Consider the following 144,179-nt stretch of genomic DNA (forward strand, 5'->3'; position numbering starts at 1 on the left):
GACCACCCATTTGGGCCATCCAGATCCACAGGTGTGTTCCCCACCTTCCCTGGCAATCTCTGCAGTTTTGGAAAGTTTTCACTGGTTTGAGCTTGTTTTGTTTATGGCTTTGTTGAGTTTATGGCTGGGGAGCATTGCCCTAAGAGCTTTCAGGGAAGTGACCTTTTGGTTTATCCATTGCCACATGCAGACTGTGAGGAGGGGAAACAGCTGTTGGCATCACAGAACCAATCTGAAGTGTTTTTGAGCTACAGGCCAAAAAAAAAGAGGTGAACTCCTGACCTTGAAATTTATGGGCACTTGGCTACTCACTCTAAGAGAGTATCGCCTTCTTTCTGGGTCCTTCAGCTTCATCTAATCGCCTAAAGCTAGGTATACATATTTCAATTTTAAAAAAAAGTCAGATGCTGTAACTAAAAGGGAAAATTGTTCCGTTCCAAAAATACACTCTGCCACAGAAAAGAGACACTTTTCCAGAATACAAGAAAAATCCCCACCAACAACATGCACATCTGCCATACAGATCATAATTCCTGTGATGACATCTAGTGCCTCATTTCTTCCCTGCTTTCTTTGCGCAGGCAAGGAGACTGGCATTGCTGCTGGGACAGCCCCAAAACAGGCCGCCTGCAACAAGGAAAGAGGAAACAATTCATTGGGGTGATCAGCACTTGTCTAAAAGGCAGAAACAGCACTGCTACCAATAGTTTGTCTGAGGTTTACATTGGCATCCTTAGTCTCTGCCCCTGGCTCACCACTGGTACTGCAGAACTGGTGTACTGCATGGCTGTGCCAGGGCTGTGATGCTGTTGCCCCGGTGGGATGGGATGCCAGGCTGTGTTCCACTAGCGCGAGGTGGCACCAGGCACTTTTTTGCCATTTCACCTTTGCCTCGGCCAGCCACCTTGCAGAAGCCTCTCAAGGCTGACAGCTGTCCAGGGCCCTTTGCACAAGACCTACCAAAGGGCAAATGAGTTTCTCTGGGTGGCAGTGGAACTGGTGAAGAATTATGGTCAGCCTAACAGGAAGGCTGAAGGCCGTGCAGAAGTGCAGGAAAAGTGAGCATGTAGCAGTATCTGCAAGGTTTTCCTCCTGGGATGGGTAGAGCTTGGCCAAGCTCATCCTGCTGCTGTGGGCTTGCTGCAACCAACAGCAAGACTGGAAAGTACGAACCTGTTAATTAGTGGTGAGAATAAAATATTTCTGAAATAAGCGTATTTATACATGGTTCCATGCTGCTAAGCACGGCTTAAGGAAAATAAATAAATCAACCAATGAAGGCACATTAATTTAATCTTACATGGGCCACAAAGATGAAATGCCTTTTTTAACAGTGTGCTATCACAGTGCCCCTGCAAACACGGTATGACTACCACGGTGCACTCTGAGCCTTATCACTGGCCTGAATGTCCCAGACCCAATTTCCAGCTACTTTAAGTTAGCTTATGAGTGGAAAACTGTGTTTCTCAAAGTTTTTTCACAGGTGACGTGTGTTGTGTCTCTCCCCCTTCCCACCCCACCCTGCCTTTTGGAGTTACTGATTTCCTGGTGAACCCCAAAGGCGTGCAAGCACATTCCCTAGCAAGGGCACAAGCATGCTGGCAGCAGATCAGCTCCTTGGGGAAGGAGGAGCAAGGACTGGCTGCATTTACTGGTTATAGGGATAAATGCCCGTTCCCTTTGGAGTACATGTCCCATTATGGATGACATTTCCAGTGTGTGATGCTTATGTTAGGTGAAGAGGATGCAGTATTTGGGGTTTTGTCCCACAGTGGGCTGGAGGTTCAATAATCCCCCCAAGGGGTTTGGACCACCATGTGTCTGCTGGCACAGGGTTGTCCCCCCCTCTTCTCCCCCCCCCCCCCCGTGGTGGGTATTCCGAGGATTGTGACATGCATGGGTGCTGAGGTGACAATCTGCCAGTGAGGCACAAGGGGTGGCTTCGAGAGCCCACTGCTCCAGGACAGTGGGGAAAGTGCCAGCACCATCGCCAGCACCATCACCACCGGCTCACGCAGGTAAACTGGGTCCACATCTCCCAGGGAGGGAGGGAAGGGTCATAGGAGGCCACCCAGAGCCCCCTGCTACTCCCTTTATCCTCGCAGCACACAGCCTCCCTGGTACAAGCCTGCCTGGTTTTGGCTCTAGAGAGGTGCAGACCCACACAAGATTTATGTTAAGTGGCAGCCTGCAAACAATCTTGAGACCCAGAGGCCCTGGGTGAAGCACAAGGCTGTAGGAGAGGCTGGGCATTTCAGAAGTGTTTAAGGATGTCTCACAAGCAGCTGCTCAAGTCGTGGTGGACTGATTTACAATCCAAGTGACGTCTTTTATGTTCTCAGAGATCCCTGATACCTGGTTGCAGTGGTCTAAGTTAATCAGCAGTGGAAAATTTACTGGTGTCGGGAGGACAACCTAGTTCAGGGAGCAATTCAGGGGATGATGTGTGATGGGGAGAGATGGGGACAACTCCTTGGTGATGACTTGCAAGAAGGTCTGTGAGATTTAGGTGCTTATCTGGGGCCTGGAAGACAAATCTGGACTCTTTATCATCAAATAACAGGCAGAGTATAAATCAGCTTAGAAATGCAGGCATTTGTTATTGAGACAGTCTAACTGAAATTTGTATTTCAAAAAGGTTCAGAAGATTTGGATGCCTCATTCCTTCACATGCAGCAGTCATTAATTCACCCCAAAGCCCCACCTCCACCTCTCCTTTGCCTTGCCTTGGGTCCCAACCCATCCCTGCCCCGATCCTGCCTGGATCCCAGGTGTTCTGTGTCAATACTTGTGTGGTCATCATGGTTGTCCCATTGTGGAGAGATACCTGTGGGTGGTGCCCCTTGCTCTGCTGGAGATGAGATGCGTGGGACATGAGTGTGTGTCCAGCAGCTGCAGATGGTCCTCAGCTCCTTCCCTGTTAACTTCTTTTCTCCACAGCAACAAGATGTCGGAGGTAGAAAACACTTTCCATAAATTTGCAATATACGGTGACACATCTGCCAGTGGCAACGACATGACGGGGAAAAACTTCTCCAAGATGTGCAAAGAGTGTGGGGTCATGGATGGGAAAGCCGTGACCAGCACTGACATTGACATTGTATTCAACAAAGTCAAGTGAGTGTTGCAGGGAGGCACGGTGGGCAGCACAGCCAGGTGGGAGAGGGGAATGGCAGGAGGCAGGCAGGGCTCTCGTGTGAGGGGCAGCCCTGGGGTTTTCCCATCTGCCTGCCACCCAGCAGCCCGTTAACTTTCCTCTTGGTGTCCCCTCACCATAGGACCAAGGGTGCCCGCACCATCACCTTTGCTGAGTTCCAGCAGGCCATGAAGGAGCTCTGCAGCAAGCGCTTCAAGGGCAAATCGCTGGAGGAAGCGCTGCAAGCTGTGTATGGCCTCATCGAGGGGAAGGAGCCTGGCAGCGTGGGTGCCACGGTGAGTATGAGTTTCCTTACCTGCTGTACACCTTGAGCTGCCATGGGACCATCCGTCCCTGCTGTAGGGACATGTGCTGTCCTCTCATGTATCGAAGAGCTTGTTTGTGAGCTATTTCCTAATGCTGGCTGCCTCCTGCTGGCCTCCTTTCTTGCAGAAAGCCACCAAGGTTGGTGCGGTCGAGAGGCTGACGGACACTAGCAAATACACCGGCAGCCACAAAGAGCGTTTTGATGAGAGTGGCAAAGGGAAGGGTCTTGCCGGCCGCCAGGATCTGACGGACAACAGCGGCTACGTTGGAGCCTACAAGGGAGCTGGCACGTACGACCAGACACACTAGGACTGAAACTGGTTTAGGAAACAAGGACTTTTCCCCTATAACATGGGAAGAGACACAAATAAACATCTCATGCAACCAGCCTTCTGTGTCTGTGCACTCTAAATCTGACAGGGTGGGAATGCATGGGGTGGGCACTGGATGACTCCAAAGAGTGGTGCAGGTTCCCCATCTGACCGCACTTTGATTGCTGTGTGGTGGGGTTGAATCCAAGCACAAGCTAGCTTTCTGGAGGAAATTCTGTGGGCCAGCCAGTCCACTGTCATCACACTGCTTTGCATTTCCAATCAAGTGAACAGTAGGTTAGTCTCTGGACAGTCACTCATTATTTTTATTCTCCCCTCCTAACACGCTGTACTTTTTGCTGTGATTTTTGGCTTGGGGAGCAGTGTGTGCAAATTTTTGTATAGCTACACTGGGTTACATTTGAGTTGATGGTTTCTGGTGGCAGACAGCCCAACCGTGGTGCCTGGCTACACCTTGAAGAGCACTCTTACAGGGCATAGGATGCAACATGTACCTCACTGTGGAGAGGGAAGGGGTACTAATAACACCAGTTCATGCTTTTTGTTTTCCCTTTCCCCAGGTTAAACCCTCTCAGCCATTCCTAGCACTTGGCATAGTCATTCATTACTGTTTCCCCAGGCTTCAGGATGCTGGTAGTTAGGGAAGAGTTTGTGAGCCTGAAGAAAACATATAAAGAGCTGTGGTGTGGGGGATCAGGAAGGGGGGAAGGCCTGTGTGGATGTTAGCAGTTCCTCTGTATTTGGGAGGATGGTTTGCAAGCTCTGCCTGCACCCAAATCCTTTCTCCAACTCCTCCCTCTTTCCCCCTCTGCCTTCCAGCTCCACTGCTGTGGTTGCTTATGAGATCTCTAGTACTGACAAGACCTAATGTCACATGTGCACTTGTTCTTTCCCCCTGGCATTTTGGCAGGCTGGTAGGACTAGCATGTCGCTTGTCCCTGCTGCTGGATCTGTGGCTGTGTGGCCAGTTTTTGGGGCACCCATCCAGGACACGCTGCTGGGCAGCAGAGGGCTGTGGGGGGCTCCTTGGGCCCACTAGGGCTGCCTTCCCTGCCGAGTACTTTCAGTCTCCTGGATTTAGCATAACTGAGCTTTTGGAGATAGCTGCAACAGCACCTTTGGGACAGTTTCCCCTGACATTATGGATAATTACTTAGCTGTGCTATTCCCATCCTACCAGCCCTCATCATGGGCCATGGCATGGGTGCTCAAGGCACAACACTTGCTCAGAGCATATTGCTCTCTGCCCTGTAGCACTCATGAATGTCCTCCTTGCTGCCTAACACCAGGTAATACAGCAGTTGGCTGGATCTAGGAATTAACAAATCCCACTCTCTCTCTCTTACACTGTACTCTTACACGTACTGATGACCTTTTAAGTTACTTTAAAAATGATTCATTGTGCCCCTAGGTAACTCATGTCTGTAAAGTGGTTTGGTGACTCCGGGATATATGACAGAAAGTCTTACAGGTGCACTGGGCATAACTGGGAGGGTCTTGGTAGCTGGGGACTGCAGGGGTGACCTGGGAGGAAGAGGTCATGGACCACCCTGTACTGGCCCACAGCCTGAGCAGGGCTGGAGCAAAGAGATGCCACCAGCAAGTGCTGAAGCAAAGAAACCCACTGCGCAGGGGCAGGCACACAGAAGACGTTGGGGGAGGTATGAGTCTAGAGGGACAGTGGCTAGTGGAGAAGGCCACACCAAAGCAGTGCAGTGAGAAACAAGGACCAGCAAAAGAAGGGGAACCACAGTGGCAGAACCCAATCTCCTGCACCATCCATGGCCCCCTCAAAGGCACTGAGGGGATAGCAGACCAGGAAGGGGGCAGGAGAGATGTCTGGGGGGAAGCTGATATATTTCCCCTAAGTGTTTGGTTTATTTCTCAGCACCAGAATTGATAATTTAAAGTTTATGTTAGTTGGCAATAATGTAAACTGTGAAATTCAGATTCAAGGCTGCTTCTTTGCCCAAGACAGTAGGAATGGAATATAGTAAAATGGAAAGAATAACACTGGAACATATGTAAAAAAAGTAGGCCTTATGTCTGATTTTTTAATTTTTTTTATAACTCAGACCTTTAAAACACATACTCAAGGTGGCTGTCCTTAGCAATGCTGTCTTGGTACATCATGTCCTATACAACAATTTAAGCGAAGTACCTGTAAACTAAAAGATAACAGGATGTTGTACAAAAAAGAAAAGCTAATGCACTGAGTAAAAAACCAACAGAACATTCTCACATAGCTCTGCTTTTGGTGGCATAGCATTCCTTATTTAAATACTGTCAGCAAGTAATTGCAACAAGTATTTAGTATTTCAGAGGTATGATTGCTATTCCTGATGCTTTGTCTTATTAGTTCCTGAAGTGGCTCTACTCGTTCTGTTTCTCTTGAGATGCTCCTGCAAAAACATGTCTGAGAGGCTGCAGGACTGTATGACGGTGCCTCAGACCTGGACACAGCTCTTTAGCCATTTTCTGTGCTTTGGTGTGTAAGTCATAGTCCCCTGGTCTTCCCAGGATGAAGGGCTGATTGATTTCTTTCCCACAACATAGTACTATGTGGGGAGCATAGCTGGTATGTGTTACAGTGTAATCAAAGATATGGGTTTGAGGTTCTCCCAATATTTTCCACACTCCTTCACCCCCAAATGCTTATTAATGCATGATGGGTAGCAATCAACAGGGTCCTGCTGCTGCTTGGTGGCCAAGCAGAAAAGTGTACCAGCTTCATGGGCCCAGCAAACTACCATCAAATAATGTACCCCAGTACTACCATCAAATAATGCAGTTTTCAGAAAAGGTGTAGGTACCAGCAGTCTCACAGCTGTATCAGTGTCCAGGTTTGGTGTGGCATCTGATGTCTCCATTTCTTCCAGCTGCACTTCAAACACATTGGGACCTTTCCATTTTGGGGGAAAGGAAGACAAGGACTGCCCTCAATAACCAACCAAACCTTGAGTGTATTCCTTTGTTCAGGTCTCAGCTTTCTTGTAATTAAATGACTCAAGAAATTGCCCACATACAGCTCCGCAAACAAATATAGGAATGTGTTGTATTATTAGTTTCTTTTTTTTTTTTTTTTTTTTTTTTAATATATATGGCTGGCATGGAAAATGCCGTGGGAGCTTTGGGAACAAACTGAGAGCTTTGCACTTGTGCTTTTGTAGTGTGAGTTCTGGTTTGCATTAACTCGGGTACAATGTGACACTGGAGGGTGAATTTCTAAGACATGATTCAATCTGTACTTCATCCTGTAATCTAACTTGTGTAGTATTCTGGCATCAACAAGAATAACTACTTGTCCTGCCTATTCCTTATAAGTAGAAACCACAAAAAGATGAGGAATGCTACGCTGACTCCCTACAGCAGCTACAGGGTGGACAGATAAAAAGGAAGTCATGGTTGACTGAAGAGTTTAAAAATAGTACCTGATTACTGCATGCCCCTGGGGAAGCAGTAATACCAGTGGATATAAGATTTTAAAATAGCCAAAGACGTGCATGCATCAATGATAGAGTCAACAACACATTTGCAAATGAAAAAAACCCAAAGAGTTTATTCTCTAGTGCATTGGGAACCTGCACTCCCAATCTGCACTCAATGCAAGGTGTGTGTGGGGGGTCCTGTTACACTACTGCCATCTGATACTAAATATCTGTACCATTTTGTATTTGTGCTCTTAAAGAGGCCATATTATCTAGAAAACCAGCTGTGCTGGGAGAAAGAAGTTAGGAGCCTTCCTCTGGGTGGTGGCTGAAGTTTATTGTGGATCACTTCCCTGCACTGTCCCGTGACTGTCAGAGAGAGTGTGAAGGCTTTGGGAGAGGGCTGGCTGCTGGTGCTCCTGTGGTAATTTAAGCATGTGTTTGCATAGTAGTCGGAAGAATGAGGCCCATGGAAGCTGCTAGAAGAGAAATGTAGTTGCACACATATAAATGGCCTAGTTTGGGGGATTTACTGGCAACAGTGGAAATCTTGCTGAAACAAACTGACATTGATAATCTAGGTGTTTATACCCAGCCATGGCTAAGACGTGTCATTACTGTGGAAAAATAGGGAAGCATTGGCTCCAAATTACACATCTGCTGGGAAAAGAAACATCAAATCAAGCCAAAGAGTCAATTTACAACTGCTCCAAAGTAGAGTGGAAAAAATACCCCAAAGTCCTGCTCTTTGGCAAGCTCAATGAGTTTGTTTCTCTGGTGTGTCTCTATATGCATCCCTGCCCGCCACAGCCATTCCCTTCCACACAGTTTCCTTGCTATCTTCTAGAAATATGACTCAAGACCAACATTAGCAATTCTTTGCCAGCTGGTCATTGCTTCAGGGTACTGGAGGTGGGACCTGATACACCAGCCAGAAAGAAATCATTTGATAACATTGGTGAAATCTGCACACAAATTAGCAGAAGATCTGAAGATACAGCTACAGTGGCTGTGTAGTAAGAACTGAGGCAGCAGGACAGGGCATTACTGAACACAGGTAGGAAAGAATGACAAGAAACTACACATGCACGTGTGTGTGTGTGTGTGTGTGTGTGTGTGTGTAATGTTTTAAAAGCAAAGTCTTCAAACTGTGCAAGAGACAGCTATAAAAGGCCTCTGTTACCTGTTCTGCCGTACAGGCATGCAGTTATAGTCTTGGCACTCTTGCTTTTGCTGAAACCAGGATAATTTCACTTTAGCAAAGCAGAAAGGAGAAAGAACAGATATTGATGTTAATGCAGCCACTGCTGGTGGCAATGTGGTGGGACAGACAAGTGAGTATCCATTTGTTGCAGCATGGGCTGATGGCTCACACTATTTTCTGTGGCATTGAACCCTTCTTTGCAAAGTTGTTTCTATTTTGTTGTTGTTGTTGTTGTTGCAGGTTGTATTTCTAACATGACAGAGGCATGGGGAGCCTGGCACTCAGCTTACCAACCCGCTGTTGCACAGGGCATCCCAGGCAGGCAGCTGGAGCTGCACCAACGTGGCGGTGGGCCTCCTCCACAAGCCCTTTGCTACAGTTAAGAAAGGTCTGGACCAAACAGGCTTTCACCCTGACAGTTTAAGGCATTTGCAATGGTAGACAGATGTGAGGAGTTAGTGATCTGTGCATGTTTGTACTGGACTGGTTATCCAGGTGCTATTTACATTCGAAGTTATGAATTTTAATGGACAGCAGTGTAATGCTTTCCCCAGCTGCCTCTTGTTTCCTCTGCTTCTCTGGTTATCAAGAAATGTGCACATCTCCACTGCCTCAGGGAAGCAGCAGTTATACTCAGTGCAGAGTTAATTACATGCCAATGAACCCTGTGGGTATTCACCTCAATTAACATGAGACAAAAGAAAAAATACCCATTTGGAGATTGATGCACAGTGCTAGCCTGGCTTCAGAGAGTTCTGGGCAGTTGGAGAACTGTTGTTTTCAGTCGGGTTTGCACTACATTGCTTTGACTGTTGTTTCACAGGAATCCATGGTGTAATAGGAGCCTGAAGGAAGATGAGTATGCCATAGGCTTGTCTCTTTTTCCCAGCACTATTAATCAATCAAATAGGAGACAATTTCTTTCCTGACACACCTTGTCTTTCTGACAGTTGCTGCATGCTCCACCTTCATTCCTCCCCCCCTTTTCCAGCTGCAAACCTTCACAGATTACATGGCTGCCCCACGTGTTTGTAAAGGTGTTTGTGTCTCAGTCCCCAGCTGCCCCATAAGCCACCCCGGCAGGGAGAGCTGGGGGCCAAATGCAGTTGTGCCACTGTCTCGCATCACACCATGGCGTGTATCACTGGGACACACTGCTGGGGAATGGTGATACTGACTCTTGATGTGGCTCTTTTCCATCCGAGTCCGGGATCGTTTTAAGTCCAATACTGTTTTTCTTCACTGTCAAGAATCAGACGGTGCATTTTTTTTTCTCTCCCTTTTTTTTCTTCTTCTTCCTCTTCTGAATGACTTACAGGCTTTCTGTCCATACTAAACTTAGGGCAGGAAACTACAATTGCTGGCTTAATGTTCCCCTGTACTATTCAACCCAGACACCACCCTCACTCCCTTCTATGCATGTGTGGGACATATTCTATATCTTTCTGCCTGCAATCCTCCACTGCTGGTAAGACTCAAAAGATAAACGGACACAGAGTCTCAGATGTCTTCGTTCATCTTGCACAGTTAACCACTCATGACATAAATCATTGACGATTTGTCCTCACATGGAACTTTGCTTCACAGCAAGCAGAAAACGGCCAAACAGGTTCCTCCGTACTGCACAGGCACAGCAAGGGCCGGGGTGGAAGGGAAAGTGCCAGAAATGGTGGGACAAGTCCATTCATCTAACAGCGTTCAAGTATTGCCACCTCCTGGCAGGGCCGGGCCGTACAGCTGTCTCAGCCCACAACTCTTGGATGCGCTCTTTATCAAACCCGCCGTTCCGACTGTGACGATTTCAGGTGTGAAAATCATGGGTATTTTTCATTGGGTGATAAAAAGTCCCCCTTTTGCGTAGTGTTTGAAGCAGGTGGAGATTTTGCTGGGGTTTTTAAGAAGTTTGGGTGGGTCTTTACGGGAAAAGGTGCATGGCCAACTGCGCTCCAAAAAAAATCCATGATTTCGCAGATTTGAGCCCTAACCAAAGCTGTAATTACACTCTGTTTTCCTTCACTGAAAAACCCGTTTAACATGTTCGCACTTGCTCCTTCTTCTCTGAGTTACTCACACCAGCCTCCCTTCCTCCTTGCTGCAGTTTGCTACCCCTTAACTCTGCTGTGACAATTACTTGTGGGGCTACACTGCCAAATGGCATTTCTGATAAGAGTCAATCTGAAAATAAAGACAACCAAATCCAGACAGCCAAAAGACAAAAGCCCCTTCATATCAGTTGATGGTGCAGTCCCACAAGTGGGAAGGTGGAATAATTAGGCCAGATTTGCTAGGCAGGAAAACACCACAGCAGTACAGTGTAAGTCAGTCACTGATCCCCGCCAAAGGTAAGCACCTGCTTGAAGAGTTGCCTGCCTTTCGGGCTTTGTTGCTTCTTTTTCAGATTTGCATTCAGTCCCCTCCAGCCTTTGCTTTCCTGAGGACTTGAGCTTGCAGCAAAAGCTAAGTGAAAGACTAAGATGTCTCTGTTATTTCAGAATACCTAGAACAGTTGCCTGCACCTTTGAGGGAGACTCCATGTAGCATAATGTGGCTTAAATCCTGCATAGCTGATACCTGTAATGTTGAAATCCTTGGATAGCTGATATGCTGCACCAGCTCCTGACACCTCTAACCTTCCATATCCAGCACAGTGCTGTTGAAAAGCAGTATCTTGGAAAGGCTTAGGTGTAATAACAACATGCACATTTTGGGAGATTTTCCTGCTAGTCCTGAATAGCTCCAAAAGCAGCCCAGGCTTCAGTGGGCTTATCTGTCATGTCAGGTACCTTTCAGTGTCAATGGGGGAATCTTAATGTTCCACAGCAATCACAGTAATTCAGCAAATATACACGCTCTCCACAGCATCAGCATTTTTTAGAAAGCACTTAAATATTAAAGGATTATTGTTAAAACAACATATTTTGTAAAAGTATCTTAAATTTCAATTTTAAAACCTAATCCATTTATTTCACAATACTTTATATTCTCATTGTAAACTTTTATTACATAATAGTCAAGTTAAAAATAATCAAGTAACACCAGAAAGTGACATTCACTCAGAAGAGAGGGGAAGAAATATTCCTCCAGTTTTGTTGTATCAGATAACACTTTGGGGGGGGGGGGGAGAGAGAGACAGGGAGAGACATCAGGGAAATTGAGTACTGTCACTCACTGGCTAGTAGAGATTTGTGCAATTTGTTTATAACTAATATCCCCATGAATGTACTAATTGCACATGTAGAGCTAACAATTTCTTTGCAATAGGATTAAAACAACAAAACAACTACATATAACTATAGCTAACTTCTACACAAGCTGTTCTTGTAGAAAAATGCTTCTTAAAAACAAAACAAAAAATAAATCATCTTCAATATAAGTCACATTTGGTCACATTTGAAACATGGTCTATTGCACTCAGTGTCTCTCAGTAGCATGTGCTTTCTGAAGTGTCTTGCAGTGGACACCCAAGACTAAACTACCAAAAATCACCAGGTATTTTTTGAAAAATAGACCATAAACTTAATAAAAAGAAAAAAAAATACAGTAACTCCTACATTTGTTTATAGTCACCTCTTTTATGAAAATTATTTCACACTTTCTCACTGTAATTGCCCACACAGTTTTCTCTGCTAGAGAAAAAAAAATCACTGCATCTCTAAGAATACCCTGTTCACACAACAATTAAACATGTATGTTCTAACCAGCCATATGCAATAAATATACCTAACTCTAAATCTTATTCTTTATATTCTTCTAAAATCTCTATATCTAGTAGATGCAATATATGTAGACTCCTGAGATACATGTAAATGCCAGTAAAGTAGCTGCTTGTGAGGAAGAAGTGATGGAAATTTTGATATCTATAATATTTAAAATGAGATTGGACAAACAAAGCATAAGGGTAAAAATAGTGTAAGAAGTTGATTACATTATTTGTTATTACTATCACTATACTTGCACATTAATGGAGATGCACACTGCATTACAAAAAAGTGATAAGATGAATACCTTTTCCTGAGATGCTCACAGGGATTAATAACAGGACAAATACTAACATTTAGGAGCAGATGAAAATAAACTTGATGTCCATATGCCTGTTTTAAAATATTTGAGCTAGGGGTGAAATTTGGCTTTAGAGGCAATAAGGTGTGGTGAATTCTCACAAATGCTTTTCAAGAAAGGTTTGGAAAAAGACAGAAATGATTGCTGCTCAAAACACAACACAAGGAGCTTTGGTATACCTAAAGGGATACATGGGAAAGATGTCTCTGGAGAAGGCTGGAACAGCACAGAGAAAGAAAGGTGCTGCTCCATCACCTTTCACTGTACAGCTGTCTTTTCAGGAATGCAGCGATGGAGTTTATGTTAAAACCCAGAATCATTGTCTTAGGTGCTGATACATTTTGTTCCAAGATGAAAGCAAGTCCCTGAGTTCCGGGGTTTCACCAGGAAAAAAATAACTCCCTGAGGGACAGCTGAGCTTCCACATGAGATGAGGAATGAGAGAAGCTGGTCACATTTAAAGGAGATGAGGATGTTAGAAATTCACATCTCCTAGCTCCCCTCTGCCTACATTACTACTGAGAAGAATACGATCTGGTTTTAAAGGGGCTTGAGGGTAAAATCAAACATGCTGTCAGTCAAAGCAACTGACACACTTTCACAGTGAATTTACTTCACAGTGAGAAATGTTTATGCTATTCTTCCTTGAGTGGGGGGAAGGCTGGAAGAAGTCTTAATGCATTTAAGGGCTAAGAATATTAATAAAAAGAATCTAAATTCCAATCTCAATTCAAATACAAGAGAGGAAGAGGGCTGAAAGACATTAAATAGGTTTTCCACAACCACAAAATGTAATGCCAATAAAGCTGTAAATAAAATGAAACAGAATGTAGCAAAAGTATAAGCATCTGCTCTGACATCCTTGCTGCTCGCTTTGGGGCCTCTCCACTTTCAACACTATTTCAGGGCAGGATATTGCGCAGAAGGCAAGAAAAGGCAACCCTACAGACACAGGGCTTAGCTCTGAGCTTTGCAGGGTGAAAGCGGCAGTACAAAAATCAAAGTTGCTTTGTTTCAGAAACTGAACTGCTTCACAGAGGCTGGTGCCTGGAGGCAAGGAAGCTGCTGTTCTTCATGCTGTTAGTGGGAAATGTCATAGTAGTAGTTACGTAATCTCAGCTCGACTGCAACAAATCCTGGTCGGTCATCAACACTGTGGAAAGATGACAAGTATCATTGCATAGGAAGGAGAAAGCTGTAAAGGTGCATGGGCCTTGTAGCGGTTGGGACTTCACCCCAGTGACAGCTCATTTAAAGCTGCTTGCAATATTTTAAGGCTAAAAAACATGATGCTACAAAACGAATACCAAGCAGCAAATGTCACTACAGAGCATCCAGTCAGTGGATTTACTATCATGCCTGTTACTTCATGGCTGGTGAAGGTACTACAAGAAAGAAATGGTAAATCAGCTCCATTTCATTTTCTACTTCATTTACTTCAGTAATAATCTATAGAAAAGAATATTTACAGTGCAATATCTGCCTTATAATGGGTACTACAGTCATACAGAGTGGCTTAGCACCACTGAGAGGAGCCTACGCATACGCTGTATGGCTGTACTGTCTTTCTTCCCTCTATATCTGCAACTCTTTGTTGATTTGGGAGAACACAATTAAACTGACAACAAGCCCCTACAATAATACATTACATATTGAGATAGCTACACTGCATGACTTGAGCCTTCTTTTTAAATTTTTTTTCTTTTTCTTTCCAGTATTAAAGATATTTGAGCACAAACAAATAAAAAGCAGCATGCTTTATGATATGCTTATTAATCATAACAAAAAAATGATCCCTTTCACTCTAGAACTGTTACGGCATTCTTTGAGTCAAACCAAAAGGCAGAGATTATTTTATGGCTCCACATTCTTTCTAGAGTACTAGATGTAATAAAACTAACAAAGAAGCAAGGTACCTAAAAGTGAAGTACCACAGCTCCTTAAATGGAATCCAGAGACCTTTGTTGGACACACATATTCTCCAGATGGTGAACTGGAAGAATAAGTGACATTACAGCAGATTTTGGGTGCTTTATGGAGACCTTCCTATACCTAAAAGTAACTTCAACAAAATAGTTTAAAATGATAAATCATAAAACATTTTTAATAATTTTTTTGCAATATACTAATTAAAAAAGAATATCAGGTAGACTTTTTTTTTCTTCTCTGTATTTCATAATTCTAATTTCTGAACTGTTATCGATCAGAAAAAATGCTTCTGACATATTAGGTATGATCTGAAAAGAAGTTTTGCCTCTCACTAATAGGAAGCCAATGTGGGATCCAATCTGAGTATATTCAGGAATGACAGAAGAGAAAAATAGGTTGAAACAATTAGTTATTGAGGAATGGAATGAATAATTTGGCAATATGATTTTGAAATTTCAGTAAAGAAAAAAGTCTTGGAAATGAAAATTAAACAAAATACCATCCAAAATGAAACAAAAATATTTGCTTAATTTCAAACTTTCTTTTCAAAATACTCAGACCGAACTCCTTGTGGAATTACTTGTTTTTTATGATGCCCTATTTTTGTATATATCTGTTCCAGCAAAATCAGCTGTGCAAAATCAGCTTGTTGTAGTACACTCAATAACTCAATTTTCACTTGAAAGTGCAACTGCTTCCTTAGTTTGGAGGTTGTTTGTAAGCTAAACACCAGCTGAAATGATGTATTTTGAAATACCTTTCCCTCCCTCCCTCCCCCCACTTTCTGGCTATTAATTAAGCAGATTAAAATACACTCCTATTAAAAGAGAGAGCATCACATCGCACCACACTCACTTGTATGTCCAACACAATTTCATTAGATCATAGACTTCTGTTGGACAGACTTCAGGACGTTCCATTCGTTCTCCTCTTTCAATCATCTGTGCGACTTCACCACCTTTCATTCCCTGGAAGAGGGTGACCACAACAGTCATCTGAGTTGCAAATGATTACAGCACACATGCTAGCATAAAACAAACAGAGGCCTGGCATTGATTTTGGGGCTATCTTTTGATTCATTTGTTGCAACAGACAGGGCGCTAAGGCCTGCTTTGGCCTGCAATAACTCTTTTTAGGTAAGAAAAGGTGCTGGTTCAAATTTGCGCTGAGTTTTTACAGAAAAAAAATTGCCAGATAGAACTACTCACCTTATATGGTTTTTGCCCATATGAGAAAGCTTCCCACATTAAAACCCCAAAGCTCCAGACATCACTTTTGCTAGAAAATTTGTAGAAATTCATGCATTCTGGAGCATACCACTTGACTGGCCATTTTCCATGACTTTGTGCCTAAAATAAATCATAACAGAAAGAAAAAAAAGCAGGCTAGAGACAGTGGTGAGTAGTACACATTTGCACTAAGTACCATAACATTTCTGATGCAGTTGGCATTAGAGGGAATGGGTAGCAGCTTCTCCAAAAGTGTTACAAAAATGTTCCTAATCTTATGCTTTCAAAATAATGCACTGAAATGAAATCTATGGTAAAGCAAAGCTTAGCTAAATGACCTGCAGTCATGTTTCTAGTGGCAGTTAATTTAAAGTTGCTCTTTAAAAGCAAGATTTTTCTTCTAGGCTCTCAACAGAGGGTAGGAGATACACACCTAGCTACACTGAGTCTCATTATTAATTGAAGTTGATGCTGCATTTCAAAGCAGTGACTGCCTTGTGGCAAACTGCAGTTTGATAAAATTATGCCATAACACTGTGTTACAACAATGCAAGTGTAAAGCTATCCCAGCACAGTGCTAGATCTAGTGAAGGAACCCCACTGCATTTTGTGGAGTTTTAAAGGGAATGGGCCTTTCATACCAATTCTCAAACCTCTGACAAGCAGCTCTGGCTAGGCTAGTGGCAGTGATTTAAGATGTTACTGCCTTTTCTGGCAGCAGTTACTATTCCCATAGGAAGGTCATCAGAAGGGAGTATGTGTTTGCTCCTCCTCTGCAGCGTTTCATGGTCTGGCTTATTAGTTTTAAATGGCTGATGAAAGGGAATAGGCAGAAGGAAGAAATAATTTGAACTGCAAGAGCAATATATCAGAAAAAAAGATGCAGACACGATTAGAGCCTTTGTCTTCCACAGATGTTTTCACCTTATTAAACGTGGCTGTTATTTCAGTCCCTTTAGCTGTACAGAGATCCAATGAATTTAAAACCAAGCTAAAAAAATTCTGCTTAGATCAATGGATTATTTACCAATGGTATTCTTTCAAAAACCTCCCCAAATTCAGTTCTGTTAGTCAATAATACAGTGTGCTAGCCTAAATTTTCCTTGGACATGGCGAAAACTGTAAGTGCCCAAGAGTTCATATCTGCAACAAAGACATTTTCCCCTTTTATATAAGGAGGTATCTTATTTCCACCACAAACTTCAGCCTTCTAATGACAAGTTTACCAAAAGTAAATGAAAGAAGTAAGCAAATAAAAGGAGGGACTAGTTTTTCTCTCCCTACACATCTTTTAAAGTTGATGACGCATTTTGAAAATTGGTGACCTACTATCAGGCTATAAAATAATGGATGATACATATTATTTCTAATTTTCAACTTTTAAAACAACTGCACTTCAACTGAAAATAACCTTGTTAAGCTATGCTACTATACAGCTTTCATGTTTTGTGCAAACCTTACCTTATAATAATTTTCATCAGCACTAAGAGCTTTAGAAAGTCCGAAGTCACTAATTTTGGCATAATGTTGTGTAACTAATAGCACGTTCCTTGCAGCCAGATCCCTATGAACAAAATTATTCTCCTCCAGGTATTTCATCCCCATGGAAACCTGATGTACCAGCTCTGTTATATTCTTCTCCGTGACATGTCTGAAAATCATAATTGAATTTTTAAGAGGTCAGGAGTTCATTTTCATGACTTTTCATGGAGTTCAAACAGAAATCTTTACTATGAACTTCCCCACATCATACTAGGAACCTGATCTACTTATGTTTAGCTAAGCTTTAATTAGAACAGGCAGCATAAGAATGTCCTGAGCAAAATGATGTGTGATCATATCAGTAAATGAGCAATTGAAGGACATGTGAAAATTCTTTCATTTATTCAAAATACACTATATTACCAGAAATATTTGACAGTTAGGAGACATGTACAAGATAATCATGTCCCAATGAAGACTGACTACAATCATTAATTATTACATTAATAACACGTCAATTTAAAATTGCCCTTAAAGAAAAAAAAAAAGAACCTCTATCTTTTTTCCCCTTTGGATAAATCCTATGCAATGGTATCAAAGCTTACATACCTGTTTTTTTGCAAAAATTTGTTCAATGGCCCAAGTTCAGCCATCTCCATTACTAACATCCAGGCTTCAGCTTCACATATGCCTATCATTCGGACAATATATGGGTTATCCAGTTGTTGCATTACATTTGCTTCTCTCAGTAATTCATCCTTTATGGCTGGATCATTACTCTCATTCTTAAGAATTTTTACAGCCACTGGCTTGGCACCCCTACAAAAAAGAATCAGTTCTGGGATTAGTTGCTGAAAAATCTGTGTGAAAACACACACAATCTTCATTTGATGTTTCTGTGCACATAGTACAAACTGTGACAAAAGACAGAATTGATGGAAAATATCCAACTGTAACATCTCTCTATCAAATGCTCAGAAGACAGCTAAGCAAAAGAGAGAAAATGGGAAGAACCTGAGAAAACTATAAATAGTCATAAAAACATCTTAACAAGCCTGAAAACAAATTTAATGGACAAAATTTTGTTGCCCATTCTGGCAAGAATGCCATAAAGCTTTTCTTGCCAGAAAAGGTATAAAGGCCTTTCTAAGCACTGAGGTGTTTTGGGGGTGAGACTAGAACACGCAGCGTTGCAAGGCCCCAAGGCAGTGCTCTGAAATCCTCAGAAACTAAGCTTACTCCTACAACCTTCAGCTCATACAACTAAGTGAAAGAGTGACTGATGAGATCGACAGAGCTCAAGTGTGAAACAAGATTAGCAAATACACAAGCTGGGACCAGAGCCCTTCAAATCCCCTGACTGTACTGGAAAAGAAAAATCATTCCTGGCTCTGAAAACCTTGGTTAAAGAAATGCCTCCAGCTTCAAGTGGTGAAAGTGTATATATAACCAGCCCATGCACTTAAACAACATATTGATAACATTTTACTATGAAAATGCATGAACAGTCAGGTGCTCTCACTTCTGCCAGTATAAACAGGGTCTGTTCCTACTGTAATCACATGATAAAAGAGGTCACAAGATGGTCTGTCTTCTTGAAAATCAACATTTCGGCTTCATGAAACAGGTATTTATCATACTTATTTTAGGTGAAAATCTCTTTGCTACAGGTAAGCTGTCCATGGCACTCACACTATTTCTCAAAGAGAGATTGTGCAGATGGGAAATATTGAGTAGCATGACTGCCTATGCAAACTATGGAGGAAGGCAGCAGACTTCCCACTCCACTATCCCTGACAGGAAAGAAAATAGTTATAAGGGGCACTTCCCCACTCTACAGACAAAAATAATGGCTGGGAGGTGACTATGCTGCAGGCAAAGAAGTGTCTGCCAGCAGAGGAACAGAAAATGAGTGTACAGAAAATTAGTGTATGAGTGTATGTACAAAGAAAGAAACCGGTGAATGGTAGCCCAAATTACTTAGGTACAGTCTGTCCCCCGAAATGACATGCAAAGATTACTGCTGCTCCACAAAATAAAGGCTAGAGCTTTCACATATTAGACTCCATGAAAATAGAAGGAAACACTTACTTTTTCATCTTATAGAACCCTTTCTTTACAGTACCAAAGTTGCCAGACCCAAGCTCTCCTTCCTCCAAGGTTAACAATTTCCTGTCAAGAGTGACATTTTTTGGTTTAATTTCATCTGGATCAGCATATGGACTTTCATAGACCTCCGTATCCATGGGTAAGGCCTCCCTCTGATCACCTGCAGTTCAATCAATGAAAAAATCAGACATTATGTGAGACATTTTTGCTGCCATAGCTACTATATTCACCCGTTCTATGTTCAGGATCATCAGTGTGTTTGACTTATGAGGGCATTATAAAGAAACCACATGCAGTCCAGCTACAGGCACTTTAGAACACCTCAAAAGAGAGTGACCTCCACCTGGTGACATGCTCTAACTATTGAGCATCTGTATAATGTGAAACCAGCAGGTTCCTTGACAGGAGGGTTAAAGGCTGGCCCTTCTTCTTAGTACTTCCCATTAGTTACCTCGGACAACTCTTCACTCAGAATGCTGCCTTATATGTAGTTTATTCTTAGGCACCCATCTTTAGTTGCATTTACAGAAAGCCTGAGCACCAGCTTGACACTGTGGATGCAACAGGGCACAATTCTTTTTATGAAGTGCAAGGATGAGGCTTCTAGAGTCAAGGAAGTAATAACCTTTCTCTTCAACACAGAAAAAGGGACTTCTGCTAAATGACTTTTATTACAGATGGTGACATCTGGCAGTTTGAGCTACGATAGTGGCTAACCAATACACAACATGGTGTGAAATATATGCAGGAAAAAAGAAATATGGGTTGAGGAGAGATCTCTGGCATAAAGAAGGCAAGTGTATTAATGACATAAATTACTCTGCCTACCTTTTTCTGCTCCTGTAAGACCTCTCTTTCTTTGCAGCACATAAGGATTAAAAGGTGCTTCATCAGGTGAGTAGCCAATAGTTGGCTGAAGCTGTAGTACACAAATAAAGTTTTTATGTTTAGCAATGAATAGGTAGGTCAAAAGCATTTTTTCCCCCAAGGATTATGGCATAATGATTGCAAAAGACACATAGGTGAGAATCAGAAAGTAAGAAAGGGATCCAACAAAGTTTATTTCATTTTGGAGGTTATTGCTTGAGTAAATATGCAGGCCAAATGAAATATACACTGCTGAAGCATTAAAAGTTATTGCAAATATTTCAGAGCATTTGATCTGAGAGAATTAACTGGAATGGGTCATGCACAAATCTTATTCTGCAGATATTAAATTTACATGCTCTTTTCAAATCTTCCTTTTAACACAGGTAGTCATAAGGATTTCTCTTCAATCTGTCCTTCCTCCCTCTCCAGGATATCTCTCTACAAATCTAGGCCATAGAGAAACTCCTAGCACAAATGAAAACAAAAAATACTTCCCTGTTTCTCTTGTGGGTGTTACAGAGTGACTCCACTAGGAAGAAACTGGGATAAAAAGTAATTATTTTAATAGACTTGTGTAACGTCATGGACAAACATTATGGGCCAGATATTAGGCCAGTCTGTCCGCTCTGAGGAGGAAGAAAATGAGCTAATTCTTACTGTACTTGAGCATCTGGTTCGAATACAATCCCTCTGCCTTTACTCTTTGTCAGAGGAATACTATGGAGCATACAAACCTCCCCAGCACAAACACAGTGTGTTCTGGAGCTCCTTGGCTGAAGGATGAGTCTGGCACAATAAACTATAGAAGAGAGAAACTTATAATTTGCTCTTTTCTGTCTGTAAACTGTCAGGAACAGGGAATTACAGAACTTATTTCTGCAGTTTAGTCCCTTTTCTTTCTCAGTGTAGAAATTTTGCTCTACTCATGAGTGACCTCACCCTCCTAAGAGAGTGGTTTAAAACCAGAAGTTCGAACATCAACACGAGTTTGCTCAGCTCAAATAGGAAACAAAGGTATATTGTACTTGCAAAACACTGGATAGGGCTATTTTGCAAATATTTGAGTATAAAATTCTTTTTAATAACTAAAGCTTTCAGTGGCATAAGTTCCTGCCTGAAACAGTTGTGGTTTTCAAGTAAAGAGAAACACAGCTTGCGAAATGTCCAGGAGTGAGTTATTGAGTGCAATATTAGTTTTATCACTTGCAAACTGCATTTTGTAGGGAAAAGGCCTGACCGGGGTGGTACAGACTTTTAATTGCAATGAAGTGATCTGCCCAGTTGGATGAAGCAGAAAAGGTTCCACTACATAGATTTTACAGCAAACCCTGAGTGGGAGGCTGACAGTCGGCAAGATTCTGACCTGGTAGGACGAGCATGGTGGCATCAGGGATGGTAAAGGTAACGTTTCTGACTTGAATCGCTCAGTCTCGTTGAACAGTGTTGAAAGGCCATTTGCTGTCAGGGCAAGAACCCTGAGATGGTTTTGAGACTGACCCGCCCATCTCAAGAACAAGGAGGCAAATGAATGGTATAAAACAAGATCCTCAGCTCTAGTTTTGTTTTTCTAGTCTGGTACACCTTGCCAGGTCTAGTGGCAAGTTAAGACCTGTATTTCCAAGACCTGTATCACTCTATTTCACACAAAGGCCATTCACTCACCCAAAAAACCTCACTAAGATTGGAACTCAATCCTAAATATCTCAAGTGGTGGGCTGGCAGTTTCACTGTGAACACTTAGGACAGTCTTTACCTACACTATGTCAGGATATATAGGGAAATGCTTATGTTCAGTCAAAAATACTAATAACCTTTCGCAAAGCAAAACCAAATCAGATGGAATTATACTTACTGAGACCACAGTGATTTTAGTTTGTGCATTTAATATATCCTGTATTACTTCAGAACACATCAAGAATGCTTAGAGTTTTTTATCTCATTGCTACTTACTTGACCCATTCAGCATTACTACTAAGAAGTGATTATAGTTCCACTGGATAGCTTCCTGAATGTATTCTTGCTTCCTACATCAACTATATTTATACTATAAAAGGGAGACCATTTTACATTCCAAAAGGTAATTGGAATCAATTAACTGAGTGGATACAAAGCAATATGGACTGACATTAATACCTGTTGCTAGACAGATACAAGTACAAAGGAAGCAGGTGCAAATTGCTACATTGCATGGATGTTATAGAAGCCTCTGGTTAAAAATTCTTGGCCAAGGGGTCCAAAAGTAGAGTGGGAAAAAAAGGATAAAAATATGGTGACTGCCTAAGAAAGGGACTGAGATGCTGAGTCTTTAGTGGCAGTTTCCAGGATACTGGAAGAAAAGTTCTGAAATACTTAGGAATTATAGAATCACAGTTTCAAAGCATATCTTTTGCATACTTTATCCTTAAAATAATCTTTCTGATAGAAATGCAAAGTGTTCAGAAAATGACATCCAGAAGAGACTGCATCACACTGGGACTCCTTTGCTTTTTGAAAGCTTTGATAGGACTATCAATTGTCCTCTCTTCCCTGTGGGGAGTACCTCAACTGTGCACCAGAAAGTCTGATGGGAATATCTGAACCGAAGCCTTGAAATGCCCCCCTCACTTTAAACATTGAAATGTTTTCTGCAGTGACAATTAGGTAAAGTCACATAGGTGTAGCTGGAGGTCCAAGCTAACCAATGAAACATGGCAGCTCCGTTTTTTTTCTTCCCACAAACAGTCAAGTGCTGGATAGAGTTTGTGTAGTTCCTGTTACATAACAAGGAAGATAAATTCAGCTCACAGAAGGGTACAACTTCAGCAGATTTTCCTCATTTTTAGATGAGTAACAAGATTATGTACCACTTTTCCTCATCGCAACCCAAGCTTACGAGAAATGAAATACAAACACTTTGGGAAAGGCCTTTGAAAATTATAAGCTCAAGATTTCAAATGGACTTGAACTTACTCTTTGAAGAAGTGATGTTTTTTTGATGACAGTATAGCCCTGCAGGCTGAATCATAATGATGGAAATTACCAATTCCACTGCAACACCTTGTACAGGTCTGATAAGTAAGCTTCATCTGATTGCTGTTGAACAACAGGGCAGAAACACTTAAGAAGTACTCAGACAGTACTGGATAACCCCACAAATTTAAAAAAACCTTGGAGGGCATAAGGTCTCATGTGATTAGTATTAGTTGCAGACTAGCGAGGTAGTTAAATATCCCTGATCCTAGGTCTCAGCATGTGAACTGGCATACTTTGGACTGGCCAAACAGAATTCATGTACACCAAATTCATACATCTCAAGAATCCATTCACCAGTGCAGAACAGCTGGTAAAAATACAGCTCTGGCCATGACACAGCTGACTCCTCAAATCAGACGTATAGACACATTTCTGGTCTTTGCAATTCAAGAACAAAATAAAAGAATCAGAAAAGATTGGATGCTTTTGTTCAGGACCTGCATTAAAAAAAAAAAAAAAAAAAAAGAGTGCATCACTCCTGTGCTTGTGAATAAAACTCTGCAGCTGTGAATTGGAAATGACACAGTGACACCACATCTAACAAAGCGCGTTCTCTTTCTCAGAGAGCTGCTCATGTTTAAGATGAGTGATAATGTCTTACATATCATCAGTGTTAGGTTAGTTAACTAATATATACGTATGTGTGGAATGATATTCCCCATTGCTGCAATTTGATTAAACAGCTTAACAATGGCTTTTTCATTAATATTTCTGGTTGAACTGCAATTTGATGTTTCACGGGTACCTTTTCAGCTCATATTAGTAACTTGGGAATATTGTGCAGCACTCAGAAAACCTCAAATATTTTTCTTTAGTTCTGCCAGTTATGAATTTGTGGCATATAGCACCCTGCGTGCCTTTGAATAGGATTTGCTAGCAGAAAGGTTGGAATTTTTCTCTTGAAGGCTGACTAGAAATGGTGCAGGAGGTATGTATCATTGCATGTACAGTGGTCTGGGTAATTATACAATAGAATTTCTTTTTTATTTAACTGTCATTTAAATCCAGAGTCCTTTCTGCCCTACACTTTAAAAACAGCAAGTTTAATTCTGCAGACCTTTTTCTGACAAAGGGAGTTTTGTCTTAAAACAACCAAGGTATAGCGTACGAGATTACTCCTTGTATTCTTACAAGAAGCACAGAATGGGCAAAATGAGCATGGATTTGCTCATCCAGTAAAAAGGGAAACAAGAAAAGGGTCCACTAGAGGAGCCTGTTAAAAATGGCACGTATTATGTGACACCTTGTGGTATGTACACTTGTAAACTATGGGGCAGGCTGTCATTTTATGCTGTCATACTAGAAATCTGTTGTGAGCCTGTTCTGTTTTCACATCAACATTTTTTTTTTTCCTCTGCTAGGGTTTAATTTTCATTGGCTAAACTTCTCAGGTACCCATATTTAAGCTAATCTAAATATGCCATTCTTCCCCTTACTGGGGACTAGCTAAACTAGTGTGGCACTTTTATAGTAACATAGCCACATCCACAATGAGAGGAAAGCAGGAGTCAGAGAGTTTGCACTAACTCAAAGATATCTTTCTAGTAAAAGGAATACCACTTTCTACACATGGCTAAAGCCTCAGTAGGTTTGATAGCATCTAGCTGATGCAATGAGAACATGACCCACATACTGTTGCTTTAAAATATAAGTGAAACGGCTCTAACTACTCTAAGTCTGATTTTTATAGTAAAGATTATAATTTTATAGTAAAGAATAGACTTATGAAGGCAATCAGTACAGCAAGTGCTATTTCTTTTCAGGTTAATAATTCTGATTTGCAAAACTGCAAATATATATGTAGGACTATAAAGTCGTCTTGTTTTGCTAAACCAAACTGAATAGCAACATACTGCATGACAAAGACCTTATTAGCCAAATCCTCAATGAGCTTTGGCTAAGACATCTTAGTCGCCACTAGGTGGCACGAGTTCATTTAAATTGTCGTCTAAATTGCCAATTTTACATTTGTGAGTAAAATGGCTTGAAAAATTTTGATGTGAGTGCTAAAATTATGTACAAATAACCAGTTTGTGACATTTAAAAAACCCTTAATTTCCAAGACTGAATAAATATAACAGCATACATTTTCCACTTTACTGTCTGAAAGTTTTTGACGTAAGAGAAATAACTGCCTAATTAAACAGGTCTAAAGTAAACTCTGCATGTTGGGGTTAATGGATGGTAAATCTTGGAAATGTTCAGAGCAGGACTTTTGTTTAGAGTCTAAAACTTCTCAGTATGATTAAATTTGTGGGTTTGAATATTCAGGGTTAAGTACACGTACATGGTGATCAAATCAGATTTCTGAAATTATTTTCTCAAATGATTGGTCTTTGCCAACATGCTTCAGTTGGTACTCTGTGTATGCTCCCCAGAAGGCAGAAAATAGGTATTTGACTGCAGAAAGCAACCAGAGAGAAGCACAGGTTTACCAGGTGAACAGACAGCAGAATGACCAAAGCCATGTCTACGTAATTCAGACCCCACACTCACTTTTCTGAACAAAACCAAAATATTCTCTTGTCTAATGTGTGATAGTATGGTAGTTTTTTTCAGATGGCTTTAGAACATGTCCTGACACTGTATATGTATTTGTACAAGATGACAGCACATTAAAAACAAGACATGGGTTCTGTAAGGGTATACAGATGACGACAGGTATTGGTACTTCAGTATAAAAATGAACTGAAGTTATAAAAAAAGAATAATTGTTATCTACCAGGATTATCAAACACAGTATATGTCAAACAGTTTTTCACTCTGAACAGCAGCATACCTCTTGGGCTTTTTATGTCTGCTCATCTGTGTTGAAGAGCAACTGGCAAGAAATAAATAAATAAACAAAAAGAGAGACTCATGGGTAGAATAGGAACACGTGTTATTCTCAGCATGCAAACATACTCATTGTCACATGCTTCACAACTATATTAATTACTGGACAGCACAATTTTCTGGCCACGCAGCAGCATTTTCATTAGTACAGGGCTGGGTTCCCCTTGGCTCCCTGACATCTTATCACCTTTCCCATTCTGCTTGGTCTTGTGACATCTTACACTTGCCCAAATGTAATTAACATTACAACATTGTCAATGCATAACAAGATTTGTGCACACAGGTTCTGTAAGAACGTATTTTGTGGTTGATATTAACAAGTCGTTTCCTAAATGTGCTCAGTAACAGCACTGTGTAAGTAAGCCAATTTTCTGATTAGGAATGATAGTTCAGAGTAGAAATATCATTTGGTTCTGCTCTAAGTGACCATTTTTTGAAAAACATTTTATCACATTTTATTTGCAGACATATTAAGATCTGCACTAATATTTTGGGATGTGAGAAATTACTTAAAAATAGTCCCTCAATTTTTACAACTTCTTTAAAACCATTGCTTTAGTTATAAAATCAAGGCCATAATTATGCAGATGATTAGGAAAGAAGCAGAAAGGCTACAAAATCTTCACAATCCGATTGTTAGTATCTAAGACACACATTTAGTAACAGCAAGCCAAAAGGGAGGGGGGGAGAAAGAGTGAAATTAGTCAAGTGTAAGTCCTTTTAACTCAGTCAAAAACCTAAAAAGACTATATGAGGCACCTTTTTGCTGCCAGCCTTTGGAAAGGTGTACGATTTGAGTCTTGAGATAATTCCACCTCCTGCCCAACTCTAGAAACCACAATGTCAAAGAGGAACAGTAAATGTGTCAGGAAAATAGCTAAAGGTATTTTACAAAACAGACGTAGTATACAAGAACAAAACACTCAACCTGTCTTTTGTGTGTGCCTGCAAGTACACATATGATGCATTAAACCAATGTAGTATAGTAAATCTTAGTACTAAATTTTCTTTCAGCTGTATTACTCTCAAACCATCTTGATTATGTAGATATACCTTAAGGCAGTTTTTAAATTCAAGAACATTGCCCTTTCCCCAGATTTTTTACACAGTATGTTTCTCCTGCCTCTGTTACTGAACTTTAGACACCCCCCAACATATTTAGCAATGTAAACCAGTTGACAGCTAGTGTCTTGAAGTATGACTACTGTATCAAGCGAGATTTGAAGCACACCTTGGTCTTAAAACAAAAAAATGTGGTTATTTAAGCAAAAAGCACACAAACTGATATTAATTCTGAACAAAAATGAACACGCTTTAAATTTTACATGTGCCCTTATGTTCTGTATACAGATACTTTTAAAATAAATGCAAATATGTTTTACAATAATACATTAATTTAATGAAACATGACTAATTAGCATTTCTAGGGATCACTCAGAGATCATACCTGCCTAATTAAAACTGCGATGCAGTGCTTATTAACCAAGCATTTAGGCTGATGCTGAGGTTGAAATAATAATCTGAGCCACATTCTCAGCCACTTTAAACAGCCTTTGAACTGACTTACAGTTAGATGTTCTGAACTTTTAAATAACTCATTTGGATATTTTTTTTTTCCTGAAAAGATAGCTTTTCTAATGGATAGGATCGGTATTTTTCCTAGCTTTCTTTTTTAGGAAAAAAAGTTTGATTTCACATAAAAAAGGTATCTTTTGTTTCAAAACAGTAAGGACAGCCACGCAGTTCCTATTCCTGCTGGAAGAACAGAAACTTTTTTGATGCCTGATAGTCTTCATGGCTGTGATACAGAAAAATTCAGTTACTGCATATTGAAAAAGCTTACTGAATCTGCTGTTTTCTTTTATTCTCTTTCCATATGGGGAATAAATGAAAACTGAAGCACTTCTTAGCTATAGTTTTGCAACAGATAAATTCTCTAAGAGGTTAAGTACTCATTTGCCCATGGTGAACACGGTTCATTATACTTTACCGACAAGAGTATCTCCCAGCACTTGACCAAGTAACACCTGTACTGCCTAGATGGTAATACTGCTTAACCCAAATGTTTGTATTAGATATACAAATGCATGCTAAGAGGAATATTTAATCAGGGACAGCAACAGTACTAGTCTAAAGTTAGGCTGTACTCATAAGGTTTAGGTCTATTATTACTATCTGATAAACTGTGGCTAAACAAATAAAATACTGAAAAAAGTTACATGGAGAATTTGGGAAGTGGCCAGAAGTTGGCAGCTTCGCTATAATGTCAACAACTGATTTTAGGCTCATATCAAAAGCTCCCCTGCAGGTTTAAATACATATTGGGATGATGTGCAGGGAGAAAAAAGTAATTTACAAAGTCAAAGGGGATCAAAACCACCTTAAATGTAGTTATGGAGCCTCTGGTGAAAGGCAAGAAAAGTCCTAGTCCATGCATGTGCTGAGAGAAGTAAGAAAATGTAAGCCTCCATACTCTGCATGGAGAAATTATCTCCAATACAGACTTTCCGGCAGAAAGTCCTTCCTTTTGCAGAGGAAGCATATTAGTATCACTAAAAAGGAGATGTCCAGATTACAGAAAAGTGGACAAGAAACAGTAACATTTTGTTACTCTAAGTTTGGTTTTGGAGCATTAGGAAATACTACACAAATCCCTTCCCTCTAAGTTGTAAATTTTACTCCAAGCCCTTACACACCAAGAGTTTGCAGCTAAATTAGTGGGACAGTCTGCCTTGCACATTATCCAGCAGATCTTTCTACAGCGGTCATGCAGCCTCTTAGCTTCAAAGCAGCTTCAGGTTTGGGCATGCTCTCCATTAAGGCTTTGGAATCTCACCAGTATATTTCAGCCATTAATATATATATAGAAATAAAAAAACTATTGAAAAATTGGTCTGGATGGGAACACCATTATTAGATTATCTCTCAGAACAGCCTACTACCTTCCTTTCTTTGGCTGTTAATCATGTTCTGTCCCTATAATCTCTCTCTTTTGCTTCTTTACTCTAACCAATCTTTTCTCACAAGTCACGATCATTCCTGTTGCCTTGCTCTGGATTATCTCCTGTTGGACAACATTCTTTGGTGCAGTGCCAAAAACTGGTGAAAGTATTCCACCTGAGACCTTACCAGTGTTGAACAAGCTGGAAACACTCTTGATGTTTCCCTTTCTTCTACCAGCATGACGGTTGCTGGTCCTTGTTCCTGTTCTGATCTGTTACAGGCATCACAACCTCTGAAAAACTGTCGCTGCTCTCCATCCTGTGTTCTACAGCTGACTATTAGAAGTGTAATATCTTCCACTAGTTTCTGCTGAACTTCACCTTTTTTTTTTCCCAGGACATTTCTCCAATTCATCACAATTATTCTGAGTCCCAACTCAAACATTCACAATCCCAATTCACATATTTTGGCAATCCATTTTGTAAAATAAAAAAGGTGCAGTGCTTCAGAAATGTCAGAAGCTTTAAAAATTAAATCTTAATTATGATGGTGTAAATAATGTGAAGATAGACTGCACATCCTCTACATAAGACTTTGTGATTGTATTCATTCTTTTCAGGATGCTTTTTTGTTTTTGCAATCTGAATTAATTGTATTTCAGGCTCTGCATATAGAAGAATCTACATGAGTGTCTTTAGTCAGTTACTGGCTTTGCAGATAGATATTAATGTAGAAGAACCTGGCAGTACTAACTGAAGTCTTTGAGCTCCATAAATAATAATATTAATTTAAAATTTTCCACTTTCTATTTTCTACATTTATACTACAGGAAAGTAACTTAGCAGGCTGGTTTTATAAAATTCCTAAAGAAAACATAAAATTCAGATTTCAGTTTTAAGGAGTTAAGAACATCAAACTTACTGTAGCTTTAAACAACATTTTAGGAGAATATTTGCAAAATATGCACTCAACACATCTCCCTCATATCTTTGGTGCTTTTCCTTCTATCCATCATGATGAGTCTTAAATGTAACTACTACTGATCAATCCTGAAAACATTAATGGTTGTATGTAACATGTGCAAGTGACCAAGTGTATTTAAGTCAGCTATTTGCTAGAGAAGTACATGTTCAAGTACACGTGGATTTAATCTCACCTAACTATAGATACCTAAAAGCAAGGCACATAGTCTTGACTAATCACCTAGGCCCGGTCTGATTGGAAAGACATAGGCACATATTGGTGGAAAGTCATTCCACCACTTTTAGGCTGAAGGGACATGTGGATGGGTAAGTGTATCTCTCTTGCTTCAAAATTCCTCAAAAGCGAGCCTTTGTGATTTGCTGAATGCCTGGCTCTTCATTTGAGTTCATTAATGTCAGGCGAGATTAATTATACCCTGTTAGTATGCCTGAGTCTTTCACCTGTAAAGTATCATGAACAACTGGGGTGGTATTACTGCAATGCACTGATGAAAAGAGAGGAGGCTGGCCCATTTACTTTCATTGCACAGACCTAAACATCAGTCAACTTAGTCAGATACACGGGTTTTTTTGTTACTACTTCTTTGATAAGTTAAATGCCTAAAGTAAGATTTCTTGAATTTACTTTCATTTACACTTAAACTGCAAAATTTTCTATGGACAATCTAAAACCTACATAGTATTCCCACACTGAATATGCTTGCTCTATCACTATACCTGTGTCTATACCAGATGATATACATGTGGTCTCACGTGCTTAAACTTCATGGCTGTCCTTGTAAACGGCATAGATCCAAACCTCAGGACAACATTGTTTGAAAAATTACACCAATTTTCATTGCACAATTTCCAATCATTTAAAAGGCCACCTGATTTTCAGAAAGTAGTGGTATGAGAATGATTGTTCACAGACCCACAGGGACTCAACAGTGCTGAAATAAATGTAATTGCCTATTTGAACCAAAATATTTTTTTCTGTAATGTGGGACTGCATCAAGATAATGACCTAGATGATTAGACTCTCCAGGGAGTGGTGAAACAACTGAATTAAACTCCCTATTTCAGATGAGATTAACTACAGCTGAATGAGATGGTGTTATGTATCACACCTCAGGTGGCTCCTCTAATCAATGGACTCTAAGAACTTAGGCAATTATAATCACAGATGGGCTTGCTCATTCTTCATGGAGTTGATGAAGGAACTTCCCCTAATTTCACTGCACAAGGAATCAAACCCTTGTGCAAAGTCTGATGTTAACTGCACACACCATATATGAAAATAAATTGAACCTCCATTTCTGCTTCAGTCAGCAGATTCTCAAAATGGACAACATAAAGCAGTGTCTCTCCTAGTGTTGATACAGTCACTATAGAACATGACAATCAACGAGGCATCTTGCATATGAAAAATACTGATTTTCACATACATTGTATGTATAAAAGAAGTTCACAGAATTAAATGATGAATAGCTTATGGAAAATACTGATGAAAGCAATAGCCATGCTAGAATATGCTAAGCTTATTCTTTTCAACTTACTGTTTATACCCCTAGAAGAACAAATGCATTACTGCAGTAATATCCAAGCATTAGGATTCCTAGAGCAGAATGTGACTGTAAGCCTTCTCAGACGAACACTACTGCTGTATCACCACCTACTCTTACCTTAGAAGGGATTCCAGGAAGAGGAGAACGCATGTTAAAAACAACATTATCTGTAAAAGAGTCAAATGTAGAAGGATACTGAGCAAGGTGAGAAATGTACTATAAGAACACAAAATTTTGCATAGGGGACTAACTTTCCAGTTTTTAAATCACATCACAGTGTTTCTCCTGGCCCATCTTCTTTGCTTTTGTCTCTAATGTGCAGCAGACTCTGGCTCTTGCTGCCACAGAGACTGAAGTATGTGCAGTGCCTAAATGATTCAAAGGAGTGGAAAAAGTACGGGCATATCCTCTCACCATAGCACTGGTATCCAGTCAGAATGACAGAAGAAGGCCTTAGGGAGAAAACACCACTTCTGGAATAGTACGAGTTAGGCAAGGATCAGGCAGAAGCATCTTTTTTTTCCCCTGGCAGTCAGGGCAAGAGGGAGGACAAAGTCTCATCAGTATTTAACATGACATTAAAGAAGAAACAGGCCAAAGACCATACTGGACCTCAGGACACTTCACCTTATCCTTTCCCCTCCCTTCGCCCAAGTTATCAAGGAATGTTTCTCTGACATTGATTTGCAGCATCAGGTGCAGCCAACCCCTTGTTCTGCCCTGCTCTCCACAACATGGGAAGTAACTCCTCATCTACCAGCAACTCACCTGTTGGGCACACATCTGCACCCAACCTGAATGCCTATAGCAGCGCTGCTGATGTGCTGCCCTCGGCTTGGATTAAGGACTGTTGGAAGAGTGCTGGGATGACCACCTTGGTAGTGCGTGTGGGCCAACTAACACACACTGCCACTTCGAGCAGCAAAGCACATTTTGGATCTGACATTAATTTAGAGCCAGCAATAATTGGAGTTCGTAGCCTCCTTTAAGCTACAGGATCTGCCTCCATCCTGCATGGTCTGGCAGATCTTAACTCATTTGAAAAGTTGGAAATTTAACAGTTAAATTTTTTTAATCCAACTGTAATCTACCATAACCTGCACCCACCTACATGCTATGGCAAGTGGAAAAAATGCACAGATCTTTATCGTCATCAGCATGACTATACGTTTCAAAATAGTAGGAATAACTCACCATTTTCTGAGCCAAGTTGTGGACAGGGAATGGTAAGAACCCTTAATAATCCATCTGGCTTGTATGAATAATGCTCAACTAGCTACCAGAATGAGAGGGGAAAAAAAAAGAGAAGGAGAGAAAAAGATATGAAAAGGTAAGGGAGGTATAATTAAATATATTGTCTCCTTAAAATTGTGTGCCTATTTACAATAATTGGTATATATTACAGCAAATGAACCAGCATACAGCACATCTTTACTGCACATGTTGTCACCTCATCTTTACTTCTTTTTAGCAGGGGTGCATGTTTCTGAAGTAACCTTGTGAATGAATCTGGAACCTGATCCAGGAACTGGATTTTTAAGACTCAGCATTCCCCACCAGTTCTGCTACTAACCAGTTTTGTAATTCTGAGCAAATCACTTCTTTTTTATACCTCCGAGTTCCCACCCTCTTTTTTTAATTAATTTTTTTTTTCAAAATGGGTTTAACTGCAGTGCAGGAATTGTCCTAATACGCAATGCTTTCTTTGGACCTCAAAGTCACAATGGGATGTAAGCAGTTAATAAATGTATAGCACCAATAGTTGCGGCCATTTGTGTTCCTGGACTGCTCTCTCTATGCCATTTTATTGCAGGTTCATTACTGCTATTCTGCCTTTGGTGCATTTGGGTAGAAAGGAGGGGGACTGTGAGTGAAACAGTTGCAGACATACTCAAAAAACTTGTAAGACAGCATAGCTGCTTTTAAATTTCAAGTGACTCCAGGAAAGAAATATGCAGGACATTTACAGGAAAGGCTAAGAATTAATATATGCAAGTAAAGACTCATATTTTAGATTTGTGACTCACTTTACTTGTTTTAATAGAATTTTAAGCAAGAGGACATAAGAGATTTCTGCAGGGGTGTCAATTCCCTTAGCATTTTCAATTTATGCAGTCATTTCTCCAGTATTCACTTTTATTATCGACTATGGCACAGTCAGCTATGCATTCCTTAATTGCTTAATCTTTACCAGGCTTCAGGCGTATTTTGGTGGTAACCCTCAGCAAATTATGCTTTTTCAGCCTTGGAGGTAGAGAATTTCAAAGCTAAAGAATGCAGTATGTGTACAGCATCCTAAACCATCCCCCTTACGCTTCCTAGAATTCTGTTTATTGCTGTCATAAAAAACATTAACAAAAGACTATACCTAGCATAGCTATTATTGAATACGGTCACTTGCCAATGAAAACAGTCTTCCATTCTAGGAATGTTCAGCTAACTGAATAATAATTACAGCAATTTTGAACTTGGCCAAGCTGCAACATCACATTTAAAAATGATTACATTCTCTACACTTATATAGCTTTCTACATTAACATATATTATCTTCATGTATAGAAACCACATAAAGTTGGAAACATATGACAAATAACCTGCCAAAACACATTGCTGTTTAGCTAAAGACTGTTGTTGCACAGCAAAGTAAAACAAGCTGACTTAGCTTTATGGAAACATGATGACAGATATCCAAGTGATTCAAATGTAACAGACCTGCCAGAGGGTGTCAAATCTTTTTCCATCCGGTATGGAGAGCTTTCCTGTCTTATCTCTGTCAATTCGGTAATGCAGTACTTTTCCATCATTCAGCAGACACAGGGCATAGGAACCATTGCTGTCCCTTTCTCGGATACTGTAGGAGTAAGAGAGATTTTCAGGGTTATGCTTCACTAGGAATGAGCATCTGTGTTGAAATTCTTTTTAAAATCATGCTTTCCTGTAAGCTTTTGAATTCAAACCAAAGCAAAATCAGCACCGCAACTTCTGAAGACGTTTTAAGCCTTTTATTTATCTCTTAGTGTCATTTGTTTTCAGACAGAATTCCCTAAAGTTTCTTTTTTTTTCTCCCCCTAAAAGGCAACAGATGACAACAGAAAATCCACAATGTGAAGCTCTTTGCTAGGCAGCTACAGAACACTGTGCAGTGCACAAAGCACTCTCTCAGCAAGGAAGCATTTAAAGGCTTGTACACTGCAGGCCTACGAAGCCCATGGAAGCCTCGGGCCAGGATCTAGCATATACAAGCGGCTACACGTCAATCTCCTCTACCACTGATCTAAAATTAAAAACAACAGATAAATGCCTTCATTAAAGCAAGATTTCTCTCATTTCTTTTATTTTGAAATAAAGAGTTGACAGTAAGGGCAGAAGATAAAATACTAAAAGAATATAATCTGAAATACAAACAAAGGGAAAATCTTTGTGCACTGCCACAGCTTGTTGTTTGGCTGGGAGTTTAAAGCAAATGATACATTTCTGTAATCATCAATTCTTATAATTTCTGTAAAGACATTAATGCTTTGTTGCAGATTTCACATAAAAGTCACATGAAATTCACATGGTATTGGGGTATATATCTGCTCTAAACTTCACCAGGGAGAGATCATGGAATGTAATATAAAAACATTGTCTAAATTTCACAGGTAGCCAGGATGAACTCCGTCTTCCAGGAGATCTGCAAGCAACACCTGAGATGCCTGTAAAGTGTTGCCGAGTTGTTTTATGTATACTCAAGGCTAGCTCACACTAAGACCAGTGCCTTCTGGTGACTTGACCCAGAGTAGATAGGAATTTTCTACTAGCTCCATCATGATTAGCATAGCATTTCTGAGTTTAGAAAGTAGGCTTTTCTTTTAGTTTGAGTTGCCTGCGTTCACTTGCTGCTGACAGTGAGATAGCAATAGAGCTAGATTAAAATTTTCTGGAATAATGGGTTTTTCTTAAGAAAAATCAAGATTCAGCAACACTGAAACATTTCTTGTTCCAGTGTGTGCAGAAATCTACTCACTCTCCCTTGAATTTTTCAAAAGCCTTGAAAAGAAATATAGCAGGATATGCTCACTAAGGTGTTGGGAAGCTTCGCTGGTGCAACACTAGTACTTGCTATCACATCTCAGAAGATTGCAGAGACAAGCATTAAATTCTGCTCTTCAGCTGATTCACTCAAGGCTGAACTAAAACTGTTATATCTGAACTACTCATACAACTATTTTTTCAAGCAAAGTGATTCTTGTTGCCGAAGATGTGAACAGGACACTGGCTAAAGGAAAGGTAAGTAGGGTCAGTTTTATTTCTGAAGCCAAAGCAACTTGCTTAGTGTCTGTAAAGCAACTTGAAACACATTGTGGTTTTTCATGACATGCAGGTATTTTCTCAGCATGCTGATTTCCTGTGCTGACTGACCAGTGGAGAGCAACAGGTTCTGCTAAAATGAAGAATGACTTTTACTTTGTCTTCCTCTGACTTGCTTTTAGCAAATAAGGCTTGGAAAAATATTCTCAGAATAGAGGGCATTGTTTCTAAAACACAAATGAATGGCATTTCATTGCGTTCAGACTTCTGTTCAGAATACAGCACAAGTAAGATTATAAAAACGCAATGGATTGTTTCCCAGTAACAAATGTCCTTCATGTTTCACGTGAGGAAATGGTGGCTCCAATACAATTAGCTCTACTGAAACTGATTCTCATTTGCAAGTCGTTACTATCACAAGAGGCATCGTAAACATTTCTTGAGAGCACAGGCATCAACAGGAGAAAAGTCTTGATTTCTAAGGACCATGGCACAGATCTAAACAGCCCTATCAGTATCCAGCAGGATTTAGGCAGAGTTCAGGTTTATAAGGTTAGACTTGCATTTCTGAGCATTTCCTTCCCCCCCGCAACAGCTACATAACTCTGAAGACTCTGCAGTTCACAGTCATGGCAACTTCCATCAGACAGCTCTATCACTGCATGTGTAGAAACTCTCCATTCTAACACTTATGATTGACCAGGGTCCAGAGGGAGCCTCGTTCTCTTGGGGTTATGGTCCAAGTGTTTTTTAAACTGCAGCCAGTCAACTCCAGCACAATTTGGATCCCCACAAAATACAACAGGAGGTACTGCTATCTTCCAAAACATGTCTGAAGAGCAGAATTATCAAGAGCATTGAAGCAACAGCCAAATGACGGCCTAAGTCTTAGTTTTGGCAACCAGATCCCTTACTGGTCCAAAAAGTGCTCTCACAGAACTTGCCATCACAGTCCAAACAAAAAACTTTTTACTTAGTCAGCTGACAAGGATCATCACAGGCCATGTATCACAGTTCCATTTTGGTTTTGTAGACTGTGATAATGGCTGTCTAGGTTAGGCTACACCTCCAGAACTCCAGCTGGGTACACAGTATTCAGTACCTTACAGTTACCAGAAAAAATGGAATCAAAGAAAAAGGCTGCTCAAACTGAAAGGTTATAAACTGAAACCTCTTCAAAGAGAAATCAAGGTTTCCACATCTTGATGGTGCTGGCTGTACTACTCAGGGTCACCACATCAGATTTGGGGGCTCTCTTCATACACGGAACTTTACTTCTATGAAAAGTAACAATTTTCAGAAGGTTGAGAAAAAAATCCAAAATTCCAGATGCATTATCTGCTTTAATGTGCTCTGAAATTACACACAATATTTACTGTTCTTCAATACAAACTGATAACAAAACCCCCTTAATTTTAAAAGGCCATATTTTTTTAAAAAAGCATTTTGACAATGAAGGAAGCCAGCAGTGAAATATCACCTGGTCTTCCATTTCATGTCATTGCAGAGAATTACAGATCTACAGAAGAAAGACATAAAGATAATAAACATCTGTAAATAAACAATACTGTCCATTCGTCCACTGAGATTAATCAGAAAAATGAACAACTTCACTGACAGCAAATTTGAATTCATAGATATATTAGAGAAGCGCCAAGGTATCTAGATTTTCTATGACATACCTTTTAAAACAGCAATTTTAGAAGGAACTGAGAAGCTCAAATTGTTACGTGATGCAATGCAAAGAAGGTTTAGTTATTGATTTTAATTTTCATGCAATCTATGTTTGAGTGTTTTTTATGTTTTTGTGAATGTAACCCAAATAGCAACCAATAACTATTTGCAGTATCATTACAGACTGTAATGATGTACAGACACAGTAGCTGTGTAAATAGCTATCCATTCTCTACTTTGGTAGAGTCTCTACTTTTGCTTGGAAGCAAAAAGAACAATGTCCCAATTTTTTCTCCTTCCAAGTGAAAAAGCCAGATGATCCCTTTCTTTTTAAAGGAAAAAATCCCTGAGGGTAAAAAAAAATAAATAGCTATTACAACATGCCTCATTGACTGTGTAGAAAAAAAGAAGTCACAGCATTCTACAGTGGAGAATAATGAAGGAAATAAACTAGCAAAAAGCTTGCTTTAGGAGTGGTGTGAAAGTATTCTTACTCCTGAATCCAAGGGCCTGTTAAAGTTTGTTCTTGGCCTTGCTTTGCCTTCTCAGCTTCCTTGCTGCCAGAGATACTGACATTCCCCACTGCTGATCAAGCTCCAGTCATTCCCTGCTTGTCTGCCCTTATCACCGTCTCTCTTGTAATGTTATTAACAACAAGGCTGTTCATTATCACTTCAAATATCTGCAGCACACTGCACATGTTCGAAGTTTGCAGGGAATAAGGAATGAACTTGGTGCCATCTGTAAAAGGATCATACAAAGGAAAAAATGGATTGGCTGCAGTCTTCATTTACATCATTTCTTCTCCACTGTTTAGTAACATATTCAAAGCTGCTTCAGAAATGTCAGCACACAACAGAACTTAGGAGCTAGCTCAGCCATACACTATTGTTATCTACAATGGAACCTAAAACTTCATCTCCTGATAAGGCTATTGTGGTGTGCCGCTGCACAGTAACGAAACACCTTTGCAAGAAGGATTGCATCACTGTAGTCTGTTCTGCTAGCATTGCCCTCCCAGCAAGACACACTACACTCCACCAAAACCCTAACAAATAGCTTCACTGTACAACTGCACCTGCAACAGGGGACATTCTTAGTACAGCTGTCTCAGCCAGGGATCGCATCTTTTCTTCACACCTCTGACGCACTCTGCTGCCGAGGCACACAGCATAGAGCTAGCCTTGAGAACCCACAGCCCTGCTGCGGTGGTCTGCAGGTGGCACCTAACTATGCACCTAACTGAAGATCAATAAACAGCTCTTCCAAAGAGCTGTGGGCATCGTCTAGGCTGCTGTGGAGGGGAATACAGCACCTCCACAAACATGGGTCACTGTCTGTATTTTATCATTTACCTTTGAAAATTTTTATGGTCATCTAAGCCTAGCAACTTCTTGGCACTTTTAAGAGGAACTTGATCATTAATTAATATCCCTGAATTAATGTCATGTTTAGTAGGATTCTTTTCACCTTGTCTGATGTCAACAATGTCCAGTTCCATTTATGGATGCAAACATAATATTGATAGACTTATTTAAAGACTACTCTACAAGGTCAGATAGATCACCTAGCTCAGTATGCACTCCAGTAGTGGTAAATTTCTAGAGGAAGACAATAAGATTAATGTACATATAGACTGCCACATGTATCAGAAACACAAATTTTTGGTCAGACAAAAGACAAGAAAACTCTTACAGACAACTGCACTTCAAAACTTGTTATTTTGAAATGGTGTTACTAGTGCTAACTATTGTGACATACAAGAGACAGTTTAGTCTCTAGATGTCATGAGATGCCATGACGAGTAGTGCTGTGAGTCATTTTAATAGTCTAAACTAGTTTTGTCCTCTTTAGTATATCTCACTGCATATTGAAGACATTCTTACAATACTAAAATTATTTTTTACTTTCCTTTTAACAACTGTTCACATTTTATGTGAACTACATACGGCAATAAACCCATATAAAAGGTTTATAGAGACTAAACTGCTAATTATGCAATGCCTTCACTCACGATTTCCTTAATGTTGAATCTTTAAGTCTAACAGTATTTCTGAATATTACTTATCTCCCTTCAGCTTCAGAATTGCTGGTTCTTAACACATATGCAAGATCACATGTGCATATAACTAAAGTGGTCACTACCGATGACAAACCAAGATATGCCAAAAGCTACCACATACTTACCAGAGTTGTTTCCTATGTGAAACTGCAGAGAAAATTAACATTTCTTATATTGCTGGTCTGTCACTGTTAGCAAATTTTTAATTTATTTTTCAACTGGTCCACATATGCATGCACTTGTAAAGATTATATTAACAATATTATCAATAATATTATTATATATTATTAACATAAATGTTATCACAATATTAATAACATTATCAATAATATTAATAGTATTATCTATGATCATCTATACAATATTGATCACCATATTCTACAATTATGCTCCCTACCAGGCAAAGTCTAATGAAAAAACAGAAGTCCAGTAAGAACCAGCATGCTAAGCAGCATGCAAAGTAGTGTTAATGAAGCTAACAGGGGCTTGAGAATTGAAGTTCTCTATTTTCAGTTGCTCTTCAGGTCATTTTAGAGATATGATATTTTCCTTCTATTCCACTGCTACAGTTTTATAGCTTTTTCTCCAAATTTGTGGCTGGAGTGGCAATCTTTCATGAATGTTCTTCCTGGAAGAGGTGGGCACTGTTTTCTATTTCATATCATTTCATGAGATTGTTTCTATATTTGGCTTTGAAAACAAACTCTATAGCACCTACATACGTACTCATTTTACTGACTTTTCAGTCATGACAAAAACTTGAAAAAGATCTTTAAAAATTCGATGGTAAAACACCCACAGTTAGCTCAGAACTTTTTCAGCAGCTTGGATGAGTTGCAGTGTTAGATTTATGATGCTATTCATGACATTTTCAACTGAAGTCAGGAAGCTTTGCAACTATTTCCGTATTTATTATATTAAAAAAAAATCTAGATTTGATAATCTTGTAGTGCTGCAAAGCAGCGCTGAAGAAATCTAGGTATTAGATGTGTTCTCACAGAGACCACTGCACTTGATTTTGTTTCAAGGTAATTAGGTCAGTCAGTTAGCAGATTTCTGGTGTAATGAAGTTTTAGAGACCCTTGTAGAAGAATATACAGAAATATTCTAGCCTTCTAAAATGTATTGTTTTTTCCATAATAAACAAGATTATTTTTGTCACATACCAGCACCTGCTTGTAGACTTGGCGAATAGCCTCGGAATACCTCATCTCATTGAAAATCTAGCTTCCCTCTATGTTCCCAGGCTCCAATTCCTACCTCAACAAGCAAACTTCTCTTAGACGTTGAATGTTTCTAAGTTTTACCTTTCAGTCAGCTACCAGGCTCGAGTATCTCAACCAATGTCAGAAAAACAGTCCCTGAGCTGCTACATTCACAAGCACAAATTCAGTCTTCAGTCCACAGGTGTACAGAAGATTCTGACATGTGCTGCTGCTGGATAAGGAAAAAGTATGTGATGCCTGTGTATAACAATGCACCTCTCTAGCACTCAACAATTTTGCTGCTACTGTTTCAGTTAGCTAACACCAGTGGTTTATTTCTCAACACCTGCTGAGCAAGCCTATGTTAGGCAAACCACTGCGGGAAGTAGAAAACCTCTCTGAATTAGACAGGTCTTTTGCTATTTGCTATGAGCCGCTAGGTCTACCAATCTGAGAGCTAGAAGAGCTGTGGAAGCAAAAATAACCAATTTCTGATCAAAATTAACAACATTATTTCTCTTGCTGCTCTGGCTGCTGAATTATGGGGCAGATGAAGATCTTGTCCTGTTTCTTCCCTGGGAGCGTAAGAGCAAAAGGCAGCTAAGTGGCTACTGAGCTCTAAACCTGCCAGATAGGCAGTCCATTCAAGAACAACTAATGCATCGGAAAGCATCCTACAGATGCAGAAGGAAAGAGTGTTGTCCTTAATAAGAGGGACCTAAACTCAACATACTCATTTTCATATTATTTAAGCTCCAGTGACACTTCTCATGGTTTAAACAGAGCCTTAAAGTTAGCATTTTCCCCTCTATGGGTTTATCTACCTGATGTGAAAGCAGCCATCTGAGTTCCAGCAGAACTATATAAGATATGCACTCACTGACATAACCAGACCCACAGGAGAAGGTCTGACTGCTCCTTCCACAGCTCATCAAGCATGTCACTGCAAACAGCACCAGAAATGCCTCCTAGGCCATCTCTAAGGGAAACAGGAAAATGCTGAGGAAGTATTTCTACTCAAAGCTGTAGAAATGCTTATAGAAGATTAAAAAGAGACCAGGGTCTACAATAGAGACTGAAAATGTCAAGTCTGCTAAAAAATTACACTCCCTTACTCCAAAGCCCATCCCTGTTGATAAGAAATGTTAGCTAAGGGATCCATTTCTTTGAAGAAAAATTAGTTTTCTTTTTTTCCCCAAAGAGAAGCACTTTGACCACATAGAAACTAATGTGTGCAAGAGGTAAACTGGAAAACTGCAAGTTTTAATACATGATCAACATCATGACTCAGCTGATGTAACATCGATTTGGTAAAATGTTAATACAGAAAGTAATAATTTTTTACAAAAAACAGGTCATTAAAAGAAAAGATTGCTGCTTTGTTTCGGATTACATATCCACCTGCCCCTATGTCTAAAAAGCAGGAAAAGAAACTAGCAAATTCACAGGGCAATGAAATGGAGAGGTGGTATGGTAATGCTGTGCTGGTAATCTACAACAGTGACTACTTTAATCAAATTGATGAAACTTCCCCTGTGCTATAGGAAGAAGCATTCAGAAAAGATGAATCCGTCATTAAGGGGAATCTTTAGCTCCACAAACTTTTATAACAATGTTTTGTTACAAATGCAACAAAATCTGTAACAAATTTATAACATTTTTGTTACAAATGGCAACAAAAGCAACCAGGTAAATGACTGTCCAGGTGTGATCCCAAGAAACAGGGAGTATGAGGCTGAAAATGTGAAGACGCATGGTGATGTGGGCGCGGGTGACCGTGAACCAGAAAAAATTCAAGGACTGAGAGAAGGAAAGAGATTTCAAGAAATGAGATGTCAGTACACTCAAAGTATTCATAGGTAGGACCTGATAGGTATTAACTGTACTGGAAAGAAAGATTTAGAGGAGTTACTGGTTCCTGACAATTAAGATTGAAACATGGAAACATATGAGGGTTGCATCTACATAGCGATCAGTGTGGCACAATTACGGCAAATCAGTAAAGCGAAAGAGTTGGTACTGAAGAAGCATATCCATCCTGCACACACTCCTGGGGTTTTACTTTGACTAGCTTTAAAAAAGTCAAAAATAGTTAAGTGCTGAAGGAGACTACATAGGTAGGTGATGAAATTTCTCTCAGGAATTATACAGCCCTAAGTGATCCTTCCTTGGACATGACCTTTAAGCTTCAATTTCTATCATTATATAAATACTCTGGGGGTGGGGTGGGGGTGAAAAATGGCTCAGTGAAAACATTGATTTTTCTCAAATGATGGCTGTTAGTCACTATCCTAAATGACACATTACCACTCAGAAAACAAAAGATCATGAGGTCAAGTAAACGCAGACAGCGGGAGAGACAAAATGCCGTTACCAAGGTAAAAGCAATTCCTTCTGTTGCTTAACTGCAAAACAAAGCACCACCACTGCCCCCGGGAAAATTGACCCAACAGTTATGGATCCCAACAGTTGTTAACATAGGCAGATTGTCTGTATTTTTACCACTTTCGTAAGTCAGTGTATGGGGTGCAGGTGGCCAGGCTTTGGCAGCAGGGCTGCAGGGTCTCTGTGAGGAAGGCGGGGAATGCCCTGGGCTGGTCCAGCCGCCCCCAGTGTGGACAGCCCTGCAGGGCACCGCCAAGCCCCTCAGCCATGTATGTGGTACCTCTGCCTCCATGAAAACATCCTTAAGAAAGGGCAGAAAAACACCTGGGAGGTGGCGGTGGAGATCAAAAAACAAACACAACCCAGAAGCAGCAGCGCAAACACCAAGGGCAGAGGAGGAGGCAGGGAGGAGGTGCTCCAGGCACCAGAGCAGAGAGTGCCCTGCAGCCCGTGGGAGACACCATGGTGGAGCAGGTGTCCACACTGCAGCCCTCTGAGCAGGTGGATATTTCCTGAAGGATATTTCCTGTGGAGAGCCCACGTTGCAGCAGGGAACAGAGCGAGGAGGAAGGAGTGGGAGAGAGAAGCTGTTAGGGACTCACTGCAGCCTCCATCCCCCATCCATCCTCCCCTGCGCTGCTTGGTGGGGAGAGGAGCTGGGTGTGAAGGAGTGAAGTTGAGCCTGTGAAAACTGGGGCTGTGTGTGTATGAGAGGAAGGTGGTTTTTTATGGTTTTGTCTTTGTTTCTTACAGTCCAACTCAATTTTAATTGACAATAAATTAAACTACTTTTCCCCAGTGGGGTTTGTTTTGCCCATGAGAGTTCATGGTACGTGATCTCCCTGTCTTCATCTTGACCCGTGAGCTTTTCCATCCTCTTTTCTCCCCATGTTCTTTTGAGGAGGGGGAGTGTGACAGCAGCTTGGTGGGCCAAGGTTAACCTACCACAATGACTTAGTACTGCTGATCAGTTATAAAACAAAGTTCAATGGAATTTTCTTGGTATTGAGTTTCTCTGATGCTCCCTTTAGAATTAAACCTAGTACTTGATTAAAAAACAACAATCCACACTTTTGCTATAGCTTCCCATCTTTAGTTAAGTGGAAACTTAATCTTGGAGACATTTGCTTAGTACAGGAATGATTATGTTGTGTATCATGCTGGGCTGGGCTCTCTCACTGTGAACGAGCCACCTTTTAGGGCATACTCTCATTTGAGATTCATTCAAGGGAACTGTATAGTAACACTGGTGCCAAACAGCAATACCACAGAAAAAAGCACTCACAGAAATTTTCCATTGTTTCTTGACCCAATGAGGATACGGTGTTCTGACTCTTCCCGAGAGATCCTCCCGTGGAACCATGGCATCTTCTCATGGGCTGTAGTGGCGATCAACTTCTCCAGCTGAGGCTTTTGACTAATGATAGCTTGTTCAAGAGCATGCCCCTGGAGAGTGGTAAAAACACAGTGGGACAGTCAAACTGTCTTCTGCAATAAAAACATGATAGGTAGACTCCCAGTATAAGATTGCTTTTGGGACATCCAAAATCTGCATGTATTTGTTGTATGTGAAGGAAAGATCTGGTTGCTATAAAGATAAACCAGAAACTAATGTATAGTAATCTAAACATCACAAAGCTGGGATTTGTCCTTTACCTCTGAGAAACTGAAGGAAAAATAACCAGTAAATTAAGCCCTTAGTGTACCAGTATTTCAACTGAAAATTACGTCATATTTTTATGCTAATGCGACATAGCTAAATATACTTAGTGTCACTCTGAGATGTCATAACATACCTCCATATTACATATCCTATGGCAGTTTACTGAAATAAACTGAACACACTTTGCATTGTTGCAGCATGTCTATGTTAAAGACATCAATGCAAATTTCCCCAAACTAGACAGGACAGTCCCAATTTGAGAGTGAACTACGTTAATATTTTAGGTATAACCTAGACACTTCTAAACCCATCTACAACCCATCACTTCTAAATTTTGCCCAGAATCTAAGGGCAAAACTCCCTAGTTTCATCAGTTTTCAACTTGAGTTCATCAACTTCCTTCTAGATTGGGCTCAGATTCATCAGAAAAAACTGTAAGCCTCAGCGCTTGTAGTAAATGTAGTATAAGTTTTAGGCTTTTCCAGTTGGGCATTGATCCCCATATTTTACAGAGCAGAACACACAGGGTTACTTGCTAGTACCAAAAGAGATGAAAAATCTAATGTAACTCCATGAGTTCGTAATGGTAACTCATGGCATGCCAAGGTGAAATAATATTCCTGTTGCAGCCTCCTACACTAGTGTTTCCATGTTAAGACTGGATTCTTCATAGTCATTCTAAGGAAAAAATCCAGCCTGTCTTCCTCAGCATGGAACATTCCTGCTTGACACATGCAGTACCGAAGACATATAGGCAGTGCTCTGCAGTTAAGAAACCAACTTCTGTTTTGGACATAATCTAAATAAGCACAACGGAAACAAGGCCAGCTAAGAGGGCAGGATGTAAAAACAAGTCACGATGTTGCAATGCCTGCCTGCACATCAGTCCATAAAAATTCAGAATCAAAAGCAATCAAACAAACCATTTCTATATCTTGTTCCTTACCACTATTAATTTTTGGTGCATGTGGAAATCTGGTAACACAGGTTAGTGCAGTGGTAGATAAGGCTATGCTTGCCCAAGACATCATAAAAGTCCTAAGGTTTGTAAAATTTCAGGAAAACTACACTTACGGCCAAGGTACTGCATGTATTGATGGGGAAAAAAACCCACCTCATTGTTCAAAACTTAAACAGCTATGATTCCATTGTGAAAAAATACTACATAGCAGCAGCAACAGCTGGCAACAAACACTGCACTCTCTTTTTCTCCTAACACAAAGACAACCTTATGGCAAAATCAGCCTGGATTTACCTGCAAATTCCAAGTTTGTTTGACATACTCTCTGATGAGGTTCTCTTTTAAATCTTCAAAGGGTCCTGTTTTGGGTTCAACACCTGGTGGTCGGTTGAAGGGTTTTCTCAGTAGACAGATAAGGCCATCTGTTTCCTCTGAGTGATAGTTAATGAGTTCAGCAGGACTGGCATGTGACTTGCCTCCTGCAATAGCATATGAGCCACTCAGCTCCCTCTCAATTGTATAATGATGAACCTTCCTTCCGTGGGCCAAGGATAAGGCAAAGCCCCCCAGGTAATTCCGGCTTTGGCGGAGCAAGTATAGTCCATCACTCACTCCTCCTTGCATCAGATACTGCTCAGCTTCTTCACGTGTAATATTGCCAAAGAAGTATGGCAAATGGTTAGCAGGGTTTGCCGTGTTGGAAGCCATGTTTTTTCTCTTCCAAGTAGCAAACTTAGTATTCTGTATCTGAAAAACAAAGACAGAGACATGAGTATCAGTTGAAAAAAAGAGGATAAACCAGTAACATGGCAGTTGACGTGGTATGTCAGTAATACATTTTTAAAAAGATTTTGGGATGATGTCGTGGTTTAACCCCAGCTGGCAACTAAGCACCACACGGTCACTCACTCACTCACCACCCCCACCCCCGACTGGGATGGGGGAGAGAGTCAGGAAAAAAAAGGTAACACTTGTGGGTTGAGATAAGAACAGTTCAATAGAACAGAAAATAAGAAACTAATAATGATAATAATAACAATAATAAAATTACAATAATAATTATAAAAGAATTGGAATATACAAAACAAGTGACGCACAATGCAATTGCTCACCACCCGCCAACCAACACCCAGTTAGTCCCTGAGCGGTGATCGCCCCCAGGCCAATTCCACCCAATTTATATACTGGACATGATGTCACATGGTATGGAATACCCCTTTGGCCAGTTTGGGTCAGCTGTCCTGGCTGCGTCCCCTCCCAACTTCTTGTGCCCCTCCAGCCTTCTTGCTGGCTGGGCATGAGAAGCTGAAAAATCCTTGACTTACTTAGCAACAGCTGAAAACATCAGTGTTATCAACATTCTTCTCATACTGAACCCAAAACGGGGCACTATACCAGCTACTAGGAAGAAAGTTAACTCTATCCCAGCCAAAACCAGGACGGATGAAGATCACATTTTCGTTTTTACCTTCTTGGAAGTTGTCTTTCTAAATCCCAGTAGAAAGATTCTCCCTGTTATATAGCAATACATGTCTCCTATAACTGCACAAGTTTCCTTTAACTCTTTCCCTCCCTGCTCCTTTGCCTAGCCATATAGAGGTCCTGCCATTTTCACTTGCCTGAATGCCTCTATCCATCCTTTTGTACTGGCTTTGAGGTGTTTCCCAATAAAAGGAAATAACTAGGTATGAAAGATTCAGTGAGAACAGTTTTTCATTCCAGTTTTGTGCCATTATAATTTTGCTTATAAGAGTAGCTTATGCCAGTATGTGGGCTGAGTATGCACAAAAGTCCTATATTAAAATAGTTAACATTCCTCTCCATAGAGATTTACCAAATATTTTTTTAATGGGGGAAAAAAAGTGATAGTGTCTTTTTGAACAATTTTCATTTCAAACACCTTATATTGAAATAATATGAAGGCACACTACCAACAAACCCACGGAAGAGAATCAAGTTCAGCATCTCTGAAGAATAATAGTGAATGTAACATAAACGGCTGAAATTCTTTCATTCTTAATACAACAATAAAAATCTCTTATATTTATTTAATATATCATATATATATGAGATTATATTATTATATATATTAATATACGATATATTTAAAAAAATATGCACAAGGACTCTATAGAACTCTAGCTACAAGAATACTGTTCTTCTTGTGCCCTGTCTTCCTTGAGTTATCCCAGCCTCTAACCTACATTGCCAGCAGAGAAATTTATTTTCATTAAACCCCATGGCAGATTTACACTGCCTGGACAGCTAAGTATTGTGCTGGAATTACTTTTGTCTCTTTCAAGTTATTGAAGAGGAGGCATCAGAACGCAAAAGCTGAATTTAGTTTATTATTTGTATTAGTGACATTTAAATGACTATCAAATGGATACTGGGAAGAATACCCCAGCTACATGCTGATAATATTTAAGTGGATAGGAAGTGAATATATTGACACCAATGAGATCTGTATTCTTGCAAGAGTATTTGCAAGTTCTTTTTTGTCAGATGAAGTGGTCCACAACTACAATTGCTTATGTAATTGCAAGTTCACCAGTCAACCCATTAATTGTTTCCTGCAACATTACAAGTTTTTCATACACTTTCTCCTCCAAATGCTTCCCCAATCCAATCACTGTTTAATCAGGACTGGCCACAGAATGTTACATCTGCAGTTTATGGGGCATAAAAAGAAGGGAACTCCATTTAGGAACAGTTCAACATCTTCTTTCAGTCTAGAAAGAAAAGAAAAATCCTACTAAGTATTGCCTGTGCATCTGTAAAATGACTTCATCATCTGAAAAATTACTTTCAGAGAACACATGAAATGCTGAATAAAACTAGCAGCACATGCTTATGTTTGTATTACTTGTATGTGTTAGATTAAACTTTTCCTTAGGAAATATCTCACTTAATTGCCAAAATTTTTATTTCCTTGTCTTTTAAGTTCAGTTGCGACAATCTGATATTCAAATACTCTCAACTTTACAAAATAGGTGACAGCCTCTGTTATCTGTAGTGTATTATGCAGATTTTAGGCTAACTAGGCAACACTACAAGTATATCAAAGGAAAAACACAGTTGTTTCTTTGTATTTACAAGAGCACTACACAGCTTGTATTCTTTTTTTCCAATGTATGTATACTAAGTAAAATGTATATACACTGAGCATGAAACCCATGAACATTAACCTACAAAATAATGTTATCTGTGTTTTATTCAGGTTACTGCAGCTCTCTTTTCCCACCTTCCATTACCTTGGCTAGAAGCGGACAAAAGGATCAGAAGTTCAGTTCCTGTTTCTATTGCTGTGCAGGATATAGCAGCAAAATCAATGTGCCCTTCACACTTAAACAAAGGGCACAATTTTAGGGAAGCCATGCAGCAGTCTGTGGAATCAGCACTAAATAAGTCAGGATATATGTGAAAGGGGTTAATAGACCTCTCGGCTTGCAGCTGGCCAAAGCATGCAACTAAGTTACATGTGCACAGGTGAAGAGGACTTTATGGAGGACGATATAAGAAGGGAGGGTCCATAGTGCAAAGCTGCCACTGAAGAATGGGCATCTTAAGGTAGGGCCTTTTGGCACAGGGTGCTTCAAGCTGGCACCTTCCCTGGCAGCTCTGCAGCAGGCAAAGCTGTGGTGTGCCTACTGCTTAGTTCAGATATGGCCCATCAATGGACCATAGGTGATCTGCTGTCTCTTGTGCTTGGGTCAAGAAACAGTTCAGAAATAGCTGTGCTGCTCTCTGAATACGTGAAGAATGGGGCAAGGCGAGGGGAGGAACACACAAGTCGAATGAACAAGGCTCACACAGTATAGCAAACTAGACAGGACACAGTCAGGACAAACCACATGTGCAGATCTTCTGGTCTTCTCCCACCTTGCCAAAGAAGGGAGACATCAAAGCTGCAGAGTTACTGCAGCCCTACAAAACAGAGCTGTGTGCAGCATGTTATTTATTACTCTTGTGGTTTGCAACCAAAGGTTACTGGTTTAAGATCACATGCTAATCTACTGATACATCTTTTGTTTATTAATTGCAAGAGAAAGCTGTAACTGAAGAGACACAAGAAGGCAGTCCTCAGTAAGCCACTATCAAACATTCATTCTGCATAAAATACCATGCAACATGACAACTTCAACTGCACCACATGAAGACAAAGACAGCTTTCCTTAAACAGAATGCATTATATCAGTAACATAATGCGGGGCCAGAGGATTGTAATCAGTAGTACAAGGTCCAGTTGGAGGCCAGTTAATAGTGTTGTAACGCAGGGTCAGTACTGGGGCCAATACTGTTTAAGATCTTCATTAAGGAGTGGACAATGGGGAGAGTGCACCCTCAGCAAGTTCACAGATAATACAAAATAGGAAGCAGTGGCTGAAACACCATAGGGCTGTGATGCCATTCGAAGGGATCTGGAAAGGCTGAAGAATTGGGCTGGGAGGAATTTAGTGAAGTCCAACAAGGGGAAACACCCTGTGGAGCAGGCTTCTCCCCTTTGGGGTGTCAGTGTTTCTGGCTGGGTGGCTGTCAAGGGGGCAGCCCCTGACATCCCTGTAACGTCACCAGGGAATGGCTGTGACAGCCCCTGACCTCGCTGCTTTTCAACAGCCGCAGCCCCTGTGCCCATGCATCTTGTCCAGGTCTCCTGCGGGCACACACATAAGGCGTGCAGGCTCCAGGAGGACCTTCGTCTTGCTCTACCAGGTTTGGCATGGGGGAGAGCAGCAGATCTGGGTGCTGTGCAAAGGCAGTCCCTTCCAGCGGTCCTTTCTCCTCTGCCCTGCTGCATGGTGCTGCAGGTCCTGTCAGCACCTGTCCCGGGACCGTGGGTGTGAGGAGGGTGCCAGGGACATCGGCAGCCATGAAGACTCCCAGCAAGTTCCTCTGTCTTCCCTGACCACCTCCTGCAGGTGCCCTGTGCTAACCTGGTGTTGTTTGGGGGAGAGCACAGGGGCTTGGGTGTCTTGGGTGTGCCAGCTCTTCCCCCAGGGCCCCCCAAAAGCTTGCCAGAGCCTGCCCCAGGCATCTCGCCTGACCCAGCTTGAGCACTGGGGAGGTGTGGAGGAGATGGGGGCTTTCCGTTCTGCTCTCCATCTCACCCTCCCTGCCCCCCTACAGCCCACATCCAAGGGGGTGCAGCGATAGGGTCACATCCCAGCCTGGCCCCAGATCTCTCTGCCCTGCCCCAGGGCTATGGCTGCTGCTTTGCAGCCCACAAGGAGAGCCTTCGGGATGCCCTTGCCTCCCCTCTCCCACAGCCTTCTGAGGCTTCCTTGGCTTTTCTAGTCCTAGCAAGAGACAAGCTCCAGCGCTTTGCACGTCTCTCTTGGCAGGACATAGCGTCGGGTGCCGAGGAAGACATGGTGGAGAGCAGCTCTGCTGCAAGGGACGGCGGCATGAGCCAGCCGCCCCAGGCAGTGCCGGCATCAGTCTCTTCTCAAGTGTGATAGGATGAGAGGAAATGGCCTCAAGTTGCACTAGGGGAGGTTTAGATTGGATAACAGGAAAAATTTCTTCACCAAAGGGCTATCAAGCACTGGAACAAGCTGCCCAGGGAAGTGGCTGAGTCACCATCCCCGGAGGTATTTAAAAGACATGTCGATGTGCTTAGGGACGTGGTTTCATGGTGGACTTGGTAGTGTTAGGTTTACGGTTGGACTCAATCATCTTAAGGGTCTTTTCCAACCTAAATGTTTCTATGAGTCTATCATTCTATTAATCTGAAAGTCATTATGAATATTGAGGCTTTGAATGCTCTTGTTCCTGTTTCCTTCATTCCTGCTTGTTTCCCTCAGACACGCCCATATCACCATGTCATTCTTTCTTACTCCACTCTGCACCACAGATACTGTTGGTTAGATGAACATACATTATCCCACCTCTGGCAAAGTGCTCCTTGAAGGCAGGCTCCAAGTCTTCAATCTCACTTTCAGGAAGCATGGAAGAAAACTGATTTGCTGCTAGGTTTTCAGTAAGGAAAGAGCTTAAGCCACGTTCCACCACAATTAAAAGAAAAAAACAATTGCTATAATTTCTATTCTGTGTGAATCTTTGTGGTCCTCAACAGCAGAGGCAGCTGGGACACAGAGGGGACAGCTGCCAAATGTTAATCCTGAGACTGCAGGAGGTTTCCATTGACATATTGGTAAGGAGGTCAGCTTGGACACAGACACATCGAACGCATGGATGGATGAATGATCCACACTGGCTCTTCACCAGCACTGTACAGCTAATTTAGAGAAAAGGCCAAAATAGTCCCATACAATCGTCATGACAAGAATGGTACTGCACTGCAGTACCTGTTCAAAACACCTCAGTAATGTTGTAGTGAACAAAATTCAAACAGAAAAATGCCACCACACTCTTTATCTGTGGGAATCTATTTTCAGGGAAGTATTTAATGGAAGTTCCTTTTCTCCATACCTTTAGTTTCAGACTTAAAAAAATGTTAGGTCCTTCACGTCTAAAAAGAGTAAAGAACTTTAGAATGAAATTAAGAGCTAGTAAAATAAAAGTGGGGTGGGGATGGGGTGGGAGGGGAAACTCATTCCCCGGCTAAAAAAGATCTGATGCAATGGCTACTGAAATTAAAATTCACTTTGACTTTGATGTGTTTCAGACCAGGCTACTCCTCAGAGTATTTTTTAGTCTCAGATTAGTTTCAGTAGTTACTATACACTCTTCAGGATGAGTTGCCCGGACACAAGTTCTCTTTGGTGGTCTGCTTTTTGTGTAATCTGTAATGCCAAGTTTCTCCACTGCTGACAATTCAGCGTATTTGTGAGTATTAAAATAAATGTCAAGCACCAACTCAAGTACCTGCAGCTTCCTCCTCATCCATTAACTACTGGATACCAGGGAAATGCATGCTGCAGCTTTGTCTTTTCTGTTTGCAGGCTTAGAAAAATGGGCACATGTTGAGCTCATGCTTTTATGCAATGGGGGTATTGCCTAGGCTTGTTCTCCTCTGGGCACTTTATTTATTCCCACAAATGATTGATCAGACTGTCCATGAGACCCTCTCCTCTGAGAAATCAGGCCAAAAGTAAAAAGCTATCAGGGAGAGCCTGACAGGATAGCAACAGCATAAACGAGTTTCTTTAGAAAACCAGGCAAAAATAGTTGAAATGTGATCTAGCACTTCACAGCAAATTCAGAATTCTCTCAAATACAAGAAATACCACAGACACCAAAGTAGACTTTGGCCCCCAGGAGGACAATGGCACAGAGGGGCAGATAAAAATATTTTAAGAAACGGTAGATATGGTGGAGTCTTGAGTGGTAAAAAGTAGGTGTCTTTGATAGGTCTGTATTTAGACATCTTGGATTCCTTATTGACACTATGACCTCTGTTAGCAGCAGGCAGCGGCGATACGCTCCACAATTTCCAGTTTGTGAAGAGACTTCACTCCAGCACAAATAATGACTTCGCTGCAGCAACTTGCATAGTTGCAGGACCAAATTGCCTATGATATCCCAGAACTGCCAAGAACGTTCATTCAAGAATTCATCATTCCTTGGTAAACTTCCGTCACAACAAAACATTAAAATACACCTCCTCTTTAAGGTGCTGGATGCTCTAGCTAAGGGCATCATAAAGACTTCTTATAATTCTGAGATGAAGACTGTGGGCAATAATGCACTTCTGACATAAAAGATGCCTCTATAAGGAGATTAAAATTTTCCTGACAGAAGCTTTGACTAACACATTGAATGAAAGAGCAGTAAAAAGGGCTGTTCCAGGTGCAAGACTGGTTTCTTTGACTTTGCTTATCATACCTACAAAATGACCTCCCAAACAACAACAAACAAACAAATACAAGTACAGTCACACCAGCTCCTAGAAGCCTATCAACGTGTTCTATGTGCTTCTCACTTGGGCCAAAATGTGAGAGAAAAAGGAACACTTTGTATGTTTAGTCATACTGCTTATGCCCTAAATTATTCACATCTCATCATAATGAGAACAATGTAAGTGCCATTTCTGGATTCCTCCCTTCACCTGGCTTCTTCAGGCATCTATCTGATGGTACCCAAGAGGACAGAAATTCTCAGGCATACTGCATACCTATTTCCAAGACCTAGAGTACAGGCAAATGTTCTATTGTCTTTAAAATAACCAGTAAGAGGCTTTTGTTTTATGATGATCTTGAGATACAGTGTTCACTACAAACTGCTCCATTTCACTGACATTTGTTGAAGACTCATATGGAGTTTGAGTTCATACAGATCTGAAAGTCCGTGAACTAAGCCAGCTCATACACAGGTGACTTAACCCTTCCACTCCATACAAAAGTCAAACTAAAACCATACAGCCTTCCACAGAGAGCAAATATTTATGTACAAAACTAAACAGGCAACAAATATAGATAAAACTTCAAGCTCTTTCTTAAGTATTATCACTTCTCACAAAAAGGCAAGGCTACAGCCCATCAGTGACCTCCTTAATGAAAATATATGTCATTATATGTCTTACATAAAATTACCATATGCTACTCCTGTAAAATATAAATTAAAAGTTTGTAATTAAATTATGAAAGATATCAAGGCAATATTTTGGGAGGAATACTAGAAAATTCCACTGCCAATGCTCAATATTGGTCTACACTAGCTGGGTAAGCACTGCATGGTTTCAGCTGCTGACTGCTCTCACTTTGCTACTTCAACTTAAAGTTTTACAGGGAATGGGACAATTTAGTAGTCTGAATTTATGAAAATTTGCTTCTACAGAAATCTGTATTTCACAGATCAGTCAGAACAACTCTCACATCTGATTTTATTTTCTCATAATTGCATGAGTTTTTAGTCAAGATGTTGGCTAAAGATCAAGGAAAAAAAAATATTTTCTTCGCTTTTTTAAAAGGATGTTTCTACACTACACCTAATGCCTTCCTATGATGGGTACATTTAAAAATGTTTTTCCTTTTTACCGGTATATAATTCCTAAAACAGAGAGGAAAAAAAAAATCCACTGGTTGCAATTTAGATGAAATGGCAGTGGCAGTGATGAGGGACTATCTCTTAATTCTTCAGAATGTAAAATGGAGAAGTTCAAAGCTCAAATAAATAAGGCCAGCTATTAACAGTTTATAAAATATGGAGAAGATTTCTCACTTATCACTGAAAGAACAGCAGCAGGTTCCTTATGATCTCTTAGATTTCACAAGCGATTTATTTGTAATTGTTTCAGACAATAAAGGCTGATTTACTTTTGCAAAACAGGTTAATGATGACGGATTTCAGACAAGGTTTCTCCACCATGTCTAATATATGAAGACTATTCAGTGTATAGCAACGTTAGGAAATGTTTGGACTGATATAGTGTCCCATGGACATGCAAGGAGCCAAATATACACACAAAATATTAGATAATGGTTAAAAACTTCTTATCTGATTTGGCAGAATTTTTGAGTTTGAGATGGCTGTACTCTGGTTGGGCTTTCAAAATCTTGCCTTCCTTTTGGGAGTTTAACACCTTTCTATGACCAGTAATAGAGCAGAAGAAAACGTATTTGGATTCATACTTTTCTCCTCCTCCAAATTCCTCCAGGGGACAAATAATGCTGAGATTGTCAAGTCAGCACAGTTACAAATGTGAGGCTGTAGAATGGAGATTAAGTTCCCAAAGGGCTTTACCCTTGAGAGGGCTGAAGGAAGTGTGGCTGGTTACCTGAGAGATGCACTTGAGCGTTACGGTGAAAGGGGGTCTAAAGTGCAACTCTCCCCATAGCCATTAAATTTGACTTTTAAGGAAGCTACAAATGCAAGCAAATATCATGGTTACCTTACATGAGAGAAAAAAAGTATTATGCAAATACATAGGAAAATTAGGTACCCACTTCCCCTCAGGCAGCTTCCTCATCAACACTGCAGACAGTGAGTACTCCAGACATAACGCAAGAGTTTAGGATCTCACACATTTCATGCATGTAGGGAAATGGACCATTCTTACAAAACAGAGGAGCAAAACTCAGGAAAACTCACCTGGAAAGTGTTAGAAAGAATCTGTGCTGACCATACTGCTACCTTTAGCTTGCTTCTCTTTCATCTCTTATATTTAGACAAGGATAAAGGTAGAATAATTGTTTTATTGAAAGGTTTGCATAGCAGTGAGCGTAGTGTTACTGAGGTACTGATCTCCACCCTAACATAAAAAATTATAAATAGGAGTATGAATCTTTCTACAAAGACCAAACAGGAACATGGAAGGAGACTTAGGGACAGCTGATTGATTAGTTTACCCGTCCAACTATTTAATGAGTAAAAGGACTGAAGTGTGACAAAAGATCAAAAGCCATGTAGTGGTGAAACAGTGTTCCAAATAAGCTCTTTATTTCAACAGTTATTTTTTTCCTTTCCCTTGTTTTTCAAAGTAGTATTTTGTGAACAATGTATGAAAATAAAGAAGTAAAGTTCAAAGCAAGATCTTTTGCATGCAAAAGACATAAGAAAGGCTCACTAGACAGCACAGAATGATGAAAATATGCTGACTGAAACGATGTGTTTTAGCACACAGTGACATTTTAAGTCCCCATTGTGTAACTTCAACAGTTTTCTGGTCATACACATTAAAAAATAATAATATTACAACAATGTGAATATGCATTTTTTTCTAAAATTCTTGTTTAATTAGGATTCTTGGAATCAAGATGTGTGCCTCTGTGAACAGCACTACAATTTTTCATTCTAAGATTCTTTTCTACATTTCCGCCTTATGTAACACACCTAAAAGCTGAAAGGAATTAAGCATGCATGGAATTAGAGATATGTATTTGATGATGACTTCACATAGTATATTAAATATTTTGGTACTTTCAGGGTTTAGTATAATCTTAATGGTATACTCCAAACTGATGTCAATTCTGACATAATTACCATCAAGGTATTATAAATCCATTGTTACTGCCTCACATTTAAAGCAGATATTTACATTTTTATAGTATTTTAACAAATAAAATGGATTTAAACAATTGTTCTATTCTCATTTCTTCACCTTTAAAATCACCTTCTAGTCTGTCTAGGCATCTGAATGGTGGTCTTAATTTGATTCATCAAATTACCTTTAAATGTCTTCTTTACCTTCCTGCATAAAGATGAAGATTTAATTTCTATCCAGACCTTAGGAGAGGAATTTTTATGAGAAAATTATGCAGAAATAAAGGAAGAACACAGTAAATGTTTAAAACTAAGTCGTTAGGGAAGGAAATGAAGCAGAATACCATTTTCTCAAGTCATTCAAACAAACCAGAGTTTGATCAGGACACTAGGGTGAACTTTCTGACCTACTGAAAAGAAATCTGAAATCTTACTTAATTCAACTGGTAACACTGATCCTGATCATTTTTACAATTTTTGTCGACAGTGACATCTCCAAACAATGTCCCATTCATCATACTGAAAGAGATGTGTGTAGTACTGTCTCAAAGGGAAAAGTGATATACGTGGGATCACTAACGTGTTTCTTCCAGTATGCTGATCTTCCTCAGGGAAGTGCCCTGGCTGTGTACTGATGCCTAAGGCAGCATATCTCAGCTTCCACCCACTGTGCCTCTAACCAGCTTACAGCCTACAGCAACCTTTCCATCACTCATGCTTGGGCCCCCTTCTCCATGTGTTTTCTCCACCTTCTCCATGAGAAGTATTCCTCATGCAATCAAATGCCCATCTCCGATCTCTGCATCCTTTTACTGACGATCTAAGCATTATGCTGCACTGTTTTTTCCCCTGCATTTCAGACTCTAAAACATCCCTTCTTTCATCTCCAAAGGCTTTCCTGTTGTTCCACACACACTCCTGGGCAATGCTGACAGACACACAAAGCATACCTGTTAGTTTTTAAGCAAATTTCACTTTTACTACTTCTTCAACATTGGTCTCTCTCCTTAGCAGTTCCATCAGACATACCTGTCTTGGGTGCCACGTTCCGTATTTTACTTCATAGCAGTTCAGTTTCAGAAGCATTTTCATTCTTTCAGATATTTCTGATTTCTTGCAATGCTTTTAGGATAACTACAGTGTTCCTGCTAGGGTTTTTAAATGCTGAGATGTATTCTTTTACAGAACTGTAGCTTAATTAAAGTCTGTTTGGGAACAAATAGGAAATGTAGCTTTGGGCCCAGAAGACTTTTCTGCACCATCAGTGACTTGTAGGATTGTCCAGTCTGTGGCAGGTTTTGTGTGTCCTCATGATTCTGAAAGTTAGTGGCCCTGCTAGGACCTTTCTCAGCTTAAGAGAAAACAATGCCCTTGTTCATGTAAATCCTCAGCATTTTGGCCACGTTAGAACAAAACCTGCCTGCTGAACAGGTGGTATTGGTGCTTCATCTACGAGGTTTAGAGAAAACACCATTTATCTCCCCTCTTGTATAAAAGAGTTATTCATTCAAAGAACTGAAAAAAAATCACAAACACACCTAAAATTATTATTAGCTTCAAAAAATTGTGATTTTAGAAATATTTTTCTTTGGATTTGCTTTCCAGAGTCATTTTTATCTATACTGCATACAGTTAGATATATGTTTTTATCTCCACCAAAACATCCCAGAAATGCCTTCATTTATTCTAAATTGCATCTGACATTCTGATACCATCAGACTACTGCAGGCACTCTAGCTATTGAAATGTTTCTGAAGGAAATACTACTTGACTTGGCAACACTATTACTGCCCTATTATAAGGCAAACAGATGCTTAGAAAATGCACCACAGCGTTTGTATGTTATTCAGGGGTTTTCTATATAAGCTTCTGTACTGAGGTCATGGAAGAGCAATGATCACTAAAAAGAACCTCTTCACTGATGCTAGGAATCTAGCGTCTCTTTTCCACATCACCTTCCTTTTGGGACTCTCCTGTCTTTGGTAACCTTTTCACATGTCATAGTTTTCCTCTAAAAAGGTTTTTCTGCTTTGATCTTTTAAAAAGCTTAGAACGCTACTGAAAAAAAAAAAAAGGCAGGCTTTTATGGATTAGAATTATTCTTTCCCTGGCAGTAGAAACTCTGTGATTTTCAGAAATATTTAAGAAAAACAGAAAACAAACAAACAAACAAACAAACAAACAAAGTCCCCCACCGCTTCAGAAAAAGAAAAAAACCCCACCAACACAAAACTATGAACACTTCCTTCCACATCTTCGCCATGCTCTACTAGTCATTCCCTTGTCTCCTTTTCCAGAGAACTCTTACATTGTCACAAATGCAACCACTGCCTCTGGCTAAAGATGTCTCTTGTCAAAACAAGCATTTCTGCCTTAAAACAGATGCCATCGTTTGTATGGAAGCCTGCTCCCTTTTGGGCAAAGCCCTTTGCTGTGATTGGTACCCATTAAACCACCATACAAAAAGTGGAACCGCTGGGGATGAGCTAACCTCAGAAGGAAAGCATTCAAGATACTCCAGGCAGACCTTTCTCTAATCTCTTTTATTCCCCACTGTGACAAGGCGTGAACAAACTTCTTTGGGCACAGACAGACCTTAATCAACACCAGCTGTGGGCTCTGCAGTGACTATGGAAGAGTACAAGGGTAACAGTTTCTTCCCAATGCTGACAAAAAAAACCCTGGGTTGGGATGCAGTTACAAAAGTCGTTCTCGTGGAGCCCAAAACTACCTCTGAATACCTCAGGAACTACTGAGCTGAGTTACATAATATATAAAGTTCCTCTCTGGTTTTGTTTCAAGTTTAGTGCCTTTCCAGAAATACAGTAAAAAGTAAAACTCCTTTATGTACCACAGAGGCTACTATGGCTGCACACAGCGAGCTGTGAAATGAACTTATAAAGTCAGTGAAAATGTGTGAAGAGCAAAACAAAAATATTATCAGCAAACATGCAAGGAGATCCAGTTAAAATAGATGGAACTGCCTACCCAATGGCCTGGATATTTTCAGGTTTAAAGGTACAGTGACATTAAGCATGTCAGCATAGCCTGTTTTCAGGTGGAATATATTCTCATTTTTACAGAAGACTTTTTACAGAGAAAGCTATGACAAAACTGTTAGGGACAAGATAGCACAGTAAAACCAAGACACGTCAAACTACAACTAAACTTTCACAAAAAATTACTCCAAAATCTTTTTTCAAGGTCCGCTACTGTCAATTGTTTTGCACAACTCAGAAAGAAGTTGCCAGAAGAAGCAGATCTACCAGAATGTTGTACCAACACCAAAGTTGAACCAAAATTTTCCTCATTTTCCAGGAAGACAAAACCTGGATATCTGCCCAATTGCCAAACACGCACAAAAAGAGAAAACTGCAGCTCTGAGCACAGAGCTGGTGATACTGTGGATTTTTATTATTATGAGAATTGAGAAAGACTGGCTTCATTCAGAAGGATTGGGGCCCAAGCATGGATAGATGCACAATCCATAACTTTGTTTTTCATTCCTTGTGGTACTTTTAGCAAAATCTCTGGTAAACAAGACACGTCTCAGAACTAAAGCATCATCAGTTCCAGAAGTAAGTCACTACCATCAAACAGAAGATAGAAGAAATTTAATGGTTCCATCTTGAAAATAAAAGATATCCCAGCAGAAACTGAACATTGTTACAGGAGCCTCGAAGTTTGAAAGCTGTAATAGGACTAAAACAAAATGTCACGTTTCCTTCAAAATTTGGGATAAACACCACTCTGTTTTTACTAGTGGACAGACCCAAAAGATATGTTTGCTTTTTGGTTCCAGTAAGTATCTTCAACTTTTTTTTCACTCATTTAGTTGTCGCAGGCTGACATTTCCAAAGCTATTATGAGGGTACGAACTCGCCTTCTTCATGCAGCTTTGTCTGTCTCTACTTAGTTCCTGGTCTAGAGGCTGCAAATGTAGATAATGATCTCAGTTTCTTAGCCACAAATATTAGCAAACGTGTATTGTTAGGTGAACAACAAACCAAGAACATTTGGATCCCATTATACTTCATTCATCTCTCTGAAATGTCTTGCTCTATCTCTAGGATCGCTAAAACCTGTTGCTGAACACATGCCTCAATGGACTGGTTAGACTGGCAGAATTAGGAAGGTTCCTCTTTCAGACCAAGGCTACCTGTTATCCGAAACAGTCTGCGGTATCCTGCTTTATATAAAGTAGAGAAATTATTGCAGGAACAAAAATAACTTGCTTTTCATACTCCTACAATGGGCAAGTTTCTACAAAACTAAACTGGTCTAGACTTCTCAGTGCCACTTTCTAGAGCCTATAAAAACTGTGTCATGTTATTCTTTGAAAAGCTCCTGGTAGGAGGGTATAGCAAGGTTAATGTTCTCCTATAGAGGCACTGTAACTGACAATGGCTCATCTCTTGCTGGCAATTACACTCAGAAAGAGTTCACACCCACAGTGGTAACGAAGAAAGGACAAGGGTTTTTTTGTTTTGTTTTGTTTTTAAAGGAAGGTGTGATACTAGCTCACACAGCCAGACTGCCAACATCAAGGATCAGTTTCTTAAAATCTATGTAATAGTTTTTTAATTACGAGCCAGATCAAAGGAAGGCTTGTGTCCAAAAATAGTATCCTCCAGCAAAGGAGCCAGCTCTTCCTGACTAACTTTTGTGAGGACACATACATCAGAAAGGCAGACTGCACAGCAAAAAAGCTCCTCATATCAATTAGCCTATCAGTGGATGAGCAGTCCAGGAAAGACTGTGTCCTCTCCCCATACCACCCTATATCCTCAGAACAAGCAGCACAGATAAAGCTTACTACTCATTGCTATAAAGAGTAGATCAAACAGTCTCTTAGCGGGTAGGAATCCCTTTTAGAAAGCAAATGACCACTTGGATTAACTGTAACCTCACCTTTCATGTAAAACATGAGAATGTTCCAGAAACGCTACACAGAGAGAGGCATGAGCCTTCTCCTCCCCTCCCATGGAGGAAGCCTATTTGCAACACCTGGACCAGTGAAATACTCTTGACAAGGCCCGTTTATCGGTCTGGGCAGAGAGAGGATGCACCTGGCCTCAGCGCGTTCTGGGCCAACAGGCAGTATTTCCCTAGCTTGTGCATGACAAACTGCCAGGCTGGAAAAAAATGGCTCATAATTAGGTTTCTTTTCTCATGTTGTGCAATTCTCTGCACAGGATCAATGGTTACATTGCTAAATGGTCCCCTGGTAATTGTCGCTACAGACAGTTGCTACACCAGGATACCAAAAAGCTGCCTCCATTTGATGAAACTTGTTCCTTGGGAGTCAGAGGCTACAGGATTTCACACTAGCAACAGCACTCCCTCACCACACCACTGCTTCCAAGCGAACACAGCTCTGCAACCTTTGCAGAAAGCAGGCTTCAGTGGGTTTGAGTTCACTCTTCCCTTACTGGATTTTTTCCTGCGCTTCTGTGCATAGGAGTACCTACGTACCAGATCTTTGTTACGTCCACTAGATGAAGACTGTCACAGAGTCGTGCAGCTCACCTGAGGCAGCATGAGATTTACCAACTACACATGATAACCGAGGACAGAATAGTTACCCAAAGCCTCCCTCAATGGCCGCTTCGATTCTGGGGTGTCCTGCTGCGTGCATGACCAGAACTGTTCAGAGCAGCACTCTTCCTCTTGATACTCATTTTAAATAAGTCATCATTCTCAGAAACTTGCAAGATGGTGCACTGATTCAAAAGATAGCTAATACCATTATCTGATTTACAAAAATAATCCTTACTTAAACTTCAACTTACTTTGAAATTGGCAGTAGAATTTTTAAAAGCAGAACTACACACTCAGTGGTCAGCAGTGGCACGCATTTTAGCACTTTAGCTCTAGCATCCCACAGATGCTCTCAGTCACACTGGCTTTAGTTAAGAGACAATACACTGGCTCCAACGTGTTCTAGAGGCTGTGGTCTCAAAAGTTTTGTGCTTTTTCCTTTTATTTTCTCACTTATTTCATTATTTTATCCAAACAGGGAAAAAAAAAAATGAGGGAGACTATCCAAGAGTGTACAGGTAGGCTGTGGCTGATGTATTTGATGATGACCCCTGGTCCTTTTACTAATTTTACTGAATCTGTTGCTTAAGATAAGGATTTTTAAGTATTTATAAAGAAGCATCCCCTTTTTTTTACTTTATGATGTTAAAATAATCAGGCAATTTGATGCCCATTTCCTTGGTACATATTCTACTCTAACACTTCCTGCCTGTGTTCCTGCCTAACTCCAACCATAGTTGTGATTCCTGCCAATTTCAATTCCATTCCCAGCCTAGGAGTTGCCCCATGGATTTCCATAGCTGGATTTGCATACTACAGTGCCACAAGTCCTACTTCTTTACAAAAGCTTTTAGCACCTCACATCTTACCTCTACTCAGTGTCAGTGCTGAAAGATTCCTTGCGTTGCCTCCTTGCATTTTGAAAGGAAGAGAAGTTGTTGGACATACTGTTGGTCTTGTCCATTTAGGACAACTGGCATCCCATATCTATCTGTTTGGAAGAACACTGTCCAAAAGCAAATTAGGACAAAGATGGAGAAACAACAGGGTAGTCCTAGCTGGTCAAACTAATACATTCCAACATCAGCTAGTTACAAATGGAGTGATAGTGAAACCGCACAAACTTTCTGTATCACACTCCTGTACATTGGGTATTTAGGTTCTAATACTTGTTAATTTTTTATTAGTTGCTCTGGTACCTGGTAGAAGGGGAAGGCTTGCGGCATTTTGCATATACTGAAGTCTCCTTAGAATATTAGGATCCCTGTGACTCTCAAAAATATTTTCCCCTTTTCTTTCCTTTTTACAACAACAATAACATTTAAAGAAGTGGCATTTAGTCATTGTACAGGGACAGGAAGTTATGACCTAATTTTAACTTTGGAATGTAAAGACAAACTACATAATTTTATTTCTTTGAGGCAGGTGATATTTTGTGTCAAACATTATGAATATTTATCAATTACCCTTTCCTACAGCAAATCCTGGAATAACTTATTTTGATGCAGGAGCATACAGGCTCCTTCACACTCTTTGCACTTGCAGTACTGATGTTTCCCCATCACCCTGACAAGCAATGCAGAAGTCAGTGGCAAAAGGTTTTCTTCTGCTTAATTGCATGCCTTCACATTACCCTGTGTCATGAAAATAAAAGCTAGACAACATCAACTATGTAACCTTACTGCTGAAATCTTAAATTAAAGGAGGAAAATGCAAATATTAACCAACAACTTTGTGATCAAATTATTTTTACTATGCCCCAAATAAATATTAGTAATCGGGTGTTGTGCTATCCTCTACATTTACAAGAATAGGGAATGATCCTGCAAAGCCCAGGGCTTCTTTTTCTCAAAAGAGTCATCAATGGGCTTAAATTAAACTGCAGAAATTAATAATGTTTCCCTGTAAAAGTGATGCAAATATTAGGAATGTTTCTTTGTAAAAGCGTTTCTAGAAATGCCAGCTGAGACATAAAGTGAGCTACCTCCATGTCCTCCCCCAACATCTTCTTCTTTTGTCAGATGCAAGAAAAACTACTGTTAAATTGGATTATGAAACTGTTTCCCTGTAATAAAATGCTATTTTTTTCTTAAACTAGAAATTAAGAAACTGATCCTGCACATCCTTGCAAGGTGAGAAGTCTTCATTCTTATGACTGAACCTTACTACTCATGCTCACAAATGCCTGCAAGATCATCTTCAGCTTTTAAACAGGCACCTTGAATGCTACAAGTACTCTCACCCCAGTAGAGTAGCTCACTTAAGCATGTGTTTACCTTTAAGTAAAAAAGAAGTAATTTTAAATAGCTCATTGGAACGATCTTTCTGTAACTACTACATTCGTAGGTAAGTGTTGTATCCCTTGTAACTCTGATATAAAAACAGACAAGTTCCCCTTTTCAGCTGTGTTATTCTGGAGCTAAACACATGCAATCGAAAGCAGACTCCGGCACAGCCTGTCTAATGTCCACACAGCAGATCTCAAGGCACTGATCCAACAGTCTAAAAAGCTGGAAGAAGGATGACACTACCTAGTATCTTCAGTGGAAGTCATGATATTCAAACCAGCAGTGACAACAGACTCGTTTTCTGCTAAATACTGCACATTGGAAAAGCATTAGGAACGGAAAAAGAAGTGTAATTTGCAAAAAATAATTATGCTTGTGAGACCATGACCTCTGAACACAACACACATTTCAGAAGGGACTTCTCCCACTTCCAGTGCCTCTGGCGTGACAGATCCAAAAGAAAGGATGGAGACTAAGGAAATGCCCCTACATCATTTGGTTTTAGTCATCAGTATCTTCAAAGGTGCTTCAGTCCAGCTTATAATTTTACCATCAGTCTTCTAAACTGTTATTTTGTGCTCAACATAACCTGCTAACTGCTTCTAAAAATAAATTTCAGTTTTTGTCTTCCTGAGACTTCAGATCAAATTCTGCTCTTCTATCAGAATCACAACACCGTGAAAACGGGAGAACTGCACAGTTCACCTTTGCTTTGACAGAGTGTTAATATTTTTTAACCAAAGCAAAACTGGAACACTTCAACCATATTTCTCTAGGGGTTTTGCAGTTATTTCAAGTGAATGTGAAAACTGAAGCAATTATTCACTTTTATCTATTTCAGCCATTTTTGAGCATCGTACCTGACTCCAAACCCTTTGGAAGTTCAAATTATTTTGTCTTCACCACACTATAATCTTTCTCCCCCACAGAATAACTGTCAGAACATAAAGAACATTCAAACTTCCTTAGTTGTCTGTTTATCAGTCAATGCTCAACAAAGGGATGAAAAAAAAGAAGTCACAGTTCCTCTAAGTGAACTGCCTCGATGTACTCTAGACTGCTACAGTTTATGGCCTCCAAGTCCGTAAAAATACACAGCTTTGCATGCTGATACTAGCTCTGTACCGGATGGCTGTGCCCGGGGATTAGGCCGCAGATTCCACCCAAGGGCTCAGGAGATCTAAGCTTCTGTGGATAAAAAAAGCATGAAAGAAGCCTAACAGAAAAGAACATTTAAAAAAAAAAATTATGAGCAGTTAATTCCCTTAAAAGGAAAAATTTTGTTTTAAAATGGAAGTACTTTACAATATATGATGTAATTTGGCCAGACTGGGACTCCACTTGCCACTCTTCTGCTGGAGTCAGTGTCACCTAACAAAAGTATTGCTTATCTTTGTCCAAAATAACATCACTTCAAACACATCTAACCAACTATGACACGAAGTTTGTGCAGTACAGCGCTAAAGAAGAAAACTGAATAATACTGTCGAACACATGAAATGAAGAGCAACGACTCCGGTCAGCACTTTTAATAACAGACTACATTTGCTTTCTTGGAAACAAAATAGGGAAGTTTGATAAGAAAGAAACACACTTGTAAAGATATTTTGTCAGGCATCAAATCTTTGACATACCGTGCACCCGTCAGACAGAAGCCCTACTTCTGTGTACACTTTGTTCTGTTTAAAACCTACCACCACAATAACGTATCAAAATAAAATGAACTTTTTTTTTTTTTTCCCCTTTTAATTTAAGTTCTAGATTTAAGTTCCTCAAACGCTGGGCTAGCGGTACTTATTTTCAGAAACACTGTAATACAGGAAGGTTTCACGCTTGCTTTCAGGCTGGTGCGCTTTCGGCCGCCCGCTCCCCCCCTCCCTCCCCGACGGGAGTGCCGCCTGCCCTCTGCCGCTCCTCGGGACGCTCCCGCTTCCCGGCGCCCCTTCACGCTTCCCTCCGGCGCGCATTGCCACTCACCCCGCGGGGCCGGACGGTGCCCCCCGCCCGCCCCAAACTCCCCGACACCCGCGGACCCCGCGGGAGCCGGCAGCAGCGCCGCCCGGCCCCGGCGGGGAAGGAAGGAAGGGGCGGCGGCGGCGGGCGAGCCGCCGGCGGGGTCCCGATGCCGGCGGCCCGGCGAAGCTACTCACCGCTCCCCGGGGGTCGCTCGGCCCCGTGCCGCCCCCTTCTCTCGCCGCCCGGCGCCTCCTGCCGCTGCCGCTGCTGCCGGGAGAGAGCCGTCAGGGAGGCAGCCCTCTGTCAGGCGGCTCCGCCGAGCCGAGCCGAGCTGGGCCGTGCCGGGTGGGGATACGGCCGGGAGCGGGTCTGGACCCGCGCTTACCGCCGCGGGTGCCGCCGCTTCCTCGTTTTCTCTCGCAGCCGCGGCCACTTCCTCAACGGGGTGTCGGCGCACACTCCCTCCTCCGCAGCGGGCGCAGCCGCCGTGCCCCCGGCCCCCTCTTTGGGGCGGCAGCCCGGGCGGGCGCCCGGCCCCGGCCGTGGCACGGCACGGCACGGCACGGCACGGACAGCTGCAGCGTCCCGGCCCCTGCGGCTTCGCTTCTGCCGGGAGCGAGGAGGTGTCCGTCTCCTCCGGACCCCGCGGCGTGGGGCTGCTCGGGACCGTGTGGTGGGGGTCCTCTTGGCGCTGTGCGACGTGGCTGTCCCTGGGAGCCCACGATGTGGGTCTCCTTGGTACCTTGTGGCTTGGGTCCCCACGACGTGGGTCTCCTTGGTACCCTGTGGCTTGGGTCCCCGTAGCTGCGGCGTCGCCTCGCAGGTCACTGGTTTTGTAAGGTGGACATGACGGTGCTTGGGACCACGCATGGGACAGAGGATCAAAGTGTATCAGATGCGGGCTTCTCTTAAGGAGAAAATGCTCGCTTTCGGTGAATATTGAAGTTCTGTGTCTTTTGGTACTCTAGTGTACTTTGGTGAGAAAATGACTCTTAACAGGGTTTCCTTTTGGAGCAACACAGGGGCCTACCATAGCACAGTATCTCCTTTCCTGTTGTGTTTCACTCCCCACTCCGCGCCCCGTATTTCAATCAGAAATGCTTTCGTAGCAGCTCCAGGTGTGGAGGAGATGCCGGCGTGCCCCGACACTGAGCTGAACAGAAGTCCCTCTTCAAGGCCTCCTCGACACCCTGTGCCACAGGGAATTAATTCCCACTGCACATGACCCCACACAGCCAAAAGGTGGCAACTATCCTTTGCCAGGGACTGTCCAGGGACAAACTGCTCCTGCTGTGGGTCATGCAGGGCTGATGAGTGGCACGAGGGGCCACGGCTGAGGCCTGAGTGGGCAGGTGTCCTTCAGCTGTGACTGTGCTGCATGACATGGCATCCTGTCCCGTGATGGGCAGTGCCACTGGGAGGTAAAGTCCACTTCCTTCTTCCCCATAATAAATCAATGTTAGCGCTAATGTGGGGTACAGGCGTTATTTTCCATGGTGAAACGCTGGCTCTCTTTCCTCGCTGCAAAATGGACCATACACCCCTGATAGTTAAAAGAGCCACCAATGTACAAAGCTCTCATATTTCATACCAGTTTAAAAGGTCTCTGGTTTTGGTCCATTTCAGTGGGACTTTTGGTAATTGCTGTAGTGGCGGTGTGTTTCTAACTGCCACTGCCTACATGTTAGAAAAAGGAGAGGAATTTAGAAAACCTAATTCTTGGACACGTTTTGATGTCACAGTTCTTTTCCTATCAAAATCCAAATGTGAACAGAGCATAATCTGCAGGAAATAGCTTTTGGAAAATCATTATTGGACTATGAACTGGTTTTTAAGGAGAAGTCTCAGCTTAAATTGTTGAAAAAATAATCAATACTGCATGGCTTTAAAATATACACGAGCAATTGTACTGGACCTGGCTGGGATGCAATTAACTTTCTTCATAGCAGCCAATATGGTGCTGTGTCTTGGACTTTGGCTAAAACAGTATCAACAGCACACTAATAATTTGTCTATTCCTGGACACTGCTTGCACAACACTGAGGCTTTCTCCATTTCCCTCTTTGCCCCTGTTCTCAGGGTGTAAGCTAGAGGTGGACAAGAAGTTGGGAAGCGACAGAGCTGGGACAGCTGCCCTCAACTGACCAAAGGGATATTGCATACCATACTCAGCAATCGAAACTGGGGGTAGATGAAGAAGGGTGGAGGAGTGGGGCTGTCTTCCAAGGTGGCCACCGCTCAGAGACTTGCTGGGCAACTCTGTGCTTGTGGGAGGTGGTGAGTGACCACCTATGCGTCACTTGGTTGTTGGTTATTTTTCCTTTCCTTCACCTATTAAAATGTCTTCATCTTGACACAAGACTTTTCTTGCTTTTGATCTTGCTATTCTGTCCTCAGTCCTGCTGGGGAAGGGGAATTGAGCAATCGGCTGACTGTGTGCTGGGTTGCCGGCCTGGGTCAGCCCGTAGCAGCAGTAGAGGGGAAATCCAGTAAGAGAAGTAAATATTTTTTGATGCTGTCCACAGTTTACTTTTTCTTTCATTTCATGTGAGATTTAATACAAAAAATTGTGTTACGGAGTTCTGCTATACTGATTTTTGGTAAGGGACTCACAATGTGTTATATGTAATGTTACATATCATAATTTCTTAACATATACATTACCATTCTGAAGCTTTTCTGTAATGTGTGTTAACTCTATAGGATGCCAGTAATCAATAAAGGAAAATAATTCCTCTTTTTGTCTGGCAAAATTTGATCAGAGTATATCTGGGGTTTCTGGAAAAATTCAGTAAATTTGTGAAATCTCCTGCCCAATATGAATACACACAGTAGAAACCAATAGTTTGTACATAGCCTCCCACTAGTTGTGCTGTATAATAACTGCAATAATTAACTCTGTAATCCTCTGTACTTTTGGGGAGCATCTGAGGGACTTTCAATGCTTTCATTATTACAAGATGATATGAAAGACCTCTGCTTTCAGGAGGCATGACAGTTTACTTAAGGCCAGGGTACATCTATTGTGATGGGAGGTTTACAACTACATGACCGTGTGTCATGCCAATCAATGCTAGTAGAAGAGGAGAGAGATGGAACCTGCGTGAAATGCCATGTCTCTTTCTCGTAAAACTTCAACCCTGAAGTTGGACTTGACTTTTACTGTAGACAAAGTCCAGATTTCTCCCAGTATAAAAAACCTGAATAATTTCTCACATACCATGACACTGTTACAGTCATCAGCTGCTCTGGTGGTTCCACATGTGATCTGCCATTTTTTTCTGCATAGTGAAAGCAGTGACTCCTTGGACTCACAGAACCTAACAGGTGGGAACAGAGGGGTATTGCTGTTGGTAATGATGAAATTTACACCACTGGTTTGTATCAAATCTATTTTTTATCCTATCATGAATCACGATAGAGTTGATTAAATGATTTAAAAGAATATTCCGGAATCTGTTTTCTTTACTACACTCTACTGTAGGATCAATATAATTTATAGAAAGTAATTATGTAAGTCAGCCTCTCCAAACTTCAGAAATTTAGAATTATGAAGTGTCTATTCTGTTGCCTTCCCACTATCTGTCTTCATTGTTACAGGGAATAGATGGTTAATAGAAAGTATAAGTAGGTATGTTGAAATAGACCTTTCTTCAGCTAAGCTACCATACTGAAGCATTATTACTTATTTCATTCTCCAGAAAGAATTTTTAGGTTTGTTTGTGGCTTACAGGTGTAGTGGTATTTGCAGATGTACTTTTGCAGATGTAGTTTGCACTGGTGGAATTCTGCTCCATTAGAAAGGGTACTGCTGCAGCTTACTCTCAAGGTAATTACAGGCTGAAGCTGAGCATTTTTTAAAATGCCATCTGTTTCCATAGTAGGGAATGCTGTAAGCTAAGCTGATGCTTTGTTGTCTGACTGAATGTTAAATGCTCTAAAATACATAGCAACAAAATATACACCACCACAGATGGACAATCTCGTCTGAGGTTCAAGTTCTTGATACTTGACCGTACCTACAGCTAAAAGTCAAGGGTCTCTATGATAGAAGCAATTACAGTCAGTAAGATGGGACTCTACATCCATACAAAGAGAAGAATGCAGAAGTGACTCATTTTGCTTAAGGAATATAAAATTTCTGCACAGTTCATTGATTTCAGTCATGGTTTGAAAAAAATACATGCTATTTGGGAGTTACTTATTATCTACTTCATTTGATGGAAGTGGTGATTCAGTGTTAGCACAATAGCAGTAAACAACATTTAGAGAAAATCAAAAGCCAATAGCCTGAAAGCAGTGTTGTGACACAAAAGCAAATGTCCTGTATTACAGTCAGAAAGAACTGAGCTGGATCAGAAGCTTCAAAAAGTAAGGACCATAATCTCATATCCTTTGGCCTCTTTCTGTTATCCAAGGAGTAGCAAAGACCCCTATTTTACATAAGAACCAGGCCTGAAGATATTTCATACGTTGTAAATACCAGCTATTTGTGTTTCCCTAAGGATTTCGCTTACTTATAGCTGAATTTAAGTGGAAAACAGTAGTGGCAATCTCTAGGGAAAACTGAGTACAATTACACAGAAATAAACTGGGGAGATGTGCAACAAATTAATTGGCTTGCCTGCTCATTGTGAGAAACTATGAATTATGACTATTTTAGTTATATACTAATTTACTGCTTTGACTAGAAATGTCAGTAGTAATATTCTTTGCCATATGAAGTTAAAAGTAATAATTAGAAAATTCAGGGCCACCAGGGTATGTTCTGTATCAACTCACACTAAATGTAATGATATCTGCATTATTTTATGTCCATATAACTAACAATTTAAATACCATAATTTTGTATGCAATAGCCACATTTCTCACCTTTCCCCTCTATTTTTACCTTAAAACAAAAACCGAATCACACTCATTATGTATGTCTGTTGTAAAACTGTTGACAGTTTTGCTCACTAGTGATTAAGAGTACTCTCAGGATGTATTCATTACACATGGAAGGTCATGATGTGACGAGGTGTGATATCTACATTTTTAAATTTATGTGGGACAATGCAGACTAAGATGGTAGATTAGCTGAGGAAAGATGTTTTCTGAACTTACATGACTTTCCAAAGTACGTAGTTACGTTAAAGTGAAGATGTAGGCTTGGGACAGTCCGGTCTTTGTGACTTCATATACCACACGCCCATGGCTAGTTATCAGTTCTAGCTTTTGTTTTTATACCAACGATGTGTCTGTTTAAACCAGTATTAAAGAATTGTGCATTGTTTGAGATCAATGGCTGAAAGAAGTAAAAGCATATACAATAGCAAGTTATGATAGGACAAAAAGCAGGGCTTTTTTTAAAGTAAATTGTTCTTTAAAATAATTGCCTAACTGTAGCACAGAAAATAACCAAGGCAGTGGGTAACAAGGAGCTGATAATCAGATTTTTAAGAAGTCTTGAGTAAAACTTTTAAGAAGAATTTATTAGTAAAAGAATGGGTAAGGTCTGCTTTGGATGAGAACCAGCATAAAGGTTAAAAAAAAAAAAAGGAATACATAATCACCTTTTAACTGTCAGAAGATTGGTTAATGGTTGGACTCGATGATCTTGAAGGTCTTTTCCAACCGAAATGATTCTATGATTCTATGATTCTATAAGATTGAGTAACTACGGGAGAAGATTCTGTTTCAGCACCATTTCCAGAAGAATTTCATTCTGTAAAATGCTGGATCTGTAGCCTTCTGAGAGCCATCTTGGACTGTCTCAATCAGCAAACAAGAAGAGTGTTGGAAGCCAGTATGTCAGAGCTGAGGATTGTGTTGGCATAAAGTCATACCATCTACGGAAGCCTTCTCTGCATCATTGATTGTGTACATGCTAGAGCATGGAGAGCACATTTTCTTGGTCCTGTTCCATTTGGGATTCCCCCTGGCTGGGGGATCAGTTAATGGATGGGGTAATCCACCTTTCCACCTCTTGTATACTGTAAAGATTAGTGCCTAGATAAGCATTCCTGTGCGGCCATCCTAGGAATATAAGAGCAGAGCACTACTGGATGGAAACATACTGTTAAGGGGGACTGCATTGGGTGAGATATGGGGTATTATTAGCTGTCATGACTCCTGGTCATATGCATTGGTATTTAAGCATCTAAAATGTCATTCTAAGACTATTATATATTCATGTGGATAATAAAAGCAGCCACACTTATGCTGAACCTAGGACATCAGTAAATAGAGACAAATGGACAAAAACTAAAAATCCTTAAGAGCATGTAGAAATGGAAATAGAATAAAAGGTTCCCAGTGTAAGCTTTCTAGTGGCACACAAAACTCCTGATTTTTTATTTTCAGCTGAAACGTGCTGGGACTTAGTATAACCTGTAAATAGTACAAAGTACTTAAATAGTATTATTTATGTATTTATATACATACAAATAGTGTGAAACTAATTCAGTGTGAGCCAAGCTTATGGGACTTTTCTACAATATTTCTCCCAAATTCCATGCTCCAGGGAGACTTAATAGTTGGGTGTCTCATATCATGTCTTTGTTAATGAGCCCTTTTTTAATCACAAGGATTGGGGAGCAGACATGAGAGAGAGACAGACTGCAGGAGTCGGCTTGGATCCAGCTATAGTTTTATTCTGTCTGTAACATTTGTCAGCTGTTTCCTACAGAGCCAGTCTCTATCTTTGCACTGTGGTCTAGGAGGACCCTGTATTTGCTTAGATGCCGTGCTGGCGCAGTCTGCGTCTGTGCATTCATGCTTAACCTATTAAACCCTTCTGGAAACCGAATTAGCTGTCATCCATAGTGCTCAGAGCTAATAGTCTAAGCTGGACCCACATTGTTTCCTGAGGAAGGAGAAGGAGTGATCCCAACAGCAAGAAGTACTCCTCTTTGTGAGAACAGGTTGTGGAGACACCCAGTCTGTCTCTTCATGAAGCCAATATATAATTGTCACAGATTCTGATTGATGCACAAAAAGCAGATGTACTATTTCTAGATTAGTGCTAGCCCTGGAAGAGGTATGATGCACTTCCTCATCATTGCATGTGAACTAATGAGTCCTGTCAGATCTGAGCTGACCTTGCATCCCAGTCATAGATATTCTTCCAACCAAACAGCACAGGCACCTCTAACTCAGGATTCACTGTAAATGAATCAGGCTATAAAATATTACACAATATTTTTTATAGTGCAAAATATTAACTATCTGTTCTCATAACCTACTTTCTTGCCTTTACAGTCAGAATAAACACTTCCTTAATATCAGAGTCCTCATGTATAATTTAGTTTTAGGTTTTTTGCTGCTGAAATGTAGCTGGGGCCTTCATGCTGAAGCAATATACCTGAGATGTTGTAACCCGAGGAATATCTTAAAGTTGCACAAGTAGCACTTTCAGTTTTCCATCATATTTTGTCTTCTGAGACATGATTTAGCACTGACTTAACTTTTCCACAGCCTGTCTCTGAATAAATACTACACTAAAGTAAAAATAAAAAAAAATCTGAACTCTTCCGACTGCTTTGAACACCACTGTCTTTTCTGTGGTAGAATTGATTTGGGAATTCCTCCCTTGCTGGAATGCAAGACTGTTAACATGCCTTCCAGTCTGTAGGAGGAGCAGAAGTATGGCTATTCATATGCCATTTATACTGGTACTCATTTACTAATTTTGGACATACAGTAGGGTTTTACCAGAAAGAAACTGTTCATCTAACAGCTATAAAAATGTGTGTCATCAAGAAGACTGATTTTCTGCCAAAAAGCAGAAGGATTTCACAATCAGAGGTTACTAACACTGATATTTTATGCTGGTTTTCTTCTTTTTCTTTAATCCTTACTGTAAGAGAGTTACAAAAAAAACCCCAAATTTGGCAGGGTCTAGTAACATGTTTTTCTTTGTATGTGTACATGTATACACACATGTGCATATTTTAAATGTCTTTAAAACAATCTTTAATTGTCTATCTTGAACTAAATCTGTTTGAACTCAAACATGCCTTTAAAAACACACTTGCCTTTAGAATTATGCAGAGCCATGAGAAAGAATTAAATCAGCATGATAATAGGGTTTTTTCCCTCTGTGACATTACAGATAAGGTCCAGCCAGAATGTGCAAGAATGGAAGAAGCACATGGCCATACAAAACCTTTAGAGCTCTAGGGGACAACCCAGGAGCAACATCCACTTTAAATTAAAAATGAGGCTCCAGAATGCAAAACAATTAAAAAATATTTAAAATGAATCATGAATATGGGACAGCTGAAAGATCTCTTTTATCTTTCCTTCAGAATGGGAAAAATTGTCTCAACCAACTTTCTGTCAAAGGCGACACAAGTGCACGTGTAAAATTTGTAACTTCTTGAGAACTGAAACTGCTGGGGATCTCATAGCTTTAAAACAGAAAGCAGAAGTTAGCTTGATTTTAATCTTAATTTACATTGGGTTTATACAACAATGACTTCTCTATATGTAGTCGACATCTTGATTAATGGTGTTGAAATTATGCTTTGTACCTTTATGTTGTTTCTAGCCACATTCATAGTGAAACAAAACTCTTAAGAAGCTGCACTGAGAAGCTGAATGACAAGCTTTATATGAAAAAGTAAAATTTATCTAGATTATTTTTAAAATGTAGACATGATGCTCGAGTCAAATAGAAAAAACAACAGTTAAAGAGTAGCACTGGGGGGTCTTAGTCAGACACTGTACTGCAGGCAGCCCTCACTGACAGTGGGAGTAGAAGCAGTTAACTATGTCCAGCAACCTTAACCGCACATGAATAATGTCCTTTCAGATGTGTCAAGATCACAGCACTTCTAATAGCATGTGAGTGGTAAAGAACTAAGGCATGCTATATGCTAATTATCGAAAGCTTGTTCTTTTGCTGTTAATCTATTTTTTCTTTCTTTTTTTTTTTTAATTTCTAAACGTGTGATGCAGCAGGCATAAAAAATTAAAATCAAACAGTTTGGAATTTGGAGTTAGTTAAAAGGACCAGGTTTCTTCACCTTGTCCTGTGTAGCAAAATGGGGTGTTTTTGATGGGGTGTTGAGCAAAACCCACTTTTCTGTATTTAACATTTTTGAGATGCAAGTCTTGAAGGACCATGTGTGAATGCTGCACTTATTATCTTCACAATATATATTTTCTTCATTTGTCATATCTGTAACTCTTATAAGACAAATAAATGGGCTTTCAACTTTTTCAGTAGAGTAAATGTCAGTGAAAGGCCAGCATGGGTTTTTGAACAACTGTGCACTACATTAACACATGGTGCAAGTGTTACTACTTTTGAACTTCTTTCTCCATAGTAGCACCATGTGCTGCATTAAACCAACTAAGGAAAAGAATTTATTTTGTATTGAATATAATAAAGTACAGAAAAATGTTAAGACAAAGCATCAAATCTATTTTTTTCTTGTACAAAATCAATAAACATCTCATTCAGAAGTTCTGCAAAACAGCACAATGTGAGTGCACAAAATAAGCTTCTGATTTATTTTTTCTGTTTTTTATTATTATTTATATAACACTGTAGAGGTGTATGACATTTCAGGGGTTTATAAGGCAAATCCCCAGCCCTGTGGGTGTAAAACCAAACATGACAAATAATAATGTTGAGTGTGAGTAGGAACAAGGTGAAAATAAAAACTAAAAAGAAAAAAGGCAAGAGACCTTACATAAGGAAAGAGTATGTAAGAAAATGTAGCTGGTATACATTGACACACGTATAAAAATAATACAATAAAAGACCATTGAGGTCACAAAGTTAAATAATCAGAGTTAAGAAATGCTCAAATATAAGGTCATGTGCAGAGTTTTAAGTCATCCTGCTTGACTGCATCTGTCTTCTGAAATTACATGGCCCATAAACCATCTTTTCCAGGAACCCTGACTCATGGCACAGGCAGGGTAAACTTGCTCTGGCAGTGAATCAGGCTGGGTAGAGATGAATTCTGCTGATGGGATTCCTGTGTTATTTTTAGCTGGACTGGACATTATTTGATGAATGAGGGTTTGCCTATGAAAGTGCAATACCTTATATACATGTAGATGTTTAAAGGACAGTAATTCTGCACTGAGCCTCCTCTGTGGATACTCTCCACTACAGCTGAGAGTGCCTTTCTGTGTGTTAGCTTACCGTACTTTCAGAGAGGAAGGCTCTTCCTCCCATCTCCCCGTCCTCCTCCCTCCCCGTATTGGGAGGGTGGCTGTGACTGCCTGCACAGGGAGGTTGGGAGGACAGCTGATGCCCTGCCAGCCCAGATTATAGCTTACTGCACTGCACATTTTGATTGTAGGTGGGCATTAAAAGAAAACGAAGTGTTGACGAGTTGCTTATTAAATAATTGCCAACCCCCTCATGAACTGAATGAAGCAGGTGTCTTGTAGAAAATTAGTTTGTGTTTATACAATTAGCTATTGTGTACTGTACAGCGTACACAAAGTGGAGTATATTATGGTTGCACATGTAACTTCAGTCCTGACTTGTAAGTTTTGGGAGCCTAACTTTGCAGCTGTTATACAGAACTTAGCCAGACTAAGATGAGAAAACAAATGTCTTTCTCACAAAATACCCCATGCCATATATCAAATCCTGTTTCACTGTACAGAGGTACTAGAATTAATCACTGAATGGCTTAAAATATTTTTTAACATAGGCAAAAAATATCTCTATTCTAGCATTTTGAGAGGAAAAGACAAGCTGTTTCTGAAAAAATTTACATGTGAAATTATGAAAGATTCAATTTTATGCAGACAATGGAGCGTGCAAAAAATCACTTTTAGAGGTCATGGTCTGATGAAGTTATAAGCAACTGACATCAGGGCCTTCTGGAAAGGTCATGAACTTCAGCTCTATATAGTGCTACAACTCCATCTACAGCACTTGCCTTCTTCTATTTTTTGTTTATATTCCTGTTTCCCAAAGGCTAAAAATATTCAGAGATGATTTCAGGACTGGGAAATGAGAAAGGGAAAAAGCTAAATAAGTGATTAATATTTTTTTCTTTTATTCAAGTGTTCTCTCCTGTTTTAGAAATGTTCTTGAAAGCCCTCCTTGTCAATTTAAGGGTCTACAAGAGAACTTGTGAACCACGTGATCAGCTGACTGTTTCATCCCAGGAGCTCAAACTGAAGAGAGGCAATGTATATACATCAGGTAAATATGAGTAACCTGAAATGGATGGCTGGTGACTGGTGGTTTATATAAAAGTCTTTGTCTACCTGAAAAAAATGAAATATCTGCATGATGAAAATCATTACCTCCACAAAGTATTTAACTGATAGCCCAGTTGGTAGTCCTGGAGAAAAGAGAGAATGGTGGGAACTAGGATCTATGTACACTGGACCTTAAAAGCAACTGAGTTGAGTTTTAACTGAGTTTTAACTGTATTTGAATAGTGTTACCAAGCTGAAACTATGCTTATTCTGTAAATCAGTTAAAAAGCATCTTTCTCCTGGAGTGCCAGTCCAGTACTAGTAATTACTGCCATGTCCATCCACACTTCTTCTCCTTTTGATTTACTTTCTTAATGGATGACAGTGCGAGAATACCTCATAGTGAGTTAGCTGTAGAATGCCAAAAATAGTGGATTAGTTAGACTTTAGGACCTAAAATTACTTTTTGAATCCACACTTCAGTCAATCTGAGCTGGCAGTATAAAATATTTAGTTATGCAAATATTTGTTAATTTAGAAAAAGCAAACATCAGTGAAGAAAAAGCTGCTGTGATGCGGAGGACTCCCTGAATGTCATTCTGACTTCACCATAAGTGTTACTCAGTCACAGTAACAGGCAATAACAGCAAACTGCCTTTTCACTGCACCACACATTCCTTAACTAAGCTCTGGTGTGAGAAAAAGTTTGCCTTGAAAATGCCAGTGAGGCAGAGAGCTGTATGACACAAGAGTGCAATTCACTGCAGTAAATCTGTCTGCTGCTGTTTTATCTTTAAAATGTGGCAGCTAAGATAAAGAAGTAGTTCACACAAAAAAGAACATAAAAAGCCATAGGATGGTCCAAACTTCCCTAACAGCAGTGGAACAACTTCTACACTCCTTACCTCATATGCTCAGAGAGGTGTGGTTGAGCACATAGTTACACAGAGCTGCAGGCTTTTACTCAAATGACAAAGTAGAACGTGGAGCTCATGGTAGTGTCATTTTTCTGCACAGAGTATTATCCAGTTATGCCTGAATACAAAGTGTGCTTAATAAAATTGCAAGTGAAATGAAACTGGGAGGCATTGCAAGTTGGAAAAGAGTATTAGAATTCAAAATGGAAAACAAATTGGAGAAATGTTCAGGAAAATTAACCCAAAATTTAACAGGAACAAATACAAGGAACTACATGTAGGAAGGAGTATCAATGGCACAAATGAGGGAGAAGACTCAGCTGGAGATAACAGTTCTTCTGAAAGGGATTGAGACGTTACATTTTGTAACAAGCTCAATATGAGTTAACAGTATCATGATACTACAGAACACCCCAACCATTGTACTGGAATTTTTGAGGAGGAAAACAGCCACCAAGGCATGTGAAATCCTCCTTCTGCCATAGGAAGCATTACTAAAGCTGTGGTTGGAGTGCTGTTTTCAGCTGTAGGCACATGTATTTCCAGAATCATGTAGGAAAACTGTCTAAAGCAGAGAGGTTCAGAGATAGTCCAGTCCAGTCCACAGAACCGGTGTGAGGTCCAGGAACCATGCCCTGTGGGGCTGTTAAAATGAAGAAGAGATGACTGAACAGAAGACGTGATGGTGACCTTTATGTAATAGAAGGGCTATGGAAAAGGGAAAGAAATAACCTGTTCTCTCTGTCTCTGAAAGGTAGCTAGGACAAGAAGTAATATGCTTAAGCTGCAACCAAAGATGCCCAGGATAGAAATGAGGAAAATTGTTCTAATAAGGAGGGCAGTGAGTAACTGGAAAAAAATAACGTGGGCAGGCTGAGTCTTCAAAAACAAGTCTCTGGCATATACCTCATATGATCCTGTGTTGGGAAGGAAGCCTGACATCAAAGTCCTCTCACTGTTCCTTCCAGGCCTAGTTTTTTACAAGTCTGTTCACAGGAATGTATTAAATTTTACTTCTACAGTGAATTTGAGAGCAATAGAGAGATCCATGCTTGTTTGCTTTATGTTTCCAGCAGGTGGCTTGTGGCACTGTGGGAACTCCTAGCCCCAGTCATAGGCAAATATTCACAATCTTTGGTTGTTTCTTGATTGCACATGAGTAAGCTTTTGGCCTTCCTGGGTTCAGAAGTTCAAATCAAAATCTTGTTTCACTAAAAAGGTATAACCTAGAAAATTGTCTCAAGGTGATGTTTTGGTAACTGTTATCCAGGAAGTTATAATTTGCGTAAAATAAGCTGGAAAGATCTCTACTACTGTACACGGGTAGCATGTCACTTATTGCAGATTTCTTCTATTACCATTGTATTTTCCAGCAATAGTTCTGATGTCCTTAGCTGAATCTCTGTAAAGAAAGGAGATTTGAAAGGTGAAGCTGTACTTGTACAGCTTCTCAACAGTTAAGCCATAGTCTGACATTATTCTTAGTATCACCTAATGCTTTCAGTTTGCCTTAGTTTATTCATTAGCATGTTTAATATAAAAAGAAATTAAAGGCCAAGGCTACAGGTAATAGACTTTGATGGTTGATTTTCATTAAAAGGTACTATATTAGGTTATTTTTAAAACTATAGAGAAAAAGGAGGCGGCTTAAGGGCCTAACTAATCAGTTTAAAGTAATTCTGGGAGAATCCACAGGTAAATTCACTAAGAAGGATTTCAAGGATAATGTTGTACTGTGTGGCTCATGGGTTTGCCTTCCTCAGCAAGCTAGTACAGACTTTGCTGCTCTCACAGCTGGAATTTTTGACTCCCTGATCACTGTGATATCACTGACATTTTTTGCATTGGTTCATTTCCAATTACTCAGTTTCGTAGTCCACAGATAACAGTTTATGCATGGCTTGTTTGGCCACATGGATTTAAATGTGAATTCTACACAGTTTCAGTAATATGTTCAAGAGACTATATGAAGCAGATTGCTTTAGAAAGGAACAACAGATTATTTTGTTGCCTAACAACATTCACTTCATGGCCATTCTGGAGGCATCAGTGATGCTTTATGTGACAAAAAATAAAACTCTTTATTCACCTGTCCATTGGCAGTCATACTGAAAACACCCCCTCATTTCACACGAATCATTGATAAGTCAGTAGAAGATAACAATTTGATGTGGAACAAGGTTGAATATTGCATGGTGATGCTCTGCTGACCCATTTGTTATGAATTCACAGGGCATTTTTTCCCCCAAGTTTCACCCACACCCCACATATTTACATTGTCTGTTATGTAAAAGAGTTAATTCCATTGCCTGCAAAGTGCCTAAACTGAGATAATTCATGGCTCAATCTTTTGAACTAAAATGCCTGGGAAAAGATGAATCTGTAGGGATACAATTCTGAGTGATAGAATGAGCGTGTCATGCTTGGAGGTAGCCTGCTTGAGGAAGATGATAGTTTGTGATGTGTTAGGATGCAGATTTACACTATACAGTTTATACTCTGCATGAAGACTATGTTATTCCACAACACTCAGAAAGGTTGAGAGTCAACCCATCTAATGTCAGACATCTTTCATCATCTCAATGGCATGTATATTTAGTATAGGTCAGTCACCTAGAATCCAACAAAGGAGAAAGGCAGTGCTGAAAGATGATTAGTTTTAGAGCAAGGTAAGTGTCTAATGTAAGTTGAACAACTCATCTTCTGCATATCTCACTATTTCTCTCTTTAGACTGTGGAGACAGTTTAGGCTAGACGTCTAACTTCTGAATGGCTGAAGTTATGTGAGTGGGATGCCACCTGAGAGCTGTGATTCCTTCTTCATTGTGACTGGTTGAATGAAAGCCTAACTGAACGTTTACATGTCGAGCCAGTTACAGGGTTTGCAACTTATACCCATAGATCACACTGTTGGAAGAATAATAAACTGAAGTTACTGGACATACATTTTGACACGTAGGTTTCTGTTTCCTAGGTTTCTAGAATCATGTCCTAGCTTACTTAGATTTTTATATATAAATGGTTAAGGAAAAAGACCAAAAGAGAGGAGCAAAAGATGCAAACTGTTTTCTTGCTCTTGGAATAACATACTATAGATAAATATTTGCTCTGATAAAATAAATGAAGTTCCTAACAAATCAGAAAATATTTTTTCTGGTTTTATAACCAAGAGATTTCTCCTTAATTGTTGCTAGAGAAGGACTGTGATTAAGATGACAAGACTGTAGCTTACTTGAATTACTGAGGTCAACAGATGTTAGAATTTCTTTCAGTGAAGTGTGGACACGTTCACCAATAATTAAATTAATCCGCATGTTCTGTTGACTACATGCATTCTTATAAATTACTAGGGACATTTATATATTTAAAGTTAAGGATTATCACACTACCAATTTATCCATAAAGTAAGCATTGATATTAAATATTGTATAATGTATTTTCCATGGTATAGTTGTGAAGACAAGCATGCAATCTCTTTTTTAAGAAAGAAACTTACTAATCTCTTCAACGCCCAAAGTAGTTTGTATTGTCTAAAAACAAAAGACTGACTTCTGCTTTGGGCTACATTTTTTTGCAATTCAAATGAAGGTCAATGGAATGATATGTAAAGTAAGATGGGTTTTACAGAGTTTATTTTGACACTGCATCTGCTGTATTGATGTCTTAGCTGGGAGGTGTGTCAACAACAAATGTAAGTTCAGAAGATTTTGCAAGTATTAGCATGACGAGCCTCTATTCTGTCTTCTTTTTTTGTTTGTTTACTTTTTAACATGAATAGTAAGATCACTCAACAATACTGTCTTCCAAAATATTTGGAGAGAAAGATATCAGTATATTTTCATACACTGCTAAATAGGAGGAGTCATAATGAGTAAAAAACTCTGCTGTTAAACATCAGTAAGTGAACTACCACTAACCTAAAAAGACACAAAAATTGATAAAAGGGAGAGGTACATCAGTGGCAAGCAAACATTGTGGATTTAGAGCTAGCTTTAATCAAAGCATCTTTGCAGAGATGTCTTAACTGGGTATGGTGGTTTGGGCTGGGATAGAGTTAATTTTCTTCATAGTAGCTGGGATGGGGCTATGCTTTGGATTTGTGCTGGAAACAGTGTTGATAACACAGGGATGTTCTCATTATTGCTGAGCAGTGCTTACACAGAGCCAAGGCCTTTTCTGCTTCTCACCCCACCCCACCTGTGAGTAGGCTGGGGGTGCACAAGAAGTTGGGAGGGGACACAGCCGGGACAACTGACCCCAGCTGACCCAAGGGATATTCCAGACCATATGACATCATGCTCAGCAATAAAACTGGGGAGGTTAGCGGGGGGCCACTGCGACTGGCTGGGCATCAGTCGGTGGTGAGCAATTGTTGTCATTTGCATCACTTGTCTTTCTTGGGTTTTATTTTATTTATCTCTGTTATTTTCCTTTTCACTACAATTTATTATTATTATTATTATTATTATTATCATCATCATCATTATTACTACTACTACTATTTTCATTATCATTTTATTTTATTGTAATTATTAAACTATTTTTGTCTCAACCTACAAGTTTTCTCACTTTTACCCTTCTGATTCTCTCCCCCATGCTGCTGGGTGGGGAGTGAGCAAGCGGCTGTGTCAGGCTTAGTTGCCGGCTAGGGTTAAACCAAGACATTAAGTATTGCTGTTTCTGGTTTACAGGGGAACGTTCCTATTCAGAGTATCATCATACACAGCGTGGTAGCCAAGGCCATTTCAAATAATCAGCAGAGTGCCAGGTAAGCAGTAAGCTCTAAAGCAGCATTGTAAAGTGCTCCTGTAAGATCTTGGTGAGTTCGTAGCAAATACTTGCATATATTATCCATAAAAAACTGGATAAAGAGTCAAAATATCCTCAGTTCTCAGTTCCCATATGTGACCTCACTTCCAGTTTCACCTCCTGATTTACAACTCTTTTTATGATTTTCACTTTTGCAAGTTTATTTTTGTTCAATTCATCCTTCTACTGTTACGTACCATGGCTCCTGCTGAGGTCATTACTCATATTTTGGGAACCACTGCTTATGATGCAATGTCTTAACTAGCTTTTCACGCTTTTTAGAAATTAATATAATATTGTCGTGGTTTAACCCCAGCCAGCAACTAAACACCATGCAGCTGCTCACTCACTCCCCCCCACCCAGTGGGATGGGGGAGAAAATTGGGAAAAGAAGCAAAACCTGTGGGTTGAGATAAGAACGGTTTAATGGAACAGAAAAGAAGAAACTAATAATGATAATGATAACACTAATAAAATGACAACAGTAATAATGAAAGGATTGGAATGTACAAATGATGCGCAGTGCAATTGCTCACCACCCGCCTACCAACACCCAGCCAGTCCCCGAGCGGTGATTCCCCGCCCCCACTCCCTAGTTCCTATACTAGATGGGACATCACATGGTATGGAATACCCTGTTGGCCAGTTTGGGTCAGGTGCCCTGGCTGTGTCCTGTGCCAACTTCTTGTGCCCCTCCAGATTTCTCGCTGGCTGGGCATGAGAAGCTGAAAAATCCTTGACTTTAGTCTAAACACTACTGAGCAACAACTGAAAACATCAGTGTTATCAACATTCTTCGCATACTGAACTCAAAACATAGCACTGTACCAGCTACTAGGAAGACAGTTAACTCTATCCCAGCTGAAACCAGGACAAATATCTAAGCTGGCACCTAGAAGGCAGCTTTTACAGATAGAAGACAACTGTTTTTTCTTAGAGTTTGTATTAGTCCGCTGTACTCCATAAACTATTTATCTCCTCTGTGAGCATAAAGCATACTCTGCTGTGTCCATTAGGACACAGCCTTTTATGTAACATCCCTTAAGGGAGATACAGTGATGGCTGCTGTTCTGAAAAAGACCTGAAGCAAGGACTAAAAATTCACGAATTCCGAGGGTTATTTCTTTTTTCAGCTGGCTTGAAAGGTACTTCCACAATCAGATGTCTGTAACAGTTTCATACATACCATAGCATTTTATAATGCTATCATCACTGAAGTACCACTTAACGGTCTTTATGGGGTCTCCATCTTTCCTCACTGTCAGTGGGAATGCACATGCCTGAAGTAATTTTGTTTGGTTCCTTTGTATAATTTGCTTTGGGGGCAAGTATAAGCTAGTATTCAAGCAGGGGACGTCATAATGAGATTTCTGTGGAAAAACTTAGATACATGACTTGCAGCATTTTTACCCAGTTACAGCATATTGTAATAACTTGTTATCAATATTGCTATAAAGTATGACCACTGCAAATACAGTCCACTTCCTTAATCTGTGTCTTACCACTCTAGGCTGGTCGAAAGGTAAATTAATTGGCTATCAAAAGCTGTATTCAGAGCTTCATAATGTAGGACATAATGTCTGGAAAACCATAAGTAATCCTGTTAAAATAAACAACGCTTCGTAGCACATCATATTTCAATACTGAGCAAAACTTAGCAGTGTAGACCCTTAGTAAGCTTTAGCAGGAGTAAGATGTCATATCGAATATCAGTAAGGAAGATCTCACTCAACTTAAAAGGCACAGGATTCCATTGACAGACCTCCCTTCCTTTTCCTTCTCCATCTGCCTGCACTTTTCTGAGCAGCGTCACAGAGGCAGATTTTTCCTTTGCATCCTGCATATCCGTTTGATGTCATTTAAGTCATGTCAAATCCTTTGATTTACAGGATGGTTACAGAATTTGTTACTGCATTCATTACTCTGATGCTTCAGAGGAATTTTCAGAAATCTCAGTAAGGTGCTGTTTGCATACATCCATGGTGGAATGGGTGTTAGGTACCAGATTACTTGGTCCCTTTCCTCCATTCTGCCAGGCCAGGTGCATGCACTGGGAGGTATCTCACATCCCACGTTCACAGGGCTGCTGCAATCAATGCTGTTAAGTGGTGTCGCAGCTCAGTTCCTGACTTAGTGCTAGATAAATACAATATTAGAGAGGTGAGTAGTTTGCAATCTCACTGGAAGCAAGCCTCAACAGAGAAAACTGGCAGTGCTCCACACCTCACTGCCTCCAGATTGTTCCTGATGCTGTAGGGACCTACAGCATTTTTAAAAGTTTCAGTTCCTTCCCCTTCTCTTCCCAGTTACGAGACTTCTGGCGTATTCTTCTCACCCTTGCTTTTGGCTCTGCTGCTGATGACACACAGCATGGAAAACTCAGCTTGACCTGGCTAAGTGTGTGTCTAGGCATTCCTTGATGGTTCTGTCTCCTACCCTCCTGAAATCCTGGTTCCTGGTGTACTGTACAGTGAGATTAGCTTGGGTTCTGTGAAATGTCCCAGTACACCAGTATTCTGTTGATACGCCTAACAGTCTTCATGTATACACAACAGCAGAAGTCATGTTTGGTAAACCAGGCTGCTAAGTAATCTATGAAAATTTAATTGCCCACATTAGCCTGCAGGTGATGTATCAGCACAATGTTTTTGGATTCAGTTCCTGCTTGGTTTTTAGGTTCTCTTCTTCAGCTATATGTCCGACAACGCAAAGCCTTTCTCATCTGCGTTTTTAGGTATATGATATGGGATAGAGTCTGATCTGAGTGCTAACATATAGGAGAAAATGAGGGTTTTCAACAACATGGATGATAATCCCTGTAAGTAGCGCACCACAGTGGAGAACTACAATTTCATGCTGAATTCATCTGAAAGGAAATATTTTGTTTCAGTTTTACAAACTGACATACTTTTTTCCCTAAAAAATATAAAGTAAAAGACTTTTTTTTTTCACATTTACCCATTCTAGATAGAAATTTTTTATGTCATGCTCTGTATATATTACATATGTTCCACATCTGGTCTATAATATAATTTCTGTAAGGTCTGTAGAGGAAGCTGTGCCTTATATTTAATTTGGGCACTTTGGAGTCATTCTCATTTTTACCAGGCTTTTCTGTAGAATCTTTAGACTCTTGGTTTTGCTTCTGTTTATATTGACCTCGTCAAAATTATCTAAGGCATATTTGCACAGAGATGCTTAGGTATGAGCACACGATCTACTGTTTAGTTACAATTCTTGATTTTCATTAGGCAGATGGAACACATCTTTGGAGATTTTGTTTCGTTCTCATCAGAAAGGAAATTCACATTCCACATCAAGAGGGATTTTTTTTGAGAAAATGATCTACTGACCAAAGACTCAGTCACAAAAGAGGTTGTTGTAAACAAGTAGTCTGGTATGACCATGAACTTCCATGTGTTTGGAGAAAAAATTGTAAGTCACGATGCTTGTGCCATAAATGGAGGGAAAATATTGTTCAGTGCTTGTTGAGTAAAAAGTGTGTGGTGCGTGGTGGGTGTGTGTGCAGGGGATGGTGGTGTATCCTAAGTCAGTTGCCCAGGTGTAATGGTCATGGACACCATGCAAAAACTAGAAGAAACGCCCTGCATGTTACACTCCATAGCTGAAGTTCAGGGGGATCTCTAGCTAAAATATCATAAGGTAAAGTAGAAAGAGGCATGAAAAGTCGGTTCTGAGGCAAATTTGCTATGACATTTTCTCTCTCATGGTTAAGTAAGTCAGGTAGAGGGGCAAATGCAGACCTTATGATTTTGTTAATGCATTACTGTATCACTTAAGGGGGAAAAAGCTTTGGCTAATAATAGTCTGGTGTCATATGATTGTTGTAGAAAAACCTTCTATATTGCCACTTCACTGTTTTATGCTGGGTCCTCACCTTTGCATTGAATTTGTGCTTTAAATGCAGCTGTTTACACTATACAGCTGCTACTGTGAGGGGTCCTATTTTGAAAGGAATAATCACGATAGAGAGGAAAACACTAAGCCTCTTCAACCTAGGAAACAGTCAATCAGGGAAGATTTGACAGAAGTCTATAAAAGAACAAGTTGCACAGAGTAACTAGGTAAGGGCACCAACTAAAACTGAGAGGACAGATTCAAACCAAAGGCTTAGCTCTTTACACAGTGTCTAGTTAAGCTGTGGGAGGCCTTGCTACACATTGCTGTAGACTTCAAAGAGTTGGTGCTAGATTAAGAGGCAAATGGCCATGCTTATAAAAAAGAAATCATCTGAAGAGTTTTCAATACAAAGATCTTTCTATTTGAAGATACTATGTTCGAATCAGGAGGTCCCTCAGACTCAAGTAGTTGACAGCCAGGAAAATATTCAGCAGGTTTGCCCTTTTCATAAAGTCTTCCCTTGTCATTTGCTTTTGGCCACTGTTGGAAACAGGATATTGAGTTAGTTTCTGTGTGGTCTTGTATATTCTTGGGTTTTAAAAATATAAACTGCCATCTAAAATATTATTTTTAATAACAGAGGGAAGCCTAACAGTCCCTGAATCATTTTCTGCTAGGAGCACAACTTGTGAATGAATAAGAGAGCTTGTGTGTGATTATATACAGCCTGAGGCTCTTGAAAAGCAGAGGACAAATACTGCTTTTACATACATACAAAAAAGTTTTTCTTAAAGAAAGGGTAGTTGTTGACAGTTCTAATTCAGATACATCTGGCTAGCTCAGTAAAGCTGGTCTGGCACAGACATATGTGCTGCTTTGAGTAGGATGAGAGCATGAAACCTTATGTGCAGATGCTGTCACTGGTGTCCTAACCGAAAATATAACTACAAAGTTCAGGAAGCCTCTTCAAACTCAGTAAGGGATGAAACAGTGAATAAATGATGGTCATTGCCACTGATATTAAGGAGTCACCTTGCTTTCTTAGACACACATAAAACATTCTTAAAAGCCAAGTTAGGTTAAAGGCTCTTTGCAGCTTGCTTTCAGAAGTCTTCATGTGCAACAGTGGACACAAAGTGCATTTATATTTTGAAAAAACATTCATAAACCATCTGCCAGCAAATGAATTGGCTATGCAACATGCTTGCTGTGACAGAAAGTGTGGTATAGCATCCTGTCAATAATTTACATTTATAACTTTACTTCATAAACTACGTGTTCTCTCAAGCCTTGCAAGTGTTAGCATTTTAGTTTTAGGACTTTACCTTTTGACCATCCTGCTGATCACCATAATTTGCTTTATTGCCCTGGTATTTGCTAGATACTTCCCAAAACAACAGTTGATAGCAAAAATCTTACAAAATGTGTAGCACAATGTAACAAAAGGGTAAAAAGACAATAGGCACAAGGTATGAAAGGAGAATAATGTAAGAAAAAACTGTTATGACAGTCCCAGCAAAACATACCTGGAAGTTATGCAGAGAGAATGGTTTTATTTCACTTTTGGGGGCATTGGGATTTTTTACTAAAGGTCTGTTTTATACTGCTGTTATTGTAGAAGGGGTTGCAAGGAATGAAAGAGACTTGAGCTTGCCTCTGTAGTGTTTCTTGCACACAGATGGTCATGGAAAGGCAATAATGTTAAAAGGAAAAGCTAATTATGCATCAAGGAGAACATAGGAACAGGAGGAAACTTTCAGAAGAGTAAGACTTGAACAAGACTCTGGGGGTTCCTGTCTGTGTTGTTTCTGTGTACAGTTTCTTTCCAGTGGGAACTCACGCAAGATAATTAAATAATGAGAAGGAGGCACATCATGTAATGTTTTGAAAGTAATGTTAACCTTTGATGTGGTGAAAAGGGTTTTGAAAATATAGTGATGACCAGATTATATGATAGAGTATATTCACACACAGTGTGAAAAGTTGAGTTCCTAATTCTTTATAGGTCATAAATTAAAAAGTATTTTCTTGTTTCTTCCTTTTGTTTCAGTTTTGACTTTTGGTTTGGTTTTGTCTTTTTGTGAGTTTTGTCCATATTGCATGCTCCTCTAACAATGGACCACGATGGCTTTTCAGCTCAGGAATCTCAAACTGTGAATGGGGGAGGTGTCATGTGTAACTTTTAAGAAGTTGTGGTAGGGGTAGGTTGGGACTTTTTGTACATCAGTTTATAGTCTTTGGCTGAAATCAATATTTTTAGTATCTCATTTTCCTGAACCCCAAAGTCTCATGTAATATCTACAAGACAGAAAAAAATGCTCATCTGAGTTATAATACAAAAAGAAAACATAAACCATAAGAGTTTTAGATTAAGGAAGTCTATCAATAAATTTTGTTACTGTTTTACCAGCTGCACAGACTTTTTGCCCTGCCAACACTTGCTGCAAATTTCTGATTTCTCTCATGTTTATTGACTTTTTCATTCACTGTAATTTGATTGTGCAGCCTGTATATCATATCTTCCCTTGATAGTCATATAATTTTGTTAGAGTCTGAATGTTATAAAACAAAGAAATATTTATCTTTTTTTCTACACTTTCAGTTTAAAATCGCTATTTTCTCCTCTTATACTCTACCAATAGTGTCCAAGCTGTGTTCACATCGTATTTGTATTCCGTGAGGCTGTTGGAAGCAGTCTTCAGCTGGTCCCCAGACTAGATTAAACTGCAAAACCTACAGAGTAGTTTTTTATGGCACACTGGGATGGCGGTGCAGAAGAAAATTTGCACCTCAACATCAGTACATAGCACTACGTGCTCAGAAATCACAGCACATAGAGTCATTAAATAGTGCATTATGAAGAAGTAAAAGATTATAAAGAAATAGATTTTTACCTGCACTGTACTGCTGTTTTGAAACTTCTTTCTTCTTTTACTTTTCTCTGTACGCAGGCTCAAATGCTATTGTCTGTACTGCTGAGGAGCTGTTGTCCTATTATTTGCCACCATTAAGCTAATTTTTAATCTATTTGACACCAATGTCAAACTCTTGCTTCTCAGATAAGCCAAAAGAATTGCTTTCAAGCTGTGGAGGAAATGACTCATCAGAGCTCTGATTATTACTGATTTGGTAAAAAACACAGGCATGAAGGAACTCAAGATGATTCACGATGAATGAATGATGGATGTCTTTCACATTTCTACATTATGAAATGATAGACAAATTATTAGTGTTTATCATTGATAGCAATTTAGAGACTTTATTAAACCGTCAGCCTGAGACAATTAATGCATACAAAGCTTATCTTGTCGATGTCAATCTAAATGGACAAGCAAGATAGTGATGCCAAGCCTTATACAATTTCCTAATGAGGGGAAATCATGTCTCTCTTGCTTAGCTGCATGATTATTTCAGAACCACAGAGTAGCTGCTGGCTGCTGGGGACATGTATCTCACTGATGCTCACAGCCCTAAAGATCTGCTTTGTAATTAGGTGGAGAACCAAAGAAGCATGGAGTAGTCATCCTGCAAATTCCTGATATAACATCATTCTTGACACTGCATCCGTGTGCTGGAGTGTTCTCTTATAGTTGTGTAACAATTCCTATGTTATGGCTGCCTGCCTGTCAGCGTGATTTCCTCTTCTCATCAAAGACTCAGGGTGGGACTATGATGCAAACTGGTTTTTATAGTTTGGAAATTTCTCAGTCCTTGGGAGAAAAGAGGAACTAGGTGCCAGGGAGAGGCTGTGTGCAGCAACAGCCTCCGCTGCCTTTGGCTGCCCATCCTCAAGGCCAGCCCTGATATCGTGTGCCCTTGCATCATGCTCCCGGGAAAGAGCCGTGTGAGAAGGAGCTGGGAGATGTCTCAGTAGACCCACCTTGCCTTGGCTTGGCAGCCACAGTGGAGCTCAGGCCCTTGCCAGGACTCCACTACAGCCGTGCTGTGCCCATGCCCATGCCCATGCCTGGCCACCCACACTCCTGGTCTGGGCCACCAGACCTGATGTCTCAGCTTGGCCTTGGACCTGCCTCAAACCTCTGACTTGCCCAGCTGTCACTGGCCTCTGGGCTGACCCTGATTACTGTCACTAGCCCTGCCCTGCTCTCCCAGTGGCCAGGGAGGCCACCGCCTGTCCTGCCCCCATCACCCCAGCTATGGGACGTCTCTGCCTGTGCGGAGCAGCTGCCCCTCATGGCTCCCTGACACTACAGCCTCGATTTTCTGGGAGAACTGCATGTGCAAAATAGTGCATACTGAGTACTAACTTTATTAATAGAGTTATTTGGAACCTTACTGTCAGAAAAGGCATTCTTGTCAAAGGCCAAATCTGTTCTCAGGAACCATCAATAAAAAAGAAAATATTAATGGAAGAAGCCAAATTCTCTGCTTCATTAATGCCAATCACCTTGACTTCTAGAAAGTATTATAGCATAAACTCCTGAAGAAAAATGAGTGAAAAGCAGTACTGTTTCACATTGCAATAACTGAATATATCAGTGACTTCACTGTGAATTTAGAAAATAATTTTTACTGTTCTCTAGAATTGTTCCTATTTTGGTTTTTTTTTCTTCCAGTTGAGAAAGGAGAAAATAAAAAAATTAAAGGAAAGAATTTTTTTTTTTTTTAAAAGAACAATGGAAATTCTAGAAAGCAAGAGAGGTATCTAGTATAGAGATATTACAGAAATCATAACAGAGGTATGAGAACATTGGTTTCCATGCATATTTTGACCAAGCAAAAGGAGTTGTTGGAATCTAAATCTTTAGCTTCAGCATTGGTAGCACTGAGCACAAAAAATCATTTTATTGTTCAATGCACATCATGTAAAAAGGGATGCAAGTTTAAAATAACAGAGTTTTGTATTGTTATTTGATTTCTGTTTTCTTTAGAAATTGGATTTTTTCCTAGTGCCAGATACTTTTTTTTTTTTAGGGAAAAACTCAGAGGTGTATCACTGACCTGCTGTAGCTGATAGCAAAAGCTAGTAAGTTTTATTGATTCAGTGGTGTGAGAAGAGTCAAGGTGGACATAAACATCAAGCTCCTTTCTGCTTCTATCCCTAGAACTCTTTCCAGGACAGAGTTTGCCTTGGTATGAGAGCAAAGATGTAAAATGCAGCTGTTGTCAGTGCCCGGGCATGAAAATGTGGGAAAAGAAAAAGAGAGATAAAAAATCCTGCAGGTATTGACCTCCAGACCATGAAAGTCTGTCAGGGCATGTTGAGATCAGCTGCTCCAATGTGAAGTAAGACAGACAGCTGGTCAAGAATCAGTGTCCAGACTGGTATACCAAAGGCTAACAAGATGACTTAATCAAATGCTAAATGTGGAGGATGCCAGAGCCCAAAACAACATTTAGTTCATATGTCGTCACAAGGGAAAAGAAAAAGAGGGTGCCAATGAATAGCTTGAAGAAGAGCTATTTGCTTAAACAACATAGAAAATACTGCATGCTAAACTTGAGCAATATAGAACTGATGAAAATGGTTAGATGAGTTGTCAAGAAACAAAGCCACCTTTCTGGTTCTGGAACTCAATAACAAAACCATATTTAACCAAGCACAGCATTAAATCTCTTCAGCTGTCTGTGACAGATAACAATAATTTCTCCAACCTCTGCCAGGCTGTGCCACAAATCTGTGTGATCAAGAGTAGACTAAAGTAACCTGTGGCCAGTCCCGTGCCTTTTCTCTAATGCCTTTAAACTTTCATGGAGGAAATGCTGATAAATTGTATGAAATTCGTAGACTTCAGAGGTCTTTGGAAGAGAGAACTTTGATCCTACAAAAATATTAAGTGAGGTGTAAAAGGGATTAGATCCCAAATTATTTTATGCACATACACAGAAACAAAGACACATACACATTCATCAGTATTTAAATAATGGGGAATATCTTGGGTTCAGGGAAATGAGAGCTCAGTATTGTTTGTACCACAACCTTGCTCAAGTGGTTTGTTCACAGCAATAGGACTTCTGAGTATCACTTCTCTGCCTTCTAAATATACCATCTGCTGGGAAGAAAATTTGGGAGCTGCAATTATTTAATCTGTGTCTGGAAAAAGACTCCTACCAATACTTCCAGGATGTCAGTGGAGACACTCTTTGCCATGGCCAAGTCATGTTATGATCAGCTAGATAACAGTGACTGATGCCAAACTGTCTTAATAAGCAATGTTTTAGCACTGAATATAGTGTTCGGAGATGTCATCATAACCATTTTAAGGCAGAAACAGGTGGAAGAGAAACAGCATTTTCACAATCTGCAACGACACAGACATGGCCACAGACCTATGGTCAGAGACACAAGAGTGTCTTGTCAATGAAACGCTTCCCACACAACTACTTATCCCAGATGAAGCAAGGGATTTATTATAATTTCCTTTCTCTGCTGGAAATCAGAAGTGGAAGTGAAAGTTCAGTTATCTGTGGTCTTTTTTTTTACTAAGAATCAGTAATCTTTTACTGAGAACCAGTAACAGGCTTGTGTGCTTGGAAATGGGCAGGAATTCACACTCTCAGGACTCATCACTTACTCTTCAGCTTCTCTTCTGTGAACAGAATAAGGCCTGGAATCATTGGACGTAACCGTAACGGAGTTATTAAATAATAACAGCAACAGCAAGCAAAACACTCATGTTACATGGAAGTAAATAAAGTTGGTTCATTTCCCTTTGTGGGTTAAGAAACTGTTACTTCAGCTGTTTCCCTTCAGCTGGCTTTCCTCTTTAGTGCTGACTCAGAAACAGATGAGCCAAGGATGGATTTGTTCCACCACATATTAATGACTCCTCTTTAATATTTTCCTTAGAACAAAAAGACCGTTTTTTTTCTTTTACATCTTGAAATATAGTCAACTTTTTTGCATAAAAAGAAAAAACTCTTTTCAAAATGTCACTGATTCAGAAGTAGCACTTTGGCAACTTAATGTCTTGCTTAAAAAGAGCTCCTGCAGTAGTGATAATTTTTCATTTCTTCATCTGGATTTTTTACTGGGGTTTTGGGGGGTTGTTTGTTGGTTGGTTCTTGGTTTTTTTTTTTATTTGGGGAGAGGTTGTCACTTTGCACATCTTACACCTGCTTAAGCTGTTTTACATAGAGGACTTACAGATTCCATCACAGGTCAATATAAACTATGGTTCATTAGGAGATAATAGGACTGTTTGGAAATAGAAGGTAAATCAATGCATAAAAAAAATTGCTTCGTGTTATTTTGTCAGGGTTAACCATCTTCCATTTTCCATGCACATAATCCTTTTCATGTACTGTAAAATACCAATAGGACTAGTATGTCTAGCTTAATTATACTCAGCGTGACAGAACTGAGTTGACAAGGGGTGAGAAACATATCCTAACTCTCATGCCACTCAAATAAATTGAAGTTTATAATCTATACATTATAGACTCCAAAGCTTCTTCTATTCTTTTTATAGCCATTTCTAGTGCTTACTCTGCCTTAGTCAAACAACACGAATGGCTATAAACAGAGACTTGCAAAACAACTGACTCAGGCTGAAGCACGCCTGTTGCACGTGTTTGGTTATGTTTCCCCATTGAAGCTGGATATGTACATTTTTCTTTGGTCTGATTCTGATTGAATCAGAATATTTCAAATACAGACTGCAACTGAAGCGAGGGAGGTACTATTAGGAGCTATAGAGGAGCCTGAGAATATGTGCAGTAACTGCAGTTGCAGGTGAGTAAAAAGCACAGTTTCTCAGTTAATTGGACAGATATGAACTTTACACCAGGGCTGATGCACTTTAAGAGTACTTTAACTTGTAAGTTCGGAAAGCCCAGTATTTGCCTGCAGTAACCTCAGGCAATGAGGGGAAAGCTGAAAAGCACAATTTGAGCTCCTGACTCCCATCCGACCTCTCAAGACTGACTGAAGGAGAATAACCCTAAATGTTTTCTGTCGAAATATGCAAATATAACTGAAAGGCATAATAATATGTTTATGGACTTCTTATTTGTTCATATAATTTAAATAGAGAGTGCCATATGTTGGGGAGTTCTGACACACAAGTAGGAGCAACTGGTTTCATATGAAAATATCCCATGCAAAGCAATTAGTTGAATGTTTCTTCATCAGCAGCAGCATTAATTCTGAAATCCCACTCTTCTCCAAAGTGTTCTAATGTTAGGTACTCATAGGTAGGTTTGGTATAAGAACAGTATGGTGCTGGTCTCCAGTACCATCTAATCCTAAAAATACTCACATTTGTTTTCTGAAGTGTCCTAAACATCTCCAGTGTAGTCGGTGGGGTTTTTTTTAGGTTTTCTGTTTTATTTGTATATGCTGAGCAAATTTCCAAACCTTCAGGAAATGTTAGCTTATGTGTGTTTCAGTTCCTAAAAGTGTTCACATGTGATCAGTTTTCAGAAGCACATGGCTGGCAGCAGCCCACTGGTTTCAAATTCAATTACATCATTCGTGTTGCACTGCTTGAAGCAGAAAAGACTAACACTGCATTTTCTTACTTCTTCACTATCCTTTCAGAGGATAAATAAACTGCAAGATCTATGCTAATTACATTTTCTGGATACATTTTAAAAATTGCATGAAACATCCTTTCAAAATGTCGGGTTTTTTATTGGTTGACCTGTGCATATTGAATACCTAAATGCCCTGTACACAAATAAGACCAAGCACTGTGATGTGGCCAGTAATCAGCACAGATTCAGTGATCATTGTAGGTGAGATTCATTGTAGTTGAGATTCTAAAAAAAATCAGGCAGCAGCCTGTGTTTAATGAATGAGCAAGGCGTTGGGGATTTTGGCCAGATCCTTTAATTTAAATGTCTCAGTTTGCCCTGAATTTTGAAGTGGATGCAGGGAACTGACAAAGTAGCTATGAAGACAAAGAAGAGGGGGGTTTTTTTTACAGTATTTTGAGCAGTATTTACTACCTGAACATACATTGGAAATAATGAGTAATTATCTGACAGATACATTAATTTCCATCATAGGTACTGTTACCTAAATGAAAACTCTCATTTTTCAAGCTTTAAGTCTCTCTCTCTCTAAACATATTCATGTATGTATATATAAGTACATACGGAGAAATATATACACCGTGAGCAAGAAATACGCAATTTTAAAATGCAGTCTAATTAAGACCACAAAATTGCACAGGTATGGGGAAATTATTATTACTGGATTTGAGCTGTCTAACCATTACAATACGTGAATGCAATAAAATAAGTTTGTTCTGAAAAATAATGAAATCAGTGGAACATACAGTACAATTCCCCTTGGTGACATGCTACGGTCATCTAAAACTCTGTAATTCAGACAACTGCAGAATAAACTCTAGCTATAGAAAAACAGAGCCCACTATTTTAGCCTGCTTGCTTCACTGCAGAGTAACCAAACAGGGCAGTTTTTATACCTTTTTTATGATTTTTCTGTATCATCTGTTAAAACTGTGGTCATCTCTGATTTTCTGCACTTCTTGTACAGTCTGTTAGAGGTAAGAATGCCCTTTACCACAGCATCAGAGTCAAAGATGTTACTTTAACCTTCTTCCTGTACTCTTTGTCCTCCAAAAGGCTACAGACACAATAATTTTTATTTACTATCTCTATTACATCTTCTGATTGACCTTTATCAAATGTCCTCCTGTTTAGTACATTAGGTTGATCCTTCTGGGAGCTGGACCCTGAAACTCTACCATGTTTGAAGCAATTTAGTCTGTTCAGCAGCCCCCTTTTCTTTTCCTATTATGCAGAAATCTGATTGCTTTTAACAGGCTCCTGACTACAAATTTCTGTTCATATATGCTTAAAATCCTTACACATGGAAACAAAGTGGATGAAGAATTTTCTTGTAAAAAATAATTTTTATGACTAACATGGAAACATTTTATGATTACACTTTATCCACCAAACCCAGTAATAGATGTGATGAATATTTACAGAAAACTCATTTGTGTTATTCTGTCAATGAAAAGAGCTCTGAAATGATTGCAGTTATAAGTTGCTCCACTCTAAGGCACTTTGTTATGTGAAAAGGCAATTTAAAGATACCTGTAAGGAAAATAGCACTCTAATAAATTACAGAGCTAATTCATTTGCTTGGCTTTGCTTTGTACTGGTTTGCAAGGCCAGAATTGTGACAGTGGGGCAAAAGATGAAGGGATCACTGGGACACCAAATGAGTACAGCATTAGCTTAAATTAACTGTTTTTTGCAAAAGACAAGGCAACCCCCCCCTCTAACCCCCAAACCAAAACTCCTGCATTAATGTAGGCAATACCCCTTAATGACAAGAAATCAGGGAGAGGGCTGACAGTCTTTCTTGTTGTAAAAGATGCACCCAGTTTCAGAAGTTGAGTTTTAGGGCAACTGTTTTGACATTAGGAAGTAGTATATGTGTCCTGGTTTCAGCTGGGATAGAGTTAACTGTCTTCCTAGTAGCTGGTACAGTGATATGTTTTGAGTTCAGAGCGAAGAATGTTGATAACACTGATGTTTTCAGTTGTTGCTCAGTAGTGTTTAGACTAATGTCAAGGATTTTTCAGCTTCTCATGCCCAGCCAGTGAGAAAGCTGGAGGGGCACAAGAAGTTGGCACAGGACACAGCCAGGGCACCTGACCCAAACTGGCCAACGGTGTATTCCATACCATGTGACGTCCCATCCAGTACAGAAACGGGGAAGTGGGGGGCAGGGATTCGCCGCTCGGGGGACTGGCTGGGTGTCGGTCGGCGGGTGGTGAGCAATTGCACTGCGTATCATTTGTACATTCCAATCCTTTCATTATTGCTGTTGTCATTTTATTAGTGTTATCATTATCATTATTAGTTTCTTCTTTTCTGTTCTATTAAACCGTTCTTATCTCAACCCACGGGTTTTGCTTCTTCTCCCGATTTTCTCCCCCATCCCACTGGGTGGGGGGGAGTGAGTGAGCGGCTGCGTGGTGTTTAGTTGCTGGCTGGGGTTAAACCACGACAATATGCCATAAATTATCTGTGCCCTTCTGTATCACTAACTATTCTTTTTCCTGTTTCTGCTCTGCATTACCCAAGAAAATGCAGAACAGGGCTCTGAATACCGGATACTTTAGTTTAAATTTCCAGTGTTGTTTAAAGTGTAATCTAATATTGGCTTGAGCCACATATATTGAACTCCATGGAGGACTGCAGTCTTCACACAGGCCATACTTAAAAAGACTGGAAAAAAGTCATGTATTCTGGATAATTATTTTTAACACAAAGATGAATATATACTGCACCAATAATAGATGTATCACACTATTTCTTAATCCATGACAGGCAAATTTTCTGGGACCTGACATAATAGCATGGATTTCACCAGGTAGATACCAATCCTGAGTTCAAATGAATGAGAAATAAATCTAAATTTTAACCCCAGCAAAAAGATAAAAAAGTCTTTTTCATATACCTGGTTTTCACTGGATAGAAGCAATTACCCTCGGTACAAGACAAAATGGAATACAGAACCTAGATGACAAGGAATATTTTGAAAAAAAATTATAAAAAATATCACTGGAGTCTTACAGCCATATATTTGGCCTTGGCCCACCTCTTCCATGACCATGCGGTAGGAAGAGAAGGCCATAGCACCAGCTTAGTCTCTCATAGGCCTGGTGATAAATATATCCCTCCCAGTGATGGTTAAAAGCTGGGCAGCAAAGTCCCCAGTGTCCCCTTTGAAGTCCCAGAGATCCAGCACAGGCATCAAAAAGTGCCTAAAGTGGGAAAACTGGGTGGATAAATGCTCCACCCATCCCTGGTGGTCAGAAGTTGGTTAGAAACAAGGCATAACATCAGCGGGTGTAACACTGGCAATGCCAGTGTTCTGGCACCTTCTGAGGTGAGGCACCACCTAGCAGTGGTTTTGTGTGACTTCAAAAGCCTGCATGGGCTCCAAGTACCGTCATTTTACTCCTGTGCCTCTTGCAGAGCCACAGCTTGCTGCTGTGGGGGGCTTCACCTGGCACTGACAGATGCTGTGAAATGTATTCTTTCCATTTTTGAACCCCATGTCACAAAGAGTTTGACCCAAACCAGACAGCCTTGCCCCTCCAAACACCAGGTAAGCGGGACCTCTTTCTTCTCACGTGTTAGCTGTACACATGATAGACCTATTATGCGATACTTTTTATGCGATACTTTAACGCTTGTAAGGTCTATACTCAGGCTAGTCAGCTGTGTCAAACAGAAATTTGCTAAAAGCAGGGCCTGCAGAATCACGTCCTGAATAACTTTATTGACTTGAAAGGAGGTATTTGTGAGACGAGGTTCAAATGGATTACTGCAATGTAGAAATCTGCATCTGAATGCCAAGAAACTCTGAGCCAGAGCAGAGTGCTAGTGCTTTGTTGCACATGGACTTCTGTCTGTTTTCACTTTCTTAGCTTTGTTTCTGATTAGTCAGAATGTTGTTACTGCAGAATGCTGCACATTAATTTAAACAACAATTAAAAGGCAGAACAAAAGGAGAAAAAATTCTCAACTGACAAAATCAAAGCGTGTTAACAAGGCACAAGTCCTGGTGATAGTATGGTGGTCTGGTGTCTAGAAATACCATCTCGGGGAAAGGTTGAAGGAACTATTCCCTTAAATGTTTTCTATATCTCATTTAACCTACCTCACAAATATATTATTTAAGCATCTCTTAGTTATTTTAACTAGTATATTTTTATTTTATCATTTCTACTCAATATCTTTTCTCAAACTTTCACCAGCATATTGCTGTAGTACATTATTACTATGACTTTGCACAGTACTGGAATTTCTACTAAACTAACAGACACTTTAAGGTCATCAAGAGGCAGTGGAAATATGTTTATAATAATGACAATTGTTTGGTACACCGTTATATCACACAGCACAGTCCAAGGAGATATAAAAAAGTATGTAATTTCCAGCAATACATTTCTGTGCTTTTCTGATTCAGAGTAATTTTCTTCAGTCTGCTCCTGCTTAAACATTCATTTGTCTGACAGATTTCTAAGACAGTGTCAGTGCTTTCATTTGTGTGTATTCAAGGTGGAAATTTAAAAAAAAGATTTTTTTTTTAAGCCACCAGAAGTTGAAGTTAGTCTTACTGATACTAAAAGTCTGATAAAAAGATAGATTGTAAAAATGAACTGGATTTGCCTCTCCAATTCTAATTACTCCTTTGGATAATGGTATATATTTTTCAAAATCTATTTATATAATATATCCTATCGGATAAATTCATTGCTGGAGGCCATTTGTGGTGAAGCTTATTTCCTTTGTAGTGGAACAATGGTCACTACGGACCTCATCAGAACATTAGATCATGTAAAGGCTTCACTAAAGTACTGATAGATGCAGGACTTTTGAGAACAGTACTTTAAATGTGCCTGTCTTTTGCAGACTTATGCATGCTAATGAGATCAGGGGAATGGTGTGGGATGCACAAACCTATCCAAAAGTGAGCAATGAAGGCAAAGGTAGTGAGCACAGGGTAGCCTACCACTAGTAATGTGAGGCCATGACATGAACACACAGAATATCTTGGTAAAAGATGCCATCAGGTAAAAGACTGGAATGTAGTTTGCAAGTTGTTTTGATCAGTGTAAACTCTTTGTTTGGTTAATGTAACATCTTATTTTCATCACTATATAAAATGGCAGATAAAAAAAATGTGTCTTTGTACTGTCCCAGGAGATGGGTATTTGTGCTGATGCTTTTGGGGGGTTACTGCCTCATCAGAGTGAGGATGGAAGTCCTGTGCCTTGCTGACAAGCAATCATACGTGCCCCCCTGAAATGAGTTCTAGATCTTGCTATGTGGAAAAAGAGCAACGCCAGCGCCTCCTGGCTGTTGGCACTGTGACAAGGTCTCCAAATTTGACACTACTGGGCTAATATTTATTTTAAAAAAAAAATCGTGTAAGATTACTGAAATCATTAGGAAGGGAGAACTCTGACAATATCCAGATAATCCTTTGTCAATACAGACTTAGCAAGGGACTCAACTGTTGTACTTTGGGTTATTTTGTAGTGAGTGAAGATCAGAAGGTCATGCTGATGTTTTGCAAAGTAATAATAGTACACCCAAAACCAACAAAAAAAGAAGCTGGGACACTGCATTTAGTCAGATTCCCAAAGCCAAACAGGCATGTAGATGTAAAACTTTGGGTTAATTGAAGTAACAAATTGCACACCTACATGGTCTGCTGTAATGAACCTTCTATTGCACATCTCTATGGTCTACACAAATGAACCACTACCCTTCAACTGGACTCCGCAGCTCAACCTGGGACCTTCTGGTAATGGGAAACATCACTCTCTGCCCAGAGGAAATGCCATGGTTGTCATGTTTATTGGTAATACTTGTAAAGTTCACTGAAACCAAGATCTTTTTAAAGAAGCATGTGAATCTCAACACAGAGGCCTCTTGCAGTGAAATATAAGCTATGGAAAGGATTGAACAGCTTCTCTCTTGCTTAGAGATAGGTAAAGGACTTCAATGAAGTCTTTCAAACTATTCCTCTTTGGTTTGTGTTCTCCAGTAGCTCTCTTCCCTAGGGAGAATCCTTCGTGGTTAATCAGAACAGATTAGCAAACCATCTGTAAGCAAATCTTTTCTATCTATTATGTTTTCATCCAAAATTTGATTCAATAAATTGTTTGCCTATTTCCAATCTGTATGCATCAACATAGTTCTTCCTGAAATTATATTGAGAGTATTTTATAAAATGAAATGTTTGATGTCCACACAGCAACGAATTAGATGATCAAGTTTATCTGTGAAATGTCAGCAAATTTATCAGAGAAAGAACATTGGCTAGATTTAGTGAGATTGTGTTACTCACAGAATGATGAAGTGGTAGCAGTTAATGCAAGTGTCTATACCTCTCTGTCTATGCCAGCACAACTGATTTGGGCAGAATATACCTGCATTCATCCTTGTTCCAGGACTGCAGCAGTGTTACAGAATAGAAAGGGCTCATTTATTTGGAACCCACTTCCACAGAAAGGTCCCAATTCTCTGCTTTGTAAACTGGCACATCTTGAAGTCTAATTTCAATGAAGTCAGGCTTTCACCCATTGAGTATTTGGCTTAAGGCTGCTTACTTCTTAAAAAATATCTCCCCTAGAAATGGTAACAGCAACAGCAGCCTTCTTTGAGCTAGCCCTGGGATATTTTATAAAACTGGTAAGAGATAAGGCACACATGTTTTGCTATCCTACATAATAATATTCTATATAAAATTTTGGTTTATTCTGAGAAATCCCATTTCTTCGGTAGGTGCTATTACAGAAATTAACAATTCTACTAGCCAAGTTCTATCTTCAACTGAAGTCTGCAAAGCCCCAGTGTAAAAACAATGAGAATCTGACCCCACAAGAATTATTATTATGGCAATGTCATAACTGTCTAATAGTTAGGTGGGCTTTTCAGGAGAATTATGTTCTTAGGTACACCATTTATATACCTGAATGACTCCCTCAGCCTGAATGCAGTAGTGTTAGTTATTGCATTGCTGCACAGTAAGTAAAGCTTTTTTAAGTCTTGCCTCTGCCAATGCAAACCTTTAATCTTTTGGCCACTGTATAGGCTGTGAGCTCTTTGGACATGTCTACATGCAGTGTACATCTGTGCAGCACAGGATCCAGGCACTAGCAGAGGTCCCAGATGTACAATTGTCATGCCACTGAAGGCATCACACTGCACTTTTCAGTAGAACCAATTACTTTGAGAGAATTGTTGAGGCAAGATGGTTGTGGTGTTTTCAATTTTGGAGCTAGTTTATCTGGCACAGGCTCAAGTATCTCTGCACAGTCCACACTGTGTTCTGTAGACACACTCTAAATGATCCAGAGCCTATAAACAAAAGTCATACACCTTGCACCCAATTCCACCACCTTTACTCAAGAGAAATGTTCAGAGGACTCAAGTTTTGATTTAGCAGCTGGTTGTCTGCACAAACAAACTCATCATCACAGTTACAGTCCAGGTCTTCTGAGGCCTGTAATGCTCCAAACAAAGCCATGTTGTTGCATATTAATATGCTATGGTACAGTAACAGTGGCAGAGAAAAAAGTAGAATTAGCTTGCATAAATGGTGTAATTTTTTAAGTTTTTCTTCATTTTTAAAGTACGAGTTTTCTTAAATAAATGCAATTATGCTACTCTGAAAACCTTCTAGCTTAGCATTCCTTATTTCTTTTAGGGAAAGCAAATACTACATATTCCTTTTATGTTGCACAGTATAATAGCACACAGCCCACACAGTGGGTAATTTAAATGAACAGCAGGCCTTCAAATTACACTGAAAGGGGTGTTATATTTCAAGCAGGGAACATTTTTATTACAGTCAGATTCCTGACATCCTACAGGATGCATACACTTTTTTTCTTCTTTCTTCATCGCAGACCAACAGGCAACCAGCTGCGATAAGTGGCCATCTCTGAGATACCCATGAACAGTTTATGAATACAGGTACCTCACCTTTTTGATGCTGGAATATTTTGTACTGAGGGAAAACTGTATTTTGTACTCAGGAACTGTAGCATGAATTGCATGCAGGAAGCCTCATCATATACAATCAGTGATCCGCAGTTTCATTCAGAACAGAGAGCTACTAATGGCATTATCCAGCCCAGCGAGCAAGGATTTGTGCAACAGGGCTTTCTGAAAGTATTAAAGCAGCAGTGAAGGGAGGCGGCAGCTCAATATTTTCTGTTTGGTTTGACCTTTTATCATGCTTTGGACCTTGATACAGGCTTGACTCCTTCCCTCTTGCTTTGAAATGAGCCTGGCCATTTTTCCTGCACCTATACTAGGACTCCAACTGGCGGTAGTCCTACCCCACATCTTTAATCTATGTTTGTTTTTTCATCTCATTAGGTTCATCCTTCCTCATCCCCACTGTCTCTTTCAATTTCAAGGTGACAGAAGCTGTAGTTCATTATAATGAACTGTAGTTCATTAGTGGTGCTCTCCCAACCATGGAAATTCATCTCCAAAGAACTACCACCCAAATAAAGTCAGCTAAAAGAGTGGGAATTTTGCAGTGTTCAAATGATAGTTTTGCAAGATCTCTATCACCTAAAAAGGAAAACAAGCACATCTGGGGATTCATAAAAATGCATGCATTTTAATGCTGCTAAACACAAGGGAGCGTAGCTGTCTAGGCATCAAAATGGGAACTTAAACATTTTTGTTAATCTTTCCATGTGACTCAGATTGTGTCTTTATTGCCCACCGATGTGCAGCATACAGATATCCAAGGGTGCTATCCATAACCTGCTGTAATTCTGGAAGCTGTCTAGCCAAAGGGACTCACAATTCTGTGCAAGCAAATTTGCCTGTGCCCATGCAGCCACAGTAAGACTGCTTCTACCCCCTTGACTAGCAGCAAAGATGTATCATCAGAATCTAGTGAAAATCAGTGAAATTTATGCCTGTGAATGATCCAAGTACTTTTAAATACCCTGATCTCTGAGCCCACAGCTTCATTCTCATAGTGAACATAAGGAACTAGCATGAATGGCTAGTGACCTGAAAGCTCTGCTAAGACTCAGCAGAGTCTATTAGCCTTGTTACTGGTAGACTAGATGACCTTGGATACGTGAAGTCATCTCTCCAGACCTCAGCCCTGCTCACTGAAGTACAGTGATAACTATCTGCCCTTTGATTATGATCTGACGTGTACTTGGGAAAGGTTTAATACTCCTTTTATTATTCATGTTTAAGGGCAAGTGAAGAACATGCAAATTCTGCCTATAATCTATTCAAGCATGAGCTGGATTCTAGAAACTGAAGGTCTATAGGTTCAGTTACTTGGAATACTGTTTGGAAGGGTAAATAACCTCTGTCTTCCTCCAAATTAATAGAATTTCTGCCAAGAAATTTTGCTTACTCAAAACTGTCCTTTGGAAGATTGTTCCTGATACCTTGGCTAACATTGCTTCCAAAGTGGCTTTGAATTTTGTGATGTCCACTAAACAACCTTCACTTTGCATTCTCTAGGGCAGTTAATAACTAATAGAGAAAAATAGGTAAGGATTTCATTTATTTGCTTGCCTGATTAAGCTATTTAATATGATAATTCAGACGAAAGAAATTAAGTCTATCTTGTTGTTCTTTTGTAGTGTGGCAATTCCATGTTTTTGTGTGGCTAACAAGTTTCATTCAAGATTGTGTATTTTTAAGGATATGCAGAGCCACTGGGAAGGGAGGCTGTCCTTGAAAGGAGGTTAAGTATGTCTGACCTAGTGGCTTCTGCAGTGAGTCCACAGTGGCAGGATGAATATGAAGCAAGGGGAATTGGCGAGAAGGATCAGATGTCGTTGATGCCATGACATTTTATATAGCTCTGCAGATATAAGTAAGTTTACAGATGCCAGAAAAGGCCTTAAAAATGTTAAGACATTTAATGGAGAAATATGTAGCAAGAACCACAGAGACAACTGAAAAGTCACCAAAAAGTAAACGGCAGAGAGAAATTTTCCCATTGTTTACTTGGAACCCCAATGAAAATTTGGCAAAGTGGTGACAAGGGGAAATCTGACAGTAATACTGTCAACAGGCTTTCTTATTCCCATTATTTACTCAGTTTTCATACCTGAAAATGAATGCAACCTTTTTGCATGACTCTGGTTGGTTGATGTAGGATATCTTAGAGGGGAGGAGGTGGATCCCTGTAACAGGAGGTGGCACTAAGCTGCTGCCATTGCAGGTACAAGCCTTCCAGATCAATGCCAGGAAGAGGACGTGTGGAAAGGGCAGTCTGCTCAGCTTTCATTCTGACAAGCTCTGTCAGCTAAGCAAGTTGCCCTACAGAAGTAGAGGAGAACACAACCTGATTTCTGCGCAAGGTTGTCAGAACTGCCATCCTAGCCTGCATGTCCTGGTCGCCCTGGGGAGATTTTAGCAGATTCAGCCAGCCTTGCTGGAATGCAGGCAGGTGGCTGTGGCATTCAGTGCTCCTCCTTTAACCTTGACAGGTAAAGAACTTCATTGTTAATCAGGTAAAAGGCAGCATTTGTCCCAGCTGAGAGGGAGAAACCTGTTAAATCCTCAGCTATTCTTGGCAAGGTGATGGAACACTGCTTATTAAAACATTGCCAGAGACACGTAAGATCTCTGTTACAACAGAAATGCTGATGAGAGGATTAAATCAATGGAGTAAAGGGCTGACATAGTGAGACAGGGAAAGTGAAGCAGTTCAGTTTATCACTGTATTACATGACAATGAAAAAGAAATAGACATTTTCTTAAACTTGCTTCACACCAGTTGTCTTATTCAGGAAGTAGATTCTGATTGATATTGGTACCAAAAGGTTTGTACACTGTGTCAAGTACTGCTGTAGTATTTAACATTTCATGACAGGGTTAGAAGAGTAAACCAGTTGGTGGTCAGGCACTTAAAGACCATAGGGTTCAACTTAGCAGATACCGTTGGCAGATACATGGCTCTACTCCCTGCTGTGAACATCCTCAAGAAAGAGGTGAATAACAACAGTGCACAATTCTGCATAAAACAGCAATGTGGAGAGCAGTGGAAAGGATTCCTGCTATGCAAACTCTCTGCTTCAGTCCACTTGGTAGAAGTAAGAGGTAATAATAGACTTAGCCCAGGGTCAAGAGGAAGCATGAAGAAGTCCTGCTGATATTCTGTATACTGCAGAAGCTGGAGAATTGCTAACAATGTGTGAATTTTGTGCATGTACACTACCAGGCTTCTAAGCCAAACACCATTCTTGTCCTTGGACATTTCTGCAAAGGCACGAGATTAAACCACTGATACAAAGAAGAGTTTCACATTAGTAGAATTCATGTCTAATTAGCAATTGTCTATTGTTTCCTGTATTGTTACCCTGATTATACTCTTCATGTGGAAAAAAGTTCAGTAGCAATTGGGAGCAGCAATCTAGCAAATGATAGCGGGCTCCTTTCCCCTCACTACTCACATCTTATTATTGTTGCAATTGAGGGATTTGTGTACCAACTAGATCTGTGACGTCAAGACAATCTATGACGACAGTTTCTCTTTCAAATAGGCAACAATAAGGTCTGAAGAGAAAGCTGGGAATTGTGACTGCATAAATAAAACTAATGTTATTTGCAAAGGGTGTAACACACTGTCTATAACTAAAAAGGCAAGACCTTTCTTGGAATGTTTGATACAGAATACTTATAGCTAACACTTCAGCCCATTAGCCTTAAACACAGAAAGTAATAGCAAGTTTCAGACTCTGTTGTTTATCAACAAATGAGAAGTTCATGAATGGGGATGTTATGTGGTATTTAAAATGCAAAAGTAATATGTTGACTGTAGGGAATCATAGAATCATAGAATTGTTTAGGTTGGAAAAGACCCTTAAGTTCATTGAGTACAACCATAAACCTAACACTGCCAAGTCCACCACTAAAACATGTCCCTAAGCACATCTACATGTCTTAAATACCTCCAGGGATGGTGACTCAACCACTTCCCTGGGCAGCCTGTTCCAATGTTTGAGAACCCTTTCAGTGAGGAATTTTTTCTTGATATCCAATCTAAACCGCCCCTGGCACAACATGAGGCTGTTTTCTTTCATCCTTTCACTCGTTACTTGGGAAAAGAGACCGACACCCACCTCACTACAACCTCCTTTCAGGTAGTTGTAGAGAGTGATAAGGTCTCCCCTCAGCCTCCTTTTCTCCAGACTAAACAACCCCAGTTCCCTCAGCCGCTCCTCATAAGACTTCTTCTCTAGACCCTTCACCAGCTTCGTTGCCCTTCTCTGGACATGCTCCAGCACCCCAATGTCTTTCCTGTAGTGAGGGGCCCAAAACTGAACACAGTACTCGAGGTGCGGCCTCACCAGTGCCGAGTACAGGGGAACGATCACCTCCCTGCTCCTGCTGGCCACACTATTTCTGATACAAGCCAGGATGCCGTTGGCCTCCTCAGCCACCTGGGCACGCTGCTGGCTCATATTCAGCTGGCTGTCGACCAGCACCCCCAGGTCTTTCTCTGCCGGGCAGCTTTCCAGCCACTCTTCCCCAAGCCTGCAGCACTGCATGGGGCTGTTGTGACCGAATTGCAGGACGTGGTACTTGGCCTTATTGAACCTCATACAACTGGCCTCAACCCATTGATCCAGCCTGTCCATGTCTTCTGTTATAATTGATACGAATAATAACAGATGACAATTTTTATATTTATGTATATGTATTATGTACATTTACAGTGCTGTACAATTAATGACATTAATGTGTTAATGGTAAGTAATGACATTTATACAGTGTGACTTAGTTTCTGTCTGGTAATGGTAAGTGAAGGGGTTTTTTTTGATGATAGTGAGTAAAGCAGTTATAACTCTTTCACCAATCACTCAGTCTTTGAGAGACCTGCAATGGTTTACACCTAAGAACTACTGTAAAACCTGAATGGGATTGTCCTCCTTTTAATGGGTATGAGGTAAATGGATGCATTAAAAAATGAAAGACTACACAGTTAGGGAGGGTTTTTTTCCTTTTTTTTGTTTGTTTTATTTTCAGGTGCAATGCAAGTAGCTCACATAATGTTAGAATTTTTAAAGCATTATGCTCATATGAATTTAAGTCTTTGACTACCTAAAATATTATTTGTCCTCCTGTAAGCTGTAAGTACATTTGTAATAGCTGGTCTGTCTTTGCTGATTCTCAGTCCCACATATATTTTGAAGGAAAGGGTAATCACAGTTCTGAAATTCTGCTTCTTCTTTGTTTTCACTGGTGTCTAAATTCTTGGTACAAAAAACATTTATGGACAGTAACATATTGGCACCCATGAACAGCAGAGTTAAGATCAATGAATGACTCTTTTCTGGTTAATATCATTCATCTACATTTATCAAGTCACAAGTTTCTTAACCTTCCTCCTTCACAGAGGTTTCCTTCAGCATGCCTGGATGACTATGGGTCAAATACAGTACAAGCTTTAGTGTGAATATTGATCAGCAAATGGAAAGACTTGTTCTTAATGTACTAATTTATATCCAGTATATTGTGTGATGGGTGCTTATACAAATTACAAAGACAGAAATACTCTGTTTTGATATAAAGAGTTCTTAACAGTTTAGAAATTTCAGAAAATCTTCTTAATAATATTAAATATTGTTTATGGATTTGTAACACAGCAGAGTCACTTTTTCTGTATTTACTGTTCTATGCAATTTACTGATGTTGAATCACTATTTTTTGTGTGCCTGTGTTTCTGCATGATTTAGTAAGGTGTATCTCTGGAGAAAAAGGAAAAAAGGCTGGTTAAATGTGACCCTTTTTTGCTCTTCACAACAATGAAATTTTTTTTCCTGTTCTTCTTTGGTTATTATAAATGTTATCAGTATATTTTTTGGAAATGATCACGTCAAATACCGAGCAGTGCTACACTCTTTTCCCGTTTCACAGAAAATCAGGTTAAATGCAGTTAGCTACAAATTTTCAGTGACAATAACACTCTCCCCTGTGTACCTGGACAGTTGTTAGAGAATGGAGTCAATAGCCTAACTCTTTCAATCACCTTTATGGTATCTGACATCCCAGAAGCTAGTAAGGATTAAGCCCTGTCTTGCTTTCCCTGTAAATCAACAACAAACCCCTGCTTCCTTTCAAGTGTTCAGAAGCAAGTCCTGGTGTTATGACACTCACACAGACAGTAAGGCAAAAATGTCTTATTGCACCATTCCCTTCACCAGGAACCAGGTAAAAACTTGGAAACTCTTGATTCAGAGTAATACAGCCAGTAATGGAAATTGCAGGTCAAGAGGGTGTCTAAAGGCAACAGCGTCTGGGCTGAAATCCACTGAAATCTAAAGAAGAAAATTGTACCCTATGGGATCTGACAATATTTTCTCCTAACTACCAATTCCATCTACAGTCTATAGGAGTGACACGTCTTGCAATTTTGCTGGAGTAGCTGCTTTGTTCTACTGCAAGCTAAGAGCTAGGCAGCGTTTTGTTACAAAAATAATAATTTATTTATTTATTTATTTATTTATTTATTTATTTATTTATTTTTAACTTCTGTGTGCAACACAATATTACCTTGCAAAGTGATGAACTAAATGATCACAGTTAACAATACAAGTATTTCATCTATCTACGCACAGGGCCTGAAAATATTACAGCATAAGATGCCCCTCTCCAGAATAATTGCAGTTTGAACTTTCTCCACATTTCACAGAGCAACTCTGGCTGTCAGATAAGGCTTTACTGTTAAAACATCTTAGATAAGGATCCATCTTTCTAAACCCAGTCGAATCAAGAGGTAGTCTGGAATCACTTCAGCATAAATGAGAACCTTAATTACACCCAGGAAGAATTTGGCCCCATCATCTCATGGCATTGTTGTAGACCACTAACTGCCTGATACACTACGTATGAGTTTTAGTCACATTTGCTTTAAACATAAGATGTAATTCTACCAGAGATAGTCACATGCTCCAGTGCATTGTAAATGGGCTATGATGCACTTAGCCAAATTGTAAAAGTACAGTAAATAATTTCATTATTATATTTTCAAAATTATATGCAGTAGTGACTTGCTAGTTACCTACTTTTTTGAGTTTTTCAGGTTCAAAGCAGTGTGAAGGCACTAAAAAGACCATTAAAATTTTATGCTTCATTTACAAAATTGTGGTAATTGCCTAAGGTTCAAATGCAGTGTACAAATACAAAATACAGCCTTTGTGATAACCTGTCGTGTAGCTACAGTCATGTCATATTCACAGAGTAGGAATCTAATTACTGCACCAAGTGCAAGGCATTAACAGATCCACTGCTGACCATCAGCTGTCCTGGAAAAACACTCAATAATAATTTTTTCTTAAGGATGATTTCTTCGCATTGGACAAAAAAATCCAATAAATCTTTCTGAAAAAAATAGTGTGCTAAGACCTTTTGTAATGTCCTACATACTGCTGATGAAGACAACTCATTAGCTCATTTTTGAGCACAACTTGGAAATACAGTACAGGAAGATAACAAGGTATTATTATAGATTTATGGTAACTATTAGCCATTTTTGAGGATAGTTGATAGTTAAGACATTGTATAGCTAAGACAGTAGCCTTCCAAGCATGCAAAAGAGGAGGGATATATTTTAGTCAGGGTGTGGTTTAGTGAAAGTGTTCAAGAGAAACAGGGGTTAACAGGAGGAAAACCATCCCAGAAAAGACCAAACTGAGCTTAGTACTTGCTCTCTGCTGGCAGCTCTTTGTCAAGATTATGTTCTACCTTGCAGAGAGAAAATCTTTATGAGTGAGCAACCGTTTTACATCTTAAACTTTTACAGGGAAACTGAAGACTTTCTTATTTTTCCATGCTGTACATAGGCCATGGACTGAATTTTGACTCAGAAGCTGTACTTTTTGTGCACATGCAGGTTTGTGCTAAATGTGCATTCAAGCTTTAGGTAGCTCATGTTTTGACAACTAAGGAGGTCTCTTGTTCCTTAAATGCCCTCTCTAGCTCGGGATGCAACACAGAAACCTAACAATCGTGTAGCTTGCCTAAGACTTTTCTTTGTGAGCTAAGCTTGTAATAGAAAGTCTTGCAGTGCTTTGTGCCATTGTCCTCTGCACTTTCCCTTCCCCTTGGCAACACATGAGGCATACTGGTACATATTTTGGAGTTGCAGAGCAGAGGTCCTTGATGCTCCTGGGAGAAGGGCAATTCTTCACTGTGAACAGACCCTGTCCACTCTGCCCCATGTTAACATCAGCATTCAGAGCAATGCAACCTCCCTGCAGCTTAGGGCAGTAAAAACTTTACCCTGCTGTGCCACTACTGGCCTGCATGGGCACTGACCTGGGTTTAGGTCTGTGGGATCCACTGCTGGGACCACCTGTGAATAACCTGTATTTATGATGAGGTGAGGCACACATGGGATTTTGGAAGTCTGTCTTCGGTGTCTGGCACACCTGAACAACCCCACTGAAAGAAGTAGCATTACAAAACCGTTGCTGAGGGTAGGAATTGCCATGCTAGTTTTCTGCAGAGACAGTAAGGGAAATCCCATAATATACAGTGTATTGTAGTGTGGTGATCCAGCACTGTGCTTCTGCTCAGAACAATCTCATGGTGATTTTGATGGGAAAGAGCCCAGGTGGAAGCTGTAGAACTGGACCTTGTGTTTGTTGGTGCAGGTGCATATCTGTGAACTGTAAGTAAGTGAACGATTTCAGTTCTTTGGACAGGTAAGGAAAGAATTACAACAGGCTATAATGATACTTGTAATTGAAGTATATTCAATTTTGGAAAGAATTGGGATTTTGAAAAGGTATGTTTCTAAAAGCTTGAACATCCATCCTGTTGGAATAGGATTCAAGAACTAAAATCTCCTAGGCCTGTAACTCAGTAAAAGTTGTGACAAATCGTAACTGTAAAGCTCATCAGGTACTTCTCTCATTTTTAAGGAAAATTAAAATGTACATTCGCAATAAGGACACACTTACTGAGGACTGAGTTCTGTTACCTTTGAAAACTACCGAGAAGCCACATTGTTTGTAGACATCTTGAATAAGTGGGGCCACATTCTGCATACATGCTACCATGGGACAGTACCAGGAAAAAGCACAGGCTAAATCCCAGTGTAATATTGTAAACTTTATAGATTAAGCTTTGCTGTGTTACAGTAATTATAATACCTTGACTTTTTGGTTTCAGGATACTAATTAACCAATTCTCCAAGCACACAGTATTAAGATATTGCGGAGAAGTGGTGACAAAACCAAAGGCAGGACTTTGCTGCTAGGCTGTAGGAGAAGGCCTGTGGCTGGGAGAGGCATGTGGCTTGATCCACAGCTTGCTGCCTGGGAGCCTGTAGAAACAGGGGTCAGGATTAATCTGTACCAGAACCTCACCCTAGTGCAAATTACTTCCTCAGGCCATATTAGCCAGGTCATCATGTATCCTAATACACTTATACTTCTGTAAGGCACGCATGTAGAGGAGAAACCTTTTCATTTCTGTGTTCCGCAAAAGCGTTAAGACGATGAATGAATCTTTCACAAAAACAAACAAAACAAAGCTATCCTTTACCGAGAGTGGCATTTAACAAATCTTGTCAGCTGTTGAGAGCTAGCTGCTCGACCCATGTTTCTCTCAGCAGTCACAGCAAGCCTAAAAATTGAACACTTTCCATGCTGCTGTGCTGGGGTGCTGGGTGCCACCTGTCTTCTGCAGGGCAGCACTCCTTGGGATAAGCACAGAGCCCTTTTATGTCATGACTCAACGCAGCAACATGTTGCAAGCTTAGAGAAACTGTGGTGCTACATACCCCTGCTACTGGGATATGAAGGTAGTAGCATCTCCCCATACCTTCTGTGGGGCTTCACGGAGGGACCCTGTACTTAGACTTCCTTTCTGCAGTAGGAGTTCAAACATCTCCAGTGCACTCCACTTCTAGTCTGGAAAGAAAAGCCCTGATATTTCTAGGAGTTGCTTTAAAAACAAACAGCTGAAGGAGACATTAAACCTTGTGTTTGGATTTTTCGTCAAAAAAAATCACCATTAAAGGTGGAAAAAACAATGTACTTTCTTAATTTATGTTTGCCCGTAAAATTGAAGAATCCGATTTTACACTGCTGTCAGGAAAAAAAAAGAAAAGTCTTGTCTGTTCCAGATGAGTGAAATTTTGAGGGGCTGTGTCAGACAAAAGCTATTTTTATGGCTTTTTTTTCGTACTTTATATCTACTGTACTTTTGTGAATAAATATTAGACCTAAGGGATGAATTTCTCAGGTAGTATAAATCAGCACAGGTCCACTGATTTGAGTAGGGCTATGCTGGTTTATGCCCACTGGGGATTAGCCTCACCAAAGGCTTTGTAAGCTTTTTAAAGTTAGAGGTAACAGGCTTGTTCCGTGTTTAGGTACTGAAAGAAGGGGAGAATTATGAGCACAGATTAACGTAAACTGCAGCTTTAAATGATAAACTATAGAATATTTGGAGGGCTTAAAGACTAATTGTAAAAATCTACTACCTTTGTCGAGAAAGCCAGAAAATTACAGCCTGTATACATACACTTTTATATACATACATCTATTCCACAATTACTCAGTAGGTGGCAGTTAAAAGCCTAGCTGAGCTTTGCAGTCGCCATTTAGGCGGTAGCACCAGCAGAGGCTGGAGTCAGCCGACATCCGTAAAAGCAGAAAGAAAGAGAGACGCTGCGACCGAGCCAGCAGAAGCATTAGCCGCGGCCCGGGCAGAGGGGAGAAAGCGGGAGGGGAGCAGGAGCAGGAGCGGGAGCAGCGCTAGCCGCCGGAGCGGCGAGGCTCCGAGCCCAGGCAGAGCGCGGGGGAGCAGCCGGCGCCGGAGCTGCAGCCCCTGGGCTGAGGCAGGGGCTCCTCTCTGGTGGAGGAAACCCAGGGCAGAGGGGGCGAACAGCTGGTGCGATGACAGGCAGAAACTGAAGAGCATTCGGAGGTTGCTGTTCCGGCGCAGGTAATTTTTTTTTTTTATTTTTTTTTTTTCCCCAATGCTTTCCTATATCACCTCATACCACAAACATAGCTTTGAGATTTGAGGTCTTTGCTTCCTTTGGCCAAAAGGCACAGTCCTCGCCCAGGCAAAATTTCCACTGAAGTCGATAGAGTTTTTCGTGAGTTACAACTGCAAGATTTGACCTAAACGTGTATCTTATGTAGGGAACATGGCATGCTATAAGCTGGGGCTGACAAGGAAGCCAGAAGCTGGTCATATGCATACTGACCAGTTAGACAACATTATTTTTCTCTGTACTGGGATGCTAGTAATGACTTCATAACCTTTTTTAAGAACTGTCTTTCATTAAAACTTGATGTGCTGAATTTTGCCCTAGTTTACACTGCTGTCACTGATGTGGTTTAAGGAGAGATTCATTTTTTTTAAAATGAAAGCTACTTTTTAACTTATGTGATGAAAGAATAGGAAAATGTTGAGTCTGAATAAAATAACACCAGGTGTTCCTTTCTTTGAAACAAATACAACTTTGCAGCATTCCTCTGACAGGCAGGTAATATGTTATTTGTTAAGTAGATTGTGCCTTTCTCTGTTGAACGAAAGAAAATAAATCATGACGGGCCGTTCTCAAATGTCTGTGAGTGACTGAATCCAGGTTTGATAATATTTCCTCTCTTGCTACCTTCCCTGTGAAATGCGGGATGCTCTGTATGCTGCAGCACTCAGTCACAGCTGGGTGAGCGAGCATGGAGCAACAAGATTTGATGTATTTTATTTTTAAAGCGTTTTCTGAATGTCTTGTTTTCATGACTACCTAGTGAAAGATTAACACATTATAAATGCACACACATATAGGTATGTAATATGTGCATCCCCATCCATACCTTTCCATGTAAATGAGGCTGTTGCAAGCGATTGGTGTTATACCTTTGCCAGGGTTTACAGTTTACTGTATCTAGAATGTTTGCAGGTCTCACAATTTTTAATTCTGTGTCAGAGGGCTATTTTGGCTTCCCCCACTCCCCACGCCCCCTTTTACTTTTCTGACTGATGGACTTCACTCGTGTTCAAGAGCTGCCCCCCCGGGGTCCAGCTGTGCTTACTAAATGCAGTAGTACTCAATTCTAGCAGAATGGCATCCTTGCCATCATTCAGGGGCTGTGAAATGCAGTATCCCTCCAGATTTCATGCTATCTTTCACGCTGCACACCACATTTCTGAGGCTTTTGCATGAAGAACTGTCCAAACATGGAACAGGTTCAAATACACAGCTGCAAATCAATGGCCCCATGGAACTGGGGAAATGATTGCGATGTACAGCTATTTATCTTCATCCCTGGGAAAAGAGAAGAATGAGTGTGTGTAAATGGGCTGTGAACACACTTAGGCTGGAAGGTTTCAAACCATTAGAGCAGCAAGGTTCTGAAATTACCTTCTTGTTGAAGTAATAAAAAGAAAAGGCTCTAAATGCTTTTCAATTGGAACTTGATGGAAGGGATTATGTGAAATGGTTGCCTGCAATGGCACAGAATTGGATTTGATAATCCAGAAGGTGTCTTTCAGTACTAAAGACCATTCTTAATTTTCACTGGAAGTTGCCTGCATTAAAAAGTCTCTTTGCAAATGGGTCAAGGTCTTTGGAAACACAGTTTTCCACACATCTCACATCAGAGCCAGATGAAAACACATTTCTCTTCTAGGTTGTGCTGCGCTGTTGTTTACATCAGCAGACACATAAGCTTTGATGGTCATCAGGCTGAATAATATCCCCTTCTCACAGTACAGAGCAGAGCTCTTTGGAAGATGATTGGAGTTCAGAGGCACGGCTTCTTCTGGCCAAGTGGTCAGGATTATATTACACCAGCACTGCAGTCTCTGTAGTACTGACAAAAATAGTGGGTAATACATAAACTGATAATGCTGTTCCTGAAGTTGTTATTAGTGGTGTTTCTAGTTTCCTCTGAGAATCACCTGATAACTTTCTTTTGTGCTAACCAACACTCCTGCCCGTGTAAAGGTCCCACCAACATGTGTGAAAAAGCAGACTCACACACATTGTGACAGAGTGTGAGCTATTACCTCAAACTTAGCTTATTTTAAAAACCTGCAATAAACAGTATTCTGGTTCAAAGATGCTTCTACAGAATGACTGCATTCAATTCCGTATTCCCTTTTCCTCTACTTCTTTCTCTTTATAGCCTGATCCTTTTCTTGCTTTTATTATGGTTTTGATTTACATAATACATTGGATTGCTTTCAGTTTGCAGTATACCTCAGTAACTATTCTGTAATATATAAGCTGCATTTGATTGTTCCAGCTCCCACACTGTGTTAGTATCAGGCCATTTGTACACTTAGACTAAACCAGTATTCACTGTGGGAGATTTGGGTTGTATGTAGGGCTGATTCCAAATGTTTGTTACCTTCCCCATAATACTTTGTATTACTAGGCTTAGTTGAGCAATTATCAGTATTACATAGAGGAAGAAAAATGACAATTTTGTGAAACATGAATACATAATATTAGCAATATTAATTTTTCCTTTAAATGAACAATTTCCTTAAATGTACCAGGAAAAAAAAATTCTTGGAAAATTTTTTCCATTCGTTATTTTTTGCATTCCACCCAAACAAAGGTTTCTAAGTATCAGTGAACAGATACTTTTCCTGCATTCTTACTGTGGCACTAAAATGAAAATGTGCATTAAAATATCTTGTCTTACTGCTGGAAAGGCAGTGGAAAAGACCCACCGAGTGACAATGCAACCGTACGTATGAATTCAAACAGAACATACTTTATTTTGCCTTTTTGAGAAAACAAATATTGATTTGTTTTCAACCACAAAATATTGATTACTGTATAATTCTTGAAATGAGTGTCAAAGGAAGACAAGTGCAAAATGTCAAAAGGGTGTATCAAGTCTGTGACAAATGCACTTTTCCACTCACACTGAGGTCAGGACCACATGCCCTTGAGCAAATAAATTTAAGTTGAATGTTAGACTTCTGTATCTGAGATGAAAATCAGTCTCTGATTTCTCTGACTGTGCGGGGCTGTAGTATGCTATGGCAGCAAAATGCAATCACCCTGACCCTGACTGCAGGTAATGGAGTTGGTTTAGCTGAATCTATGTAAGTGTCAATGAAGTTATGACAGCCTTTTTGCATCCTCATTTAAAATATGTATGTAGTAAAGCAGCTATATGAAAAGAGCAAATACATTCCTGGACTGCAGATGTTTCCTTCCCAAAATGTCCAGTAGTTCTAACTTAAAATTAATGTGAAGCTAAGAAGAGGAGACTTACCCTCTTTTATTTATTTTTGTTTTTATATTCTTCTCTGAAAATCTAGGCTGACAGCTTTTATCTGCTCTGAAGAAGTTAGTAATTTAAATAATCAAATATTAGCTACCATCAATAGCTAAAATATTGCTGTAAACTGACTAAAAAACATTACAGTTTTCCCAATTTGTTTACTCAAACATTAAAATGCTACCATGTGTTACTGAAAAAGTAGTTTTTAATCTTTAAAATACAGTTTTTATGATTTTGTCTACTGCTACAAGGAAAAGAAACATGAATTGAGAATAAACTACTCTAAAGGCTAAACCTACTCTTCTTACCTTGGAATAAAAAGTACTGAAACCTAGGGCAGTGATGAAGATTAGTATGAAATTGGTTTTCTGTTTAAAAAAAAAAAAATCAGTAAGGAAAGTATTCAATTTTGTGAAAGTCCTGAGATGCAGATTTGCAAATTAATTCTTAAAGAAAGTACACTTCAGAAAAAAAAAAAAAAATTCCCACAAAACGAGGTTATGATAAATTGCATATCATGGACAGCAAATAGCTTCTTGTGAACATTTAGAAACTCCTATCAGGAAGCTGTCATTCCTGTGTCATGCCCCATAGTTATAATTTAATTTCTGGTTTTCAACCCTTTCTGGTTTGCAGAAAATTTTCAGTGGAAGCACAGGCTTCTTACTAGTGCCTAGAAGCGTATAGACCATGGGATTGCATTACTTAATTACTTGTCAGGGATCCTTCTGGGTCCTGAAACCCATTGCATTAACCTGTTCACAAGTTATTACCCAACAAACCAGTTGCAAAATATGTTGGCTGGTAGGGTTTTTGGAGGACTTACCATGCACAGCTAGGACAGCAAGACAGATACTGACATTCTCAGTTTAAGCCACGTTGTTTTGAATAGGGTAGTGTTTGGGCTGTGGAAGAGTATCAGAAGTGTTCCAACGGTCAGGATGGCAATCAAGCTATCCTTTCCAGCCCAGCAAGGAAAATTAATGATAGGAGTTATATTCATAAGAATAAGTCAGAAGCCCTTAACCTTTAATAATTCTGCATCTATAGAAGATTTCCACAAACAGTCGTGAATTAACATTGAGGAACTGAAGACTACAGTGGAAAGCCAAAACGGCCACTGGTCTTTGTACAGTTTCCTCTGCTGAATGGAAACCAGTCTTCCACAGATGCATGGTTCTCCTGTGTAAATGCAGACATTCATATGGAACTAGCTTGTTGCCTATGCTGGGATTTTTATTACAAATCTCACAACATATGGAACTTAACATCCAAAGCCTCTAGAGTAAAATTATTGGCAAATTTTCCTTCTTAGTTTGGGGTTTTTTTGTGTTTTGTATGTTTCCAACTTTGTCGATTCAAGAAAACTTAAAAGCCACACCTTTTTCCATAAGATGCAGAATAAAAAGTCACCTACTTTGGCTAGTGGACATCTGGAGAAGCAGAAGTTCATTACAGCATGTAAAGCCATAGCTAATTGCCAAAAAGAGTATTCTGCTTTTTAAAAAACAGAGAGTCTGAATGGTCAGACTGAGTCTCTGATCCTGCATTTATATGACTGACAAATTCCAGTTAATAACCCAACTGCTCTACCCAATGGCATAATGTCCTACATGTTGAAAGGTGAACATACAACACTGTGAGTTGATCCTTCTATCTTTACTCAGGTAAACTAAATCTATTGAAAACTGAGCAAGAACTATAGTATTTGGTCTGTTAAGGTGGGGAGAAAACTCAAAAAAATCAGTCCCACAGGTAGTTGAATACAATGCTGTTATCTTGACATTTTTATTTCTATGTGTGAATTCACGAATACCTAACTACACATATGCAAAGGCTTCTGAGTCATTTCTCACTGAGTTTTGACTGTAAGCACTTAAAAGATTAAGATACTGGTTTACGAAAATGCTTGAATAGATAAATAAATACAGGAGTAGCTCCATTTAAATCAATGAAATATCTAACATGCCTAAAGCAAAGCCTGAATTTAAACAGGAACCGAGTCGGGCAATTCTCCCTTTTTAAATTTAAGATTAGCCTATCCACTAAAAAGGAACAGACAACCAATAGGACACCTGTCCACCCTGGGTAAACTTAGCACATTATTGCTGTTTCTGCATGAAAAGAAGGGGGGGGTTTTATCTGGTAAGTATGTTCAATGGTGCTGAATCTTGTTTTATGGTAGTGGTTCCTTAGTACATACCTGTTACTCAAGGGTTAGTTCTGAAAGCTCTTGGGCAATGATGGAGCAAATCATTTAAGTGTACTCCTAATTCTTAAGCTCTTTGTTGGATCAGATCCAGCACCTTCTACATTTTCTGCACATGAACCCTCAGCAGAGAAGGGAATCAACAGACCCTTCTGCATCATTCATTCTTCTGTCACCAGTCCTGCTGCCTTCCTCAACAAACAATGCCACTTTGGTTAAACCTAGTTTCAGAAACCCATGCTACCTATTGCACCTGTAGAAAACTCATCTAATTCTTTCTCCTTACTTTTTCCAGTTCTTTCTTGCCTAACAAAACTATTTCTGCCACAGTGTCTGTTGGCCATATCTTAGCCCAAGAGCTAGTAAAGATTTTTGTACTGTGACAACTATGTGTTTGGTTTTTTTGTTTTACCAAGGGATCCATTTAATATGATAATTTACAGGGCTTCAAACAATTTTGAAAAGACATTGTTTTGGGAATGAGATTTTCAACATCACTGTGATCAAAATATGACAATTTGCTAAAGAAGAGCACAGCATCTGTGACAACAGAACAGTATAGGGGCTAGATTCTACCTCCTTTATGTACAGATGTTCTTAGGACAATATTCTACTTCTGTAAATACAGAACAGAACTGTGACAAATTATTTTGAAAGATTCTTGTCCCTTCTATTACTTTTCTATGTTAGGCCAGCAATATGAAAGGAATCTGCAAAACCTCTCAGAGAACCTCTCTGAAAAAACTTTCCAAAATTGATATCCTGGGTTAATACCTAGAGTGTATCTGTAGTGTAGCATAGGCATTTATAATGTAGTGAAGAATCCATCCCAAAAATGCAAGAAACACTTTAGCCAACATTGAAAAAATGGAGCAATTTTTATTTTTCTTCCCTTTTTCTTTTTTATATATTTGAAAACAAATGCTATGATCACCCCAAAGTACACACTTTGTTTGCTGACATTCTGGTCATGCAGGGCAGTTTTAGCTTTCTGCTCTGTCTCAGTCTCATCCAATTTTGTACAGATTGAGCCACCACATTCATTTCAGTTCAAAAATTCTAAGTGATGCATTTTCTATGCAACTTCAAACAATTCAAACGTTGTAGAGAGTCTAGCTCTAAAATGGAAACTGTTTCAGTTGAAACAAATTGAATTTGAAATTTGAATTTGTGCTTCTGATGAATATGTTGAATAAGAAGAACATCTACTTTTGTCTCTTACTTTCAGAAGATAAGTAAATATTATAACAAGGACAGTGTGTCAGAGAAAACCAGCAAGTTTATGACATGCAAATTTATTTATTTTTTGTTTCCATAGAAGATGCTGTTTTCTCTGTAACTCAATCTGGTCTGCTTCCTTCTGACTGATGATACAAAATATTAAGTTAGCATTGCTTTTTTTCTCAAACTGTAGTTTAGAACAACTCTCTGTCATTTTCTGCCATGGCTTATTAAGCCATCCAGTTTTTTATTGACTCTGAAAATAAATCTGGAACTCCAAAAACCTCTGTTCATGTAGATCTTTTTTTGGCCACACTTGGTAACTTCTACACAGATCTTAAAGTTAGATTATTAAGTTACTTTCAGTGTCCAATAGTTGAATGCTGTTTGACCAACATGACTTGTTATATTGAAAAATTCCCATGACATTTTGAACTGCTGCCTCTACAATGACCTGCCAAAAATCACTGATTTTCTTAATCTTTCCTCTACTATAAACAGCCTTTATATTATGAGTGCTATATATGCAGACTTTAGAAACAATGCTCAGTTAGACCACAGTTAAGCCCAGATTAAAAAACACAGATGAGAAGAATGTACACAACTCAAGCACTTTCTTAAGGGCTTTGCTGAACTGAGACCTACAGGTCACACAAACAGTGCCCATCTTCCTTTTCACAATAACAGTACTTTACGTGACACTAACTCAGCTTTCTCTTCAGTAAACCTGTACGTTAGTACTTGGGCATTCAGTGCTGGGAATTCTGAAGTAGATTTAGTCTTCACTGATTATGCAGCATTGCCATTATTTTGAAACACCATTCTTTACCATCCTCCTGTGTTAATTGAAATCCATGTTAACACTGGGCAAGATTCAGTGAGCAATTGCATAAAATTTGGTCTTGGAGGGACCCTATAATGAGTTTTTAGACTAATGCAAAACCCAAGCTATTACTACGAAACAACAGCAAAACTGGTGCTGGAGTATTAGAAGTTTCTGGAAGCAACTAATTTAACTAATTATCAGCATTTCATCATCAGCAGCATAATCACCTTTCCTAAAGCAATGAGTTATCATTAGGTGGAATAGCTGTAGGCAAAGAAAATTTTTTTAGGAATAAAAAAAGATACTTTGTTCAAACTGCACTGGAGACAGTGAAAAAACCCAGAGAAATCTTTGGTCAAATGGCTTAATGATCTCTGGCACTGCATAAATACCTTGAGCAAAATGCAGTCAATTGCTCTCTTCAAATCCCACTTCACACTATTACGTGAATGACTTTTTGCATTTCAAGACTTCCTGGGTTTTTTGTAGGGAGAGGGCATGATCCAAAATATCTGACACACCTCCCTGTATTTTTGGCTTGTAAAAATTTGTAACAATTATGTAACAATTATGTATATAAGTAACATTTAGCCTAATACTTTCTGTCCAACAATCTCTGGATAGTATCTACTAACGAAAGTATCAGAGACTTAAATTCAAGTGCAAGAAAGTCACCAACATATAGATAGACATTTTGAAAACAAGGCATGATGTTGCAATAACTTATCAAGCTGAAATTTTGATACGGCAAAGCAAATTCAGGAAGCAGTTTTAGTCTAAATACATCAGATAATTTTAATTACCCTCATTAGTACTGTCAATCCATGCATAGCTACTTATGTTGATGTGACTTGGCCAGTCATCCTCCTATTTTATGTAAACACGCAAAGCAAAAAGAGAAGCTATTTTGAATGGATACTTATCTCTAGCCAAGGCTTTGCTCAAATATCAACAACACAGGCATTAACAGTATGCAAATATTCTTCTCTGCTAACAAAGATGGTAAGAACAACACCTGCATAAAAGCTGGAGCTGACATAAATCAAAAGTGCTACAGCATTTATGCAGTGAAGAAGTCATGATTTACAAGAGCTGATCATCAAAAATCAGACTTTCAAAGAATGTTTTCTTCAGCGTGAGAATAAAAAAAGTGCTTTCCACATGGACTAGAACCTCATGTTGCAAGAAAAAGCTGTTTTAGCTCTTACCATTTTGTCTTCAAACATGTCCAACTATCCATTGATTTGAAAAGACCAAAGTAAAGCAAGCAATGAAAAAGAAAGAAAAAGAACAGAAACGTGAGTCTTGTAGTAAAAGCTGAAGACACTGCAAGTAAGAAACCCCCCATTATTTAAGTCCATGTTCATTGGCACATATGGTGAAAATACTCCCCAAGAAATGCCTGTTTATATACATACATAATGGACAACAAGTAAAAACTCCTTGCAGAGCTCTCCTTCCCTCCTTTATGTAAACAATGTGTACCTTTTTCAACTTTGATATGGTGAAATGGCCATGCTGAAATCCATCTTATCTATAACTACATTTGGTATTACTCTTCACCTTGCACCTTGTGTTGCTGCATAGTAGTATCATCACTAGATAACCTGATGGACTGTTAATTTAATTTGATACAAGCTTTTTAACTAAATGCATTGCTTGTACTTCATTGGATTTTCATCATAACAATGACAATATAGACAGAGACATCTCCTTAGACTTTAAAAAAAAAAATAAAAATCAGTGACTGACATGAGATGATTTTACCTGAGAGAAAAGAGCTTTCAGGATATTAATAGACAGCATGTGACAATTGCTGTACTGCATATTAGACTGACATCTCAGTAGGACATCATAAAACTTCAAGAACTGGATCAGTTAAGATGTAATCAAAGCCTCTGAATCCAGAAGGCAAAGGTTGTATCAGGATCAGGTTGTTTTATAAAATGAATGCAACCCTAGAAGATACCATCTAGCCAAACAATTTCAAAGAAATTTGCAATCTGGGACATTTCATGGAAGTCTAACAATGCAAACATGGTGAAAATCTTTTGCAACAAAACCAAAACTGTGGAAAGATTGGAGAGTGAGCAATTTTTTCTATACCTACTTTCAATTACAAACTAGAAGGGCTCACCAGCTGTAAGATTCTAATCTCATGCTACTCTAACGGTAAGTATTGAAGTAGATTAATTTTCAGAAGTTATTTTCCAGCGTTCCTATACCTTTTGCCTGTTATTGCATATGTTATTCATGGCTTAAATACAAACATAAGAGGCAAGTCATAAATACATTTGATAGGAAAGTTAAACTATGAAAAATGATTAAAGGTAGGCAATAACTGTGGGGATCCAGTAGCTAAATACAGGATCAGTGACATCGATTTAGTAAATGCTAACACACCCACATGTAATTAGTCACCCAAAGAACATTAAGAGTTTGAACTATCAAGTGCACAATCTATAATGCGAGGTACTTTGTTTAAACATTTTTAAGTGCATATTTTTGTTATCACTATGTAACAAAATGACTGATTTTATATCGAAATGACTCAGCCCTTAAACTATATCCTCCTGTCAGAACAACCCTTCACTTCTTTTACCTGGCATGTCAGAAACACCTGGGGAAAGAATGCAGACCAATGTAAAGGTCTGTAGTTGAGTTTGAACTGGAGGCAGCCTTTTGTCCCAGTGAACAGCCTCTTGAGCTCACCCGTAGCAGCTGAGCTAGAGCAACTCGAGCCTTGTGCTGGTGAAGCATCTGCAGAAAACAGAGCTAAGTCAGCAGAGGTATATGGAGACGCACTAACTTGCTGAACTTTGCAATCAAACAATTAAAAAATGAAGGGTATGGAGGTATGTTATGAAAAGTGCTTTGCCTTTTTAAGTAAGGATAGTTTTGTTAAACTGACACTTCAGAGGATGACAGTAAATTTTCACTGATGTCATTCGTGAAAGTAGCAAAGGCAGCAAATGAGGCTTTATTACACACAAACTTCAGAATAAGTCAGTTCTAAACTGTAAAAAGCAACTGCTGTTTTCTACGTGCAGATTATGAAACAGACAGGTTCTTAAAGTATGAATCAGAGATGACATTGTACATCTGAAAAGTCAGACTTCTTTCAAGTTAATTTTTCCATACCCACTTTGTCCAGAATATTGAAAACTGATGAAACAATGTAGTACTTTATTTTGTCCTGTTGTGTGTTTTAGTTAACATATTTTAAGACAAAGAAAAATCAATACACTAATAAGGTGGTATGAAAAGTATTAACAAATGCACAACTGGATGCAAGTGCACCACAGTCACAGAGAATGATTTTCACTGCAGGAGAATCTCTGACCAGATTCACACCGAGAATACAACCACATGGTAAAAATTATTTAGGGAAGCCTTTCTCCGGTGTGATCAAAAAACCTTGCATGAGCTTTTTGTTTTGTTTGCTCCTGAGCGGGACAAAAAATTAAATAATCTGTATTGTTTATCCTGGTAAAACTGAGAATCTTTAGGACTCAGAGACCTGCATGTGGGACAGACTAATCAGCTGCTAATGTTGCTGCTCCCTTGCAGCCACCGGGGCTGGGGAGCAGCTCTGCTCTGCGGAGAAGGCCCTGGGGCCATGGCAGGCAGCGAGCTGGGCAGGGCCAGCAGTGGCCCCGGCTGCAACGAAGGCTCGCCGTGTCCTGGGCTGTACGAACAGGAGCGTGGCCAGTCGGTCCAGGGAGGTGATAATCCCCCTCTGCTCAGTGCTCGTGAGACAACCGCTGTGTAGTTTGGCCAGGTTTGGCAGTCCCAGCAGAGGAAACCCATCAATAAAGTGGAGCAAGTTCAGACGAGGGCACCGAGGTGTCCAGGGCTGCAGCACTGTCCTGCCCTGCAGGGACAAGGGCTGGCTCAGCCTGGGGAAGGCACGGCTCAGGGGGCACCAAACAGCAGCCCCCCAAAACCTATAGGAAAGCCATCAAGAAGATGGAGTCAAACTCTTCACAGCGATGGACGGTGGGAGGAGAGATGACAGGTATGAGTTGAAACACAGGTAGTTCAGACTAGATATAAGGGTGAAAAAATCACACTGAGGGTAATTTAGCAGTGGAAGAGGTTGCCCAGAGAGGCTGTGGGAAATGTTGGAGTTTTTAAAACCCTGACAGAACAGAACAACCTTGTCTGGTCTCATGGCTGACCCAGGGTGCTGGGTCCATTCCAGTCTGAATTATCCTGTGACTCTATGGTCATTTCAAAAGACAGTCTGCAAAATCTCCCTAAGCGATAGGTGTGCTTTTCTTACCACTGTAAAGTTTTCCTATTGTCTAATGTGAAACTCTTCCACAATGTAAGCCCATTAGTTCCATTTTTTCCCACTACAGATGTACACTCTCCCTCTTTGCAACAACTTACTATATATTTGAAGACTGTTGCCATGCCATTTCAGGTTCCCTTAGAAGCTTTTCGGATGCTTAATACTTCATGCCATTAAGTGCCACATTTCAATTTGTTCTAACTTTTGGGCAACCATATGTGCCAGTTTTCTTGGAGATTTCTGAGTAAGCTTAAAGCATGAAGTTTAATAAAACAGGAGTACACTCAGCTAGCTTTTAAAATTCTATTTCTCTACTCTGTATTTCACCGATTTTCATAGTAAAAATTTTCGTGGTGCATTTTGTCTCATCATCCCATTGTTCCTAGTTACATACTATCTGATTGAGCAACGCTTAAGCTGCTTCTGAGGTGAAATAGCCATGTTATTCTCTCTTGCCTTTTTGCTCACAAAAATTATTAAACTCTAATTCTTATGGTAGCTCATTCTCTGCAGTCACCCACGACTCTAAGCTGTACAACTGTTCTGAATTTGCATGTTTGCAGCTCTTAGGTACAGGTTTATTCTCAGGGGAACAGTGTCCTGCTAGCTTCCCCTGGTCTCATTTCTTGCTAGCTACTTTGGTTTTGTTTGTTTTCTCGACAGCATGAGCTGCTCGCCCATTTTCCTTGTTCCTCAGAGGGTTTTCTCTCTTACATAAACACATACACCAGTGTTTTCTGAGACTACTCTTCTTTCCATTGCTTCAGTTCTGCTGTCAGAGAAACAATTTTGCTTCAGTGCCTCAGGTTGAACGCTCTTGTTTATCAATCTTTCCTATATTTAAACAGGTCTCTGAGAGTGACAGTGACTGCCGTGTAGGAGAGATGGAAGGGGTGAAGCTGCCTTCTGCCTGAAGCCAGGGTGGGTAGGCAGGGCTGTGACAGCTCCCTGCTTTGCCTCAGGATCAGCATCCCCAGTTGCACTGGTTATTCTGCCTACGGTGTGGCAGATGAGGAAGTACAACTCCTTCAATCCAACACATTATGTAAAGACAGATGTTTTCAGCTTACTCAGACATTAGAATTAGGACAGAATAGAATGCTCTGGACAAGAAGGATAACAAAATCAGAGTATGCTTGAACAGCAAAACGAAGACATTAGTGCAACATGGGTAGCCATAGCTTTAATATAACTGGCACAGGCAGCAACAGCATCAAAGATGCAGAAGCACAAAATTCAGTGTGGGCTGACAACTGGGATAAGGTCGTGGGGGCTCCACTCACATCTATACCTCTACAGCATCACTTCTATTCTCCCCATGCTAGACAGGTAAAGGGTAACTTAAAAATCCTGCCGCTCAATGCAATCACTCCTTCTGCTGCAGTGAAGAAATAGCTTGAAGGCTTTCCTTATTCAGTAAGAAACCCCTTTGGGTTGTTCTGGATTAGCTGCTGCCCAGGCAACATTGCAACAGACAAATTCAAGCACCTGGCACCATTAGGGCACTTGGACAAGGTTCCCTAGTAAATAAGACCATTTTCCTAAGAACAAATATAGGCGCAGCACATTTTGCAGTTTGTTCCGCACGCACTTTTTATATATCTAGCTTTGGTGTGAAAAGTAACAATATCCTAGACTCTCTTCAACTTTTAGGGTTCAATTTTTTAGTGTCTATTTGCTTAAATCTCACTAAATATAAAAAGAGACTTGTACATGCTGTGTACCTAATGAGCTGCTACTGATGGGAGGACAAATTCATCTTCACATTTATTTCAATGAATTCTAAAAGAACTACAGCTTGCAATGCTGTGAAAGCTTTATAATTTCTGTTATTTAATAATGATGACAATATTTGTGGTCCTACTGTTTACAGACAGGTTTTGTCAAGGGGAATTGACTTCAGGGATCACAGAATTTTGTGACCTTTGACATACGCATTTGCCAACCTTGGCAATATAAGCCACTTTAAAATGTTTTGAAGATGCCTGCACAACCTTTCTGATAAGTGTAGCATGTCTCCAGTCAAATATCATCTGTTGTGAAATAAAGATTAGAATGAAAAGGCAGGCTGAACATGAACAAACTCAGTGTACCAAAAAGTACTCTTTGACCTGAAATACAAGTGGGAAAATCACTTTGAAGTGGATCAGGAACTCCCACAGAGTTAAAACCACTTGGTTAACTTGGTACTATTGCTGAATAAGCTACAAATACATCTTAGATGTCACTCAGGAGTGTTATCCAGTTGTAGTGGAGATAAATTCCCTAACTACCGAAGAGATGGCATGTTTAGAGTCATTGACTGTCATACACATCTATACCAGTGTGTTTCAACAATGATTTGAGGACACTTGTTTTAGAGACAGAAGAGTAATTCAGCTTCTACAATTTCTTCAGGCCTTGGCCTGGCTGAAATACCATTTCTCAGATGCAGTTTGTTATTTCTGGGGATATTAGTCCCGTAGGAAGAATACTGAAACTCACAATGTTAATTTAAAGTAAGTCGTGAAGTGATGAAGATGGTCTTTTATTACCAGTCCAGGCTGGATTGCAAATCCTAAATTTACTACTGAAGTAAATCATCCTGTAACCCTTAATAATCCTTAAATTATTACAACTAGTATGCCATCACTTACATCGCATTCATTTCTCTTATCGGGAAAGATATCACAAAGTGCACTCTCCACGTGTACCTGTGTTAATGTCTGCCTTGTTGTTTTTTGTAATTTTCTTTCTTAGGTTTTCCTCTCTGAGCGACAGACACACTGAGAAACATGCCTGAGCAAAGCAATGATTACAGGGTTGTCGTGTTTGGAGCTGGAGGAGTAGGCAAAAGCTCTTTGGTCTTGAGATTTGTGAAGGGCACTTTCAGAGAGAGCTACATCCCTACCATTGAAGACACCTATCGGCAGGTGATCAGCTGTGATAAGAGCATATGCACTTTGCAGATAACAGACACTACAGGGAGCCATCAATTTCCAGCCATGCAACGTCTTTCTATTTCTAAAGGACATGCATTCATTTTGGTTTACTCTATCACCAGCCGACAGTCCCTGGAGGAACTCAAACCGATCTATGAACAAATATGTCAGATTAAAGGAGACGTAGAAAGCATTCCAATAATGCTGGTGGGGAACAAAAATGATGAGAACCAAAACCGAGAGGTGGACAGCAGTGAAGGAGAAGCTATGGCTAAGAAGTGGAAATGTGCCTTCATGGAGACCTCGGCCAAGCTGAACCACAACGTGAAAGAGTTATTCCAAGAATTACTAAACCTAGAGAAACGCAGGACTGTGAGTTTACAAATTGATGGCAAAAAAAGCAAGCAGCAGAAAAGGAAAGAGAAGCTGAAAGGCAAATGTGTGGTCATGTGAAATTGCATGGCTAGAAGTCAGTCATGCAGTCTCATCTGTCTGACAATACGCATGTAAAACCTATAGACAGCAAACAACCATGCAAGACCCTACTTATTAGTATCTGTTTTAAAAGAAATATTTGGAATTTGAAAAAATTAGTCACTATGAAAAAAGCCAACAATTAAAAAATCATGTACTCTAGCTATCAGTGAAAAAAATCAGGAGGTAAAAGATGGATCAAGATATCTAATTTTGTAATTTGCAGAAGAAAAGAAATTTCATCCTCAGCATAATGTTGAAGATTTGGAAATCAACTTCATATTATTTACATTTACATATAACTGCAAGAAAAGGCAATGTATAATGTTAGAAGAAAAACAAAGAAATGGCCATGAAGAAACCTAGAACATATAAATGCATGCTGGGTGGCGTTATCACGTCCTTTAAGAATGCTGTGGATAAACAATTCTGTGCAATTTTCATTACTGACTGTTGGGGCAGTGTGCATAAGGTAGTCTCAGATCTGCCAAATAAACAAACTGTTTCACACTAAAAAGAAGTGTGGGGGTAGCACAGTTAAAAGGAACAGATATTCTCTCTACCCCCCAGCATGAGATTTCTTTCTAGTATGATGTGGTGTTTGAACTGAGGGATGAGGAAAAGCCAGCCCCTGCAGGAGAGATGGAGATCATCTCTTTTTCTGGACCCATCACTCCAAGAATGACCTGTGCTTCTGGCCACAATGTATTTCAGAAGAGCAAATGTTTGCCTGTGGAGAATGTCAGATTGTATAAAAATCGTGTACATATACAAACAGAAAGCTTCCCCAGGGAGGATTGGCCGGGGAGTCCCCTACAAAAGCCTCTATGGGAAAGGTTCGGTTCAAATGCTGCTGATGGTTAAATTAACACATAGTGTGACTAGTGAATGAATGGAAGGTCTACTGAACTGGTGGTACCCTTGGAGAGGGGTTGGTGCAGTATATAAAGTTTTTATTCAAATTACCAGATTAGCTGAGTGAAACTTCTTTACATTACTATATTCCAATTAGAATGTTTTTGCATTTGTGCACTACTAGATCTATTGCCTTTATATTGTCTGAAGGGTTTTATATTTACCATTTAAACTCATTATTTGAACTGCTGTGACTATTTATAGAACCAAATCCTATATCTGGAGTTAGGGCCCACAGGATTCTCCAGGAGAAGATTTGCTGGGATAAGTACTACGGGATTTGGCATATTAAGAGTTCCAGTCAGTACTGTGTTACAATGCAATACAAAGTTCAGAATAGAAAAAAAATGGTTTAAACCACTCTGTCAGGGGGAACTGCTCTTCTCAAAATCTTTCAAAGGGGAAAAAGTGTACAATATGTGAACTTTTCTGGATCTCTCTCCAAAGCTTTTTTAAAAACTAATATGAATGAGTAAATTATGTATCCTACTGGTAACAAAGACCATCTAAGGTAAAAGAAGCACATACATTTTCTAAAGGACACATCAAAATTCCATAAGCTACAATTTGCACCTTAGGAACTGCTTTGAAATAATAAAAACAAACGAATATATTTTTGGTAAATGTTTATGTGAAAATCATAGTATGGGAAATTTCAGTTGAGTACTAGTATTATTAGTATGCATGCTGTTGCATTATAAATATCTTCTAGGAGCTGTTCAAATGCAGTATTTGCATTTAAAATTATTACTTTATTCCTCTCGGAGTTATTGCTTGTTTACTTTCCACCTTTCAAACAAAAGTGCAGACATTTCACAGGTAGAGGGATAGTATACATTTCTTTGAGCAAGAATAGCTGTTAGCACTGTCTAGAAAGGAGCACAACTTTTCTCATTCACTCAGAAGAAATTCTGGCACCATTTAAATCAAGTAAAACTCCTACTGATTTCAAAGAAGACAGAATTTTGTGTGTTTACTTCATTGCATTACAAGAGAAAATTGGAGAGAGCATGAAAAAAAGCTAACAATAAATTCCTGGCTATTACACTATGCTTTTTCTCCATAAATGTCAAAACACTTTACAAAAAGAACAGCATCATTATCTTAACTTCTCAGGTGGTGAAACTGAGGCACAAAGAGAGCAAAAAACTGCACGTAGGTTACCCAGCAGGCTACTGGCAGACCCAGGAACAAAAGCAGATCTCCTCAGTCCCAGTCCAGTGCTTGCTCTGTGTTTGGTCAGACTGTCTCTTCACATTCTTAAATAGTTTCTAAAACACATAAAGAAACCTGGTGTGGCTTATACAGCTAAGTGCATCTCTTGTCAGTCTGTCAATAGGTCAAAGAGTATTTCCAGATCAGGGATGCAAAACATTTAAAAGCACTACGTTTAGTAAGACTTTTATAAGTGTTTATATATCTACTCTGTTTGTAAACAAATGGCTGACAATACTAATCTTAGATTCCCCTAACAAAACTGGAAAATCAAAAGAATGATCACACTTAAGAAGTAACAGGTCACATACAGAGTTCAGCAAGACAGAGGTCTCCTGCTGATGCTAACACACTGGTGCCAAAGGTCATGATGCATGGTACACACCTAAGCAGCCAGCATGGAATAATGGTATAAACTCAAAGAAAAAAAGGCCATATAAAGACAAAAATCCTTTTAACATTATTACTTTAACTGGGGGAATTATTTACATAGTAAAGAATCTTGCAGAAGTAGAATATAGGGGATCTGAATTACTCAAAAAGTTATGACTCCAAGGATATTACAGGCTGAAATTTGGCCTTGGACTTTTTAGTATGTGCCTCATAGCAAAAAAAAGAGTAATTGTATGGCAAAGGTGGAAATTAAACAAGTAGCTGCCAGTTGTTGGGCTTGAGGACCATTTCCATTAATTCTCGGTTGATTCCTCACCTGCTATATAATAAGCCATGAATTATTTCATGGACTTGCATGTATCAAAGCAAGGCCAGTACAGAAGCAATATTACTCTTGGACCACAGACTCGAAAGAGAACATATTTTATATGCTTGCATTGTCACCCTGGTTTATACTACTAGGTTTTACATATCTTACTTGTGAGCTGGTTTAAATCATTTGTTTTGCTATTACTTATACAATTTTTTTTTTTTTAATACAGGGAAAAAACTGTACGCTAAATAAAGAAAATATACAGCTTTATTACATTTTGTGTTTTATTTGGGAATGTGATATCAGTATAATAAACTCTTTAAAATGTACAGAAAAATATGACACAGTTAAGATGTGTAAGATCTACAGTGAATTTTAGCACCCAGAAAACATGATCTAGACAAAATGACTCTTTACAACGCATGACTTTTATATGTATATATGAAATACTAAGATACATAGTTATCACGAAAATGTGTTGTTGAGATTTCATTAGCAAATATTTTATTAAAAAACTCTGGATATGAAGTCATTTGTGACTATAAGTTTCTATGTTTCTGGTGATGTTCTGAACATACAAAATAAAGTTTTAAATGGAAACACAAGTTTGGAAGAAGCCTTGTTGGTGCCTGCATTGTGTTTGTTTCATAAGTATATTAGGTATGTATTTTTTAAACATTGTAAAGGCAATTCTCTAAATCAAAATAGATTCTTATATGTTAGGCAGTGTCCTAAAGTCTTCAGCTATACAAATGAGACTCCTGAAAAGTCCTGAGAGAATTGGAGCAGTATTATCTTATCTAACATTTAGCTTTCTTTTATTATACTGTGGCAAACACCTACATTTTCAAAGCAATCTACCTTCATAAAACATAGATTATCATCGGGTGTTTCTTTTGACCATCAAAAAGCAAAATAGTTCTGGAAGCTAGTCTATATTTTATTATTTACTTTAAAATAACAACAGATAAAACTTGGTGCTTGCGAAAAATTGAAACTTACTATATGGATCCTGCTATTCCTCCTCATTTCTACCAAATTCATGATGTTTTTGCAAAATTTCTTACTACTGCATATTATATTACCACCTGTTGCAAAAAACTGTCAAATGTAATACTTTAACACTTCTTGCAATTCAGAAGATGTGGTAACAGTTGTTCAGTTAAATAATCCTTTCTGTATGTAAGCAATAATTCATACTCAACAGGGGGAGGGATCAACAAACAAGCTTGAATACTTAAACACATTGGTAGGCATTTGAACCAGTGATAAAATACTGAGTATTAAATGCAAATTTCATATGACTGTGAAGTAATTGGGCATGGCAGTCCACAAATCCTTTTATTTCTAGTTAAAGACACCCCAGAACTCCTAATAGTTCCTATTATTATTTTTTTTATTCTAGTACACCATCATTTACTATGCTTGGTCCTTATTCTGACACAGCCTACTGTGGAAGAGTGGATGTGCCAAGTCAGTGTCCTGGGGTTTGTACAATATAGTCAGTAATTGTTTTAGAGATGTTTGCCCTATCATATTCCACAGAAACACCACAAGCATTAAAATTTGCCTGCCTCTAAATTTTTTGTCATTGGTTACCACTCCCATTTCCTACTGGAAAATATTTTCATTGTTAACACGTGCCCTCATTCAAAGTTGTGAATATATACTTGTCACATTTAGTTCACTGGCGTTTTAACTGGCATTTTAACTGGCATGTCTCACCCACCTTTTATGTACATTTTCTAATTAATCCACAAGTGTATTTCGTGAAGTTGATGGTGTCTAAAGTCCAGCTCCACTAAAACTGCAAAAAGGGAGAGCAGAGCTTGAGCACCTTTGAAAGTATGTACCTGGATGCTCCTTGTGAAGGATACAGACTCTTCTCTAAATTAACCAGAGGAATATGGGGTTTAGAGAAAGCATTAAGACTCCTCTGTGTCATATAGTTTACCTTGGTCAAGCACTACTTTTTATAATGAGTCATAGTGGACCTATTGAAAATCATAATGGAACTGAAGTGCAAAGGAACATTTGTTGTTCAGTTAGATGTATTTGTTCCTCATTCAGATACCAAGAAATGGCCCACAATGGATCCTACAAGTGCATGATGCTCTGAAAGCTGTGGATGACAGTGTCTGTCACATGGAAGCTGCAATTGTATTTGTATTCATTTCAGTAGGAAAAGCAGGAAATAAAGAAGCAGAAGAGGTATTTTTCTATAAGGCGTGTACAGCAAATATTTTTTTTCTCCATATAGAAGAGGAGAAGGATCATTTTTCATTAGTTTTCAAAGAGAGATGGGGAGAGCACTGAGGTGCCAATCACTCTAACACCTATGTGCTTTAGAGCAGCTTTTGCTCGGTGCTGTTGTAAAGATCCTTTGCCTCTGGTACTTCCCCTCCTTATTTAGTTCAGTTCCTGGTGCTGGTCAGCTTGGTCCTTAAAAACAGACTGTTGGCCTATTTACTAATTTATTCAAGGTTAGGCACTCTTAAAATCACAATACAATGGCACTGTATGCTTAGGCATATGAATTTAATTCCAGATTTTATCAGTCGGCCACTTGTCCTCTGCACAGTTGGATCATTGTAATAAAGATGTAGGAGGAATATAACTGGGGGGTGGGGGAGTGGGGTGGAGGAAATGGGAATGCTAGAAGATTTTACATGAACTTACTATTTCTTAGGAAATTCTGAGATCAGCAAGGACTCCTAAATGTATTTTCAAAGGAAAAAAATCAATATTCAGTGGTCATGCTGAGCTGCACTAATGAACACTGCTGCTATGGACATCACAACAGTAGGTTACACAAGGACAGCAATTGCTGCTCACTCAGTCATCTAGTCAAATCTGTAACTCCTTATAAAAGCAGCTCTACACTGGATGGCAAATTTATGTGCCTGTGTAGGAGAACACACTCTCTAGCCACAGGATTTTAGCTCTCTTTTCTTTCCTGTTTAGTCCAGGGGGGTCTCAGTTCTTCAAAAGCAGAAACTTCTGGCGGATGTTCAGTGGCACCATCCAGCCCTTCCCTGGATTAAGCAGACAGGTGCCTACAGAAAGCATCTGCAAAAACCAGGAAAGTGACAGCTGAGAAGCGGGCACCAGGGAGGAGAAGGGTGAGTGTGGTCCTCTTTCCCACCACGTGGGAAAAGGCAGATGTTCTCCTCAATGGGAAAAGATGACCTCTACAGCCACGACCAGCCTGCAGCATGAACACTAGGTCCTTTCCTTCCACAAATCTCACACTGATTAAGGCTTGTCTTTTACAAAGAAATTAAAACCTGACTGGAACAACAAAGTTTAATATAGCAGCAAGGGAGAGCAAGGTAGTTTTATAGAAGCATGTCTGTAGGTATCCAAATAATAATCTCTTTATATATGGCTCTGTGAAGAGCATGTTCACATACCAACAAAAAGTGAAGGACTGGGTTAGAAGAAAGAGGCAGGATTATGGACAGTGTCTTGTCTGGGGATGCTGAATATGGAGGCAAGGTGAATATGTATCATTTAAGTGGTAATGTTTAGGAAAGGTGAAATAAAGGAGGAAAAATTCAACTGCATACACCTGCAATTATCCTAATAATTAAGTCCACTAGCTCACGAAACAATCACTTGGAGCAAGTAGCAGTCAATATGAACATGAAAAAACAGTTTGGGGTAAAAGAAACAATCTTAAATTCTGCCCTCCCTTTTTGCTGCCAGAACCATATGTGTCCATGGCTGGTCTCCTGTTTCTTTTCAAACTCAAATCTGAATTTAAGGTAGGCCTCGTTCTGTAAGTTTGAGCAACACCTAATAATTTCACGGTCTTTTGCTTACCTAGTGGCCAAAGCTGAATGCCATTTTACAAAAGCCACCAAGTAATCCCACTATGGTAGAGGACAATTTTAACTGATTAATTACTTACTAACAAACAGTTCAAAATGATTTGACAAGTCCAGTAATCAGAGCGATACAGTAACTCTGTTAAATCATTCCCATGTGAAAAATAATTTTTAAAAAATCCTGTCAGTTATGTAACAGCACATACAGTATGCCCAGATTGCAGAACTGGAAAATACCATCAAAGCCAGATGGATGCAAACACAAAATTTTCTTACTGGGGGGGAGGGGAGGGGGAGAAGCAGCAGCGCCTCTGGCTGCTTTCCCTGCCTCTCCTCTCCGCGGGAAGAGCAGCCAGCCAGGCTGCCTTCGCCGCAGCTAAAGCGCTCCCTTGTCTGCTGAAAATGGTTTATAGAGCAGAGAAAAAAGCAAAAGCACCACTTGGCCAGAGGCATTGATGTGCTTTCTGCCCTCCTCTAGAAGTAGGTGCTGGTCCATGGTCAGCCTTGTCTGAGAAAGCAGGGGAAGAGCAGACTCCGGGACCAGCACTGCCCCGAGACATGCAGCAGGGCTTGAGGTTTCCTCTTGTGCAGTAGGTGGGAATGGGGACAGGGAGCAAGGGTGATCATTTCTGCCCTGGCAGGCACTGCCCATGCTGTGATGGTCATAGCAGAGGTGGTAACACTGAAAGCCTCTGGTTAACATTTATGGCCCTGCTATAAATTTGTGGAAATACAGTTTAGCAGGTACCTCAAGAGATGCAGATGCATATGCCTTGCACAGAAGTAATGTAGCAGCTACTAAAAAGAACAAACACATATCTGGCCAACAATTAACAGATAAAGAATATGTGTTTACTTACATGAAATATTTCTTGAATACAAAAGGCACTTCTAGTATTCATTGACAAAACCAGTGGATCCACAGCACCACTCTTTCTCCCACTGATAAGACTAGTCCAGACCAGGTCAAATCTGTAGAGTTGATGATGTGGGATAGGTATATATGGTATGTTAGTCCAGGGGTATAAATAAGTGAGATTTGTATATTGTGGGCTAGTATGGTGATGTGAGGAGATTCAAAAAGGATGTGACTTGAAAGTAATACACTTTATTGTTATGGTCTCCACTGGCCGTGTTTTTAGCTACAGCTCTGCATCTCTAGAATTTACTGTAGTCTAAACATTGTTGGGTTATTTAGGTTACACAGCACCAGTTTAAACTTCTTACAGAAGTTAGAATATTTAATTAAAAAATTCAATGTTTCATGGCAGTCAAGAAGGTATATTATTCTGTACTATACAGATGTAAGAGATAATATATTTTAAAATGCAAGCTAGTAGATATAACTGTATTCTGTTTATTGTTGTGATTTCTTTAGCCTGTCAGTTGTGTTTCCTCAGAAACTTGAAATTCATGTCCTTCTACTGGGTCTTTTATTTTGAGTTAGTTTAGGAAAAGAAACTTTCATATGAGGACTATTTTCAGCAAGAGATTTTTAAAGTGCATTCAGTGGCAATTAGAATTTGAAGTTCAACAGAAAATTTAAGTCATTTGTAGAGACAGTGTTAGTCATCCAATTCCCACACAAATATGTTTTATGGTTTGAAATGTCACTAAAATGGGTATTTTAGAACACAAACCAGAAGTTTGAATAGGAACAGCTTTAGCTTCTTGTATTTTAACTTTCAAATACATGGAAGTGTGCGCAAGTTCAATTTTTTCTGAATGTCAGAGGCCAAACTCATTCTTGGTTTAGTTTGCAACAGATTTGTCCTGCATTTTCCAGCTTGTTCTCAAGAATACTGTATTTGGTGTGGTAGCAATGGACTTGGTGTGGTAACAAACAGCAGGTTTTTGCACTCTATGGTGTTATATTGTTGATTTTTTTGGTATGGGGAACGACCAAACCAAGAGAAAGATAAACTTGTAAGTTACAAAAGGGGACTTTTAGGAAATGTTTTCCTTTTTCTAACTCAATCTTTGTTTGATCTGTAGCAAAATGACTAATACCCATGTGTCCAAATTCCTCATGTATAAAACTGAAACAACTTTTTTCTTCTCAAAGATGCAGGAAACTTACTGAACATATGAAGTGAAAATTTCATTTCTCTATGTTCTTCTAATGCTGTTTTATAAAATAGCTGCCAATTTTTCAAAACCTATCATCTCTTCCAAACTTACAACACAGAGTGAAAATCTGTTCCCTCTGGACACCAGAATTTACCCCCTTGGTAGTCATGCTCTCATTTCAAAATACTCCATTGTCAGAATAAAATGACTTTCACCCTCCAACTTTATTCGCTAAGCCCCTCAGCTGTTCATAATGACTGCAGCTCCACCATGGCGATGACAGCACCATAGAGAAACCCACAGGAGATGCAGGGGGCGTGTGGAAGGGCTGTACTTCTAGTTCTCTGCGTTTGCTTGAAAAGTCTGCAGTACCTCCTCAGTTCCTCTGAATTTGGTTGGTTGTGGGTCACAGATGCCAGGCTCCAGCACAGACTCCTACACAGTCACAGGCAGTAGCTGGCAGCTCACACTGAGTGTGCCAGGCGCTGCTACATGCATGAGAACTGGCTTGGAGGGCATTCCCAGCCCCAGCCAGCAGATGCTTCTAGCCACTGTCTTCAGCTTAACATCCATCACACACTACTGCCCCACCGTTGTTTTGGAGGTTGTGGGCAACTTCCTTTTCACAGGTCTAAGGTAATGGGATTCATCACCCTGTGTACCAGTGCAGATGCTGACCTAGAGGTTAGAAAAAGTATTTTTGGTTGTGGACGTGAAGGGTTTTTTAGTCTGTAAAGTATGACATTATTTATGTATTCTTGGCAGGAGATTTTCTTTTTAAAAGAAAAGGTCTCCGGTAGTTGGTTTTATCTTTGAAATTTAAAGAGGAAAGACCATGTCACATGAAAGCTTTCTTGAGCATTCTTTTAAAGCTAGCTTTTCGGTGAAATACATTTGGAGTTCTCATCTCAGTCTCAAAAGGAACAATAATTCAGTACATAAAAATATTGACTTTTGCTTTCACTGACATGATCATCTTTGTTTACTGGGGCAAGACTAAAATGACAAAAGGTCTTAACTTCATCATGGTGTAAGAAAGGGAACAAGTAATTGAAGGGTAAAAGTTACCTGCAGGGGATGATGACATGTCTATTCATTTTGCTTTTAATCCCCCATCTGTGGGAAAAGAGACAATATTCCCATTAGCATCTTTCAGTTGTAAATAGATGTTCAATCCTTGACAGAATTTAGGGGGAAAATAGAGCAAATTAAGTTCAATAGACTCTGGCTTAGATTTACTCATTGACTGGACATGTACACTTAGTTACCAGTAGCTCATTTGGTCTTTGATAATCTTTTGGGTTTGTGTGGCAGGTTTTTGGTAGCAGGGGAGGGGTCTGCAGGGGTGGCTCCTGGGAGAAGCTGCTAGAAGCTTCCCTGGCTCCCAGTCGGTCCCAGCCAAGGCCGAGACCATCAGCAATGGTGCTGTCCTCCTGCAGCCCATGGAGGGAGCGGGGAGCAAATGCCCACCTGCAGCCTGTGGAGGACCCCACACCGGAGCAGGGGGATGCCCCTGAAGATGGCTGTGACTCCATGGGAAAGCCCACGCTGGAGCAGTCTGTGCCTGAAGGACTGCAGCCCATTGGAAGGACTCAAGCTGGAGAAGTTCGTGGCGAACTGTCTCCCATGGGAGGGACCCCACACTGGAGCAGGGGACGAATGAGGAGTCCTCCCCCTCACAGGGTGCGGCCAGCTGACCCCAACCCCCATTCCCCATCCCCCTGCGCTGCTGAGGGGGAGGAGGTAGAGAAAACCAGGAGCAGAGTCGAGCCGGGAAGGAGGGAGGGGTGAGGGTAAGGTGTTTCAAGTTTTGGTTTTACTTCTCATTACCCTTGTTTTGATTTGATTGGTAGTAAATTAAATTGATTTTGTTTTTTCCCCAAGTTGAGCCTGTCTTTTGCTCGTGACCATAAGTGGGGAGTGATCCCTCCCTGTCCTTGTATCAACCCACAAGCTTTTCTTTATATTTTCTCCTCCTCATACCACTGGGGCCGGGGAGGGGAGGAGTGAGCAAGCGGCTTCATGGTGCTTTGTTGCCAGGTGGGCTTATACCACAAAAATGAAGACTGGCTATTTTGAAATAAATAAATAAATAAATAAATAAATAAATAAATAAATAAATAGGTACCACTCTACTTACCCTATCCTGTGACTTTGGCCATGATTAGAAATAGAAATCCTAAAAATTAATGGAAACAGCTCAGCTTGTCTGTTTTTTTGGAATACCATGTTTCCAACTAGCAAAAGCAGAATTTCCCAGATCTACTGGGAAAGCTTTCAGTGGTTTTTGACACATCCAGACAGCTTTCAAAGAGGGAGAATGAATGAATCTGAGTGGGTGATCTTTCTGAGAATAACAGTGACAATGACCTTCAATGAAAATGATATTTGGAACTTCTTCCCTTTATTTCCTTCTTTTTGAATAATAAGAGGATCAGGTATAAGCAATTTCTGTTGATATAGTTGAACAAGGTATGTACAGCACAATACTTATATGACTTTTTACATCAACAGACCAACAAGAAACTTTGTGCTATTCAGCACATGGGGAAAATCTCACACAAAGACTTGGTTGAGAATTACAGACCAGTAAATGGTCAGATGTAAGTCAGGTTTTCTGTCTCAGTCTAGTGCTTTCTCTCCAGTGGAGAGAGAAATGGCTTGAAGAGCACATCACTATGTAATTACTTCCTTTTTAAAAAAGCAAAGGTGTAGTGTAAATCTAGAGGGATTGCTGATAAATGCTATTTGTTCCCTATTTACACTGCTCAGATTTCTAAGGAACATTCTTTTTTTTGAGACTAGTTCTCATAAATTACTTTCTAAGTATTTGTTTTAAAGGACGTTTACGTTGTATAAGAAAGAAGGTAAGTTGGCAGGCTAAGTGGAAGGAAAATATTGCTCTTCATGCTTCCCAAAGCACCTGACCGAACAAAGAGAGTTTCTGAAACCCATTGCTGCCTCCTTGGATTAGATGAATGCCAAAAGAAACATGCCATGCACGGTTCCAGCACCAAATGTTTGCAGTCATGCTCATTCCCTTTAGGTTAAAAGCAATAAGTGCACACATATGGAGTACCACCATGAGGCAGGGTTTTGCTTAAAGAACATATTAGACTACTTTAAGAAATGCCAGCAAAAGAAAGGCAGAATGTGCCACGTGATGAACAGATTTACACAGGCAGGAAAGGCACCAACATGCAGAGATTAACAACACAGGAATTCACAAGTGAATCAGAGATGCAGACAGAGAAGGTGCATCTGTTCTTTCTCAAATCAGTGACAGTATTCTCGAATTGCACAGGTTATACTAGAACAAAATCTGACCTAGGAAGTAACACTTGTGGAAATGTATTTAATATTAAATGAAATTGTTCATATTTGATGGAATTTTAGGGAAAAGATTTAAACATTTTGTGAATTTGTGGAATGTGAATTAAAGCAGAGAGGTATCTTCTGAATATGACATTTAAAAATGAATTTTCTGGAACTGAGTGCTGGCTGAGGGTGTTGAAAATATTTTAATAAAGAAATTAAAATCCAATTATATATAAGAGTTTGGTTTGATTAAGAAGTAGAAAATTGTGAAGCATAATGTATAGCAGTGTTAAGTTTGAAATGTAGTCATAGAAACTTTAGGAACTGTGTTATGTGTGACCATAGGAACCTTAGTATTGTTAAGTTTGAAATAAGCAAACCATAGAAACCTCACCAGGAAGATACTGGTCTTTCTATGTTTTGTTTCAAAAACTAAGGAAACCGTCATGGACACCAGTTTGCTGCTTGGAAACCCCCTTATCTTTCCCATCTCGATTTGAGTATCGAGGATTCCAATTAGTAGAGTTAAGTGAAATTGACCAATGATTGTTTTAACATAAGAATATTAATAAGGTGGTATGATTAAAAGACCAATCATTGAAAAGGAATTAACATTTTGCTTGGAAATCTAGTGAATATGTATAACAGGTGTGTATTTAACTGTATTGTTAGACAAGACAGGTGCACACGATAGGTGGAGCAATCCCCTGTGTGCCCAGCGCTGCAATAAAGGAGTGCCTGCTTCTTAACTTCTCATTGTTGTTAAGGAGTTTTATTCCGGATTTCGGCAACAAGGGGACTGGGTTTGAAATGTGGGAAACTTTACCTATAAATCAACTGGATTTGAAGACTGGAGGTACCTGATATCTTGTGGTCATTAGTAGTTTATATGGACTGAGTCAAAGATCCCACCCTAGTTCAAACAGCAAACATGTCCACATTTCAAGATCTGTGTTATTTTCTTTGGCTTTTTGACTAGCATGAATTCTCTTCGCCAATTAACTCAGTTTTTGAAAATCCTCGAAAATTATATCCCACTTAAAAGTAAATACTGCCTGTATAGGAGTAGTGATTTTATGTATACTAATCTCTCTTTCTCCGATATTCATGTTCATTCATTTTGCCTTTAATAATAATTAAAAACATATGTAATCAGAGATTTCTCTGATGTTTGTGCAGATGGGATGCAAAATAAAGGTTCGATTAGTGGAAAAAAAGTAGAACAAAATTGGAGCTTATAGTTTGTTAAATCTTTTCTCTTTGCAACTGAACTTTTATTTCAAAATCAAAAAATACATCCAAGATTTATCATACAAACTTTGAGATATGTTGACCAATGGTACTCTTTCCATATGTTAGAATTTTGTAATTGATATGCATGCATTTTTTGTTTTGTTTTTAATTTAGCTGTGAGATTAATAATTTATGAATGCAAGAACATCTTTAAACAGATATTACATGAAAACAAGACTTCTTTTTAGTCACTTTTAGTGATTTTATACTTTTTCAGTTAAAGAATGAGGTGGGAGAGTAAGGAGAAAGGTGTTTTTAAAACTAAATTTTATAATGGGATTGCCTACAACAAATGTGGGAGACCTTGGCAATCCAAAGGCTAGCAGAGAAAAGAATACAGCAAGATACTTCAGTCCAGCAAGTCTTGGAAAAGGTTGGTGGCAAATTCTCTTTCTTTTTATACAGCAGAAAGTAGAGAAAATTACAGCAAAGGGAATAGTACCATCTGTAACTACTGTCAATCAGTAGGGAAGAAATGATGGAGAGTAAGATAGTAGAAGACAGTACGGGTGAAAGTGATTGTGAAATATAAAGAAGGAAGATTAGCAAAATTATGACAATGCATTTCTAGGAAAAAGAAAAAAAAAGACTTCAACCAACTAGTGAAACCTTGAAGTATTATCTCCAGCTTCTGATCTAGATTAAGAAAGGTGCAGAAGAGATCTGGAGAAGAACAATTACGAGTAACAGGACATCTAGAAAGCCTGAGCGATGCTGAATAGATGAAAAAATGGTTTGGGCTAGTACAGAAGAGCCATATGGTAAAAGCCATAATAGACTTCAACCATGCTAGTAAGTGAAGTGAAGAAGAAGAGAATAAACTCTGTTGCACATCCACTTCTGCAAATTTTTTCAGTAGACTGAGCAGGGAAGCTCAGACTCCCCAAAGGGAGACTGACTACGGAGACCAACTGAAGGATCTGAATCCTTTTACCCTCATCGTAGGTGTCGGGTGGGGGAAAACACCCACTGATGGGAGAGACATGCGTACTAATGACTTGCTGATATGACCCTCAGACACACCCTGAAAGTCCTCACCAGCCTGATTTTCTGTTGCTTC

General features: G+C 39.8%; 3 protein-coding genes across 6 annotated transcripts; 2 read left to right on the forward strand and 1 right to left on the reverse strand.

Annotated features, from left to right (window-relative positions):
- Positions 1-1,874: 1,874 nt before the first annotated feature.
- LOC128136996 (tubulin polymerization-promoting protein family member 2-like) lies at positions 1,875-3,852 on the forward strand. The gene is made up of 3 exons (XM_052777530.1): positions 1,875-3,117; positions 3,279-3,432; positions 3,590-3,852. The coding sequence occupies exons 1-3, from the start codon at positions 2,858-2,860 to the stop codon at positions 3,770-3,772; spliced, it is 597 nt and encodes a 198-aa protein (XP_052633490.1). The 5' UTR covers positions 1,875-2,857; the 3' UTR covers positions 3,773-3,852.
- Positions 3,853-11,383: 7,531 nt separating this feature from the next.
- Positions 11,384-66,860, reverse strand: SYK (spleen associated tyrosine kinase). Of its 4 annotated transcripts, XM_052778005.1 has the most exons (14): positions 66,529-66,860; positions 45,960-46,412; positions 44,327-44,487; positions 34,138-34,276; positions 32,620-32,701; positions 31,543-31,592; positions 26,712-26,780; positions 20,064-20,154; positions 19,218-19,395; positions 17,736-17,945; positions 17,106-17,295; positions 15,624-15,764; positions 15,271-15,383; positions 11,384-13,639 (listed from the first exon to the last, which is right to left on the reverse strand). In XM_052778005.1, exons 2-14 carry the CDS (start codon positions 46,371-46,373, stop codon positions 13,567-13,569), a joined length of 1,911 nt encoding a protein of 636 aa, XP_052633965.1. In that variant the 5' UTR covers positions 46,374-46,412; positions 66,529-66,860; the 3' UTR covers positions 11,384-13,566. The 4 variants fall into 4 exon arrangements, with proteins under 4 accessions (XP_052633965.1, XP_052633966.1, XP_052633967.1 ...); XM_052778006.1 differs by lacking the exon at positions 26,712-26,780 and having other exon boundaries at positions 11,385-13,639; XM_052778007.1 differs by lacking the exons at positions 26,712-26,780; positions 31,543-31,592; positions 32,620-32,701 and having other exon boundaries at positions 11,385-13,639.
- Positions 66,861-114,148: 47,288 nt separating this feature from the next.
- On the forward strand, positions 114,149-133,213 carry DIRAS2 (DIRAS family GTPase 2). Its single transcript, XM_052778424.1, has 2 exons — positions 114,149-114,513; positions 129,117-133,213. Exon 2 carries the CDS (start codon positions 129,152-129,154, stop codon positions 129,749-129,751), a length of 600 nt encoding a protein of 199 aa, XP_052634384.1. The 5' UTR covers positions 114,149-114,513; positions 129,117-129,151; the 3' UTR covers positions 129,752-133,213.
- The last annotated feature ends 10,966 nt before the right edge of the window (positions 133,214-144,179 follow it).

Source organism: Harpia harpyja, chromosome Z (assembly GCF_026419915.1).
Source record: "Harpia harpyja isolate bHarHar1 chromosome Z, bHarHar1 primary haplotype, whole genome shotgun sequence".
NCBI lineage: Eukaryota > Metazoa > Chordata > Aves > Accipitriformes > Accipitridae > Harpia > Harpia harpyja.

Bases quoted from the DNA above. Each gene is read 5' to 3' on its own strand.
- LOC128136996 (XM_052777530.1), top strand. From the start codon at position 2,858: ATGAGATGCGTGGGACATGAGTGTGTGTCCAGCAGCTGCAGATGGTCC. The intron at 3,118-3,278 runs GTGAGTGTTGCA...CCCTCACCATAG, and splicing joins ATTGTATTCAACAAAGTCAA to GACCAAGGGTGCCCGCACCA. The intron at 3,433-3,589 runs GTGAGTATGAGT...CCTTTCTTGCAG, and splicing joins CTGGCAGCGTGGGTGCCACG to AAAGCCACCAAGGTTGGTGC.
- SYK (XM_052778005.1), bottom strand. From the start codon at position 46,373: ATGGCTTCCAACACGGCAAACCCTGCTAACCATTTGCCATACTTCTTT. The intron at 17,296-17,735 runs GTATGTAAGCTT...TATGATTTTCAG, and splicing joins AAATTTTTGCAAAAAAACAG to ACATGTCACGGAGAAGAATA. The intron at 13,640-15,270 runs GTGAGTGTGGTG...ATCTTTCCACAG, and splicing joins AAATTGTGTTGGACATACAA to TGTTGATGACCGACCAGGAT.
- DIRAS2 (XM_052778424.1), top strand. From the start codon at position 129,152: ATGCCTGAGCAAAGCAATGATTACAGGGTTGTCGTGTTTGGAGCTGGA.